General features: G+C 43.0%; 1 protein-coding gene across 5 annotated transcripts; it reads left to right on the forward strand.

Annotated features, from left to right (window-relative positions):
- Positions 1 to 7552: 7552 nt before the first annotated feature.
- Positions 7553 to 59879, forward strand: KCTD15 (potassium channel tetramerization domain containing 15). Of its 5 annotated transcripts, XM_066583781.1 has the most exons (6): positions 8037 to 8322; positions 11048 to 11102; positions 16548 to 16723; positions 33590 to 33734; positions 47778 to 48083; positions 59090 to 59879. In XM_066583781.1, exons 2-6 carry the CDS (start codon positions 11058 to 11060, stop codon positions 59240 to 59242), a joined length of 825 nt encoding a protein of 274 aa, XP_066439878.1. In that variant the 5' UTR covers positions 8037 to 8322; positions 11048 to 11057; the 3' UTR covers positions 59243 to 59879. The 5 variants fall into 5 exon arrangements, with proteins under 5 accessions (XP_066439882.1, XP_066439880.1, XP_066439878.1 ...); XM_066583785.1 differs by lacking the exons at positions 8037 to 8322; positions 11048 to 11102 and adding an exon at positions 7553 to 8009 and having other exon boundaries at positions 16552 to 16723; XM_066583783.1 differs by lacking the exons at positions 8037 to 8322; positions 11048 to 11102 and adding an exon at positions 7559 to 8009.
- Positions 59880 to 144179: the final 84300 nt, after the last annotated feature.

Consider the following 144179-nt stretch of genomic DNA (forward strand, 5'->3'; position numbering starts at 1 on the left):
GATGTGGAAAAGACCATGGTACATGTTGCACATATTTTGGGATTGTCCAATACTGACAGGTTTTGTGTGGCACGTTATCCCCAGCTTCACAAATGTCCTTCTACCCAAATCACCCGCACGGTTTCTCTTGCACCTCAGTGATACCCCACTGTCTGCCTATAAATGCTCGGTGGTGGCCATCTGGTTAACGCAGCAAGAGCCTGTATCCCGAAGTTTTGGTAAAAAAAACTCATCACCTCCTATCTCGCTATGGTTTAACACAATGCAGGAGATGGAAAACCTCACAGCTTAACTTCCAGGACTCATTGGAAAACAGAACCCTCTACAATCGTTGAGTTTTTGAGTGATTTACGTTAACCTTGGATCCACATGAACACCTTGGGGTTTTTACATGATCGATATGCTTCTGATTGCATCTACTCATTCTTCTTCTTCACTTTTCTAATCCCCCCTTTCTTTTTCTTATCCTCCCATCTTTCCCAGCAATATAAACTGGAGAACTGGATATTGGTCTCCCATATTTGTTATTTGCCTTATTTTTATGGTATATATCATATCCTTATAGAGACACACTTCACGGCCAACATGCCATTCTCGCAACGCATCTTTGTTACTATATATATATATACACACACAACTGAAAATACATATAGAAAATGCATCCATTTAAGCATAGAGTTTAGGATCCAGGAGGCGAACATCCTCCTGTCCCCTTACCCCATGATTGGGTAGCAGGAACTGCTTGGCACAGGAGCCACTAAGCATCCTTGTTCACCACTTTGCTGTGGGTGCTGAATGCAGCAGGAGCGGATGGCCACAGGTTGGTGAAGAGGAAGCAGCTGAGCCAAATGCACGGGTTAATTTAGCGGGAGTTTGGATGATATGGTATCCTTCTACCCCCTCACATGGTACCGCCAACATCACGCTGTATAGCACTTCGATGTGGGCACTGATTGTGCGTGTAACAGGAGCCGGTCTCCGCTACACTGCTTAGTAGATGGCGTGGTTTCGTTCTCCCTCAACCCCCCGCCCACCAGATGGTGAGTGCGGGCTACAGTGTCCTTTACAGTATAAACAATTAGGTATCAAGTCCCTCTCTATTGGTCCACATAGTGTGTCACGTGGTCATCCAACCACATGGTGGCAGTATTTCAGTTAAAAACCAACAAGGATATGCTAAGGTATATATATATATATATATATATATATATACATACACACACATATATATATATATATATATATATATATATATACACATATATATATATATACAGTATTAGATTGTACAGGTCAGTTGTCTCCAGGGACAGTACTTGCACAGCGGTATCAATATTAGTCCCCGCTCACATCTACACCAGAGGTTCCATTTGGAGCCTCTGGTAAAGATCCATCCCCAAATCCCTGCCAAAACAGTGCAAAATACCAGAGGGGATAACAGAGGTCGGCTGGATCTCTCTCTGGCACCACTGAATTCTGTTATAGGACGGATCTGTCTGGACAGGAATTTCATTTTCCTACTCGCATAATGCAGCAGGAAAACGGAAAGCCAAACTGATGAGTGCGCTCGTACCTAATTCTCATCAGGAATAAAATGCATTTATTTTATAGAAACATAAAATGAGATAAAATCACTTATAACTATAGAACACTGAATCGTCCGCTTTTGTCAAGTTATTAAAAATTATTTTTAGCCGTTTCTTAGTCATAAGGTGTTCCTGACACCCATCAGCGTCGTCACCCAACTTTCTCGCCCTCCTGAACACCGGCTCTGCCTAGCCTTGCAACGATGCATCCAGCACTCCTGTATCGCCGCACAAAGAGTTGTATTAAGGGTACTTGACCATGCTGGCAATTTTCCAAGACTATTTCTACACAAATCCATGTGTTTTCCATGTCCCATTGTTTGTAATGAGAAGCCACGACCTGTAGATTTGAAATCCATGTTACGGACAGAAAATACGTGACATCACTTTTTGTTGCGGAAGCCACATCAGCCCATTAAATGGGGTTCAATCTGCGCGACAATCCCATGGTAATGCCATCTGCTGTCAGGAATGATGGATATGGGATATGGATCCACTGAGCAACTGATTGGTTTAGGCAACACTTGATGTACCCTGGGCTTCATCCTTTAACCCCACCAGCTCGGTTGTGGACTTGGCTACAAGCTCTCCAGTAATGTGGCAGCTGACGATACTGTAAGCCTAGATGCGTTACCTGAGAGTGTGAACGGGAGCGTAGTCAGACAGTCCGGAATCGATACAGGCGGCACACTTAGATGCACCGCAACTTTGCAAAGGAACCCAACTCTGTATCAAACAATGCATGCCTCATCTGATCAAGGCTGCAGTGCTGACTGGCTGTTCTCAGAATGAAGACATCTTTAGACCTCGGACCCCTCTAATCCCCCATGACAAGCATTCACCGTTGCAACTACAGTCCGAGTTTCTTTTTCCATGACAAGGCCGGTCCTAAGAATTGCTGGTGTCAACTTGGAACAACCACACTTCTCAGCAAAAGTTTACTTTATTAGAAATGTTGGCTTCACATCAGTAGCAAAAAAAAGTTTTTACCCCACAAACAAAGTAGCAATTACATGAAACAGACTTGTGTGATAAGTCTGCAGTCTTATTGCTACCATCACCGCTATAGCGATGCTTTACAATGAAGCCTTTATCTCAGTACATAAGTAATTTTATGCAACAGTTACCGGTGAATAGTAAGTTTCCAGTCTCAGAGCTCTACAAGTCGCAGTCACACAATACTTTGAATTTTCTTCACACCCTCCGGAGCTCAAACAGAATATGTAATGAAGATTTTAGCTACAATGTCAGTATGCAGGTGTTACAATGAACTAATGCCGACGTACAATCTCATTATATACCGGGATCCACTAACACATACAGTCATTCCTGACCAACGCCTCCCAGTCCTACGGGGAGGGGAAATCACCTGTACTCCAGTCTACCTGATCTACCTGTCCTGTATAATGAGTGCGTCTGAAAACAACGTGACGGCGTGCAGGATGCTAATCATTAAGATGACCTACTTCTCATTTTCCTTTTCATTTTCAAAAGCCGCGTTAAAAAATCCATAAATTAAGGAAATTAACTGATGGAGCCCCTGGCATCTTTGTAAGCTATTTAAATCTTTAAATTTACAACATCTTCTGCATATATCAAGTAATTGAACTAACTGCGGGGATGTAACTTTAATGAGAAAATTTCCCTTTTCTGCTGGAGTTCGTACTCCAAAAACAAAAAAAAAAACGCCCCGGGAAGAAAAAGTTGTTTATTCCTGCCAAGGGGATAGGAAGAAGTGTATGAAGTTTCTTTGTAGCTTTGTGATACGCCAGAACAAAAGGCATATGGAATAGGAAATTCATTATACTAATCCCAGCGCCCAGTCATTCCAAACAAAAACGACAACTGGGACCTTGTCTCCTGCTAACCTTAAAACAAAAGCACTTGACCTTTCTGAGAGGGGTGAACGCGGAGCGGCTGCACTTGCAGCGTTCCGACGCTAGTTGGTGCTGACGATCTAGAAATTTGGGAACGGGATGTTCATCGTATTATGATGTTACTATTGCTACCAGCATAAAAAGTGAAAACTGTACATATCAAAGCCGCATCCCCAGATATGCAACGGAGATTAGTGATGTAAGGAGCGGAGAAGGCAACCACTCCTCAATATGAAATCTCTGAGAGCGCAGGCTGGCAGGACGGTGGGTGGCTATGCCCCCTTGCAATTACTTACTGCCTACCAAAATGCCCCGGCTACAGTGGCATGGGATTAATTGCCTCCATACAAAATTACAAAGCCATGACCGGCAGCTCAGCTTTGTAGGGACACTAAACCTGAAGCCAATGTCTGTTTGCTGCGGTAATTTGTTGCTCACTGTTATCAGCCATTTCAGATATTTCTTAAACAGGGGTGTTCTACAATAGGTTTTAAGGCAGAAAGTCCACACAATCCTGGCCGCCATGATCATTGCTACCTGTCACAGATCTCAAGAGCCTCCAGTAGGATTTGTATAGACATGTTATAAGTTTTACCATTGTGAGCTTTCTTTAAAGGTCTTGTACCATAAAGGGGTAACTTGCTAATCGGTGGGGATCTCACAGCTGATACCCCACCGATCCCGTTCTCATCACTGCAGTGAGGTGGTGACTAAAAGGAGGGCTGCTCGGGTATTTCTATCAGCCCCATTGAAATGAATGGCGCGCTGATCAGCAAGTTATCCTCTATTGTGTGGATAGGGCATAAATTGCAATTGGGGTTACCCCTTTAAGCAGTAGCTGATTTGCTGCGGATTTTGGTAAAACCTGCTGCAGATCTGCACCACAATCTGAGACAAAATCCGCAGCGAATCAGCTAATTAGGATGGCCATATTATCAGGTGCTGGGACGAGAATGATGAAGTGCTGTGGTCACGGAAACGAACGTCCCCAAACTGACACTCTGACCTGCACAAAAAGTTTTGGCATTTAACAAAACTTATTTCTATCTTTTTTTTTTTTTTTGTTATGTCTTGTCAAAAGAACAGAGGCTACAAAGCTTGTCAAAGATGCCAGGGATAGAGGGTGGGGGGATGTGAAGTATCTGCATGGGAGATCTTCATAGCAGACATCTCCAGCTAGCCGTGCTCTATAATTGAAATGGCGCGTTTAGCCAGGGGCTAGTACAGAGGGTGCATTTTGCAATAGCACAAAGCCTGTCCATAGACGTCATTTGGTATTAATGGCCTGAAGGAAGTCTAATGCCAACCATTAGCAGAAGAGAGGCTGAAAAGAGAACTTGGGGAGGGGGGGGGGGGGAGTGTGTGTGACAGGGGGGAACAGCTTAGGGAGGGAAGGGGGGTAACTTGGGGGGAAGTGGAAAGTAAATATAGTCCCCTAAAATTAGGCTGAGGGAACGAGGCCACTAAAGTCACAGGGGGAATCGGAACAATAGTTAAAGCCCTTGGGGGGATTAAAGCAGGTATCAGATTCAGGCGAGCCTAATAAAAAGTTCAGTTTGGAAGGGGTTAAAAAAAAAGCACAAAATGTAGATAAATCAATAAAATAGTATTTTTTTGCCGATGTTATAAATGGCGTGGGTGGGGATAATATGTCTAACTATCAGAATGTTCCTCGTAAAACGATATATGGGGTCAGATATTTCACCGCAGCCTCGATAAGGTTCATTACGTAAAAATGGCTTAAAGCGACATTTAACATTTGCATCGCTTTACGGTCGATTGCCGTTCAACACCGTGATTGAATCAATAATAACCGGATGCTGAAAATATCAAGCATGTGGGATACATTCTCAACTTGGAAACCGTTGTCCGACGCCATAGGCACGTGCCAGCTATCAGCGGTATCAGATTTGGGTTATAGTCACATTTTTTTTTCAGGCCCGATTTTTTTTTGCGATTTTTATATAATTTTTTGGACTTTTCTGGGATTTTTCTACCCATTTTTCATCCCTTCTGCATCCCATTTTTCTAAGCGCGTAAAAAAAAAACGTACGATGGTCCTACATACCTCCTTGTTCTGCACTTTTTGAACTGACCATGGTTACAGGCGATAAAAGCGGATCGCAATCACATCAAGCGAGTGCAATCAGTTTTGTAAACACACCCACAGACTTGAATGGCGATTTTCGTCAGAAAATGGTAACAAAATACGACGTGCTGTAATTTTCTTGGACTGTTTATCTCATTTTAAAAAAAAATTGCACGTGTGAATATAATTATTTCCGAAAATGTGCTTTATTATCGTCCGATTTTTACAGAAAGAAACATTTTTTGTATGAATATATCCCTATAATTATCTCTGATGGCGAGCTTAAAGGGGATGTACCGGAATTACAAGTTATTGCCTATCCACACGATAGGGGATAACTAGATGAGCGGTGGGGGTCTCAGTGCTGAGATCCCCACTGATCTCGAAATCGGTGGTCCCCTTTCCCCTCCCCCAGCCCCCATCCCATTCCTCCTCACTGTGGGTTTAGTGCACCCCCACCACAGTGAGGACAAGACTGAATGGCGTGCTGGTCACACAAGCGCACTAGCGCTCCATTCACTGTCAGTGGGACTGCCAAGTAAGACGAGCGGCAGCTGCTCAGGTATTACCGCCAGCCCCATTGAGATGCATAGAGCTTTGACCGCGGATGCTCTCCCTTCATGCCAACATCACTGTTGGAGGAGATGCGACCTCTGCCGTGAGAGGCAGAGCCTTTCTGGAGATCGGCGAGGGTGTCAGCGAACAGCAAGTTATCCCGTATCGCCCAATTTTGGCGAAAATCGGACGGAAAGACTGTTTGTGTGAATATATTAGTTCTTTGATGGCCAGCTGAAGGGTTTATTTACACGAGCGTAGGCGTATTTACGGTTCCACATCCGTGGCAAATAATCGCCAGAAAGACGTTTTCCGGCAATCACGGCCAGAGCTAGTTAGTGTATTCTTGCCTGTTCATACTTTGAGTATTGTCTTTTTGGCCACCGTATATGCGTCGGTGCGTATTTTGGCCGCGTATGTTTTATTTTCAGCGGGTTGCCATTTTTACGCACCGCATAATCACCCGTGTGAACGAATACATTGGAAACCAATGCCCCAGATGGTCGCGTATATACGGTTGGATGTTAAAAACGCGACGCATATGCGCTCGTGTGACTAAGCCCTTAAGGTGACCACCGGCCTATTGATTCTTCTGATATAACCGCCCCACTACTATAATTGCTGATCCATCTGATTCAGGGCCTGTCCACACTGGCAGTTTCATGTACATTTCACGTATGCAAGAAACGCACATTAAAAAAAACATGTAAAAACGCACGCATTTTAAGCCTAAATTTCCGTTTTTAAAGCCATACGCATAGTATACGTTTTTCACTGTAAACTTTTCTCTAAAAGTTTTCTAGTTCAACTTTTTTTCCCCTGATCCCCCAAACCGTAGATGCACATTAAGCTATAGAAACGTGCAGCCGAACGGTTTTCATTGACTGCAAAAATACGTATCTGTTTCTAAACGTTTTCTTGCGGGACAGCAAGGAGTATCAGGCTAATCCCACAAAAACGTATGCCACGTTTAATCCATTATCGCCTTTGGATCCGCGCAACGCTACATTTAATTTTTTTTTCCATAAAAATGTGGGCATTAACATACGCCGCCCCCTAAAACCATAAACTGTATCGGACTCCTTTTACTATTTCGTGCCCGGGTCATGACTATGGAAAGTATAAGCCGATGCTATACCAGGTGCCAATGACCGAAAGTGCACCAAATGGTTTGCATTGCTCCAAGTCATCGGGTGGCGGTAAAAAAAAATATATAGAATCGTCTACGGCGTTCGCGGCCGGCTTTAGGGTAAAGGTAAAAAAAAAAAGGAGAGCGAGAGAATACTAAACACCCCCACCCCACCCCCGAAACATTAAGTTTTGCAGCAAGTTCTAGTGCAGCTGTAGCAATTGTAACACACAAAGTCAAAGGATGTGAGAAACGTGCCCTGTGTTACTTATTTGGGAACTGAAAATTTATGCCTCGCTGAAAATGCCCGGGGAAAAATTACATCAGACGAAATGACAATGATTAAAATCAGCTTTTTCTCTCCCTCTCCCTGCCTGTGCCTTGTCTGCTGCTGCTGAAGCTGAAGCCCTGGCAGGAGCCCGGTGATCTCCAGCACACACACCGTTATCCCACAGCTGGCACCGGAGGGGGGCATCTCTCAGAGGAGGCAGGAAAAGGGGGGCAGAGCTGGGCCACTTCATTGGAGCTGATCCTTGCCCTGGAGGCGTTTGGAAGCCCAGAGCTAGGAGTGTGCAGCGCAATCTCTCTCCTCCTCTCCATTCTCCTGCAGCTCAGGCTCCTTCCTCTCTAGTCTCCAGGCTGCACAAGGGGTTTGGGGGGCTTGTGAAAGCAGAGGGTGCCAGGAGAGACAGGGGGCACTCTTCCGGGGAGAGGACAAGGCAACACAGGGAAGAAGAGAAGGAGGAGGAGGAAAAGATCTGGCCGGGATCAAGGTAAGACAGGAGGAAGGGCTTGCTTTTTAAAAAGTGACTTGGAAGCGCAGGGGCACAGGAGCACCCCGATTCCTGCTGCAGGCTCCCCCGCAACATGTGCAGGGGGCTCTGAGCCTTGCAGGGTGGATGTGGGGTATTATTGCACATACTATAATGCATTGTACTTGCATGTTGGGGATATGGAGGTGGTATGGCAGCCAGGAGGAAGGGGGACCCCTGATCATCTCTGGGGGTCATCTGCCTGTATCCTAATGTGCATGCTTGTATTGATCCTGCATGGGGTATAGAGCAGTCTGTGTATGTGATGCCTGCAGTAAGTATTACTATCAGCTTTCATCTCTTGTATTTTGTGTTATGTATTGTTTTCAATTGTATTGCAGTTTGGATTGGGGGTTGTGGGGGTGCTGGAGGCTATGGAGGAGGTGGGGGGGGGGGGCAGATTTACAGGATAGCGGGTAAGTAAATGGATAAGTGTGCATTGAGTGGTCCGGTTTATTCTGTGGAGGAACACAAGGGGGACAAGTGGAGCTGTTGAGAGTTTTCATCCACTTCCTCCTGTCCAAAAGTTTCATTCAAAGACTGGGTGTCCTACTGTGTGTGATATCAGGGGCATAGATAGACAGACAGACAGAGAGCTACACTGCAAGGACTAATGAAGCAAAATGTATAGAGGGGATAAATTGTACCTTGATTGTGATAGTACAGCATAAAAAGTTATCTTAACCCATTAAAAAGCTATTCTTCTCTTATCTTAACACAACAAAACCCATCTTAAAGTAATTCAAAGTGTCAATACAGCAGCCTGATAGCGCGGCACACCGTGACATCACATCACAATAAGATTCAAGCTAAAGAAAAACGCATCTATACCCAGAATTTCCAAATTCTACTGATTGTAACCCAAATAACCTACACTGATTTTTAACTTTGGCGATAGAAACAAATTTCAGCAGGTCTGACTAAATTTCCAGATTTCCCAAGGTCGTAAGAGTTTGTCTTCTGGCCATGCCGTCCAGTCATCCCTATGGCTTTAGATCATTGGCTGCATTTGGTGAATTATGACCATTTTCAATCAGACCCTATAAAAGTTTTGTTGGTCCGAAGTCATCAGCTTCATGTTCATGAAGCTGAAGATCAGATTTACGAAATTCTCTTCCCCTTTTACATACTCAGGAAAGTTGTCTTAGGACAGCTGCTTCTATTAAACGCCTTCACATCACCATAAGCATCACTCCTGGGGCAGTGTATGGGTCAACTCAAGCCTTTGGATCACATTTCCATTGGCTCACTGCAACCAGGTCGATCATGCAAAGATCACGATCGGATTGGCAATATTATTAACATCCATGGTTGGCCTTACTGTTTTAAAAAAACCAAGGGTGCGTCATCACCCCTTTCCACTTCAACTTTGTGTCCCTAATGTTTCCAGATGCCTTCACACACAGCATTTTTGGGAAACCGTACTTGCACTTTTTTGAGCCAAAGCCCGAAGTGGATCCAGCAGGAAGGAGAAGTAGAAGTCCTTCCTTTACCGTTCTTCTTGAATCCACTTCTGGCTTTGGCTCCAAAAAGTCCATCAAAAACTATTAGTATGTTTTTCAAAAAAAATGTTGTGCGAAGCCACCCTAAGCGACCTTTCACACTTGTGGAATATTTCCGCAAGACACAGTTTAATCTGCTGCTGCAGATTTGTGCTCCACACCCCACATGTGGATTTCGGTGGAGAATTTTCTGCCTTGCAGAAGCATTCCGCATGTGTGAAAGGTCCTTAGGCACTGTAGGGTTAATCCCACTCTTGCTCCTAGTTTCAGCATTTCAAAATATTTTGCAATAATGTTATGAAAAATCAGCAGTGTGAACTTGATGTTGCTACATTGTATCTCTCAGGTAACCACCTGATCTTCCCATTATACATTTTTGCTACTATGTTTTTGCAATGTTCTCTTAGTCATAAATGCTGGGGGTGTTTTCAGGAACCTTTCACCCTCAGCCTGTCCCTCTGTAGGGCTTTGGTAGACTGTACCAGCTGGAGTTACCAGGGCCTGCAGCCATGAGCAGAGGTGGGAACAAACTTCATAAGCCTAGTAATACTTCTTAGACTTTTGAAGTGGGATCTGCATGCCTCATCCACTTGTGTCTGTAGTAAATGAGGAGTATTCCTGTAGGCTTTTGTGCTATGAAGACAACACCCTGGAATATTCTCTCTATTTTTCTCTCCTTTCAACATTCCTTGCTGTAGGGTTTTTGCCCCGGGCGCTGAGCCTTGAATGGAGCTCTCTTTCTCTTTCCTTCCGACGAAAAAAAAAAAAAAAAAATGCCTTCTGTTTACCTTTTATGGTTAAAATAACAGCTTAAGCAAAGAGGCAACTTCATGGAGAAACGATTTCTTGAAATCTTCTCAAGCTGCAGCGACATAGCAAGTTTAATCACCCCTAGAGAGCGAAACAACTGTGTGCACAATGGGACACAGAGTCATTTTGTGTGTAAATGAGCGTGCTATGGCTTCACTTTACATGGGCAAATAGCTTTTACAAGCAACATTTGTGCAGCTACTTCCACAAAGACAGGGGGAAGATAATCTGGCTTTTCATAGAACTCAAATGTGCTGGAGGAAAAAAAAAAACAAAAAAAAAACAAGACCCAGAATAGAAAAAAAAAAACCTTGCACATTATTCCAAGACCTGGTTGTATTGGTTTTGCTCCCAGCTACTTCAGCCGTCACCCAATTTGTGCATAAGACCACCCTCATTTTTATACAATTAAATCCGCTAGTTCCTAATGCAATTGTGTTTTAACCCACTCTAAGCTGGGGAGGTGGGGGCCCTTGACTCCTGGGGGCAAGTAAGCAAGCATCTGTGTTTGTCTCAATGACATGATATTATGAATAGGTGGGAGATTCTTTTTGTCAGTCCTGCAAAATCCCCCTTGGTAGGAGCATCAGTTAGGACGGTTCACTCAAAGGCACAACTATCTGCACACTGTCGCTCTAGGTAGACACAGAGGTCCTCTCAACAGTCCCCCTATTTCTTTTCCCAAAGGGTCTACAAGATGCATGGAATGCCCAATTCCGCGCTGTCTTCAGGAAGAGGAAAAGTGGGTAACATTCTGACTCTACTGGGGATGTACTGGGGATACTCTATGACTACTGGGGATGTACTGGGGATGCTCTATGACTACTGGGGATGTACTGGGGATGCTCTATGACTACTGGGGATGTACTGGGGATGCTCTATGACTACTGGGGATGTGTTTGTATGTATTGTTTAATAATGTATCCATTTAGTTTTTATACAGATGGGAGGTATTTGGGGCTTGTTCATGCTCTATCTTAACATGTACTTATGTTGGATGTGAAAGAGTCTTTAACTTTCTCTAGAGGTGAATAGTTAGCCCCCTATAGCACAGCCTACAGGTATACTAGCAGAAGACTGCATGCTCATTAGTTGTAAATGGCCTTATACATTTCTAATCTGGATTGGTGAATTATTCAGGTAAATGACCTTTACAGAGTACACGAGCCACATGTTATATTGTACAAAGTCTATTTGATACAATGTACACTGACTGTAGCAGTCTATCTATCTATCTATCTATCTATATATCTATCTATCTATCTCCTATCTATCTATCTATCTATCTATCTATCTATCTATCTATCTATCTATCTATCTATCTATCTCCTATCTATCTATCTCATCTCTATCTATCTATCTATCTATCTCCTATCTATCTATCTATCTATCTATCTATCTATCTATCTATCTATCTATCTATCTATCTATCTATCTCATACTTAGCTCATATCTATCTATCTCATATCTTACTTAGCTCACATCTATCTATCTATCTATCTATATATCTATCTATCTATCTCATATCTATCTATCTATCTATCTCCTATCTATCTATCTCATATCTATCTATCTATCTATCTCCTATCTATCTATCTCATATCTATCTATCTATCTATCTCCTATCTATCTCCTATCTATCTATCTATCTATCTATCTATCTATCTATCTATCTATCTATCTATCTCATACTTAGCTCATATCTATCTATCTCATATCTTACTTAGCTCACATCTATCTATCTATCTATCTCATATCTTACTTAGCTCACATCTATCTCTCTATCTATCTATCTATCTCCTATCTATCTATCTCCTATCTATCTATCTATCTATCTATCTATCTATCTATCTATCTATCTATCTATCTATCTATCTATCTCATATCTATCTCCTATCTATCTATCTATCTCCTATCTATCTATCTATCTATCTCCTATCTATCTATCTATCTATCTATCTATCTATCTATCTATCTATCTATCTATCTATCTATCTCCTATCTATCTATCTATCTATCTATCTCCTATCTATCTATCTATCTATCTATCTATCTATCTATCTATCTATCTATCTATCTATCTATCTATCTATCTCATATCCATCTATCTATCTCATATCTATCTATCTACCTATCTCATATCTATCTATCTCATATCTATCTATCTATCTATCTATCTATCTATCTATCTATCTATCTATCTCATATCTATCTATCTATCTATCCATCTATCTATCTCATATCTATCTATCTACCTATCTCATATCTATCTATCTCATATCTATCTATCTATCTATCTATCTCATATCTATCTATCTATCTATCTCGCATGTTATATATTGTTTACTGGACTATATGTGTTTTTATCGATTGACTATTAACAGCATATTGTACTTTTAGCGAGTCAAAATGATATGAAAGGAAGATAGAGTAGACCCTGACCACAAGAGCTTACACTCACTCCTGCTTGTATTGTTAGAACAATCTCAAATATTAATGTCATATTAAAATATTGCTCAGGATCGTGTCCCATACACTCCTATGTAGCAGGGCAGAGGCAGAGTTTGTCCTTTGGCACAGTGTATGATGACATTATGATGTGTGGTGTTACATGGCACTGCAGGATATCCTACAGCTTTATTTCAACTCTGGAAAGTTATCCTAATGGACAAACAATGCAGCTTCCAAATGGTAAACTCAGCTCTGCTACCTCAGTATTTATACCGTATATTTGCACCTCTCCCTATATATATATATATACTCACATTTTCAGTGAATAAGGATATAACTAGAGCATTGCTGTTAATCTCACATTACATAGTGAGTGTGTATCCACTGTGTAATAATGTGGCACACAAAAGCCCTGCGGCGGCTGCTTTGTGTCTGAACTTTGAGTATTTTATGTCACACACTAGAACATATTGATCTTATTATATACTACTGGCAATTACTGCATGTAATATATTATATAACTGGCTGGGAAACACGCTCGTCATCATATCATATCCCGTTTGGATTGTAGAGGGCTCTATAGTTGTAAGATGCAGAACACTATAGCACATTGTTTCCTTGTGACCTGTAACATTATATAACAGGGACATGCCGCTGTAGCAGAGAGGAGTTTGTCAATAGACACACATATATCAGGAAAGCCCTAGTGACATATCACAGCGCACAAAAAATGAAAATACACTCAGCTCTACTATATCTGGAACTGTTTATAGATAAGAAGAGTAACATTCCCACTAATGAGAGAGATGGAGGGAAGGGACACCACTTACTGGCCTCTTTAATATCTGTCCTGTCACCGCTTTATATTCTATGCCAATAGATAGGCGGCACCTGTACGGGTACATTCACGCTTGGCAGATTGGCTGCAGAGCTTTCTCTGACTGTCCCACTCATCTGAATGGGCTTTGCGAAAACCTGTGTCTGCTTTCAGCAGAAACAACCTTATTCACCTGTATGGAACAGATTGTCAGTCGCAGAGATCTCTGTCGCAAGAGCGTATTTACGTGTTACGATCATATCAGAGTTTTTCCAGCAATTTTGTAAAATTTGTGGCAAAACGCGGTAGTTTTACAGTCATTTCATGGAAAATTGCTGTAAAAAACGCACCTTGCAATAAAACCTAAACATTTCAGGGAGGCAGCATGCCAGGCGTCAATACTAAAAACGAGTGCAGCCAATAATTTGAGCAAGAGGGGTGTAGAAAATGGCTATGGAAGCCATCACGCATACGGAATATTGCACAGTTCGCACCTGAAGATGCGGCTTTTCCTCCCCGTAACTCACATACATGCAGATTTTAGTGCAGAATTTTCCGCATCTTTAAGTGTGTCTTGCAGAAATCTTCCGCATGTGTGAAAGGTCCCTATAACTAGATATTTGGTCACGTTTCTCCCTCCAGACTTCCCAAACAGTTTGCCATTCGGAACCGTGGTAGACAAAGCTGCGTCCCATTTCTGAAGCTTCTGCGTTCTCCCCACTATTCCTTCGGGCAGGTCTCTATACATCTTTGCACATTGGAAAGGCTGATTTTGTAAGATGTGATGTATCAATTCCAGTATTTCGTGTTTTCCCGTTAGCACTCACCTGATACCTGTGTCCGCACACCTGTCCCACCTGCTGCAGCATTTCTTCCATAGCTTTTGATGCCACTGCTGCTCTTTATTGCTCTTTGTGCCTTGCACCTCAATGAACGGTTATGGATAATACTATTCATGTAGTCTATTCCACCTTTTCCATAACTATGGCGCAATTTCCATGTAGAAGCATTATAATTGCAGGGTTATGTTCACACGCGGCTGCGGATTTTGTTGCAGCAGATGAAAGGGTGAAATCTGCTGCAGAACCACAACAAAATCCGCAGCAAATCAGCTACGTGCGAACGGACCATTCGACTTGGACCCGACGAGGCTTTATATTGACTAGACAGTACAATGTAGATAAATGCACGCTGTTAAGGGCTTATTCACACTTCTGGATGCGAGTTGTATTTGAGTTTCTCAAGCGCTACTCACATCGGACAGAACACGGACACATCCATCCGCTGCCCGAGTGGTGGAGACAGTGGACATTGCATGTCCTACTCTAGTCCATGATACGGATCACAATGGGAAATGCTGCGATATTGTGGGAAGATAAAAAATGGCATGTGTGAAAAAGCCCATTGAAGTCAATGGGTCCGTATACTGCCTGCGTGCAGCCCATTGCAAACACAGACTGCAGACGGACCAACAATATGAATGTGTGGATAAGGATTATTTGCATACAGACGATGTAAAAGTTGCACCCTCAATTCTCAGCACACCCCGCCCCTGCGCTGTCCGATGTGGCACATTTACATGTCTGAGAATAACACATGCTGCCAGTTTTTGTACTCGGAGTATAAAAACGTACGTGAATACAGCCATTCAAATCAATGGGTTCGATTTCCATTCGAAAATCGGACGGAAAAATCATTGGTGCGCACGTCGTAGCCTAAGAATGTATACAGATGTAGCAGAGCTGGATTTATTTAACAGCTAGTCAATATATCTATCAATCTATTGATTATTGATAGCGTGCGCACCTTTTCAGCAATCGAATATCTCTTAATTTACCAATATCTTAGAAGGTCACAATAAGTCAAAATGATAGGAACGTTAGACTATAGTGGCCCTGACCACAGAATCCCATACTGTATCTACATTCATGGATTCCTCCAGTGTCATATACTCTCTGATCAATAGAGCCGTGTTTGTCATACGGCACAGCTCCCTGGTGATTTTTTTTTTTTTTTGTAGGACTGCCATTAAACCTAATTGACCACATAAAAAAAGCGTAAAATGACAAACTCAGCCCTGCTACATCTATCTATTGAAATCGCTAGAAGGTGGCATTAGGACCCTGCCTCTCAATGGGTTAGCCGCCTCGTACTCTATACAGGTCACGGATAACTTTAGTTTAGTGTCTTGTACTTTAAATCAAGCAGCTGGTAACAATTTACATTTTTATGCATACATCAAAGGACTGGAGTCTTGGGTATTCTTAGCATTAACCTCTGCCAATTGGCGCTGGCAGGTAGATTCATCAAACATTCTTAATACTTTCTTCCAACTTTTCTCCATCACGTTGTAATATGTTGCATTTCGCTTGGTGTTGTTGGTCCGGTAGGTAAAGCAGGCTGTTGAGATGGTTGTGTAGGTGAGCGAATCTGAGACGTACCTCGTGTATCTAATAAGTGCCTCGGGTCCCGAGGAAGTCACTAATTTAGAGGTGTCTTGTTATTGAGACGCACTTGCAGAAAAAAACAAAAAAACCCTGAATCTCAATTCACAAATTGGTTCTCCGTTTGTCAGGGGATATTTCACATCTAACACATAAGCCCACGACCTCTAATTAGAATTTTGCAGTTTGTTTTGTGCCCCTTGAGGCTGACACCTTAGAAAGGAAGAAGAAGGAGGAAAAAAAATGTTCCTGATTTCTTATTGCTAATAAGCATATTCCACTTACCCTCTGGTATTAAAAAAACCCCCGATGCAAATACGTTTAATTGCGGCTGTGGTTGTAATTTGCACGCTGGATGTATGATCAGGCGGATGCAGGATTGATCTGATTAGATCTGTGATCACATCAGTAAAATATTAGTAGACTGTACTCAAGGAGGACTCTTCTCTTTTTTTTTTTTGTCTTGGCTATTAAGGAAGAAAGCAGTATGTCCCGTCTGTCTCTCACCCGCTCCCCGGTCTCTCCCTTGGCTTCGCAAGGAATACCTCTCCCAGCACAGCTCACCAAATCCAATGCACCTGTGCACATCGACGTAGGGGGACACATGTACACCAGCAGCCTGGCCACCCTCACCAAGTACCCAGACTCAAGGTAAGGACCCATTCCTTCATCTGCATGTGGAATGTATGAGAATTTCCCATTGTGCCCAGATCAGACTGTTATCACTCTTTGTCCTCCCTCAACTCCCAGACACTGGAGGAGAAGGTCTTAAAAACTCCCATTGACTCCCCAAGGAAAATTGAAGCACATTCGAAAGACTTTTGGAGTCTCTTGATATTTTCTCATCACGGTTGAAAACTAAATGTTTCTGAAGTCATTGGGAAAATATTTTACTTTTCATGTAGCAGAGCTGAGTTTGTGATTTGTCAGAAATCGCGGTGATGTTACTATGAGTTATCGCATCATCTTGCACTTAAACTCACAAAGCATGATGCAAATCCAGCTCTGCTTCATCCATGCATCATGTCTACTCTCCTCTGTACCTGGGCCTCACACCTGTCCCCATATTGCCTCACCTTCCCATTTTCTCGAGCTCCGGCACACAATCCAGTAGAAGCATGAATGTTACGTTTTTTTTATTACAAAATTCTCTCCCATCTACTAATTTTGAGGGAATGCAAAGGTTTTTCTCATTGGGTCTAAATTCTGTTATTTTTGACTTCCAGGTATTTAAATAGATTTAAAGGGATTTTTAAAGAAAATGTATCATCAGAAAATGACTTATTGTATAAATCAAGTTTTTGTTAAATACATTTTAAGAAATTTTGGTAATTTTTTTTTTTTGCATTTTCAATATACCAATCTATAGCTAAAAAAAAATTTTGAAATCCTGCAGTTCTCACTCTGACCACTAAACCTAATAATAGTCTGATACTTCCTGTTCTGTAGAGAAAACTTCTCAGCCGTCATCTTATTATCTTCACTGGTAGAGGTAACATCTTTATATATACATAACACAGGATCCACCATTCACAATAGATGATGTCACAGCTCACCTCCTCCCCCCACAAAGACCACTGAGCATGCCTACACACTTACATAGAAGTCAATGAGTTTGCTCTTGTCCATTGGTCCGTGAGTTCTGCTGGAAAGCATGTCTTAAAATGCTGTAACTCAGGCAAGATGGCCACATCTATAGTAAATAACAAAAAAGACAATTAGGAAATAAAAACTAATAGTAAAAGCTAATTTAAGCGCAAAATACGTTTTTATTTGTAATTGCATGATTAAAGTCTAGGGAGAGCAAATAGTTTGTCAACAAGTTTCCAAGGTGTCTTCCTACTGCTGCAATGCAAAGCTGTGGGTGAAGCATGCATTGGCGCTCAGCAGCAATTAACTCGCCCCTTGTCAATTGTCCAACTGCGCCCATTATTCTTTGATACCTGGTGATTGTGCCCTTCACAGGTGCCTGATACCCATCTTCAGCTTCCCCCTGCCAGTTGGATTTTACATGTGGGAGAAGCTGAAGGAGATAGCTCATGCTACACCTGTGACCGACATCCTCACCCTGCGCCAAAGAATAATGGGTGCAGTTGGATAACTGACGCCCGACGAGTTAATTGCTGCCAAGCGCCAATGCATCCTTCGGGCACAGCTTTGCATTGCAGCAGCAGGAGGGCACATTGAGAACTTGTTGTGGTAAACAATTTGTTCTTCCTGCACCTAAATCCTGCAATTACAAATATTTAGTTTTCACCCCGCTTCCATACGTAAAGTGTCCTAGCATTACACATCAGCAATGTGGTGAAGCCTCACTATTTGCCGTATCATAGCATTAACTGGCACACCCTGTATATATAAACTAAATAACACGACTGGAGACGCCTTTGTTACAGGTGTCATTTTGCAGCACTGACATCGGGCACCGCAATCAATCCCATTGGCTGATTTTGATTTAAAGGGCCAGTACCTCTAAAGGCAGCTGTTAAATATACTTGATGAGGAGATGCAGTGAAGACGAGAAACCATAAGGAGGGGCCCTCTGGTGACCAAATGGGGATTGGAGCTGGGGTGCGAAGAGTTAACCTCGGAAGGAGCAACCACCCCAATCCCCAGATAAGCAGACTTTGACTGCTACCTTAGAGTAGGCAATATGGGCGGGGGGGGGGGGGGGGGGGGGTCACAATTTATGACCCTTTGTGAGGAGCAGTGGTAGACAGGGGATCAGGAGGTGGTCAGAGGGCCATAAAGGAAAAGGTAAGAAAAAGAGGTAGGCCTTTGCCTATGGATAAGGAAAGGTAGTAGGAAGTCAGTTTACAGTGGGACAAGCCTGAATCATGGCACTGCAAAGGCAAGAGGCAGCAAAGGACTCACGAAGCTTAGCAGTACTGTTTGCGGCAGAGATGAGCGATAGAAGGGCCCCTATCCCACCTGGGTAAAGCCATGCGGGCTCTCAACACCTAGTGGTCCTACTGTGGGTGGCAGAGCAGGGCTGTACCGTAGAAGAGGCCATGCCTGATGGTAGGCGGACTTCCTAATGGTGCCTGGTAAGCAGGGAGGGGTGCATAGTTGACAGTGAGTGGGACAGTCAGACGGCAGGCATGGCCCAACTAGCCTCAAAGGGCTGGGTGGCAGGTTAAGGCCCAGCCCATTGATCTCTGGGAAAACTTCACAGTTGGCATCAGACTTCCCTCTGTGTCTGTTTTTGTAAATAAAGCATGGTTTCCTGCCACAGTTGTCCAAAAGAAGAATTGTAGTTGCCAAGCCGCTCGGGGACTGTAGACTCGGAAATCCGGAAAGTGCCAAAGTTCTTGAGATATAAGGCATAAGGTAATGACCATTGGAGAGGGAATATTCTTCGACTTATAAGTCGTCTTATTGAAGAATGCTACAGTCCACCTAATCCCCTCTGCCACAAATAACAGGAGACAGTAGAAGTCTACGATCTCGTAGTGTCCCTTCTGGGGATCCCATAGAAGGTCCTTTACCAAGTCCTAAAACTTTCTATCCACTAGTTATGCCTGACCCCCGCCCCATGGACTGAATCACAGCTGTATGACTCTACACAGCCTTTTTTCATTAGCTCTGTGCTTCCAATTAGTTTTCTAATTAGCAGCCTTTCAGATTATGGCAGTGGAGACAGGAGGGTGACTTTGCAGTGTTTTCCGGTTATGTCTGACACGCCTGTACACAAACTTATTAAGAGTCGCCCGGCCAGGTTACTCACTGGTTGTAATTGGCTTCTATGAATAACATTCATTCTGGTTAAAGAGTAACTCTTTCTTCCCATTAAGCAAGGTCATACATAGACGCTGAGGTTTTTTTTCTTGGGATCCCGAAAAAACAAAAAAACAAAAAAAAAAGGAAAATCCACAGCAGCCCCGGAGGAGATCGCAGTTCATTGTATGCGACATACTTTCTGCATGGTAATTAGGAACATAACTTTACTGCCAGATGTTTGGCAAGACGTGCAGACATTACAAGCCCTTTCACCGACTTGTGACAATCGTACTGTCCAGGCTACGGCGTGCCTCTTGATTTGCAACTATAAGGAAACTCTGTGTTAGTAGTTTGCAACTTTTGACTGTCCAGCTGTTGACTGCGGCTATCAAGGTCTATAAGGGTTTGCAGTTTTGCAACAGCTTGACAACCACGGGTTGGCAACCGCTGCTTAATATGCTGAGATATCATGTCACTATTTTGGCTTGTGTCTTAGGCGCAGATAAATTGTGCGAACCAAGTGATTTAACGGGGTTGTCCAGTTGTAAACTATTGATAGCCAATCCTTCGGACCCCAACTGATTAGCTGTTCACCAGTCAGTCTGTTTGCGCACTCTTCTGATTTTTGCAGAAAGCAGACAGCTCTGTTCCCACTGTAGTGGTGAGGATTGGTATTACAAGCAAAATTCCCATTGAAGGGAATGGGCTGTAATACCAAGCCTGGCACTGCAATGAGAACAGAGCTAGCTCTCTGCTTCCTCAGCTCAATGCATGAGCACACAAGCCCAGAGAACAGCTGATCAGAAGGGTTCTTAGACAGCAGACCCCTGCTATTGGTGGCTTATTGTAAGGATAGACCATCGGTAGTTTATTAGTGGACAATCACTTTAATCCATATGGACAATGTTTGGGAATGGAAATATGTTTTTGTGTTGCCCCATTTCCTCTACTTGAATGTTTTGTAACTTTTTGCCACAATGACCTTTATAGAGAGATAAAACATTTTAACTATAGATGAGCGAACGTACTCGGTAAGGCCGATTTCGCAATCGAGCACCGCGATTTTCGGGTACTTCACTACTCGGGTGAAAAGATTCGGGGGGCGCCGGGGGGCGTGGCGTAGCAGCGCAGAACAGGGGGGTAGCAGCGCGGAGCAGGGGGGAGCTCTCTCTCCCTCTGCCCCCCACTCCCCTCTGCAACCCCCTGCTCACCCACGGCGCCCCCCGAATCTTTTCACCCGAGTAGTGAAGTACTCGAAAATCGCGGTGCTCGATTGCGAAATCGGCCTTACCGAGTACGTTCGCTCATCTCTAATTCTAACATATGAGATATCAAACATTGGGTGGGCAATATATGTTTCTTGTTTCTTGTGTAGTATGTTAATGGATCTCAGCGTTCTCTAAAGGGGATGCCAAATTTGTTCATTAAGGGGTAACGGTTAGGGACACAGATGTTTGATCACTGTCGGACCAGCCTACAGTCTAATGATCAGCGCCCATGCCATTATGGCACAGGAAGCCGTGTCTGCCCCATATATTTCGCCTGCTACATGAGGCCGAATGAACAAAAAAAAGTATTTTGGCTGTTTTTTAACTTCACCCGGGTGAGCGTGATGTCGGACCGTAAATCCCGCCCCGTATTGCGCTCGCCATCCATGTGAAATCCCTGATGATGTGAGGCATTTTCTTGGGAAAAAAAGCTAGCATCACTTTGGGGATGCAGGGAACCGCATTGCGTGCACTTTACATATGGTGCGATGCTGCGCAGGTCCCGTTGAAAATAATGGGTGGTGTGATGCGAGAACATGCACAAGATAGGACATGTGGCAATTTGATTCCCGTATCGCATCACGGTTCCATGCTGGGAAAAAAAATCGCTCATGTGTTCAAAAGAATGGGCTTCATATTTGTGCATCTCGCAACGCACAATTCTCACACGACTTTCTCACCCCTGTGAAGCCGGCCTAATAGCGTTGGCCGTGCAGGATAAAAAGTGTGTTTAATTTACTGTATGGGTCGTTATGGATGTGACGATACCAAACATATTAGGTTTCGATTTTTTTCTAAACAAAGAGAAAGTGTGCAAAAAGATTTTTATGTTTTTTTTTAACCATTTTTATGTCCTTGTAGGTGACTTGAACCTGTGATCGCTATGATAATACATTGCAGTCTTTCTGTACTGCAGTGTATTATTGCTAATAATAGCGATCATAGGCTATGGCAATTACATTGCACAGAGGGAACACCCTCCCTCTGTGAACTCTTTACATGCCGTGTAAACATTGACCGCAGCATGTTAAGGGATAACAGTGGGGTTCTCACCGTTCTCTGCTGTTGCAGTAGGAGACTGGCTATCAGTCAGAGCTGGCTTCTGCTGTGGATGGCATGGGCTCAGCTTCTGAGCTTCTGCAATCCACAAGACTTAAGTTTACATACTTTTGTGGGAACCTCTTCCCAGCTGGGACGTAAACGTACATCCTGTGGCGGTAAGGGATTTGGGGTACGTATCACTACAAAGATTTGCTGTTCAGAAAGTCGTGATGGTGGCCATATTGGTGGTCATCCAGCTTTCCCGTAATTGTATATAGTTAAGACATAGCTGAATCTGATATTAACAACTTGCCAGAAGTAAGAGGGCGACTCAAGAACTCCGGGTGACCAGCGATTGGCGCGATGACTGTTATGCAAGCATGTCGGTGTGTTTACAAATCACTGCTGCGCAAGGTTGTTCTCTCGTTAGGGAGAGGCAGAAACCAGTCTGCTATGTAAATTTTTGATCCAGTTCTAATTACAGGTACTGTGTTCATGACTTTGACCTGTAATTAAAGAGATAGCGTGTTCTAACCTCCCTACTGAGAGCTTTAGTCACCCATGTGTAGAAGGAACACCTGAGCTGCTTCTATCCTTATTGAAAACTCCGTCTTAATGATAAATAGGCAGGAGTAGCACTTAAAGGGGAAGTAACAGCACATTTCCAACAATGAATTGAATCCGCCTTGTAAGCCACATCACAGGGGCAAAGGCAGAATATCGGCTTAACTATTCGGAAGTTTAAGAAAAAAGACTTGTAGGATCTGTATTGGGAGCCGTGCAAACAAAAAACAAAGTCAGCACTTCCAACTTAATGTGAAGGAGCATGAGAGTCCAGGCTGCGACATGTATAGTAACAGAAACATGGTGAGGCACGTGTTTCTGTAACTTTAATTGTCGCAGCCATGGCTTGTGCGCACATAGGCGTATTTGCGCCGCAATAGGCAGAGAATAGAACCCATTGATTTCAATGAGTTAATTCACATTTCCGTATTTTGTGCACCATAGAAGTCAATGATGGGGAGGGGAGGGGATTGCAAAAGTGCATGCAATATGCGAGGAGATGTGTGAATTACTATGTAATTTCACTAAGAAGAGAACACATCTGGAATTACTTAGCCATTTTAATCGGTGCGTTTGTTTACGCACGAATGAATATGTCTTCGGGGGACAAAAAGTACAGCCAAATACGCCGATGTGCGCGCAAAAAAGCAAAAACGCAGTGCTGAGGTGCTCGCAATTACATTTAGGACTTGTGAAGGCGGTCTAAATGTATTTGTTGGAAGGGCTGACTTTTGTTTTTTGTAGGCATTGCATTGGTGGAGCTGTGGCTGCCCTCACTTTTGTCTTGCCCTTCATTCACGTATCTGTCCCATGTGGCTTAAAGAGAGTATGTAAGCAGGTATCCAGCTTTCCCATTCATTTGTAGTCTTTTTGCCCAAAGAGAGATGTTTATAGGGTTAGGAATCCATCCAATAAGGTTTGCCTGGACATTGCGGATGGGCCCACATGTTTTGGTTAGAATATGTGGTAAGAACCTTGCATTTTTATGTGTTCAGTATAAACAATAGTCGTCCAATTTTCTGAAGATATGAAATATCTGTCCCAAGTGGCTTAATGAAAGTATATAGCCAGGTATTCAGCTTCTTCTGAGTTTATTGGAGTCCTTTGGTTAAAATAGAGATATCTTCTAGAGCTAGGTACCCATCCAATAAGATTTATCTGGACATGGCAGATGGGCCCACATGCTATGATCAAGACATGTGCTAAGAACCGTGCATTTTTATGCAGTTAGTATAAACAACAGTTGTGCAATTATATATTAAATATGTATAAGCGCTGAGGTACATAGTTCTGCAACTGTGGTGGAAGCCATCTTGGTTGTCACTCAATTTTTTCAGGATCAGGTGAAACAAAGGAATGGCTGAATAAAATGTTCTACAACTTGACAAAAGAGTTTGAGTCAAGCAATGGAATTTTTAAGGAGTATTTCCAGTTTAGGCAGCCCTATCATATCCACAGAATAGGTCTGATAGAAGTAGTGGCCACACATGTGAGCGTCTCTCTCCACTGAAGTCTATGAAAGTTTAGGAAATAGCTAAACAAGTGTGTTGGGCTGCTTCCATAATTCCATGAAGTTATCCAACCTATCAGACATATTTTGTGTCTCAAATATCTAAAGTAGAAGTACCCTCTTAACTATCCTGAAGGCCATATAAATATACAGCTTATGTGATGTTACTGGCCCTTTAAAATAGTCATCTTTTATCCCGTGCCCCATAATAGGTGTTATATATCTTTTATTATAAACCTTAGTCCTGTTTTATGAAACTTTGCAACCACCGACATCCTCTGCACAAAGTCCTTCAGGCATTCCTGATCCTCAGAGGTAATTATTCCTCCCCCGGACTCTCTTGCTTGCGTCCTTGTTGAGTTAAATATTAATTTTAGGAAGATATATATTAGAAAAAGTATGAAAAATGAGATTACGGCTGCACTCCTCTGGTCTGATGACCCACTCAGCGTATGTTTTGGAGAGAGAAAGGCAAAAGTCTTGAGTAGAGATGAGCGAGCGTACTCGCTAAGGCAAACTACTCGAGCCAGTAGTGCCTTATGCGATTACCTGCCCACTCGTCTCTAAAGATTCGGGTGCCGGCGGAGGGCAGAGAGAGGAAGCGGCAGAGGAGAGCAGGGAGGAACGGGGGGATGAGATCTCTCTCTCACTTTCTTCCCCCCGCTCCTCCCTGCTCACTCCCGCAACTCACCGCTCTCCCCTGCCGCCACCCGAATCTTTAGAGACGAGCGGGTAGGTACTCGCATAAGGCACTACTCGCTCATCTCTACTCTTGAGAGATCTGTGAAAACCCAAACCTTTTCGACCCAACATCACCCTCTTTATTTTGTTGCAGTGGAAACCTTTAACAGCGGTCAACAAATAACTAAAGTTGCAAAAACCAAAGAGTATGACAAATCATTTGTAGAAATGGCATGTCTAACCACAAGCATCAATTGTATGTAACCTTTATGGAAATAAGGCCACCTGAGCCCTCTTGGCCAATGAAAAGTGCCAAAGGGGCTCCTATGACGGCTCCTTCCACCGTTCAGAAAGGAACATTAGACTAATCATATTGTATACACTGAAGGACACTTTATTAAGGCACTTTCTGCCCTTCACAATTAGATCTTTGCTTTACAGTAAAGGAGCCTGTAACCCCGGAGTGCCGAAAAAAATCACGTGGCAAGTTGTCCGTGGATCAGTTTCAGTAGGAATCCACATTAGATGGGAAAATCTAGCAATCTGAGCGACTTCCAACGGGGCCGGGTCATCAGTACTTGACTATCTGGGGTACCTGCAACCATTTTCTAGGTTTGTTGGTTACCTAGATTCTGGGATTCGTCCAGCAGTGATTGAGGCCTCATACACACAGAGACCTACCATTGCAAATAATGGAGCAGTAGTAGGCATTGGGCATGGTGTTTCCGTATGACAGCATATACACTGGCTTCTAGAGCGGAATGCCTTCGGAATAGTATGGTTAGAGATATCATTGCTTTTGAAGATTTTTGTCTACTCTTGGCTACCTGTCTGTCTTAAAGGGGTTTTCTTACAACTTCACAGCCACTCTGTCCTTCCTGATTACTGCAGACCACGACCCGTGACGGCTGCAGCCAATCACTTGCCACAGCGGTGACCTTCTAAGGCCAGTGATTGGTTGCAGCAGTACAAGCTGTCCGGTTAGCAGCAACCAGGAAGGACGGGTGGTTGTGGAACAATTTTAAATCATGGTAAGCCCCTTTAAATAACTCTGTTCGGCTTAGAAGGATTATAAAAGTATCTGAGGAAAAACTGAAGCAACTTTGCAAATAGTCTTCAATGAAATGCAACCGTTTTGTGTCTTAAAGGGGTTGACCGGTTACAAATTTACATTTAGATAAAAAACTAAATGAGTGAAAACAATGAAGCAAAGGGTACTTACCCGTCCTCAGTGGCACCGATCCAGCGCTGCGGCCCCGTGATTCTACCCGTCTCTGTTGACAGCAGAAATCAGATGACTGCTGCCTGCCAATCAGAGGCCGCAGCGTCACTTTTGCAAACTCATTGCCGCAGGATGTAAGCATTGATGCAATGAGAACGGGCCATGGCGCTGTAGTCTATGATTGGCAGGAAGCAATCATCTGATTTCCATTGTCATCAGAGAACAGGAGTATCGCAGGGATGCAACCCCTTTAAGTTGCTATTGGTCTCCATGGCACAAGAATTCTGTGCAGTCGTAACATGCTATTCCAATTATCAGATTGCTTTACCAATTAGCACTTTATAGCAAACGTTTAGGAGGCGAGACAAGGTATGTACATACGGTTACTGTCATACAATCATAATTTGCACATTGGAAATTGTTGGCCGATTGTCACATAATGCTGTTAGAATGACGGATTTGCCAGGTTGTAAACCATGGTTATGTTACTGTAGATACAGAAATATGAAATCTGGTTGATTTATCTAAGGATCTGTGGCCTGTTTCACATTTGGCACAATAGTGGTAACTGCCATCTATATGTAGACTATGGTGGTGCGGGGAGAAGGTCGGTTCCGGGTGACGACCTCATTACCATGTACACATATCAGGATGTAATGGAGTTGGCCTGTCCCTGTGTATCTCATACGAGACGTTCGGAGATGAATACTTTATACTCTGCTCACTGGATTCTACAGAAAACATGGGCAGCAGATTGCCCAAGGCCCGATGAGATTCAGAGCCAGGGGCTATTGACCTAGTGTTACAGCTGTAACATGTGTATCATGTGTAGAGAAGAGCTGCATACGAGGTGGGGGAGGGGAGCAGACCTCGCTGCAGTGCTGAAATTATCATCAGAAATCAGGAGCTTCATTGCTTATTACACAAATGAGTGACGCAAAAGATGCGACTCCTGCTGCTGCACAACAGAATGTGAGTGTCTACAACCATTAAATCAGGACCCGTATCCAATCATCACCAGGAAGTCATGAACCAACGGGGACTCTTAGAGAGGACTAAGAAATGACAATGTCATTATTAGGGGTCATTATTTATTTTATATTGTGCAGAACTTATGAACAAATGCTTCATATTAAATGTGTCAGACTGTAAGCTTTATGTATCTGCTCTGCATTTATCACATTATAAAGGACAAGTCTACTTAATGATCATGTGAGAGTATATATGATGAATAGAACTACTATAATATTGCCCGCTAAGTACAAGAATATAACTACTATAATACTGCCCCCTATGTACAAGAATATAACTACTATAATACTACCCGCTAAGTACAAGAATATAACTACTATAATACTGCTCCCTATGTACAAGAATATAACTACTATAATACTGCCCCCTATGTACAAGAATATAACTACTATAATACTGCCTCCTATGTGCAAGATGATAACTACTATAATATTGCTCCTATGTACAAGAATATAACTACTATAATACTGCCCCCTATGTACAAGAATATAACTACTATAATACTGCCCCCTATGTAGAAGAATATAACTACTATAATACTGCCCCCTATGTACAAAAATATAACTACTATAATACTGCTCCTATGTACAAGAATATAACTACTATAATACTGCCCCCTATGTGCAAGAATATAACTACTATAATACTGCTCCTATGTACAAGAATATAACTACTATAATACTGCCCCCTATGTGCAAGTATATAACTACTATAATACTGCCTCCTATGTACAAGAATATAACTACTATAATACTGCCCCCTATGTACAAGAATATAACTACTATAATACTGCCCCCCATGTACAGGAATATAACTACTATAATACTGCTCCCTATGTACAAGAATATATCTACTATAATACTGCCCCCTATGTACAAGAGTATAACTACTATAATACTGCCCCCTATGTACAAGAATATAACTACTATAATACTGCCCCCTATGTACAAGAATATAACTACTATAATACTGCCCTCTATGTACAAGAATATAACTACTATAATACTGCCCCCTATATACAAGAATATAACTACTATAATACTGCCCCCTATGTACAAGAATATAACAACTATAATACTGCTCCCTATGTACAAGAATATAACTACTATAATACTGCCCCCTATGTACAAGAGTATAACTACTATAATACTGCCCCCTATGTACAAGAATATAACTACTTTAATACTGCTCCCTATGTACAAGAATATAACTACTATAATACTGCTCCCTGTGTACAAGAATATAACTACTATAATACTGCTCCCTATGTACAATAATATAACTACTATAATACTGCCCCCTATGTACAGGAATAAACCTACTATAATACTGCCTGCTATTTACAAGAATATAACTACTATAATACTGCCTCCCATGTACAAGAATATAACTACTATAATACTGCCCCCTATGTACAAGAATATAACTACTATAATACTGCTCCTATGTACAAGAATATAACTACTATAATACTGCCCCTATGTACAAGAATATAACTACTATAATACTGCCCTATGTACAAGAATATAACTGCTACAATACAGCCTCCTATGTACAGGAATATAACTACTATAATACTGCCCCTATGTACATGAATATAACTACTATAATACTGCCCTCTATGTACAAGTATATAACTACTATAATACTGTCTCCTATGTACAAGAACACAACTACTATAATACTGCCCCCTATGTACAAGAATATAAGTACTATAATACTGCCTCCTATGTACAAGAATATAACTACTATAATACTGCCCTATGTAGAAGAATATAACTACTATAATACTGCTCCTATGTACAAGAATATAACTACTATAATACTGCCCTATGTACAAGAATATAACTACTATAATACTGCTCCTATGTACAAGAATATAACTACTATAATACTGCCCTATGTACAAGAATATAACTACTATAATACTGCCCCCTATGTACAAGAATATAACTACTATAATACTGCCTCCTATGTGCAAGATGATAACTACTATAATATTGCTCCTATGTACAAGAATATAACTACTATAATACTGCCCCCTATGTACAAGAATATAACTACTATAATACTGCCCCCTATGTAGAAGAATATAACTACTATAATACTGCCCCCTATGTACAAAAATATAACTACTATAATACTGCTCCTATGTACAAGAATATAACTACTATAATACTGCCCCCTATGTGCAAGAATATAACTACTATAATACTGCTCCTATGTACAAGAATATAACTACTATAATACTGCCCCCTATGTGCAAGTATATAACTACTATAATACTGCCTCCTATGTACAAGAATATAACTACTATAATACTGCCCCCTATGTACAAGAATATAACTACTATAATACTGCCCCCCATGTACAGGAATATAACTACTATAATACTGCTCCCTATGTACAAGAATATATCTACTATAATACTGCCCCCTATGTACAAGAGTATAACTACTATAATACTGCCCCCTATGTACAAGAATATAACTACTATAATACTGCCCCCTATGTACAAGAATATAACTACTATAATACTGCCCTCTATGTACAAGAATATAACTACTATAATACTGCCCCCTATATACAAGAATATAACTACTATAATACTGCCCCCTATGTACAAGAATATAACAACTATAATACTGCTCCCTATGTACAAGAATATAACTACTATAATACTGCCCCCTATGTACAAGAGTATAACTACTATAATACTGCCCCCTATGTACAAGAATATAACTACTTTAATACTGCTCCCTATGTACAAGAATATAACTACTATAATACTGCTCCCTGTGTACAAGAATATAACTACTATAATACTGCTCCCTATGTACAATAATATAACTACTATAATACTGCCCCCTATGTACAGGAATAAACCTACTATAATACTGCCTGCTATTTACAAGAATATAACTACTATAATACTGCCTCCCATGTACAAGAATATAACTACTATAATACTGCCCCCTATGTACAAGAATATAACTACTATAATACTGCTCCTATGTACAAGAATATAACTACTATAATACTGCCCCTATGTACAAGAATATAACTACTATAATACTGCCCTATGTACAAGAATATAACTGCTACAATACAGCCTCCTATGTACAGGAATATAACTACTATAATACTGCCCCTATGTACATGAATATAACTACTATAATACTGCCCTCTATGTACAAGTATATAACTACTATAATACTGTCTCCTATGTACAAGAACACAACTACTATAATACTGCCCCCTATGTACAAGAATATAAGTACTATAATACTGCCTCCTATGTACAAGAATATAACTACTATAATACTGCCCTATGTAGAAGAATATAACTACTATAATACTGCTCCTATGTACAAGAATATAACTACTATAATACTGCCCTATGTACAAGAATATAACTACTATAATACTGCTCCTATGTACAAGAATATAACTACTATAATACTGCCCTATGTACAAGAATATAACTACTATAATACTGCTCCTATGTACAAGAATATAACTACTATAATACTGCCCCCTATGTACAAGAATATAACTACTATAATACTGCTCCCTATGTACAAGAATATAACTACTATAATACTGCCTCCTATGTATAAGAATATAACTATTATAATACTGCCTCCTATGTACAAGAATATAACTACTATAATACTGCTCCCTATGTACAAGAATATAACTACTATAATACTGCCTCCTATGTACAAGAATATAACTACTATAATACTGCCCCCCATGTACAAGAATATAACTACTATAATACTGCCCCCTATGTACAAGAATATAACTACTATAATACTGCCTCCTATATACAAGAATATAACTACTATAATACTGCCCCCTATGTACAAGAATATAACTACTATAATACTGCCCCTATGTACAAGAATATAACTACTATAATACTGCCCCTATGTACATGAATATAACTACTATAATACTGCCCTTTATGTACAAGAATATAACTACTATAATACTGTCTCCTATGTACAAGAACACAACTACTATAATACTGCCCCCTATGTACAAGAATATAAGTACTATAATACTGCCTCCTATGTACAAGAATATAACTACTATAATACTGCTCCTATGTACAAGAATATAACTACTATAATACTGCCCCCTATGTACAAGAATATAACTACTATAATACTGCTCCCTATGTACAAGAATATAACTACTATAATACTGCCTCCTATGTATAAGAATATAACTACTATAATACTTCCTCCTATGTACAATAATAGAACTACTATAATACTTCCCCCTATGTACAATAATAGAACTACTATAATACTGCCCCCTATGTACAAGAATAGAACTACTATAATACTGCCCCCTATGTACAAGAATATAACTGCTATAATACTGCTCCCTATGTACAAGAATATAACTACTATAATACTGCTCCTATGTACAAGAATATAACTACTATAATACTGCCCCCTATGTACAAGAATATAACTACTTTAATACTGCTCCCTATGTACAAGAATATAACTACTTTAATACTGCCCCTATGTACAAGAATATAACTACTATAATACTGCCACTATGTACAAGAATATAACTACTATAATACTGCTCCTATGTACAAGAATATAACTACTATAATACTGCCCCCTATGTACAAGAATATAACTACTATAATACTGCTCCCTATGTACAAGAATATAACTACTTTAATACTGCCCCCTATGTACAGGAATATAACTACTATAATACTGCCCCCCATGTACAAGAATATAACTACTATAATACTGCTCCCTATGTACAAGAATATAACTACTTTAATACTGCCCCTATGTACAAGAATATAACTACTTTAATACTGCCCCTATGTACAAGAATATAACTACTATAATACTGCCACTATGTACAAGAATATAACTACTATAATACTGCTCCTATGTACAAGAATATAACTACTATAATACTGCCCCCTATGTACAAGAATATAACTACTATAATACTGCTCCCTATGTACAAGAATATAACTACTTTAATACTGCCCCCTATGTACAGGAATATAACTACTATAATACTGCCTCCTATGTACAAGAATATAACTACTATAATACTGCCCCCCATGTACAAGAATATAACTACTATAATACTGCTCCCTATGTACAAGAATATAACTACTTTAATACTGCCCCTATGTACAAGAATATAACTACTATAATACTGCCCCCTATGTACAAGAATATAACTACTATAATACTGCCCCTATGTACAAGAATATAACTACTATAATACTGCCACTATGTACAAGAATATAACTACTATAATACTGCCCCCTATGTACAAGAATGTAACTACTATAATACTGCCCCCTATGTACAAGAATATAACTACTATAATACTGCTCCTATGTACAAAAATAGATTTATTGCAAGATCTCAGATTTACTGACCGGATCATATGGATCTCTGATGCTCTGAGTTCAGATCAGTAGACGCACAGTTGGGCCGGGACATCACAGACGCATTCATGTGCCCTTAAATACATTTGTGAGAAACGAGCTTAAAGGGCTGAGCAGCTATTATGGAAAAGTGACGGATGAGTTTTCATTTTCCCTACGCAGTGCCCATCAATGAGTGAGATGGGCCCTTTAGAGGTGCTCTTTATAGTAATTCTCCACTTTTGGATAATAGAGGGGCTTCCAAGTGAGAGACCTAAAAGATGATATGTGACAGATGAAGGTATTTCGGTTGCATTTATACCTCCGTAATACGGAGTAGAGACCCATCCTGACCGCCGGTCTCCAGACTCTCATAGCTTTTATGATGCTTAGAGTTTGGGTCAGGGGTCTCGTGGTCAGAGCGGAACACTTGTCTGTATCACAGACATAAATGAGGCCAGAATGCATTCATCTGTCTCCGGCCTTAGGGCTCTTTCACACAGGCATATGCATATTTCAGTCTGTGGACATGTAGGGTTTTAATGCCAATCGGCATTTTTTTCTGCACATTGAAAAAAAAAATGCACAAAATCCCATTGATTTTGTGTGTAAATATGTAGCGAATACGCAGGTGTCCTACATATTAGGGCACACCCATTGATATGAATGGGCGACAAGACAAGACATGCAGGTTTTTTTTCACCCGACCTAAAGTTGCTGTGGATGAATCCATTGAAGTCCTTGGGCTCTAGCGGCTGTGTAATAGGCTGCGTATTTCCGTTTGTGTGAAAGACCCCAAGAATGACCATCCTTGAAGAATAGGTAGCTATCTGTGTCATTTTCTTTCCTGTCTGCTCTTCTGTAGAACGTCTACGGTATTATAAGAACATAAACAATTATTCCCAAAACTCCGTATTCTGTTCCTAATTGATTTTTGTCTCAGATGGTAAAAAATAGAGACTTTTTTTCAAATTTGAAATAAATTTGTAGAAAATGAGTGAATTCTGAGTGAAATCCGCCTTCTAACAAATGTTTTTGCTTTGCTCCTCAGAATAAGTCGTTTGTTTAATGGCACAGAACCCATCGTACTGGACAGCTTAAAACAACATTACTTTATCGACCGGGATGGGGAAATCTTTCGCTACATCTTAAGTTTTCTAAGAACCTCAAAATTGCTCCTTCCTGAAGATTTTAAGGTAAAGCTGCTGATTGAAAGTATTTTATTAGAAATGACAAACATTTACCTTCAACTGGGCACATTTACATCGGTTAGAGCCTGTTCAGACCTCATTATTGGCCCGTCAGGGTGCCTACTAAATCCCTGAAAGCGGAGCCTTTGGATGGAACCAATCTTGACCATTAATGAAAACTCCTAAAACGGAGGCCAACAGATATCTGTTTCGGCAGGTTTATGTTCATTCCCATCATTCTGCACTGGAAAGAATAGTGCAGTCCATCAATTTATTCTTTCCGACACAAAATTCTAGAAATGGACTGCCAAAACAAACCCATTGGTCTCTGTTTCAGCAGTTTTCATTAATTGCTCCTTGTTGATGACTTGGTTTCTCTTGCTGGGAACAATCTCATTAATTGTTGAATAGGTTCCATCCAGGGCTGCCGTTTTGGGGACTTTAAACAGAAACCTTGATGGGACCACTGAACGTGGCCAATAATGAGATCTCAACAGGGCCTCACATGGGCTTTTCTTGCAGGACAGTCCAATGATTTGTCATTCAGACATATAAAGCAAATGGGGACCCAACCAATCTGAAGGAAGGTCTCACATCAAGGATCCTTCTTTTTTGAAATGAATGGAAACCCTCTTACATGTAGAATTCCATAAGACCTTTTCTCAGAAAGCCCCTTTAATAACGTATGTCCACCTACACAACTATTTTTTATTATTGTGGAATTGCATTTAAAATACAAAAAAGTAACTTTGCAATAAGTCTCGATTAAATATTTGCTATAGTTTTGCTTATACAGCTTATATGCATCTCCATGGTAACAGACAACAAACAACCCCTGTGTAGTCAGATCCTGCAGTCACATTTTCTTCCAGCAGCCCCCAACTACTGGTAACCATACACGTGTATAATAATCCAAGTTCAGGTCCGCCGACCCGCGGTCAGGCCTGGACACACTTCAGTATTCCATATGTTAAATGGATGGTGCAGAGGACAGTGTGGAGGGGCCCTAACTCAACCTCTTATCCCTTTTACCATGCATGCGTGGGAAAGACATGGTAGGAGATTCACATGGGGTATGAGTGACATTCTGGAGGTAGGAGCGCAGACATCCTCAGACAGGGGTTGGTGCCGAGAGGGAAGAGAGGCCAGGTTACCTCCATGATGTCTTGACTCGGAGGAATGTTGGTGCCTCCTCTTTGACTTGAGGCACCAACTGCACAAGGAAAATAAAAAGTAAGACTTTCCTTTACTATTAAATGGCTGTGTTTGGGTGCAAGCATGTGTGGACTGCTATGATGCATCACACCATGGTGTTATGGAATAATGATTCAGATTCCCGCAACCCAGCTGAACCTGAACGATGATCGGCCTGTTTAAAAGGGTCTCATGTTTGAAGCCATACATAAATATTAGATGCCTTTTGGTGGATCCCACCTTTTCTGTTAGAATGAATCTATGGTCTAAGTTAATATGGCTGAGGCAATAGAAGTGGCATTTGCTGGCCTAAAACAATTGACAGCTACCTAAGGACCTTTCTTACCTTCTGAATTCTTCATATACTTATATACAGTCATGTGAAGGTTTTAGTTCTGCAGGTTTGTCTAGCATAGTTAATGTGGTTATTGGTTTGCAAGGAAGAACTGAGTGTTAGGGTGGTTGGGAAGTGCCTGAGGTCAATCAGCCCAGGGGGCTATAAGACCCACACCAGATGGCAGACAGAGAGTTGGATTCTTGCCATGAATCGTTAAATGGTTAAAAAAACTAACCTCATGTGACATCACTGTGTTTGGTGAAGCCCAGGACAGTATTAGTCCACCCCGGCCTACGGGTGCAGTGATAGATGTAACTATATATATGTTGTATGTTTTCTCGTGTGTGATGTATTTAATAGAAATATATATTGTATATACTTTACTTTGTAAAGCAATTTCCTTGGAAACGCCAGTTACTGACCTACTGCTAGGTGTTATTTCAGATTCTACCTATTATATGGTTGCTATGCCACCAGTAAACAAAATCCAGCAGTCACTTCCATTTCTCATTTGCTTCATGTAACAATGTATTCATTTGACACACTGGTGACTGTGTATTCATCGTTGTTGTTGTTTTCTGTTTAGTCGTTCACAATCTTCGGTGACCCTAAAGGCGAGCTCCCTCCATGTTTTTCAGTTTTGCACGGCTTCTTTCAGTTGTGTGATATCCATGCCAGTATCAGCTGTGACAGTATCAGCCATCGTGTCCTTTGGCAGCTGGGTCTTCTTTTGGCACTGATCTGTCCAAGCATTATAGATTTTTCTCGCAACTCTGCTCGCATTACATGGCCAAAATCCGTGAGCCTGAGCCCGGTCATCTTGTCTTCCATGAGCCTGAGCCTGGTCATTTTGCCCTCTGTGAGCCTGAGTGCGATCATCTTGTCCTCTGTGAGCCTGAGTCTGGTCATCTTGTCCTCCATGAGCCTGAGCCCGGTCATCTTGTCTTCTGTGAACCTGAGCCCGGTCATCCTGTCCTCCATAAGCCAGAACCCGGTCATCTTGTCCTCTATGAGCTTGAGCCCAGCCATCTTGTCCTCCATGAGCCTGAACCTAGTCATCTTGTCCTCTGCGAGCCTGAGCCCAGTCACTTTTTCCTCCGTGAGCCTGAGCCCAGTCATCTTGTCTGTAAGCCTGAGCCCAGTCATCTTGTCCTCCATAAACCTGAGCCTTGTCATCTTGTCCTCTATGAGCTTGAGCCCGGGCATCTTGTGCTCTGTGAGCCTGAGCCCGGTCATCTTGTCCTCTGTAAGCCTGAATCCGGTGATTTTGTCCTCTATGAGCTTGAGCCCGGCCATCTTGTCCTCCATGAGCCTGAACCCAGTCATCTTGTCCTCTGTGAGCCTGAGTCCAGTCACTATTTCCTCTGTGAGCCTGAGCCCAGTCATCTCGTCTTCTGTAAGCCTGAGCCCAGCCATCTCGTCCTCTGTAAGCCTGAGCCCAGTTATCTTGTCCTCCATGAGCCTGAGCCCAGTCATCTTGTCCTCCATGAGCCTGAGCCCAGTCATCTTGTCCTCCATGAGCCTGAGCCCAGTCATCTTGTCCTCCATGAGCCCGAGCCCAGTCATCTTGTCCTCCAGTGATATATTGGGTCTTATACAATTCAGAACCTTGTTACTCTCGCCGGCCAGGGCATACGCAGCAGCTTTTGGCCGCACCACAGCTCAAACGCATCAATCCTCCTCCTATCAGTTTTTTTTTTGCAGTCCAGCTTTCACATCCATACATGGCTATGGGGAAAACGGTGGTTTGCACTATCCTAGGTTTAGTTGCTATGCCGATATCCCTACTTTTCCAGCTTGTGTCCATATTTAGCAGCGCACTTTGTCCTATTGCTAGCCTACATTTTATCTCTGGCATAGATTCTCTATTTTGGTCAATTTTCGAACCAAGGAAGATAAAGTCTCGCACGCATTCTATGACTTCATTGTCGATTTTGATTTGAATTTGGCCATTTTTTGCAGTCTGCATTATTTTTGTCTTCTTTAAATTCAGGTAGAGGCCCAATGACATTGCATGAAGAAAAGCAATCATGTGCACTGATGGAAATGTTCTTCTATGAAATGGATTATAAAGGGGATCTAGTACAATATCTAAAACCATTAATGTGATATTTGCTTGAAATCTTGGTGTATGCTCAATAGGACAGAAGAATAAGAAACATATAGGCTGTGTTAACATCATGGGCTCATACATCTGACATATTAAAAGTATTATAGAAATGTAGAATGTAATGTAGCTATTGGGTTCTAATGGGCATGCACATGTCAGAGAGTTTCCTTTTTTTCTATGTATTTCACAGGTTTACATCTAGGTAGCATTTTAGGAAGGTACTGAAAAGCGCACTCTATTTGGCACAGCAATACGATTCTGAGCTGAGCATTTTTCAGAGGTTTTGTAGGTGTAAATCAACTATTTCACATAATTTAAAGGAGTCATTCCCTCTGGACTACATGACAAGTCACCACAGGTCCAGCAGTTGGAGAAATGCAATGTTATTACTTCTTAAAGAGGTGTTCTGGTATGACAAAGTTCTCCCCAATCTACAGAATAGGGTATAACAAGTTGATTGGTTAGGGGTCGGATTGAACTTGGTTAGCTCGACTGTTCCATTGAAATCAATAGAGTGGTGGCTAAGCATGTTCCCTGCCGCTCCATTCTTTGCTAGTCTTTCAGGCTGACACGGGACCCCCATTCTGTGGGTAACTTTTATCTTACTGGAATCCCCTTTTAAATGAGGGACTCTCTGAAGTTAATAAAGGAGAAAAAAGCCAGCCATGTATATGCGTGCCAGCCTTCTAACTCTGTCGGGTAAAAGCTGGATCAGTCACGTTGAATTTTGGCACCCGATCCTTTTTTTTCCCCCTGGCGATAAGTAGGGTTGCCACCTTTTTCACTAAGGTAAAAGGGACGTGGTTTGGGGTGTGGCTTAACACATGTGAATTTTACCCCTCCTAAAAAATATATATATATTCCATAAGATAGCTGGTATAACGACAGGCTCAGATACAGTACAGATACCAGCTCTACACAGTGATGGTGAATACAGTGCAATTCCCTCCAGTGATCACAGGTGGCGTCTTTTCCGGAGTTGTCCATTTCGGTTTTTCTTCTTTAGCTCAGCCCAGACCACCATGAAGAATTCTTCCAGCCACGACTCGTCTCTACACACTTTCCCTGTCCTACTGATACACTCAAATCAACCTCTCAGCACCCTCCTTAAAGGGGTTTTCTGAGCATCACAAATATTGGTGCCAGTGGGAGGGAACACATAAAGTATTTAAAAAAACCACATTACTCACCGCCGCTGTGTGCTGTTACCCCGCCGTCACTCGCATTGTCACGGTCTTCTATTTACATCAGCTGCAGCAGTAAGATGGGTTGTTTACCCACGTGATCACTGCAGCCAATGAGTGACATCCTGTAAACCTGTCTTGGACATCTACATTAGAAGCTCACGTGGTAGGTTTACGGGATGTCACTGGGCCGTGTGACGTCACCTGTCAGATGTCGTGGCGGGGGTCCAGCGCCACATTAAGTATATTACTTTAATATAGTTTTAGGCATGGGGAACCCAAAACTATATAAATGTAGTGTCCTGGAAATCCCTTTAAAGAAACAGTGCTACCTCGAGGTCCCATAAAGTATAACTGTGTCCCCTCTTTGGCCCCATAAAGTGATAGTGCCCCCTCTGTGGCCCCAATTAACTAATGATGTGTCCCTTTATGGCCTAAATTATGTAACAGCGCCCCCTTTCTGTGTCCTTAATTAAGTAATAGTGTCAACCAACAGCTATTGAAGGCGTATGGGCGCCTTAATACAGGCGAATCCCCGAGCGGTAGACCCTCTACTGTGACATCCGTATACCCTAAAAGCACATGTCAACAGGGAGTTGTCCTAATAAAATGATAATAGAGATCATATAGTAATAAACGATTTGTATTTCGTAAACCAGGTACGTGATGGGTTGCTATGGATATATGTAAATGTTCCTTTTTTACTGATTTGTAATGTTAGATAATGGATCCTAGTGAGTTTAAAAGAAAAAAACAAAAAACCTTTTGTCAGTAAGTAGTAGGAAGCTGGATGATAATCGTATACAGAAGATAAATATAGTGTTTGTGTTTTTCTAATTAGCAAACACTTTGGAGAGTGTAAAACACATGCAGTTTTTTTCTCTCCCTTATCCTGAGCCGTGTCTTATGTTAAAGAAATCATTACAACGGGCTGCTGAATATTTATCAGTTTTCACCTTTGTTTAATCAAATAGAAGAAAGTGCCGTCGGGTTACATCGCGTTTCGTTTCACCCTGGCAGTTGTGAAAGTTGTTAAAAGTTTTGGAATATTTAGTGTTGAACAATTTGAATCCCTGTTAATTTCTGACAAGGTTCCATAGAGCCACCAATGTGGAGGGGGGAAAGCTGGAGGGCGAAGGCTGACTGCAAGTCTTGCGACACTTAGGGAAAGGGTGTAAGATCATAGTGTGTGTGTGTAGTGCCAGCTATAGGTTAGATGGCAACCTATGCAGATTTGTGGGGGCAAATCCTCCCCCCACCCCGTCATAAGAATAACACTATATATATGTTGCGTTGATAGGCAGTCTGCCTGTATCCTGCTTTTGCAGCAAGATAGCAGCATACGCACACCAGGACAGCTCAGAAAAGCTCACAGCATAACTAGAGCGCCAGAACTAAGCACAGTACATAAATGCAGCACCAGAATCAAGTTTAATTCCTGAAAAGAGCACCAGAATCAAGCTGATAAAATAACTACAGCACCAGAACCAAACTCATAACATAAATACAGTACCAGAACCAAACTCGTAACATAAATACAGCACCAGGATCAAACTCATAACATAAATACAGCGCCAGAACCAAGCTCATAACATAAATACAACACTGGGATCAAACTCATAACATAAATACAGCACCAGAACAAAACTCATAACATAAATACAGCACCAGGATCAAACTCATAACATAAATACAGCACCAGGGCCAAACTCATAACATAAATACAGTACCAGGGCCAAGCTCATAACATAACTATAGCACCAGGACCAAACTTATAACATAAATACAGCACCAGGACCAAACTCATAACATAAATACAGTAACAGGGCCAATCTCATAGCATAAACTCAGCGCAACCCAACCGCAATATACAGATACAACACCTGAATCACGCTCAGAACACGAATACAGTCATAGAATCAAGTTCATAACTTAAATACAGTAGCAAAACTAAGTGTTTGTGTTGCGTGGCGCCAGTGAGCTGACAGCATTGCCTTGGTACATCAGAGGAAAGAAGAGAGAGGCAGGAGTAGGATAATTCCTGTACCTCCACAAGATTCTGTCGCACGACAAAAGATCATCTATCCTGGCGGACCTCAGAGGGACCATCGCCCACAGCCTGGACCTGCCTGGTGCACCCCCTTCTAGCTGGTGGCTGGTGCCCTGTGAGTCCGCACTGGTCACACGTAGCTAGGACCAGCCATGGTATTGCATTTTGAGCCTCTTTGCTTTAGAGTCAGAATCATTGTATGAATTCTGTTTGCATTACTTACTAGTTGTAGGGCTTATTTATACTCCCAAGAAAATTACCGGATTTCTGTGCGTTTGCGTGATGCACAGAACTCGCACATTGTATTAACCCATTGTGTTCAATGACTTAATTTACATGGGTGATTTTCATCGCGCAGCAATGTAGTAGGTGTCATCCACACACCGCTCTGACGTCTGCCTACATGTGGAGGACTCCCGGCGCATGCGCAGGTATGCTCTACGAATGGGAGAGCTTATCTGTGCATGTACCGGGCGTCCCCATCATGTGAACCCAGCCTTATAGATTTCAGTGGCAACTACAGATGAGTAAATCAATTTGCCTTATTTGCTGGTCCATAGAATCCAATGCGAGTAACAATTGGCAGAAAATCAACGGAAAAATGTTCATCTCTAGCCACATGGTCATATTTTGGATTTGCCTTATATGATGCCCATTGAATGTTACGGGTCCACATTATACCTCTGATTATATATGAAGGTGTACACTGATATTATTCTTAGTGGCATTTTGTCTTATTACAGAGGTATTCTCTGTGGTGCTTCTATGGGAGAATGAAGATAGCATACAGAGTGCCTACAGCTCCATAATACAGAAAAGTAGAGACTCGGCAAGATGCTGCACATCCTAAAGGGGTTGTCTAGTTGTAAGCTATTGATGGTCTATCCTCAGGATAGGTCCTCAATATTAGATTGGCGAAGGTCTTCTGAATGGGACCCTGCCAATAAACTGTTCTCTGTGGTGGTGTATTCATACATGGAGCTGATTTCTGCAGGATGCAGACAGTTCTGTTTCCACTGCAGTGGCCAGATTTGGTATTGCAAGCACTGAAGTGAATGAGAACTTTGCTTGCAATGCCAAACCTGGCCACTGCATTGGGGATGGAGCTGTCTGCTTCCTGCAAAAAACAGCTTAATGCATAAGTGCCCAGAGAACAGCGGATCGGAAAGCGTTGTAGGTGGCTTATCCCGAGGGTAGACAATCAGTACTTTACAACTGGACATATTGTGTACAAGGCATGCTGAATACTCTTTCCGCACAGTAGAATTGTCCATGTCTGCTGCAGATTTTCACTACTGACTTCTACACTTTCAATGCAGAGGAGTGAAATCTGCACGTTACCCATGTGGATTACGCTGCGGGTTTGCGGCCGGTTTTTCCCACTGTGGCCCAGCCATCATTCCTGGAAGCTGTGAATTCTTTATCCATGAGGATTGAGTGTAATTGTTTCATTCTTACACTGGTTGCTGCTAAACACTCCTGAGAAATCACAATGAAGTGCAGTCATTCAGAAGGCGGCCCGGCTTCAGCGATTGCACAACTTTTAAATCTGGTTGTGTTAGTTGTTAATGCCCCTCCACGCTGCAGACAGCTCCGGCTTCACGCCCAAGAGACAGCATTACAGCAGGGTTTTACTATGATCTCTCTAAATAACCTAGGGCTTCTCTCAACCTTTGATGTGCTACTTGTTGTAAGGCTGGCAAAAATGCAGCCTGGAATAGGTTGTCTTCAAGATGGCACTTTAATGGTTGGTACCTTGCCATACTGAGAACTGGGAGAAAAAAAAGTCGAATATATAGATACATTGCATACGGAAAGTCTTCAGACTCCTTTACATTTTTTTACAGTTTGCTATGTTGTAGCCTTGTGCAAAATAAAAATAAAAATGAAAGTTTTCCCCCCATTATTTTGCACTCAATACCCCATAATGACAAAGTGAGAACAAAATGTTAGAAGTTTTTGTAAATTTTGTAAACGTGAAAAACTAACATTTTGCGTTGACATAAGTATTCACACCCTGTACTCAGTACTGAGCTGAAGCACCCTTGGCAGTGACTACAGCCTCCGATCTTCTTGGGTGTGATGCTAAAAGGTTTGCACACCTGGATTTGGGGATTTATTCCATTCTTCTCTGCAGATCCTCTAAAGCTCAATATGTTTGGATGGGGGCCGTCTGTGGACAGCCATTTTCAGGTCTCTCCAGGGATGTTCAGTTGGGTTCAAGTCAAGGCTCTGGCTGGAGTGCTACAGTCATGGTTGACCTTCTGGAAGTTTCTTGCATCTGCACACTGGATCTTTAGTGCTCAGCCAGAGTGACCATTTGGTTCTTGGTAACCTTCCTTACTAAGGCCCTTCTCAGCTTTGTTTGGTGGGTTGGCCAGCTCTAGGAAGAGTCTTAGTTGTTCCAAACTTCTTCCATGTAAGAATTATGGAAGTCGCTGGGCTCTAGGGAACTTTCAGTGCAACAGATCTGTGCCTCCACCCAATCCTGTCTCTGAGCTGTACAGGCAGTTCTTTCCTCCTCCTGGCTTGGTTTTGGCTCTGATATGCATTGTAAGCTTTGAGACCTTATATAGACAGTGGGGTAGTGTCTTTTAAAATGTTGTCCAATCAACTGAATTTACCACAGATGACTCCAATCAATGTGCACACATGGAACACTAAAAGATGGTGCACTGAGAATGGAACTCATGGGCAGACATACATACTGACTGACAAATGCCAAAAACACTCACCTAGCATACCTGCACGCACAAACAGATGGAATAGATAGAGTACGAGGTATTGATTCGTATTTTGGCGAAGACACTTAAGCTCCCAGGCCTGCGACAAGGGTCCTCGTTGTCTCGTGGGTCCCTACTCTCAAAAGACAACTTACCCCAGGAGTCCTGACTGCAAGTGGGGCGATCATCCCAATAGGGACAGCCTCACAATGGAACCTGAGGACCTGCCTCGCCCTTGATGTGAAACGATCCAGGCAGACAGGACACAGTTCACTACACACACAAGGGAATACATCCCACACAGAACAGAACTGTTCACACACCATGTCCCGCAGCCTGCACAGACCACAGAACATGCCGCTGTTCACACCATACCGAAAAACATACATGGATGCAAAGACAAGGGAAAACGAGGAAACCATCACCCTCTAGCCAGAGGTGCTGGTATATATGAGCAGCTGACCAGTGGGGATTGGCTGGCTGGAGAAATTCACACTCAGCCAGCTAAAATAGAGGGAAACCTCCAGCAAAAGGGAATCCTGTGAATGTAAGGCATTTATTACAAAAAGGGGTCAGAGGAGGACGTCCGGAATTGTTTAGATGAAAAGGCAGTGAACAGTCAAGCAAATTGCAACCGAATACAACACTGGTGCTCCAACTAACATGTCTGAACCCACAACTCACCGGTCCTTACAACAGATGAGCTATAACAACAGACAACCAGTTCCAGTGCCATTGTTTAGAGAAACAGAAAGATGAGACTTAGGTGGACAGAAGAGCGCAAATATTGAATCACCGAGCAGTGCAAAAACATCAGCAGATTAGATGAATCCAGCGACATCTTTGACACACTATTACTACAGGGGCCCCTAAGGGGGGCGCTGCTACCAATGGACTTAAGGAGACAGGACGCTGTAACTATAGGGGCCACTGGAATAATGGAGGTAAAATCCTATGTTGTGATAGCAGATTGGTGGGGTTGGTCACCCAAGACCCCTGCTAAGAAGCTTTTTGCCAAAGCCAGCAAGCTTGCGCACCAAGCTACTGTATTTCTGCAAGAAGGATACAACTCCATTCTTACTGTAGTGCCCAGGCTTGATGTTGCAGGCCAATTTCCCATTCAGTTCAATGCTTGCAATACCAAGCTTGGCCACTGCAGTAAGAACAGAGCTGTCTTTTTCCTGCAGAAATCAGCTCAGTGCCGGAGTGCACTGGCCCGGCAAACAGCTGATTGGTGCAGCAGACCCTCGCCAATCTACTACTGATGACCTGTTCTAAGGATAGGCCATCAATAATTTTCCACCCTCTGAAGTGTCTGCTATGGTCAAGGTCTAAGTTCTTGTTAACTGTACCAAAGATGGAGCAGTCAAAAAGAGAAGGATATCAATAAATGCCTTATATTTGCAATCTCCTAAACTAGTCGTAGAGATACAAGAAAAGCTTTGAGGGTGCAATTACTTTTAATGGGTTAATAAAACCTATACAGTGAGCCGCCATCACGGCATTGGCTTGTCATGACTAAACTTAGCTTTCCAAATTTGGGTGAGATGCGAATGGGTCAGGGATACAATATAATTTATACTTGTTCCTAGACTACACATATGGGTATAGAAGGTCTAGTGAGTGAAGGACAGTGATGGCACATCTGAAATTAGTGTTAACAGCTTCTCCTCAGCAGGCAGCCTATCGATCTGGGTGCCAGTTAATATCAAACCTGTGTTTCGGCACTTTGTATATGAGGAACGAGAAGTTCTAAGAGCTCTCGGGCATCTGTAATTACGTTTGCTAGAGGCTGCGATGTGTAGGTAGCTAATTAGCTCCCGGTAACTATGTAAATGGAAATTCACTATTAAAAAGTTCAATCTCGTCTTCTGGCATGACTAATTTTTTGAAAATTATATTTTTTTTGTACATATTCATTTGATTTCCAGGTGCGGAGGATTTTAATGTATGTTGAATTCAGAGACTTCTTTAACAGGGAGAATGGGACTAGAGATAGCAGCCGCTTCTAGCTCGTCCCCTGTGCTTTAAAAGGGGGGAAGTGTTTCTTCTGTCTCTTACGGAACCTGTTGTATTAGGCACAAAAAGTCAATAAAAAATTCTCTAACGATCTCGATAAGTTAATAAAGTGATGTTTTGTACACACGACATTCCATTCCAACTCTCCGGCAGTCCTGTTTTGTCTCTTTATTTGCAGGATGTAAAAGCTGCAGCTCGGTGTCAGGTATAGATCTGACTAATCTCTTCCATTCATTAATCCATAGTTGTGTGGGCATTATTGGAATGTGCCGACATCTGAGGCCGGCATCGTGAAAGATGTTATAAAACAAGTTCGAGGAGTTGTGATTGAAAGCTTAAGTGCAAAATATCTGTATGGAGTCGGACTGGCTGTTGCCTGCAAGATAAATACATCTTCCGGTTGGCGAATGGGGTGACAGAATAGCACCTTCTGGGGTATTTAGGTCAAAAGAGCCAAAAAGAAAACTTTTTGGTGAACTGAAGCTCACCATATATATTAGGAGAATGTTATCCTAACCCACCAACACTGGCGTAACTATAGTGGGTGCAGGGGATGCGGTTGCACCCGGGCCCAGGATCCTTAGGGGCCCATAAGGCCTCTCTTCTTCATATAGGGAGCCCAGTAGTATGAATAAAGCATTATAGTTGGGGCCCTGTTACAGGTTTTGCACTGGGGTCTAGGAGCTTCAGGTTACGCCTCTGCCCACCGATATTGCTGAGACTCAATTATCTCTAATGCTTATGGTTGTGTCCCGACTCTCCCTCGACAGGGACAAAAAGGTTCAGCTATGCCGAATTTTAACATGCCCACTCTCTCTTCTAATGGGAGATACGCTGCCACCAAAGTAGTCTGTAAGTGATTCTCCTCATTGAGAATACATGCATGCTCAGCTGAGCATGTGTGTGCGTTGGGGGTGTCAGGAGGAATACCTTTCGGCCAAACAAGTTCTGTAAGGTCAGGCTACACATGGGCTTTGCACTACATCAAGTTTCCGAAAAGTCGTGCAACCACAATAAGTCTACAACGTACTGTTGCACAACTGTCTAAGGTTTAATTTAGCTGCAATGCAGCCTATGATGGCAAAATTGCACAGGACTTGCGAAATGTGGCCAAACATCCAACAGTTTTTTTGATATTTTGCAGTTGTATCATAGTCACACTTCAGGTCAAAGAAAGCAACGTGACCCCACACTGTGATATGACATTGCGATCTCCATGTTCCGTGAACAAAGTAACCCTAGCCTAAAGCGTATGGTCAGCTTTAGGGTATGTTCTCACATAGTGGAAAATGGTGCAGAATGTCCGCATCACAATGGCAACGGAAAACACGTCAAAATGTGTGGATTTTGAAGCAGTTTCTTGATGTGGATCCATTTTCAGTAGATGCACATCTGCATGAAAATCGGCACCTATGGCTCGGATTCTGATGTGTTTTCTGTTGTGAACATTCTGCACCATTTCCTCTATGTGGGAACATACCCTCAAGGGGTTTTGAAAGAAATGCTATTAAACCCTTTACAATCCAGTTTCGGACCTTGTCTGATATTGAGATTTCCCTGCATAGCTCCCATGTCAGGCGAGGTTCGGCAGATGTTTCTAACGCCATGCAGAAGAGAGCTCCAATATCAGAGCTCTCTTCTGCATAACGTAACATACATATAGTGTAATATACATATATAATAAATGTGCATATATCTTTATATTTATATATTAACTCACGTTTAATTTTTTTAAAATTGCTAATAAAATCATCATGACAATTCATTTTTATGTGTTCCTGTTGAGTAATTCCAAGGGATCCACAACACGCTTTCCCACCCCAAATAAATAAGGTCTGAGGAGTGTGTGCGTGGCAGGGAAATTGGATTAGAAAGGGTTAATTGCTTATTCTCAGGATAGTTCATCAATAGTTGATCGGCTGGGGTTAGCAGCTGAAGGCCCTGTCCAATTCCCCTGATTGGGTGCTCACTTTTGGCACTGCAACATACAGGGGTACGAAATGGAAGCTGCTGCTTCAACACTTGTTTATTGGCCAACGATTGTAACTGAGGGGGAAGCTCACGTTGATGTTAATGAGAGCTGTGCCTGCAATTACAAGCGCCGGCTAACTACATAGAGGTCGGAGTAGCAGCTTCGGCTTTGTAGCCCTGCTCAGACAGCGGGCGTCCAATCAGCTGCTCAGCCGGGGTCTTATGTAGCAGACTCCAGCCGATCAATTAATGACCTATCCTGAAGATAGGTCATCAACAGTATTTCCCTGGAAAACCCCTTTAAGTCTCTTCTTGGCTTGAATGTGTTTTGCCCAAAAATTGCTCGAGTCCCCAACAGCTGTAAAGTTGGCCAGACTTATAGGCTTGGCCTAGAGTTATAAGCTTTTGGAAAGTTTGTTAGCAACTAATCATAGACTTATTCTTCTTTTACGTGCTTGTAGGAATTTAATCTATTATATGAAGAAGCAAAATACTATCAACTCCATCCTATGGTGAAGGAACTGGAGAGGTGGAAACAGGATAAGGAGCATCGGAAGCATTTCCAGCCATGTGACTGTCTAGTGGTGCGGGTGACTCCAGATCTTGGAGAGAGGATTGCACTAAGTGGGGAGAAAGCATTGATAGAGGAGATCTTTCCCGAGACTGGAGATGTCATGTGCAACTCTGTAAATGCCGGATGGAACCAAGACCCAACTCACGTCATCAGGTTTCCACTCAATGGCTACTGCAGATTAAACTCTGTGCAGGTAAGCTATAACCATCTACATGTGTTATTGTTTTATCATCTTACGTCAGTACAGCGCGAAATGTTTTGTTTTTATGTCATAAGAAGGGAAACCCATTTTAAAGTACAGATTTGATTGACCCAGGACTTATTCCGGGAGATTACTTAAAGGGGCTTGTCCATAAAAAAAAACATCTATAGTATATTGCTTGTGGGTGCAGCACCCAATGGCCAAGTCTACACAATCACTTTTCATTAGGGTCTTTGGAATATACACTGAATGGCCACTTTCTTGTAGACGCCATCCAACAGTACATTGAACTTTCTTTGGCCTTTGGAAGTGCAGCAGTTCTTTGTGGCGTAGATTCTACTGGGTGTTGAAATCGTTTTGCAAAAATATTGGCCCCTGCGGACAGGAAGCATTTTGTAGTTGCTGCAGATTAGATGGTGGTGCTGACATGCTTTGACCAGCTGACAGGAAAGGGTCATCGATTCATGCTGCTTGTGCCAGATTCTGACTATTCCATCAGCACGGTGCAACATAAATCTGGATTCATCTGACCAGGCAATGGTTTTCCAATGCTCAGTAATCCAAGTTTTCACTGTTTTGCCCACTGGGGTCATGTCTTTCTGTTCCTCTTAGACACAATGGTGCTGGAACGGGTCATCTGCTGTTATAGCCTATCCAGGCTAAAGAATGGCAAATGTGTTGTATTTGGCTGCAACTTGCGCAGTACCTATTCATCAGAACGATTCTTGACATCTTCCTCTGACCCCTTTCATCAAATCCTCATTCACTTTCTTCTGTGACACCATTCTGGGTATACTCTGTACACCGTTGCATGAGAAATGCCTACATGGATAGCAGTGGCCCGGTAGTCTGTCACTGATGACCCGGCCTTGTTAGAAGTCACTCAGATTTCTAGATTTTCCCATCTAATGTGGGAAACTGATCCACAGAAAACTTGTTACTTCCTTTTATGCTGCCCTTGGGGGTCCCAGGTCTAACTTCCATACATTGAAGCTCCTATCATGAAAGGGCCGGAGTCTCTTATAAAGTGGTCATTCAGTGTAGGTAACCAGCCGGCCATGCTGTTACTTTATTTCTCAGGACTGTCCTGCAAATTCCTAAACGGTAACAAAAATGTTACTGATCTCAGTAAAAGAAACCAAACAGTCCTGTAGATATGATACTTTTTAGTGGCTAACAAAAAGTAATGATGTTACAGCGAGCTTTCACGGCTGCTAAGGCCTCTTCATCAGGCTTGTAAGAAGCCTAAGTAGCCTTGAAAGCTCGCAGTAACTTCAAGTATTTTTGTTAACCACTAAAAGGTATCATATCTACAAGATTACTTGTTTTTTTCTTACTGGGAGCAATAACATGTAGTTTTACTGCCTGATGGCCGGTTCACACGTGCGTAAGCACATTTCGTAAATTTGCTGCATATTTAGGCAACCCAAAGTTGCGTATCTTGCCCGCTGTGATTTGTTTTTGAATGCTGAAATACTTTGCGCATTTGCGTACACACAAAATCACATTGAGGGCTTATTTCGACGTGCGTATATTGGCCGGGCGTGAAAACCAGGCCGATATACGCACGTCGAAATAAGCCCTCAATGTGATTTTGTGTCCCTCTCTGCTTGGGGAGGAGGCGGACTGGGCCGGGAGCTAGTACACTAAGCTCCTGGCCCTTGTCACTGTTTGCAATGGGAGGGGAGGAACAGGGGCGGAGTTTAGACCCGCCCCCTCCCATTGCAAATAGGGGCAGGAGCTCAGTGCACTGTTCTCGGCCCGGTCCACCCCCTCCCCCTGCAAAGAGAGGCAGTGTATATCAGCCGTGCCGATATACGCACATCGGAATAAGCCCTGTGCATAAGGGTTCAGTCACACGGGCGCATCGGCACCCGTACACCGGCGCCGATGCGCCCGTGTGACCGACAGTTAGAAGACGGCCGTATCTGAAGACGGCCGTCTCTTTCCAGCGCTGATCATAGAACACATGACCGGCAATGGAGCCGGTCACATGTTCTTCCTCCCGGCGCTGCAGAGAGACGGCTGTCTTCAGGTACGTCCGTCTGCTGGTGTCAGTCACACAGTCACCGATGAGCCCTAAATACACAGCGAATTCGTATTTCGCATGTATTTACATGTGCCCACTGATTTCAGTGCACTTCTACGGTGCGTAATACGTACCAAGATAAGACATACCCAGAGGCGTAACTTGAAGCTCCCGTTCCCCAATGCAAAACCTGTAACAGGGCCCCCAACTATAATGCTTTACTCATAGTACTGTGTACCCTATATGGAGAAGAGAGGCCTTATGGGCCCCCTAAGGCTCCTGGGCCCGGGTGCAACCGCATCCCCTGCACCCTCTATAGTTACGCCCCTGGACATACCACCTATTTGTTCATGCAATCGCACATTGCATGAAACAATACGCTGAAATCAATGGGTAGTATTCACTGCGTATTATGCGCACAAAAAGTGCATGCGGCATACACAATGCATATGCACTTGTGTGATTGAGCCTTCAGACTGGTTTCACACATGTGTATTTTAGCTATGTATTTGGTCCGTGTTTTGCAGACCGTCATACACAGCTACTATAAATCTATGTATCTATTCACATAGCCGTAATTTTCACAGCCGTTTTTTAAAAACACACCTTTTTTTGCGTATTTGCCTCTGTATTACTACTTTTTACTTTTGGGCAAATACCAAGTAATTTGCCCAGTAGGAAGTAAAATATACAGAGGCACCTACTGATGCCGAATGGTTATAATGTCCCCTGGAACACATCCATATTACGCATCCGTATTACCAAAGTTTTATAATGCACTTGTCTGAAACCGGTCTGCCGCGGTATGAAGCTTTTTTCATTTCTCCTTATGATGCATTCTTTAACGTCAGGTCTATCTTACATTTACGGGTCTTCTCTTTGCACGAAGTATATCTTATAATAGATGAATTATTATGACACATTCTTAGATGAAAACCATAAATTTCCCTAAATGACAACAGATGATTAATACGGGCCTAGTTTCCACTTGAACTGTTACGCAAGCCCGCAGTAAGGTCACCCTAGGTAACGTAGCGCAATAGAAATAGGCTTTTCCTCGATATAACGAGTGCATTTCAGCAGCGCGCAGAGAACTTATATGAATAAAGGCATAACTCGTGTCTCCTTAGAATGACTGGATGTGATCAGCCTCCCATACGCCCAATTACCCAAAAAAAAAAGATATAAAAAAAAACTGTTCTGCCATTTCAGAGAATGCAACAATGTATTAATGCATAATTTATGCCTTGCTCATAATTAAATGATGGAGCCTGCGGTATGGACTATAAAAAAAATGGATGTTTTTTTTTTTTTTTTTTCCAAAAGGAAAGTTCCTCTAAAAATTGCCCATGGACTATTAAAAAGTGCGTATTCCTTACATAACTAGGATATACAGGGTTTGTGGTACTTCAGTAGGAATCAAGGAGAAGAATAAATACCACATTTAAAGGCTGCCAACCAGGTGCATGCATGAAATGAATATATTAGGATCTCGCCCTTAGCGGAAAAACATCGCTCGTGCGTGACTTTTGCACTAGAAACTTTGGTGTCCAATGACCAACTTTGGGCCAAGACAACCCAAAGAAGTACCTTTTAATAAACCCTTTGCTGCAAGCAAAAGCCCCGTGCTCTAATATTACAATATTGTCGCAGGTGTTGATATCACAACGCAGATCCGGGATAGGAATTACGAAAATATGTAACGTTTATTTACAAACAAAGATTGAAAAATGAGTAAAGGTTATAATTAAGGGCAAGCAGGTTAACTACCGAACGCTAAGGCCCATTGGCCACGTGCGGATTTGATTTATTAAATCCACGTAGGAGATTCACAGCTCTAGCCACCCATAGAAAACAATGGAGCATCCGCAACTGAATTAAACCTTGCGGATTTGATTTGTTGGTGCTTTGCGGATGTCCCGCGCAAATCTAAAATCGCAGCATGCTCTATTTTATCGCGGACGTGGCTCCATTCATCTCTTTTTGCAATCGCCTGCAAGCCATTAAAAATCATTTTTAAGGCGATCCGCAGGGCATCGGCTACAGATATCCGCATTGAAAATCTGCGCGTGCCATGGACATTGGGCCTAACTACGGCTAACCCAATCCTAAGAGCAATCATATTCTATGTACAGTACAAAATAACAGTATGGCGGAAAGCAGTATCAATAATGCTGTAAAGAAATCAGTCCCCTTAAACAGAAATATAAATCACACAGTCCATACTTTAAGGGGTTAACGTTTTACTATCATCAACGCAGTCCACTTGAGACACAGTGTTTGAACCTCAGCCAATATATCTCTATTGCTTAGGCTCCCTGTGGCTCTGTCTCAGTTAGTACTTACGAGCACAAGCACAGTCCAAGTCCTTCACATATTTGCATCCCTACAGTGTGTATGCCTAGTGTTTTTACTGAGGCCAGTCTCACTTACAGTAGGTTGCTTGGGAGTATGTGACTTGACCAACCTAGGCTAGTGCAGGGAAAATAGCACTCCTCGACCATAGTATCCATGACTCTTTACTGCGATCCAGATGCTTTTACCAGGTTGGAGGCTGTGGTGCAGGCTCTGCCTCTTGTTGCAGCTTTCTCCCTCTGCAGTACTTAGTTCAGTAGTCATTGGCCTCTTTCCAAAAGCGTGAAAGGAAAGTGGTGGAGCTACTCGGTGGGTGTATAAAGTTTGTTGATGAATAGTAGTACAAGTGTACGTAGGAGGTGCTACCGGACAGACGTGTGCCTGTACAAGACAGGTCAAGAAGTACACAGTGGATGGGAAAGAAAAATGGTTTAAGGTGAAACGACTGCAGGTATGGCTCCTCGTGTCTGAAGTGTAGGTAAGTGTAGACACCAGGAGCCACACCTGCAGCCTGGTTCTCTCCCTATAGTTTCCTTATTGACCATGCTGACATGGCACTCTAGATACTCACCATAGCCATCCAGCATGTTATGCCCCAGCAATTACTGAAGAAGAGGTTGTTCCTCGAAACTTGTTTTTTCTGCTGGTTTTACTCCTCATCTAATAAAAAATTTATATCTTACCTAATAACCATTTTTTGGAGTTGTTGCGCCTTGAGCCATTTTTCTTTTACTCCCACTGCGTCTCTCCAAAAGCGGCAGCCCCTCTGCAGACTTGCAACTCCTGTGGCAGCTTCCCCTGCAGACTGTTGCACCTCTTCCATCAGCAACTCCCAGCCGCATCGGAACTCTAATACTCCTGTGACACAGCAAGAATCCCTCATATAGGGCCCTGCAGGCGCCGAGAACAGACTGGCCCATACCGGAGAGGAGGATGGGTCTTCTTCACTACTTCAGGTCTGCGAGCTTCATGCGCACAGCTCTCTCGCTCACACCACTCCCCTGCCCTGTCTGACAAGTGGCGGATCTGAGCGAGTTCAAAGTGGCTGCTCATCAGTGGAGCATCACTCCCCCTCTGTACGAAATTTAATGTGTGTTGAAATGCCGCAATGGTTATGAGCTGCACTTTTACCAGAAAGTATCAACAAGTCCCAATGGTTCTGATTGTTGGTTGTCATGAAGAGAATCTTGTCATCAAAATGATGTCCTCCGAACCACTGCAAACGATCTGTAGACCACTGATACACACCTTGTTGTTAGTCACACCATCTTCATTCCTAAAAAATAAGATTTCACCTGATGTGCAGGTGAGTTGACAATTGCGCAGGGGATGTTCTGAATAGTGCTCTGTTTTTTCGCATGCTTCCATATTCTTTTCCCCTGAGCGAGCTCTGAAATCAGAAAATGTTCATGATGTCATCTACTTACAGACATCTTGTGCATACACCGTCGGTTAGTAGCTCAGCGCATGCGCAGCCTGTCCATGACCACACTGTCCTACACAGTGAGCGTACATATCTCTTCTAGCACTGCTTCTCCTAGGGTACGGAGGAACATTCGGAGCCCCCCTAGGCACGATGCTCCGGGTTAAACTGCTGCATTGACTACAGTTCAAAATCATTGGGTAACCATGTAATACAAGGCCACACCAAGTCCTCCAGAGCAGGAGCCACTCTGGAAATCTCACCTCATTGTTTGATGCCCATATGGCTTACTAGACGGTATAAATATGGGGCATCCTGATGAGATAAACCTTTTAAAAGTAAGACTTTCGTTTCATTTATGCTACATAAAGTTGCCTACTTTGTGGATTTGTGACTTTTCTTCCTAGGTGGATCAATTTAAATGAATTTAGTAGAAATGAATTGTAGAATCCAAAGTGATTGAATTTTAAGTAACTTTCTTTAACAATTGTTGGTTAAGCTGTATTCTTATAGGCGATTTCCCCGTGTCAATTCTGCCTAATTCCAAGAAAAGATAGGAAAAAAAACCCCATTCGTTTCAATAGTTTAGTTCAAACATGCAATTTTTTTCTCGGACTGAAAAATCACTATGTCCTATTTTTGTGCGATTTCTTCTTTAAGAATCACCCGTTATTTTCTAAATTCATAGCGATCGCTCGACGTGCTAATTGGATGGAAGTACGATGCATTTTTAAACGCGTGTTACAATAGGAATCATATGAAAAAAAGAATCAAGATGTGCCGAACAGAGAAAACGCGTGTAAAAAAATCGCAAGGAAGACGGTCACTTTTTCTCTGACCGAAACCGCCCTCGCCCATGTGAATAATCTTTAAAGCTACACCCTGGCATTCAGCACCTTCAGTGTTAACGATGCCATTACCACACAGAATTCTAGCTGATAACATCCCTTTTCTTTTCAGGCTGCCAACTTTCTCGCAGAAAATGTGATAAAATTAGAAATATCGGCTTTAATAAGGGAAATATTCCACTAGGTGCAGTTACAGGATTTTCCAGTATTTGGATTAATAAGGCTCAGGGGGTTCACATTATGGTGGAGTTTTGCACTAGTAATTTATCAGGACCTTAAGACACAAATCGTACATTTTTGACAGATGTGGAAACGGCCCGGGGGGATGAGTCTGTTTTTGTAAAAATAATATGATTTAGTATAGAAAATCTGGGCCTCCTCTGCTAATACGGAGTAATTACATGTATACAGTGTATTATGGAGTTTTTACTAGTTACACTGCTCTAATAAGACCTCCACTACTTCCTCCAAAACTTTTCTGCCAAAATCATTTTACCTTTCTGCAATAAGCTTATACCCAAGCAGTGCTGTGCAGACAACCTCTGTCTGTGCCGATGGAGGTCTGTACAATATTCGGCTGACATGCTCTGTGCTGCTGCAGACCGTGCTCTTCCCACTATCAATCTGGGACATTCTGCTACTTCCATTTTCACGTTCTTAAATCAAGAACCCCCCCCCCTCCCCCCGCTATATACTTCCATCTTCACTGACATAATCCCATAAATGGATAGGCCCATTGCCTCACTCAGCATAGCTCCTCCATGCTGGCCACTCCTTCTGTTATCGGTCTACGACCATCAATTTGACTCCATTCCCCTTCTATATAATAGCCGAAGTGACACAAGAGCATGGATGAACAAGTCAATGTCTCCCACAAGCTCCGTATATCGAAATACTCTGTGCTGCTAAAGGACCAGACTCTGCCATGTTTATGACCACTTACCTGTCTCCATCATTCTCCTTACATCATAACACTATCTGTGTCCTATACGGTTAAAGGGCCCTTTACATGGTCTGATGATCAACTTGCATGAAGGTGCTGTTGATCATCCAAGCAAACGCTCGCTCGTCAGGTAATCGCATCTTTTATACTGCCCAAAGAATGATTGTTGTCGGCAGCATATCATCTTGTGTGATTATGATGCTCTACGGGGAATGAACCAATCTTACAAACAATTGTTCATTCCCTAATCTGATATTTCCCTCCATTCAACCTGCAAACATCTGGTGAGTTCCCTCAAAGAAGGACACTGTTCATATTTCCTTATCGGACGCTCCACTTCATTCCAAAGATGTTCAGGTGGGGACTCTGTTCAGCCAGTAAAACAGCATTGGATCTGTGACAAGGCACGTTGTCTTGCTGGCAGTATTGTTGACCATTCCCAGAGTGTTGTCACATTGTCGGCAGCACATTATTGTCTAGATTGTCAGGGTCACCTCCGTGTTCATGGTTCTTGTCACTACAACCAATGGACCGAGACCATGTAAAACCTTCCCAGACCATAGCGGAACCTCCGCCATACTTAACTGCTGGAACAACACACTCAGGCAAAAGGCGTTTCCCAGGCGTCTGCAACACCCAGGTACATCCATCTGACTTGAAGATGGAGTAGCATGATTCATCACTCCACAGACTGCAATGACATTGCTCAACTGTCCAATGACGATGCTCCTTGCACCACTGTATACAGGGAAATGCATTGCGCTTCATTATAGACAGCTTGTGGGCATAACCCATATATCTAATAGCATGCAGTTCCCGTCATAAACTATGGCTGACACCTCCAAGGGTCTGCATCTTATGTAGCATCATTTAGGACATGTGACATGCTAATAAGTAAAAAATCCATTCTACTGATAGCCTGTTTGTAGACTTCCATTGAAGGAGAACTCACCACCTCCCGTGGTAACCTGTTCCACTCATTGATCAACCTCACTGTCAGAAAGGTTTTTCTAATATCTAATCTGTGTCTCTTGCCTTTCAGTTTCATCCCATTGCTTCTAGTCTTTCCTCGCGCAAATGAGAATAGGGCTGATCCCTCTGCACTGTGACAGCCCTTCAGATATTTGTAGACCGCTATTAAGTCTCCCCTCAGCCTTCTTTTTTGCAAGCTAAACATTCCCAGATCCTTTAACCGTTCCTCATAAGACATGATTTGCAGACCGCTCACCATCTTGGTAACTCTTCTCTGAACTTGCTCCAGTTTGTCTATGTCTTTATAAAAGTGGGGTGCCCAGAACTGGACACAGTATTCCAGTTGAGGTCTGAATAAGGAAGAGTAGAGAGGGATAATTACCTCATGTGATCTAGACTCTATGCTTCTCTTAATACATCCCAGAATTGTGTTTGCCTTTTTTGTTGTTGCATCACACTATTGACTCATGTTCAGTCTGTGATCTATTAGTATTCCAAAATCTTTTTCACATCTGCCGCTGCTTAGCCCAATTCCTCCCATTCTGTATGTGCTTTTTTCATTTTTCTTGATGTAGGGCTTTGAATTTCTTTTTGTTAAATACCATTCTGTTAATCACTACCCACTGTTCAAGCATATGTAGATCTTTTTGAATCCTCTCTCTCTTCTCTAGTGTTAGCTATCCCTCCTATTTTTGTGTTGTCGACAAATTTGATCAGTTTCCTATCAATTCCCTGATCTAGATAATTTATAAAAATGTTAAACAATACTAGGCCTAGGACAAAGCCTTGTGGTACCCCACTTGAGACATTCTTCCAATTGGAAGTGCAGCCATTTATAACCATATTTTGAGTACGATCACTCAGTCAATTGTCAATCCACCTAACAGTTGCCTTGTTAATCCCATATTTGGTCGCTTTTTCATTAAGGATAGTATGAGATACCTTCTCAAATGCTTTACTAAAGTCAAGATATGCAATATCAAGTGCATTTCCCTGATCAACCCAGTCCATGATTCTGTCAAAGATCTTACCAGGTATAGAAGTCAGGCTCACAGGCCTGTAGTTTCCTAGATCCACTTTTTTGGAGATAGTGACAACATTTGCCCTTCTTCCGTCTTCTGGGACTACTACTGTTCTCCAGGAATTTTCAAAGATTATGGCGAGTGGTTCAACAATTACCTCTCCTGCTTCCTTCAGAATCCTACGATGTAATTCATCTGGACCTGAAGACTTGAAATCATTTAAGTTAGCCAAGTGTTCCCTTGCCTTTTCTCTGTTTATACATAGTCTGGATTCTTGTATTCCTTCAATAGCACAGGGAAGATCAGTTGATGTTGTATTTACTCTCTAAGAGAAAACCGACACAAAACTGGAATTTAAAAGTTCGGCTTTTTCAACATCATTTTTGACCAATTCACCATTTTCAAGCTGTAAATGTCCTATAGCATCTTTGACTTTTATTTTTGACATACCCCCCAAATTCCTTTTTATTGCTTTTGGCCTGTCTTGCAAACCTTAATTCATTATTAGCTATTCTGACACTTGCCCTACAGTTTCTGTAGACTGCATTATATTCTTCTTTAGATATGCCCCTCTTTCCTTTGATAAACACCTTTTTTCTTCCTTTTTAGCTCTGTTCATCCTTCCTGGTCTCTTCAAATGCTTTTAATTCTTCCTTCTTTTAGGGATTGTTAATGATTGGCCTTTAATAATCTCATTCCGCAAAATTCCCCACCCTTCTTGAACATTTCTGTACTTAAGAACATCCAGCCATTGCATCTTTTCTACACTCTTTCTGAAATCCAACCTTGAGGTCTGAGTTATTTCAGGTCTTCCTCCCCTTGTTATTCAAAATTCAAGGATAGCATGATCACTGCCTCCTTAGGTCCCAGCCACCCTTACTTCTTCAACCATTTCCTCCCTGTTGGTAAGAATTTGGTCAAAGATAGCAGATCTCCTTGTTCTCTCTTCTATCTTTTGGAAGATAAAGTTGTCAGCAAGAGCGGATAAGAATTTGTTGGAACCATTACTTTTGCTTGAGAGAGATTCCCAACAAATGTCTGGATCGGTAAAATCTCCCATGATCACTATATCATACTTTTTTGATAACTTGGCCATCTGATGTAGAAGAGGTTAATCAATGTCTTCTGCTTGTCCAGGTGGCCTATAGTAAATGCCCACAATGGTGTCCTTTCTGTTGTTCTCTCCTTATATTCTTACCCAAACAGTTTCTACAGAACTACTATGCTCTAAACTCTGTGGAGATGGATGCTTTACTAACATAGAATGCAACACCTTCTCCCCTTTCAATAAGTTGTATCCTTCAAGCCTTATATTCCAATCATGTGCTTCATTTACAACCGCTATATGAATTCTACATTACAATGAAAAAACTTTCTGTAAACCTTTTCTCTTTTCTCTTTACAGGTCCTTGAAAGACTCTTTCAAAAAGGCTTTCACGTTGCAGCCTCTTGTGGTGGTGGAGTTGACTCCTCGCAGTTTAGCGAATATGTACTGTGCCGAGAAGATAGGAGGGTGCAGCCAAACACAATGAGAATAAAACAGGAGCCTCTGGACTGATGGTTCCTGAAATGTCCTCCTCACCATTGAAGTGTTCACTAGTCCTTGATGTGAAGAACCTCAGGACCTGCAAACCAGTATTATTAGACTTCATATGACTTTTTGTTGCCAGTTTGTGATATTTTTGAAAGGTAACTTTTGACATAGCCAAGTGAAACAGCCCGGTACTCCCAAACGGATGAGGTCCTCATCAATGCAAGTTCATTTCAACAGCTGTGCTGTAAAAAAATGACAACCTCGGTAACGTGGATCTGTTTACCAATTTCGGATTGTTGTAATACAACCAAGTGGCCAATCAAAAGTAAACACAAAAACATTTGGCTGGTATAGTCCAACGAACACGTCCCCGATAATGAACATATTACAAACACATGGAATAAGCTGCATTGTCTTTTTTTTTTTATAGATTTTATGTGTCATGCAGATTGCTTGCCGCAATCATCTGATTATTCGAACGTCTGTTCCCTTGAAATGAGAAAAGGGATTACTTTTATAGCCTCTCAGATGGATAATGTGGATATATAGGACTAAGCAACAATAAACTGTTTGACAGATGTAAAAATGAAGACCAGCCAGAAGCCAATTCAGAGGCCTTTGCGGAATTTTGGGGTGTCCTGAAATAAAATATTGAATTCTGGATTTTGTGCGGGACTTTCACTAGAAGAGATAATTGTCATGCATTTATGGGGTGGGACGGAGGGCTTTGTGCATTATTGTCTTTTTTTGAATATTGGAAAATTAAAATTGAGGTGAAGAGATAAGATTCTCCCGTCACTAAAAGTAGGAGAAGACTATATAGTCTGAGAATGCAACCAATAGCAGCGACTTTGAGTAGATCCCTCCACAGTTTGTGGTTGGGGATTGGCTACCTGTTCTCTCCTCACCTCTCATCCGGGCAAGAGAAACAGATATGAAATCAGCACCAGTGACGTGGTCAATTCCCAATGGCACTATTGGCTTCATTCTCTCCATGAGACAGACTATCACTAAAACAATCGAGAGTATATTAGTGATAATCTTATGGTCCTACTGCAACGGAAGGACGTTATGTAGAATTGATGGGGTGGGATAATACACTTGGGCAGCAAAACCGGATATCAATTTATTAATATCTGAGCATATTGATTCGCTTTCTGATCCAACGTAGTCACTACAGATGACGCTCCAGAATTTTGGAATAGTGGTAAAGTTCAAAAAGTTTCGTTTTTAAAGGGCCACTTCAGTGAAAGCTTTTCATTCATTATGTAACTAGTCCCCAATTATGTATATAAGTCGGCTAGAATTATCTTGGTTAGTTATTTCTTTTTGAGACTTCCTGGAGCCCTTCTCCTTAGGTGGCTTATGTGATCACATTCTGACCACCTGGGAATTACTTGAGTTTATGTTCTCTCATTAAGTGAGTTGTTCAGTCAGCATAATTCTTGTGTGATGATATTACATGGACTCTACCATACAAGCTCTTCATGGGGGGACAGAAACTCTTGTCATAGTTACTGCTGATGATTAGAGGCTCCAATCACACAGTTAGAATGGAAGATCACATCTCCTCCTCCTGAGTGTATAACTGTCTGCAGTTTATTTAGGTGAATATAAATACAGAAGGTGATGGCAGTCTCCTCCTGGCAGGCAGAGATGGCACTGGCTCCAGCTGGTCATATGATGCTGTGCTGATGCATCATGGTAATATTTACAAGGCATACAGAAATTGAGCAGAGAGAAAGCTCAGGATCAAGATGGTGCCTAATAAGCATCAGACAGGAGGCTGCACTAAAAAGAAGTGACTGTAATATACAGGAAAGACCTCCACAGTGTGACAGGCAATCGGGTGAGGGTGGGCAGGGATGAAAAAATGTGTTCTTGCTAGAGTGGCCCTTTAATTTAAATTTTTAATTGTTAAAATGTAGGAAGTATTATCAGATCTTATATATGTGAATTATGTATACATGTTTGTCATTGGAGGGAAATCAGTCACCATGACAAACCCCTTTAAAACTGGACATCTTTAAAATGCCCTACTGAAAACACTCTAGTAGGAACAGTTGCACCCAGTCAATGGCCCCTGTAGTACTTTGGGTTGAGGGGGTAAAACATAACACTAATAAGCATATGTAATGGAATTCCCTTTCTTCATGATCTTTTACAGTCAGTAGTACAAGAGGAACCGATCTTTACGATTTTGGAGTCTGTACTTCCAAGAATTTGTAATTGGTCTTGGTTTTTTTGATTTGCTGAAAGCCATCTCTAAGCACGGCAAATACACCACGTATGCTTTAACTATAATAGACCCTCAGACAGCACTTTTGGATACTGCTGGTTTAATTGCCACCAGTAGGGCTAATTCACATGAGCGTATTTTCAGTCTCTGTACTATTCTTATCCAATCCACAGATGAGATTGCCAATTCAACTCAAGAGGGATGCGGAAAAAAAACGCAGCACACAGATCGTGTGAAAAAACCCCATCATGCACTAGTGTTATGCGATTTGCGGATGAGACTCGCCCAGTTAAGTCAAGGGGGATACAAAAAAAAGCACAGCACACAGGCTCTCCATGTGCCGTTCGTGTTTCACAGATCCATTGTTAAGACATGCGTAATGTAGTGTGTAAGGCTCAAAAAAGACACATGTCCATCCAGTTCAGCCTATAAGCCTGCAATGTTGATCCAGAGAAAGGCAAAAAAAAACATAAGGCAGAAGTCAACTTTCCATCTTTTACAGAAAAAAATTCTTCCCGACTCCAATTAGAATACTCCCTGGATCACCGACCCTTCTGAAGTCATAAGTGACTATAACATGGAATATTGTATTGCTCAAGAAAGGCGTCCAGGCCCTCTCGTACTTTTTTTGTGAGTTTGCCATCACCACGTCCACAAGCAGAGAGTTCCATAGTCTCACTGCTCTTACAGTAAAGAACCCCCTTCTATGTTAAGAGATAAATTATTGGAGTCTGTTACAGTTTTTTTTTTTTTTACATAAAAAACAAACAACATACTGAAGTGAGGGCTCATTCACACAACATTAGGGCCTTGTAAGAGCTTCCGATCTCTATTCCGTTTTTTTTTTAGCAGAGAAACGGAATTAAAACAGAAAGAAGTGTTTCCGTTTTTTCCCCATTTCTTTCAATGGGTTTTCAAAAATGCAGAAAGCAAATGGAAAGCTTTTAGTTTACCTTCGTTCCGTTAGGTTTTCGTTTTTTAATGGGCAAGTGTTTCTGCAGACTGAACCCTAAGAAACAAGGACCGCGTATGGATGGCATAAGGAACTGTACTCTGATGAAAGAATGGTCCGAGGTTTATGGACACAACATGGATGAGTTTTTATACACTAGTGTGAATTTGACCTTAGACTATTGTTATTACATAACTAAAGGCGGTTCTGTTTTGGTGACAGTTGTCTTTTTGGATCCCTACCAAGCAATGAAGTACATATTTTATATGTAAGCAGGTGCCATTTATGTCTTGCTCTACCTTGAGCCTAACACATAGTTATCAGCCTGGCATATGGGGGCCGTTGTCTGCCATTCTGCTATGTCTTCTCCAATCAATGATCATGGCGTTCCGCTACATAGGAGCAATAGTCATTCTGTGAATAGAGGCGGAGCGGGCTGGAGATCTCTTCTGGCCACCTACTGTACCTCCAATCATGGGTGAGCTAAAAAACAAGTGACTCCAACAGATGAGCGATTTGTTGCTTAGTGCCCTGTTGGTGACTGTTTGTACACAAGATGACCATTGCCCGAATCCGCTGTTTCCAGCGATTATTTGGGCGCTGTGTAAAAGTAACTTTAATGAAACTTTAGTCCCGTATCACCCACCTTCACCCCCATTAACGCTTTCCAATCCACTGTCTGACGTCTGAAGACATTCTGATTGAAGGCTGTACAGCTCCGATGTCGGAAGAAGTCCGGCAGGGTATTCTTACTGTAGATTGCTGGCCGCTCTGTAGTCGGGGGGCCTCTCTAGCATGTCCCATACCACAGTACTGGCTCTAGCCAGCAGATGGCGCCATTGTATAATGACAGAAAGAGAAAGCCCCCTAGGAAACCCTGAATCCAAAATTGGATTGCAAAGGGTTTATGTAAGACTGTCTATGATGAGTAGGGCTATCTGGTTGCCTCACTAAAAACACATATAGCAACATACTATATACAAAGCTAGAATATGGGTCGCCCGATGGAATTAGTAGGGTTACAATGTATATCAATGTTAGTAGTAAAGGATTTTGAAGTGTAAGATTTTACTTTCCAGCCGCCCAAGAGTTAAAGACTCTTCGTATATGGGGCCATTAACGCTATATTAACTATACAGAAGGCCTCAAGGTAAACAATTCCAAAAGAAAAAAAATATTCAGCGTTTTTATATCTGTATGAGTCCGGTGCTGCATTCAGATCTGTATATAAATTATATGTAGAATTGTATATTATACATTATTGTAAAAAATACTATTGTCATGTACTTGTGTATACATATTTCTAATATAGTAATTCATGCCATAAACATTTCTGTATAGTAAATGATACAAAAAAAAACATACGATCTCAATGCTTTCCTTTGTTTTGCCTACTTTGCGTCTTCCCTATGGGGACCTATATAACAGAAGACTATTCCAAGAGATACCCAATGGCTCTCTCACACAAGTGAATGCTCTTAAGACTGTATTCCCACGGAGCAAGTGCGATTCTCGGGAGTTAAAAACTGTTTTCATGTAAATTTGATGCAATTTTCATATATTTGCAATGTGTTTTTGCAATTTTCAAGCGTTTTATATGCACTGCTCTGCGCTTCATGTTTTTTTATGTGGTCCCTGTAGTAACATGAATGAAAATTGCATTGCACTTGCATGCAAATTGTATGGCATGCCATTGTGATGGTTTTTTTTAATGCTCCCTTAGAAAATAATGGTCAGTTCTCGAAGAAGAATAGGACTTAGAAATAGGAATAGGACTGTCAGTTCGAGAGAAAAAATAATTTGTGTGAGGCCATCAGTAGAAAGAATCGTCTGATTGTCCAAGAAGTATGAGCAGCTCCAACTGTTTTGTTGTCCAATATCCAGAGACAGGTGGCGCCAACATTACAGGCCCCTGTGTGTCGGAATCATATCCAGGCGCTTGGCTGGACGCTACAGAGTGGAACTGGGTTGTCTTCAGCGATGAATCCAGGTTTAGTTTGGGCGCTGACGACTGTTGTGTTTGTGTCTGGAGAACTCGGAGTGAGCACCTCAATCCTGCCTTTGCTGTGGAGCGGCACACTGCCCCCTGCTAGGGTGATGGTCTAAGGGGCATTGTATACGACAGTCGATCACCCCTAGTAACGGTACGAGGACAATGACAGCTCAGCGATATGTTCAGGACATCCTGCAGCCACATCTCTTCCTCTCATGGCGGCTTCCAGCAGGACAATGCTCGGCCGCACACAAGGGGGTCACAGGAATGCCTAGCCTATGCGTTTCCACGGTCTAGAGGCTCAGTTACAGAAAATGGGGAGCAATATGCCACAGGATAGCATACTGAAGCTCTATGCCTCCATGCCAGCCGTATCACATCTTGTATCCAAGCTAGAGGTGGTACAAAAGGGTACTAGAGCCTGCATGCCTGCCTTTATCACATCTTGTATCCAAGCTAGAGGTGGTACAAAAGGGTACTAGAGCCTGCATGCCCGCCTCTATCACATCTTGTATCCAAGCTAGAGGCAGTACAACAGGGTACTAGAGCCTCCATGCCCACCCGTATCACAGCTCGTATCCAAGCTAGAGGCGGTACAACAGGGTACTAGAGCCTCCATGCCCACCCTTATCACAGCTTGTATCCAAGCTAGAGGTGGTACAACAGGGTACTAGAGCTTCCATGCCCACCCTTATCACAGCTTGTATCCAAGCTAGAGGCGGTACAACAGGGTACTAGAGCCTCCCTACACGGGGTCGGTTCTCCATAATAAATAATCCTTTTGCTCTGATATCGCAATCACTTACTTATATGAACGTTACAATCACACAGAGAAAGTTTCACTTGATTCGGACAACTTCGACGAGGTGCTTGATTTTTTTGACAATGAGAATATATCTGCTGGCACCATTTTCTTCCTTGCTGCTTAATGGGTGAGCATAGACCCTGTGCCCACAGCTGACTGGTGCATGATGCCAGCTGAAATATACAGAAAATGACCTTACTACTTCAGAACCACTGGCAATGACCTATAAGTACAGATGAACGAAAACATTCACATGGTCCGCCGGTTTGCATATTCACCAGCCAACAAAATACAATGGGAGAGTCCATTCTCCTTTCAATTTTCCTAAATTTGCCAAAACTAAATCTCCAACATGGGAAATTTGATTTGCCTAATGCATCCTACCGGCTGGCGAATCATGACCCAATTTGCAAATCAGCAAAACTCGATAATTACTATAATTATAGTTGCTGAAATATGTATTCACAGCAAGAACAGAGCTGTCACTACCATGTTAGTGAAGTCACGGAAGTATAACTTTTCAGGTCTGTGCATTAAACTTGTGATTTTACTTCAGAAGATTTAAAGGGGTGGCCGGGAGTTAAAAAAGACACCCTAACAGTAAGAAATGTTATAGAAGAAATAACTCACCTTCTTAATTCCCCCCTCTCTATATGAGCAATCCTCGGCTGGTTCTCACTGTTCTTTGTACACTTTCCTGCAGCGATGACATGCTGTACATTCACATGACGGCTCCGATCATTCACTGGTGTTGGACTGATGCTAGCATGTACGGCACGGAGTCGGGGATTGGCTGCAGTGGATGTACAACACATCACCACCGCAGGACCAGCAGATGTAGACCTGCACACTAGTCTGGCTTTGGACCAATCCCAGAGGAGACACCTGAGGAACCTGGGTCTTCACCCTTTTACTCCACAAGCCGGGATCTGGGCTTCACTGCTGGACTTCACAGAAAATGGTCCCAGTTATGTGGCAGCTGATGCTACGGTAGACCAGAGTGCAGTAGCGGAGAGTGCGAACGGGGGTGCAGTCAGATCAATTTGGGTTGGGGTAACTTCAAAATAAGGGATAGTCAAGAGACCAGGGTGCACACTGGCCATTTATTAGTGCAAGCATATGTGCCCTTCAGGCAGCAGAGAAGGTCAAGCGAAAGTCCGGAGCTGTATGGACATGGCATGAGCACGTGCCATAGCCGCCAGTGGAGGGAGGAGAGGCAGATGATGACTGCGTATCACTACAGTAGGAATATAAAACCCCGATGGGACCACCAAACCAGCTGCTCTGGAACTGCGGGGAATTTAAAACATTACTTTTTATTTCATTTTAGAACTTTTCTTGCAGTCTGGGTAAATTCTAAACTCAGAAACAACCCCTTTAAAGGAGATGTCCCGAGGCAGCAAGTGGGTCTATACACTTCTGTATGGCCATAATAATGCACTTTGTAATGTACATTGTGCATTAATTATGAGCCATACAGAAGTTATAAAAAGTTTTATACTTACCTGCTCCGTTGCTAGCGTCCTCGTCTCCATGGTGCCGACTAATTTTTGGCCTCCGATGGCCAAATTAGCCGCGCTTGCGCAGTCCGGGTCTTCAGCAGTCTTCTATGGAGCCGCTCGTGCCAGAGAGCGGCTCCGTGTAGCTCCGCCCCGTCACGTGCCGATTCCAGCCAATCAGGAGGCTGGAATCGGCAGTGGACCGCACAGAAGAGCTGCGGTCCACGAAGACGGAGGATCCCGGCGGCCATCTTCAGCAGGTGAGTATGAAGACGCCGGACCGCCGGGATTCAGGTAAGCGCTGTGCGGGTGGTTTTTTTAACCCCTGCATCGGGGTTGTCTCGCGCCGAACGGGGGGGGGGGGTTAAAAAAAAAAAAACCCGTTTCGGCGCGGGACATCTCCTTTAAGAGCAAGTTTTGCTGAGTCAACATGTATTACGACAGGAAACGCTCAAATTTCACTTAGGCATGCCATAGTTCTCCAAGATCAGAGCTTAATGGCCCAGTCAAACGGGTGTATTTCCAGTCTGTGTGCTGTTCATGCATTACACGGGCAGCAGATAGACCCATTATGGTCAATGAGGCTAGTCATATTTTCACACAGACCAATGATCCATGGGGGAAAAAAAATCTGTGCATGTCATTTTCATGGATGAGAGTTGGGCATGCGGTGAGTGCATGCCGTGGAAGTTGAACGGCACACAGACAATATCCATGTGCTATTCCAATTTTTGGCACATCCAGTCTCTCAGACACAACTGAATACGGCCTTAGTGTGTAAAGGCATTTTAGCAGAATAGACCCCTTTATAGGATAAGGATAAAAATTAGAGATGAGTGAGCATACTCGTTAAGGACAATTACTCGATCGAGCATTGTCCTTAGCGAGTATCTCCCCGCTCGGAAGAAAAGGTTCGGTTGCCGGCGCGGATGAGAGGTGAGTTGCGGCCATGAGCAGGGGGGAGCGGGGGGGGGGGGGAGTGGAGAGAGAGATCTCCCCTCCGTTCCTCCCTGCTCTTCCCCGCCGCTCCCCGCTCTTTCCCGCCGCTCCCTGCCCGCGGTCGGCAGCCGAATCTTTTCTTCCGAGCGGGCAGGTACTCACTAAAAGCAATGCTCGATCGAGTAATTGCCCTTAGCGAGTATGCTCACTCATCTCTAATAAAAATGAATCCTATTATGCTTCTGGTCATCATCTATACCCAGTAACAGCATCAAGCTGGAAAATGGGCCCTTTAATCACTACTCTTAGTCGCCCAATCAATACACCCTACTGAAAACATTTCCTCTCTGAAAATCCTCTTTGTAGGAGTTGTCCTGTTTAGAATTTTAATTGTCAAATATTCTATTAAGAAATGTTGACTTAATAGATGGAGATCCCCTAAAATATGATGAAAGTGGCTACAAAAGTGTCTAATGGAGGACCCAGCCCATTAATGTGAATGTGAGCTGTGTAATACTTAATTTCCCCTGTGGTGGCACTGCAGGGAAATGGAGAACTTTTAGTCAAGTTCTCTAGCAAATTGGAGTTGATCACTGGGTGTCCCAATAGGAAGATGAACTGTGATCTGTCCATCATCAGGGAACCCTTTCAAATAAAAAGGGTTTGTCCAAAGGGGACAAGAGAAACCAACCAGGAAGTTACCCTCTCTGTATTTCCACCCCCAATCTGCAACAAAAGTAAGAAAAAAATAATTGTATAGTGCTCCATAATCCCCAATCCAGTGCTGGATCCATAAATACTAGTGTATGTGTAGATCTGTTATGGTAAATCCTGCAGATAGGCCATTAATAGTAAATCAGAGGGGCAGTGGCACCTGAAAAACTAGCCAGTATACTTGTGCACTGAGCTGATTTCGGCAGGAAGCAGACAACTTTGTTCCCACTGCAGTGGCCAGGCTTGGTACTACAGGTAAAGTCCCCATTCACTTCAATGGGAACTTTGTCTGTAATACCATGCTTGGCCACTGCTGTTGAAACAGAGCTGTTTGCTTCCTGTAGAAATCAGCTTTGTGCATGGTACAGATATCATGTGGTAGACCCTTGCTGATCTGCTATTGATGAACTATTCTGCACATAGGCCATCAATAGTTTAGAACTGTACAACCCCTTTAAATAATTAGCAAGTCACATGGACCTGCATCATCAGTGGGGTTGTTGGTCGCATTGCTGCCGCAGCCCAGATGATTGGCAGCCATGTGGTGACCGCTACTTGGAGCAGTACCCTAAGGGTGCTAGTACACCGCAGTACCTCTCCACTGATTGAAGGCAGCGCCTGGACTAATTACATTATTTGAATTGACGAGTACAGGTGCCGGCTGCAATCAGTGGAGGGCTGTCTGCGTTTTGCGGCTCAGTAATGCCGCGTGTACTAGCAGCCTAATGAGAACATTCAAGGACCTAGTGTGCTAACAATGAAAATGATGGCCTCTCATAAATAGGGTCTGTGTTGCTTTTAAGCTGATGTGCTGTGTTTTATGGAGACAGCGAAGAGCAGATAAATGTAGCGCTTTCCATCTAAAGTTCATATTTTATTGGCAGGACAAGCAGGAAATTATTGAGACGTGTCATCTCAATAGGTAATGTGGATCCTAAAAGCATTCCTGAAATGCCGTCTTCATCATTTTCTTTAATCTGTTGACAATTGCACAGTAATAACTGATGGAAAGCTTTAGTACTCCATGGGCAGCAGGCATGCGGTGTCAATCTAAGAGGATAGCCACGTATGTGCCGATTGTTTTGCAGGGAGCTGATGGAAACATGCTTATAGAAACACCTCAAGAACCCCGGCTATACAGTAGTGTGATGTCAGGGGTATTGCCCTAGTCCGGGTATAATGTCTTAGCCTATAAAGGTGTAGCCTATGGGGATTCGGTCTACAGGAGATTCAAAAACACTATGGAGGTTTGTCTTCAACATTTTATGGATGCTTTTTTTTCTTTTTGAGTATAAAAATAAATTACAATTATAGATATTAAGATTCTAGTAGTAACCAATTACAGGCTTCAGGGGCCATGGAAGAGTCACCACTGTAGCCTGTGAGTGGCTGAGTAGTCACATGTCCAATGAGCGACACGTGATCACCCGTTGCTACTTCTGGAGTTCATATGGCGGGCACCAGGACTCCAAGAAGTGGATTTAATTAATTAAATTAATTTTACTATTTAATTTTAAGTCTGATTAATCTTTTTTATGTCTCAAAAACCCCTTCAAATTTTTGTACATAAGGAGAAGTATTATAGTAGTTATATTCTTGTACATAGGAGGCAGTATTATAGTAGTTATATTCTTGTACATAGGGAGCAGTATTATAGTAGTTATATTCTTGTACATAGGGGGCAGTATTATAGTAGTTATATTCTTGTACATAAGGGGCAGTATTACAGTAGTTATATTCTTGTACATAGGAGGCAGTATTATAGTAGTTATATTCTTGTACATAGGGGGCAGTATTATAGTAGTTATATTCTTGTACATAGGGGGCAGTATTATAGTAGTTATATTCTTGTACATAGGAAGCAGTATTATAGTAGTTATATTCTTGTACATAGGGGCAGTATTATAGTAGTTATATTCTTGTACATAGGGGCAGTATTATAGTAGTTATATTCTTGTACATGGGGAGAGTATTATAGTAGTTATATTCTTGTACACAGGGGAGAGCATTATAGTAGTTATATTCTTGTACATAGGGGGCAGTATTACAGTAGTTATATTCTTGTACATGGGGAGCAGTATTATAGTAGTTATATTCTTGTACATAGGGGGCAGTATTATAGTAGTTATATTCTTGTACTAAGGAGGCAGTATTATAGTAGTTATATTCTTGTACATAGGGGGCAGTATTATAGTAGTTATATTCTTGTACATAGGGGGCAGTATTATAGTAGTTATATTCTTGTACATAGGGGGCAGTATTATAGTAGTTATATTCTTGTACATAGGGGCAGTATTATAGTAGTTATATTCTTGTACATAGGGGGCAGTATTATAGTAGTTATATTCTTGTACATAGGGGGCAGTATTATAGTAGTTATATTCTTGTACATAGGGGGCAGTATTATAGTAGTTATATTCTTGTACATAGGGGGCAGTATTATAGTAGTTATATTCTTGTACATAGGCGGCAGTATTATATTAGTTATATTCTTGTACATGGGGAGCAGTATTATAGTAGTTATATTCTTGTACATAGGGGGCAGTATTATAGTAGTTATATTCTTGTACATAGGGGGCAGTATTATAGTAGTTATATTCTTGTACACAGGGGAGAGTATTATAGTAGTTATATTCTTGTACATAGGGGGCAGTATTATAGTAGGTATATTCTTGTACACAGGGGACAGTATTACAGTAGTTATATTCTTGTACATGGGGGGCAGTATTATAGTAGTTATATTCTTGTACATAGGGACAGTATTATAGTAGTTATATTCTTGTACATATGAGGCAGTATTATAGTAGTTATAGTCTTGTACATAGGGGGCAGTATTACAGTAGTTATATTCTTGTACATGGGGGGCAGTATTATAGTAGTTATATTCTTGTACGTAGGAACAGGATTATAGTAGTTATATTCTTGTACATAGGAGGCAGTATTATAGTAGTTATATTCTTGTACATAGTGGGCAGTATTATAGTAGTTATATTCTTGTACATAGGGGGCAGTATTATCGCAGTTATATTCTTGTACATAGGGGGCAGTATTATAGTAGTTATATTCTTGTACATAGGAGTGGTATTATAGTAGTTATATTCTTCTACATAGGGGGCAGTATTATAGTAGTTATATTCTTGTACATAGGAGCCGTATTATAGTAGTTATATTCTTATACATAGGGGGCAGTATTATGGTAGTTATATTCTTGTACATAGGGGGCAGTATTATAGTAGTTATATTTTTGTACATAGGAGGCAGTATTATAGTAGTTATATTCTTCTACATAGGGTGCAGTATTATAGTAGTTATATTCTTGTACATAGGGGAGCAGTACTATAGTAGTTGTATTCTTGTACATAGGAGGCAGTATTATAGTAGTTATATTCTTGTAGATAGGATTATAGTAGTTATATTCTTCTACATAGGGGGCAGTGTTATAGTAGTTATATTCTTGTACATAGGGGGCAGTATTATGGTAGTTATATTCTTGTACATAAGGGGCAGTATTATAGTAGTTATATTCTTGTACATAGGAGGCAGTGTTATAGTAGTTATATTCTTGTACATAGGAGCCGTATTATAGTAGTTATATTCTTGTACATAAGGGAAGTATTATAGTAGTTATATTCTTGTACATAGTAGCAGTATTATAGTAGTTATATTCTTGTACATAGGGGAAGTATTATAGTAGTTATATTCTTGTACATAGGAGGCAGTGTTATAGTAGTTATATTCTTGTACATAGGAGCCGTATTATAGTAGTTATATTCTTGTACATAGGGGAAGTATTATGGTAGTTATATTCTTGTACATAGGAGGCAGTATTATAGTAGTTATATTCTTGTACATAGGGGAAGTATTATAGTAGTTATATTCTTGTACATAGGAGGCAGTATTATAGTAGTTATATTCTTGTACATAGGGTGCAGTATTATAGTAGTTATATTCTTGTACTTAGGGGAGCAGTACTATAGTAGTTGTATTCTTGTACATAGGAGGCAGTATTATAGTAGTTATATTCTTGTAGATAGGATTATAGTAGTTATATTCTTCTACATAGGGGGCAGTATTATAGTAGTTATATTCTTGTACATAGGGGGCAGTATTATGGTAGTTATATTCTTGTACATAAGGGGCAGTATTATAGTAGTTATATTCTTGTACATAGGAGGCAGTGTTATAGTAGTTATATTCTTGTACATAGGAGCCGTATTAAAGTAGTTATATTCTTGTACATAGGGGGCAGTATTATGGTAGTTATATTCTTGTACATAGGAGGCAGTATTATAGTAGTTATATTCTTGTACATAGGGGAAGTATTATAGTAGTTATATTCTTGTACATAGTAGCAGTATTATAGTAGTTATATTCTTATACACAAGGGGTAGTATTATAGTAGTTATATTCTTGTACATAGGGGAGCAGTATTATAGTAGTTATATTCTTGTACATAGGAGGCAGTATTATAGTAGTTATATTCTTGTACATAGGGGAAGTATTATAGTAGTTATATTCTTGTACGTAGTAGCAGTATTATAGTAGTTATATTCTTATACACAAGGGGTAGTATTATAGTAGTTATATTCTTGTACATAGGGGAGCAGTATTAGAGTAGTTGTATTCTTGTACATAGGAGGCAGTATTATAGTAGTTATATTCTTGTACATAGGAGGCAGTATTAAAGTAGTTATATTCTTGTACATAGGAGCCGTATTATAGTAGTTATAGTCTTGTACACAGGGGGCAGTATTATGGTAGTTATATTCTTGTACATAGGGGGCAGTATTATAGTAGTTATATTCTTGTACATAGGAGGCAGTATTATAGTAGTTATATTCTTGTACATAGGGTGCAGTATTATAGTAGTTATATTCTTGTACATAGGAGCCGTATTATAGTAGTTATAGTCTTGTACACAGGGGGCAGTATTATGGTAGTTATATTCTTGTACATAGGGGGCAGTATTATAGTAGTTATATTCTTGTACATAGAGGGCAGTATTATAGCAGTTATATTCTTGTACATAGGAGGCAGTATTATAGTAGTTATATTCTTGTACATAGGGGAGCAGTATTATAGTAGTTATATTCTTGTACATAGGAGCCGTATTATAGTAGTTATATTCTTGTACATAGGGGGCAGTATTATAGTAGTTATATTCTTGTACATAGGGGAGCAGTACTATAGTAGTTGTATTCTTGTACATAGGAGGCAGTATTATAGTAGTTATATTCTTGTAGATAGGATTATAGTAGTTATATTCTTGTACATAGGGGGCAGTATTATAGTAGTTATATTCTTGTACATTGGGGGCAGTATTATAGTAGTTATATTCTTGTACATAGGGGGCAGTATTAAAGTAGGTATCTTCTTGTACATAGGAGCCGTATTATAGTAGTTATATTCTTGTACATAGGGGGCATTATTATAGTAGTTATATTCTTGTACATAGGAGGCAGTATTATAGTAGTTATATTCTTGTAAATAGGATTATAGTAGTTATATTCTTGTACATAGGGGGCAGTATTATAGTAGTTATATTTTTGTAAATAGGGGGCAGTATTATGGTAGTTATATTCTTGTACATAGGAGGCAGTATTATAGTAGTTATATTCTTGTACATAGGGTGCAGTATTATAGTAGTTATATTCTTGTACTTAGGGGAGCAGTACTATAGTAGTTGTATTCTTGTACATAGGAGGCAGTATTATAGTAGTTATATTCTTGTAGATAGGATTATAGTAGTTATATTCTTCTACATAGGGGGCAGTATTATAGTAGTTATATTCTTGTACATAGGGGGCAGTATTATGGTAGTTATATTCTTGTACATAAGGGGCAGTATTATAGTAGTTATATTCTTGTACATAGGAGGCAGTGTTATAGTAGTTATATTCTTGTACATAGGAGCCGTATTAAAGTAGTTATATTCTTGTACATAGGGGGCAGTATTATGGTAGTTATATTCTTGTACATAGGAGGCAGTATTATAGTAGTTATATTCTTGTACATAGGGGAAGTATTATAGTAGTTATATTCTTGTACATAGTAGCAGTATTATAGTAGTTATATTCTTATACACAAGGGGTAGTATTATAGTAGTTATATTCTTGTACATAGGGGAGCAGTATTATAGTAGTTATATTCTTGTACATAGGAGGCAGTATTATAGTAGTTATATTCTTGTACATAGGGGAAGTATTATAGTAGTTATATTCTTGTACGTAGTAGCAGTATTATAGTAGTTATATTCTTATACACAAGGGGTAGTATTATAGTAGTTATATTCTTGTACATAGGGGAGCAGTATTAGAGTAGTTGTATTCTTGTACATAGGAGGCAGTATTATAGTAGTTATATTCTTGTACATAGGAGGCAGTATTAAAGTAGTTATATTCTTGTACATAGGAGCCGTATTATAGTAGTTATAGTCTTGTACACAGGGGGCAGTATTATGGTAGTTATATTCTTGTACATAGGGGGCAGTATTATAGTAGTTATATTCTTGTACATAGGAGGCAGTATTATAGTAGTTATATTCTTGTACATAGGGTGCAGTATTATAGTAGTTATATTCTTGTACATAGGAGCCGTATTATAGTAGTTATAGTCTTGTACACAGGGGGCAGTATTATGGTAGTTATATTCTTGTACATAGGGGGCAGTATTATAGTAGTTATATTCTTGTACATAGAGGGCAGTATTATAGCAGTTATATTCTTGTACATAGGAGGCAGTATTATAGTAGTTATATTCTTGTACATAGGGGAGCAGTATTATAGTAGTTATATTCTTGTACATAGGAGCCGTATTATAGTAGTTATATTCTTGTACATAGGGGGCAGTATTATAGTAGTTATATTCTTGTACATAGGGGAGCAGTACTATAGTAGTTGTATTCTTGTACATAGGAGGCAGTATTATAGTAGTTATATTCTTGTAGATAGGATTATAGTAGTTATATTCTTGTACATAGGGGGCAGTATTATAGTAGTTATATTCTTGTACATTGGGGGCAGTATTATAGTAGTTATATTCTTGTACATAGGGGGCAGTATTAAAGTAGGTATCTTCTTGTACATAGGAGCCGTATTATAGTAGTTATATTCTTGTACATAGGGGGCATTATTATAGTAGTTATATTCTTGTACATAGGAGGCAGTATTATAGTAGTTATATTCTTGTAAATAGGATTATAGTAGTTATATTCTTGTACATAGGGGGCAGTATTATAGTAGTTATATTTTTGTAAATAGGGGGCAGTATTATGGTAGTTATATTCTTGTACATAGGGGGCAGTATTATAGTAGTTATATTCTTGTACATAGGAGTCAGTGTTATAGTAGTTATATTCTTGTACATAGGAGCCGTATTATAGTAGTTATATTCTTGTACATAGGGAGCAGTATTATACTAGTTATATTCTTGTACATAGGATCAGTATTAGGGCGCCTACCCACTTGCGATTTTTTTTCCTTTGCGTTTTGCGTTTTTTCTGAAGAGCAATTAGGATAGAATGTGTTCTTGTCCACTTGCGTTTTTTTTTTTGGTCCGCTGCAATTTTTAACATAGGAACTGTCAGTTGCATATGTGTCCTTATTTTTCTCTTAATGCACCCATGAATGTCAATGGAAATTAACGGAAAAGGCGCGAAAAAGCCGCGAAAATGCCGTGAAAAAGCAGCGAAAAACGCTGCGCTTTTCACGTACGAAAATCGCAAATGCCAGTGGGTAGGCGCCCTTATAGTAGTTATATTCTTGTACATAGGGGGCAGTATTATAGTAGTTATATTCTTATACATAGGGGGCAGTATTACAGTAGTTATATTCTTGTACATAGGGGGCAGTATTATAGTAGGTATATTCTTGTACATAGGGGGCAGTATTATAGTAGGTATATTCTTGTGCATAGGGGGCAGTATTATAGTAGTTATATTCTTATACATAGGGGGCAGTATTACAGTAGTTATATTCTTGTACATAGGGGGCAGTATTACAGTAGTTATATTCCTGTACATAGGGGGGCAGTATTATAGTAGGTATATTCTTGTACATAGGAGGCAGTATGATAGTAATTGTATTCTTGTACATACCAAGCAATATTGTAATATTTTCTTGTATTATAGTAGTTATTTTTGTCCATAGCAGAAGAGTCACTTCAGTGTCACAGTCAGTTGGTTGCTTGCATATCAAAACAATTTTAGCACGTCAGTTTTCCACACCTTAAAAGAGCATTAAGTATTTCAGATAGTATTAACATTTTTTATGTAATTCCTTTCTACATTGCTAGCACTCCACCCAATGAACATTATACACTTGCCCCTGTGCAGCTATGGAATACCCAACAGCACATGACCAGCCCAGATGAATGGTATGGCTTCTGTACATGTTGCAGACCACGTCCCTTGCATAGTCTGGAGTTTCTCTTTTGCCCTCCAGTTAAACAGACAGAAAATGTGGCTTCCCCCAGGCAATGTTTGACCCATGGCAGGGCCATTTTCTGAGAATAAGAAGCTGCAGGCTTTAGTGCTTATTGTGTGCAGTGAGAAAGCCCTCGGCAAACTAGTCTTGTTTGTGCTGCCTTCCTCAGAAGTCAGCCCTTTTTTTTCTGACTGAAGGATTCTAAGCTCTTCACATTTTACCTACAGTATATTCTGTATGTGTAATATCACGTAGGAGTCTATGACATGTTCCTGCAATGTCGAGGAGTGGTGGAGACATATAAGACAGTATGACATTCTTAGACAGTGCAGTTATTGTCAGAAAAGGAGTTTTACTCTAACATTTAGTGGTCGTCATTCAATACAATAGGCTATTGCAGTTATATGTCATTTTTCAACATCCTAGTTTATCAATGTCTGGTGCGTTTGTGCCCATAATGTTCTGTATTGTCTACAAGAAGTGTAGCTTGAAGCTCTTGGGCCTCATGCAAAATACAGAACAGTCCCCACAAACTATCCTGTGCCATTCATAAAACTGAGATCATCTTACAAAATGCGACCGAGGGGTCATTGCAGGGGTGTAGGTCCAGCTATGGGGGTGGCAGTGGTAGCAGACATAAAGGGTGTAGTCAAAAAGCCTGATCCAGCGATATATCCCAATATTGGTGTCCTATACTGAAATAACAATAACGAACTTGAATGGGAAGGCATGCATGCACTACACAATGGTATGGCACACGAGCCTACAGGGGCCACAGAAAATAGATTTCAATTTTGTGTTGTGGCCCCTGTGAGAGAGTAAAACCCAATTGCAAAGTTGAGGAGTAGCATGTGAGAAAATGACTAAAGTAAGGAAAGTGTACTCGTAGAGGTCCCCTTCTGCTATGATATAGGGGGATCATCCAGGAAGTCATCCACCATCATCTGCAGGAGATTTAGATACCAATCTCCATTGAGAGTCCCTGGAATGAACACAGGTCCAACGACGGCTCATGTATCTTAGCAGAAGGAGGCCACTTCAAGTACGCTTTCCTTACTTCAGTACTGCAGTAAGAAGTAGGCGGGACACAGGTCCCATGTTCTCTGGATCGGTGAGGGTCTCAGCCATTGGACCCCCATCGATCTATCAGTTTTCACCTATCCAGTGGAATTCCTGGATGGCAGAGTAAACTCACCCCCGCGCAGCACCCCCTTCGTGGGGAAACTCCTAGTTGTCGGAGCAAATCCACACACACACGGGATTCTTTTAAGACACAGCCTCCAGAAACACAGACGGACAACTGGTCGCTTTACTTGAGGTAACTTGAGTACAACTTCAAAATACATGCCAGCAGGTAAGCAGTGCAAAAAACATCAAAGTGGTGTGACAGGGAGGACTCATGGGTGGACAGGATAAACCACAGTCTTGTTATCTGTAGGTCCCGATGCCGGCAACACACTCTTTTCTCTCCAACACTCTACCGGTCAACACTCACATTTGGTAGAAAAAGTACGCTGCCTGGTGGTTCCTCACTTTCTCTCTCTCTTAACACTGGACAGGTTCTCGCTCATCTCCAGGGTACAGGAAGCCCAGGGCAGGCTGTAGATTCCTTTCAGCCTCTTCCATTCTGGGTCACACAGGCTGAAGGTGCCTGTGTGGTCCTCTTGCAGAACTCCTCAGAACTGAAGTCAGAACTCCTCTTCTTTTCATTCATGCACCTTGCATCCACATATATATATATATATATATATATATATATATATATATATATATATATATCACAAGGTCACATGACAAACAAACAGATACATTTTCCAGACACTCAGCTCACATACCAGACAGTTAACCCTTTCAGTGCTGCAGCTATGCAATACACATCATTCATGCAACACAGAAGACACTGACATTACCTAGACAAATGCATGCATACAGTTATGGAGGGTCCCTATTGTTCTGGGCCACTACAATTCCCCCCTACTTAAAACAAGCCAACCCTGGTGCCTCTTAAACAGAGTGCAAGATCTGGAGTGGACAAATCTTCAGTGTTCTACACAATTACATCTAGCGGAACATCTACACAGTCACTGAGAATACGAGGCAGAACCTGTAAACACAACTCAACCTTCAGTTGCTACTTAGAGCTTACCCATTAAATTGTACTCAGACTACTTTAAGACGTCACTCTTAACTCTTCTTCCCATAACTAAGTCCCCCATAACTTATCTCCACAAAGACTACAGAAGAAATGCAACACACTGTAGCTAGACAAAGAATAGAGAAGGGTTGACTGGTAGGACTGAATACAGGACAAGTGGAATGATCATCACTTTCCCGGAAAATTATCTCATGGAGGGCAGTAACCTTAGGTAAATACTCCCAAGTGAGCTGACTAAAGATGAATATTGTGGATGCCTCCCCTGGGACAGAAGAGCATGCCAACACACTGAAATAGTGTAGTAGAACTACAAACAGAAACCTAACTCATTTGCATACAATTACTCACAACAGGCACTCATTATCAATGCAAACAGTTTTACTATTCAGACTTGCATTACCCTCCCACACATTTTCTTGAACATATGAACTTCGCAATAACATTTTTAAAGAATGACAGTTTTTGCACAGACTTTGCAAGGGAAAATAAACTTTAAAGTTTGTTTTGGGGCTTAGTAAACAGAAAAGTCCAGAAAAAAACAGAAAAGTCTCGCATACGGAAGTCTTTTAACACCAGGTAACTATCTGATGCGTAACAGCTGGCTCTTCAACTTCTGACTCTGTGGTAAAGTCTGTGGGAGTCTCGCAGCTGCTCCACGAAGGTATGCCCACTGAAGAACAAAAGGACGGGTTCTGACACAAAAAGGCCCTTGCCCCAGCATCCTCTGACTATTCAGGGTCTCAAGTAGAAGGAGCGACAGGTGGGAGTCCACTGAGAGGACAGCGCAATTCGGCCAATGGCACCAGTTGTCTCCGAGCCTGGACATAGAGTTGAACCTCAGGGTCCTCAAAGTCCCAAATATGGGGACGCAACCCAGGAGGAACAGCAGCTCTAGCTTTGGTGTTGTCACGATGAATGACAATCCAGGGCACAAGAAAAGGCTCCGCTTGTGGTTGAGAAGTTTATGGGCCTTGAGTAGACATGGAAGGGGCATCTTCCTCCAAGGCTGTGGAAATTGGGGGACACCTCTTCCAGGCAGGCTTCAGGTCTTTGAGCCAAGTGGACTCCCACCTGGACGGTTCCTGCAGACGTCGCTCTAGCAGAGGGGAAAGAGTGGACAGCAAGGGTACTGCCAACGCCCATAACTCTGGCTCATTGCCCCAGTAGAATCTGGGCTGAGGCGGCGGATATCCAGCTGGGACACAGCATAAAGTAGTATAAGTGGCCATGTCCTCACTCTCTGGAAGGTGCTGGCTGGTCTGCTGAGAAAGGTTTAGTGGTTCGTTGAAGGTAGATAAAGTCTCCTCTGGACGGTTCTCAGCTGAAGACTGTTGCTCCACGGTGGGGGCGACCCCCCTACTTTTTCCACAGCCTTAGTGGGAAAATCTTGGCAGGAAATTTTCCCGGGCTGAGGAATCACTGAAGAAGAACATGAGGGCTGTGCGCCATCTTGGCCCTGCATCCAGTCAAAGTCCACATTTACAATTGGTTGCTCACCATGTAACACAATCCAGCAACACAACACAGTCTCTCTTTAGTTTGTAGTGCATCCTTGCTACATCCAAATTAGGGTTCTCCTTTTGCATCCCCTGGCAAACAACTTGGTCTTGCACCACTCTGGCAAATGTCCTTAGGCTCAGAGGACCCGTGATCTATTTTAAGAGTTGGATGGATCTTGTCCTGGATGTCTAGGAAAACTCAGAGGGCCTTAATACCAGAAATGACTCTTTTTAACTTGTGCGTGGGCAAAAATCTTCCGCGACTGGGAAAATGGTGGGAAAGCGTTTCTCTTGCGTTTTTTTGAGAACAGGCACATAAGATTCATCATGTTAGTGATGCCAAGATAAGCTCCGCCCTGCATCCCCCGAGGAGCAGGAAACGGCCTAGGAGACAGCGGGGTAGAGCTTGGGGCCTTGTCACGGTGGCTCTACCGCCTCCCACCCAGAGGGTAAGCAGTGACATGTCCAAGGGTCGAGGGCAGGTTAATAAATGGGAAACCCAATACTAGATTACCTTAGTCCTGTTTTGTGTCACCGTTTCTTCTGCCGCGGGGGAATTCCTGGATGGCAGAGTAAACTCACCCTCACGCAGCACCCCCTCCGTGGGGAAATTCCTAGTTGTAGGAGCAAATCCACACACACACGGGATTCTTTTAAGACACAGCCTCCAGAAACAGACGGACAACTGGTCGCTTTACTTGAGGTAACTTGAGTACAACTTCAAAATACATGCCAGCAGGAAAGCAGTGCAAAAAAACATCAAAGTGGTGTGACAGGGAGGACTCACAGGTGGACAGGAGAAACAACAGTCTTGTTATCTGTAGGTCCCGATGCCGGCAACACATTCTTTCCTCTCCAAGACTCTACCAGTCAACACTCACATTTGGTAAAAATCTCAACTCAGAACTCCCTTCTCCACATATATATCACAAGGTCACATGACAAACAAACATACATTTTCCAGACAGTCAGCTCACAGACAGTTAACCCTTCAGTGCTGCAGCTATGCAATACACATCATTCATGTAATCAGCACCTGAATCTGGGAGCTCCAGTGCTGCAGGCGGTGATTCTACTGACTGAGCTATCCAGCCTGCTGGATAGTTCCCCTGCAACCTTGTTCCTTGTTCTAGTTTCTGCTTCTGTTTCCTTGATTGGCTCCATCCTGTCCCTTGATTGCACACCCCATATAAACCTGGTTCTGCCCCCCCCCCTCCTTTCGTGTTTATTGAGCCCTCAGCCTTTAAACAAGCTCCTCCATATACCTGTAAAGAAAATTGCTCTCCGCGTACTGACTGCTGGCTTGTTTCCTGACTACGTCTCTGCTTAAATCCTCTGTACTGCATCGCCATCTCCGTGCAGCAACCCCCAGCTTGCCTGACCACGTTGCCTGCCCCTGCTGGCTACGAACAGGTAATCTAACCAAGTGCTAGTACACAACAATGTGCCAATCAGAGAGCAGTGTACAGTGTACATTCGCTAGATAGAAAATTGCTACAGCCATCTTGGACAGCTGAAAACAGAGCCTAAAACTGGCGGATCGGAAAGAAGGCAAAAGTAAAACTGCAGGTAATACACCGCTTGCCCTTCTAGCCCTGGGCCAGAATTTTGTTTCACAACGGAGGGTGACTCTAAGGCTGGCCTTATACATCATATAGCTGTGGGTCAAACACTTAGGCCTCATGTCCACGGGGGAAAATCAGGCCCGCTACGGATTCTCCATGGAGAATCCGTAGCGGGTCCCTCCTGCCCCTCGGACATGAACGCTTAAAATAAGAATAAACTCACCTCTCGCACGCTCTGGATCTTCCCTTCGCCGCGGCTTCATCTTCTCTCCGTCGCGGCCGGATTTTCTTTCTTCGGCCCGGTGGATGTGCATGGCACGTCGGTTGCGTGCCGCGCGCATGTGCCGGTCCGAAGAAAAAAGATCCGGCCGCGACGGAGAGAAGATGAAGCCGTGGGGAAGGGAAGATCAGGAGCAGGTGAGTATATTCTTATTTTAGGTCTCCCGCGGATCCGGACGGCTTCCATAGGCTTCGATAGAAGCCTGCGGGAGCCGTCCCCGCGGGAGACCCGCACGAAAATGGAGCATGGTCCAGATTTTTTCATGCTCCATTTTTAAAAAAAATCACTTTTATTGACCATCCGCTGGTATTTATCTACCCGCGGGTGGTCAATGCATCCCTATGAGATGCGGATCCACGGGCAGGAGAAGAGTTAAAATCCGCTGCGGATTTTAATTCTTCTTTTGCCCGTGAACATGAGGCCTTAATTGGCTGACAGCTATTCCTCTCCCATACAGATGCATTCTCAGCTCAGCCGAGCGTGCATGTGCTCTGAGTAGTAAAAGAATACTGAGAACTTAAGGATTGGAATATTTTGAAATCCAATAACCTGATTCTTCTTTTCCTCAGAAATCTGCCTTTTCGAGGAGAGCTGGGAAGCCCCCATACATGTTAGCTGGTCGGTGGGTTCAGTCAACATGAACCTAATGTATATGGCCAGCTAAAGAATGTATGCTTAGAAACTCTGAAATTGACTTAACCTTACATATAGCGTATGGTGCGGCCAATCATAATAGTGCCGAATATAACAGATTGAACAGTTTGGCCTACCTTGCAATTAAGAGCGATGTCATAAGTCTTGTATTTTGCAATTGATTGACAAAATCCGTGGCGATGCAAGAGTTACTGTGGAAGTTCCTCTTCTCTCCCCTGACATGACAGCTTTGAACAGAATCTACAGCTGAGGCTATTGCTTCTCCGTGACCCAGAGAGACAAGGCGAAAATGATGAAACGGATACACTGTCTCAACTGAAACGAGATGGTGGACTGCAACTTCAAAGCCTTTACAAGACCTGAAACAGGCGAGACCTGATCTTGATAAGTAAAAACATTGAGATTCACTAGGAGACACATAGATCCTCAGGGAACTACAACCTACTGAGATTTTGGTGGATTTAATATTCTCCTGGAGACTAAAATGTAATTTCATGAGGCCCACGCACCTTACTCTTAGAGCGGGTGTATAAAATCTTAATCAAGAGGCAGACTGGCGGTAGGGCAATTGAGTAGCATCCGCATAGATCTAAGGGTACCACTTGCACCCCATGCAGAACTGGTGGATCCCCGTCTAAAACAGAGCATTTTGCACTTTACTTACAAATTATTTTTCCTTTTCCTTTTCTAGTATCATACAGTTCGATGACATCACTGTGCATTAGTGATGATGTCATCAATCCCGATTCAAAAGCCCAGAGACTTGTAAGTTCGCCTCTAGTGTTGACCCAAAGAATGAACAGTATGATAAAAAGATATAAAAACTAACAAAATGTCATTGCTGAAGCCAGCTTAGTCAGCAGCAACTTAGCAGATGAAGAAGACATTTGTGATGTATGGCTGTATTAAGAGCCTTTTGCATGGGCGGATGATTGGACAAGAACTTTTCTAGGAACCTTCATTTGCCCAATCATTGGGCTGTATGAAGGTGCAACCAATCACCTGATTGATTAGCAAAAGTCTGTTGAGTGATCGCATCCTTCATGCAGCCAAAAGATCACCGATGTGAAGAGGAGGAAGATTGCACAATGCTTATTACTTTACAACTTGTTGATAGTGATGTGCCTTTAAGAGGGGACATGGACAGAAGAGCAAGATTTGAGCAATAATGGAAGAGGAAGTCAGTCGGAAATGGGCATGGCAGCTGGGAGTTTCTCCTGAGAGGAACGTGATGCAGCGGTTCCAGAAATTGGCTCCTACGAACTAGTGCCCACCCATAAGAGAAGCCACAGGCAACTCTAGTGCAAACAGTTCACCCAGTTCAACGGACTACCGTGTAACGAGTGTGGCTAGTTAATCCGGCTCCCCTGCTCCCAACCTTACTGCAGCATACCGTGTGAGCAGATAAAATACTTTACTGCTGAAGGATGCGGCCCATTTTTTTTATTTTCGGTTTCTCCTCCCCACTTGTAAAATACATAACTCTATCAAGATAGCTGTCGGGGGGCTCATTTTTTGCGGCCCGGGTTGTATTTTTCAATGTGCGCCATATAATATCATGAAAAACTGCGAGGGTAATATTTTTACGGTGGACAAACTGCAGCAAAAATGACTTTATTCTGTGGGACAGCATGATTACGATGGGACCGAGTTTATGATGGTTTTTGTTTGCCGGATTACTTTTAAAAAATAAAATCTTAAAAAAAAACTATTCTGTCATCATCTTCTGACCACCCTCACTTTTTTTTATCTTTCCGTCAATAGGGTTGTGTGAGGTCTTGTTTTTTGTGGGATGTCCTTTAGTTCTTTTGGAGTACATGTGATTTTTGATCGCTTTTTATTAATTCTTTTTCTAGTAGGCAGGATAACCAAAAAAAAAGGCCAATTCTGGTGTTGTGTATTTCTTTTCTCTGCTGACATTCGCTGCATGGAATAAACAATGCGTAATTTTGATAGATTGGACTTTTAAGAATGCAACAATACCAAATTAGTTTTTTTTTCTTTACATTTTTTTATTATGAATATCGGAAAAGGGGGTTTCTTTGAACTTTTTACTACTTTTAATTTTTTACACGTAGGGCGAGCACCCACTGGCGTTTGCGTTTTCCGCGGGAAAAAAACGCCGCGTTTTCGCGGCGTTTTTCGCGCCGTTTTTCGCGCCGTTTTCGCGGCGTTTTTCGCGGCGTTTTCGCGGCGTTTTCGCGGCTTTTCCATTAATTTCCATGGAGAAAAATAAGGACACATATGCAACTGACAGTTCCTATGTTAAAAACGCAAACGCAACGCAAAAAAAACGCCAGTGGACAGGAACACATGTTATCTCTATGCCTGTGCAGGAAAAACGCAAAACGCAAAACGCAAAACGCAGGTAAAAAAACGCCAGTGGGTGCTCGCCCTAATAGGAAAAAAAACTCATTTGATCGCTTATATCATATAATGCAATACTTCAGTATTGCAATATATGGTCTTTCTGGCGGTATTCTATTAGGACGGCCACCTACCTGTTCAAATAGGCAGAAACATATGTCAGCCCTGGGGAGTAGTTAAGGGAAAGAAGGATCGGCCATGTTGAATTTCAGCATGCCCGATGCTTTGTTCTGTAGGGGGGTATCCAGTAGTGGTTCTCCCTGTTGACAGTACATGCATGCTCTGCTCAGCTCAGGCACATGGGGCATTCGACTGACAACTATCAAAAGCATTTGGCCAGCTTCATCTTGCTTATATGATAGATACAGCAGGGTCTTGTACATAGTGATTTATGGACATCATTTCAAGGATATACTTACCCCTCCGCCGCTGCCTAGATCCCCAGTGTTTGTTATCACAGCGGCTGTCACAGGAAGTCAGGTGACCAGTGCAGCCAATCAGAGGCTGCAGCGCCACTGCCCATTCTCCTATCATATTGCCAGGCATTCGGGAACATGACGCTTTACCCTCCGATTGGCTGCAGTGGTCACCTGACTTCCTGTGACGGCTGCTGCCACAACAAACACTGGGACCACAGCAAGGCTACAACGCTGGATCCCGGTGGTGGCAAAGGGTTAAGTATATCTCAGTTTATTATTATTGAAGGGGGGGGTTGCCCAGTAACCGGACAACCCCTTTAAAATTTTGATATATTGGGGCAACTCAATGACAGTTTTTTCATCTTTACTCTTTAGAAAAAGTTGTGGGCAAATCCCGCCATATTTTTGGCCCCTGCATGTGTTGTCTCCCAGGGTGAGGGGATCATCTGGAATCTTTCCATTGTTATGGTTGTACCCGTTCGGAATTTTACAACTCCACAAAGCTGACGCTACACTTAATCTTACACGACTGCATACAGAGCTTTAACAATCAGCACTCTACACACTCAAGTGATGAGACAGATTTTTTTTTTCTTGCTCTCGTACTTGAAACCTGACACAATAGCCCAGTTTGTGCTCTAACAAAAGCAGAATTTATTCAGTCTTTCCCTGGTGTTTTCCTGAGCTGGAATGTTTAGCCCAAACTAGTTAAGGCAAACCGCCTGGAACCATTCAGATCTGGCATATTCTTGCACGCTACACCCTCTTTGGATGCAATTGCATCCCATTTTCCCCAGGCACTTAAAAAGAAACACGCCCTGCCCTGCAGCCGAACATCAGGAGAGCTTGATTTGCGCGAGTATTTACAAGCATCTAAAATACCAACACAATTGCAACATATGACTGTGAGACACAGAGAACAATGGCGGGGCCGGTCCTGAATGTCATATGACTCATATGTCACAGACATGGGTTTGTTAAACTGACCAGAGTACCACTCCCAGGAGTACAGAGCCATGGCAGCGTCTCTGTCCTGCTGACATGATGTAGAGTAATTGCCTCGTTCTCTTTGTATCGCTGCTTACAGAAGTTTCTTAAAGGGACACTACACCCCCTGCATGTTAGAGCATGCAGAAAAGAGGATTGGCTAATAAACTACACAGTAAATTATCCCAGCGGGTTCTTAGAAGTGAAAATGTGTGAGATGAAGTAGTGATCATTGGGTAGACATTTGTTTGGACTTCCTTGATCCCATTGGAAAGCACTATAGTCACTCTTAGTCATCCCTTAAAGGGAATGTATAATCAGAAAATGACCTATTCTATAAATCAGGGTTTTATGTTAAACATTTATTAAAAATTTTTGGTGATTATGTTTAAATTTTCGATGTCACAATCTATATTTTTTTTAAAATCGCTAAAATCCTGCAGTTCTCACACTGGCCTCTAGGGGCTCAGTCAGACGGGCGTTTGTTTCTGGGCATTTTTTTGCACGGAACGCAAACGCACAAATGTTTGCGTGACCGAAGCAGGCGTCACACTGAAAAAAACCACACTTGGCTGCGATTATGCGCACATCAAGTGTGCTGCCCGCTATTCCCTGCTGCGGCTGTGACAGCTGCAGCAGGGGATTCCTTGGATATGAAACCCCTGGATGCTGTCACATTTTGCAATGTGATAAAATGTGTTTGACCATCTCGCTGAATTCAATGAATGACTGAGTGCTGCCTCTGATTGGCTGAGCGCAGGGACTAATCACAGGCAGTGCTCAGCTGTCACTCAATGGCTGAGTGCTGCCTCTGGTTGGTCACAGTGCTCAGCCAATCAGAGACAGCCCTTTCAGCAGGTGGGGATTTTAAATCCCCACCTGCTGGAAGTACTTCAAAGCAGTTCAGGAGAAGAAGCAGCTGGACGCGCCTGAGCCCCGGCAGCTGGGGAGAGGTGAATATATATATATATATATGTATATATATATATATATATATATATATATATATATATTTATTTTTTTTTAACACATTTTAGGGATGATTTTTAGGAAAGGGCTTATATTTAAAGCCCTTCCCCGTAAATCACTGCGGGGGCTGCCAGCATCTCACTGCTTTCAATGGAAAGCATTGCTGTCCTCTGCCACAGTGTTCAGTGACAAGGGGACTCCCAGCAGAGATGAAGAAATCCTCTGCCACAGTTGTCACAGCTGTGGCAGAGGATCGTGATCTTCTCTGTATGTCAGTGGGGCTGCCCGCTGCTGCCGCCGGCCCCAATGAGCACAAGGTGAAACCCCTGGATGTGACAGCATCCAGGGGTTGCACATCCAAAAAATGCAGAATGCTGCAGTTATTTGCATTTTAAAATCCGCTACCCTATATTTACCACTGCGCATTTTTGTGCGCCGCAGGTAAAAATCGTGCATGTGACCGCTGCCATTGAAAAGCATTGGTTCTAATATATGCGGATCGCAAACGCAAGTAACATGCGCAGCAAAAAACGCCTCTCTGACTGAGCCCTAAGCCTAATAATAGGCTGACACGTCCTGTTCTGTAAGGAAATGTCTCTAGCAGTAATTAGAGATGAGCGAGTATACTCGCTAAGGCACATTACGCGAGCGAGTAGTGTCTTAGCCGAGTATCTCCCCGCTCGTCTCTAAAGATTCGGGGGGCGGCGGGGGGCGGGGAGCGGCGGGAGAGAGCGAGGAAGAACGGAGGGGAGATCTCTCTCTCCCTCTCTCCCCCCTGCTCCCCGCCGCAACTCACCTGTCACCCGCGCCGGCCCCCGAATCTTTAGAGAGGAGCGAGAAGATACTCGGCTAAGGCACTACTCGCTCATCTCTAGCAGTAATCTCATTATAATCACAGGCAAGATTGCAATGATAGGTAACACCTATACATAAAATAACACTGGATCCACCATTCACAATATGTGTTCTCACAGCTCCGCTCTGTGAGCACTGAATTATATTTTATGCAGTAGTGTCGTATGCATAACATTTGTGCTGTATGCATAGCAAGAAATACTTGTACAAAACACACACATTGTTTTACTAACAAGGTAGTCTTACTAACAGACTCTAAGCATGCGGCTTTGTCATAATTAACCTTTGTAATCACACATGCTGTAGACTTTGAATTGTTTAGCCATGTGGGGGGTTGTGACACTAGAGCTGAAAAAAGGATTTATGCAAAAGAGAATCGGGATCGGACAAGAGTTTTTAGGTCAGCATTCTCAATACCTTTCTAAGGCACAGATTGATCATGATTGGCCTTAGCTATGTACCACCTGTACTGTCGCATGGGTGCCACGAGGTAGATGTAGGCTAGGGATGATTACCTCCCTTATGTCCTCTTGACCAGATGATCTTCCTCCATGTGACAGCATCTTGTGGAGCTACATGAATCATCTTCCTCCTAACTCTGTTTCCTCCTCTCTGATGTCCCGAGGTGCTGCTGTCAACCTAATAGTGCCTCCACAACACAATCATCTAGATCTGCTCCAGTATTTATGTACTGAGGTTGGTCCTGGTGGGTTATGCACAGAGATTGGTTATGGTGTTGTATTTATGTATATAACTTGGTTCTGGTGCTGTATCTATGTACTGAGGCTGGTTTTGGTGCTGTATTTATTTACTGATCTTGGTTTTGGTACTGTATTTATGTTATGAGCTTGGTTCTGGTACACTATTTATTCACTCAGCTGTTCTGGTGTGGATACGCTGCTATCTGTAGAAGCAAAGTACAGGCGGACTGGCTATCAGTGCAATATATAGAATTTTTTCCTTTATGATGGCAGTGGCACCAAAAAGAATTCCAAAAAGGGTACCATCTAACTTAACCCTTTCCAATCCACTGTATGACGTCTGAAGACATTCTGATTGAAGGCTGTACAGCTCCGATGTTGGAAGACATCCGGCAGGGTATTCTTACTGTAGATTACTGGCTGCTCTGTTGTCAGGGGCCTCTCCAGCATGTCCCATACCGCAGTACTGGCTCTAGCCAGCTGATGGCGCCATTGTATAATGGTAGAAAGAGAAAACCCCCTAGGAAACCCTGAATCCAAAATTGGATTGCAAAGGGTTAAGTCTTTGCACATGTAGTTCATTTGGCGTCTTTGCTCAGGGTACGGTTCCCCAGTCACTTGGCAAGTCATAGAACATGAATTTAATTATGCTACAGAGAAGGGGGTAATGCACACAGCAGAGTTAACCATGGGGCTCCATAGTCAAGTTTAGGAAGGAGCTATATTCCATTTTCCATATACCATTCTGTCATCACCCCTTAAGCTACCTTCACTGGGGTGAGGTTGACATCTGGGCAAGAAATCCGGCCCGATATCGCACTTGTCAGTGTGTGTTCTGCCAGTCGGCGAGATACGTTTTTCATGCAAAAACGCCCCGCATCTCTTCTCTAAAAATTCCAATCCTCTGGCGCTTGTTTCACGCAATTTGGAGGATTGGCAAGATCGCACCGCATGCAATGTGTTTGACCGTCCCACTCAAAACAATGGGCGATGCGTTCCAAGGGACGCGAAAAAATAGGACACGCAGCGATTTTGTTTTTTACCTCGCAGCATCGCTATGAGGGGGAAAGAAAGAATCGCTGATTTGTGACTCCCTTCAAAAGGATGGAGTTCGTATTCACGCATGTTTTGTGTGTCTCGCAATGCACAAAATCCGCTCGAGATTCATGCTTGTGTGAATGTAGCCTTACCAGTGAAAATGGGCCCAATAGTAGCTGTTATGCCTGCTACCATGGAAGTTATAAGCATGATTACAGTAGATTTTGCTGAGCTGCAGGACTCAGCTGAGCTACTATAGGAACTATGTAAATGTGGCGCCTGGCTGTAAAGCTACATTAGCGCTGAATGCACAGACCAGGCTTTTTATTTGCCCCACTGCTTTATATATAGAGGAATCCTGATTGAATCCGTATAGAAGTGCCTAAAGGGTGAGACTGCTTACATGAGATGCAATAAAAGCGCGTAGTTCATACACACCTCGCTGACTTGCTGGCTGTGTATCAGCCTGGTGAGCTCGCCTAAGCTTGTTGTCTTCATCTAAATCAAATTAAGTCTATTAAAATACTTTCATTCAAAGTGCATAATGATAACGTACGGCTATACACACGGCTAATAAGGATGTCTGTCATACCTGAAAGGGGAGTCAGAAAATGATTCCGAAAAAAACATGCACCCGCAATTCCTTACAATTAGTGAATACGGTATAGAGACGTCTTTCTCAACCTGCTGCACAAGTACTCAAGAGTGTGTAAGTCAGAGTCTATGGGGGTATACTGGGAAAAAACATACGGCCCTAGTGCCTAGTGATGTTTCATTGCTGGTTACTGGGGCACCGATGTGTGAGCCAATGTCTTCAGCTCCTAAAGCCTGCCCATCTGTAGTCTCCTCCCATGCGGTGCCAGTCCTGCCTCTGCTGTGCGTGTGCCCCCTTCATTGCTATTATCCTGATGACCAAGTTCTTATACAGCTGGGGTCAGATTGTTATGGGGGTCTGTTAATGGGAGGGGTCTAAAAATACATTTTAGGCCATCAAATCTGGGGTTAGTAATTTTTAGTGTGTCTGATCTCTGGTCTGTACACACAAGGGACTGGTCTTGGGTCTATTTTTTAAGGGGACTGTACATATAAGTGGTTCTGAATATAGCCTGGGGTCTAAATGCTGGGGGGGGGGGGGTCTGGTCTGTGTGCAGCAGGGTAATGCCCTGGAGGTGTGGCATAAGAAACAAATTTTGTGTGTTGCACGGTTCTTTATATTCCTTTTCTGAATGGAAGTGATAATGGTGCAGGATGTTTCACAAAGCAAGATGCACATAAAATATAATGGGGTCTATCAGAGTTTCACCGTTTTGCCATTTTTCCTTTTAAATTTGAAGGAAATGCCGAAGGAGGCTCCAAAGACGATTTATTTTGTTAACATCTATAATGGATCGCTTCCTTGGGGAGTTCTGGGTTGGAACTTCTTGACATTAGGGGGACTTGGCTTGAAAAAGTTGAGAAACACTGCTATAGTGGATAAGAAAAGGGGCAGTGATGGCAAAGGTGGACATAGTCACTAATTCCCTGTACAGGGAAGTAGTAAAGCTATATTCACACGGGTGATGTATCCATGCACGTTCCGTGGGATTCCGAGATAGAACACGCGCAGGAACAGAACCCATTCATTTGAATGGCTTCATTTACATGGCTGATATTTCACTCAGACTAGTTTGAAAAATCGCAGCATGTCCTACTTTTGAGTGATTCTTGTGAATCACCCATTAAATTCTATGAGGGCTTATTCCCACTGCTGTAGGCGCAACTACAGCATGGAGCATAGTCGTGCATGAACGAGGCGAATCCATTCCTCTTCTCCGGCAGTTTAAACTCCACATCAGAGTGCAAAAGTTTGGAAATTACCGCGGGAAACTCGCTGATGCCAGATATTCCTGTACATAGTTTACCTACGTGCGGTAAAGATAAGGCAGGTCCTATCTTCTCTCGACTGTACAAATAGGGCAGGTCCTATCTTCTCTCGACTGTACAAATAGGGCAGGTCCTATCTTCTCTCGGTCGTACAAATAGGGCAGGTCCTATCTTCTCTCGGCCATACAAATAGGGCAGGTGCTATCTTCTCTCGGCTGTACAAATAGGGCAGGTCCTATCTTCTCTCGGTCGTACAAATAGGGCGGGTCCTATCTTCTCTCGGTCGTACAAATAGGGCGGGTCCTATCTTCTCTCGGCCATACAAATAGAGCAGGTCCTATCTTCTTTCGGCTGTACAAATAGGGCAGATCCTATCTTCTCTCGGACGTACAAATAGGCAGGTCCTATCTTCACTCGGCCATACAAATAGGGCAGGTCCTATCTTCTCTCGGCTGTACAAATAGGGCAGGTCCTATCTTCTCTTGGCCGTACAAATAGGGCAGGTCCTATCTTCTCTCGGCCATACAAAAAGGGCAGGTCCTATCTTCAACGGCCGTACAAATAGGGCAGGTCCTATCTTCTCTCGGCCGTACAAATAGGGCAGGTCCTATCTTCTTTTGGCCGTACAAATAGGGCAGGTCCTATCTTATCACGGCCGTACAAATAGGGCAGGTCCTATCTTCTCTCGGCCTTACAAATAGAGGAGGTCCTATCTTCACTCAGCCGTACAAATAGGGCAGGTCCTATCTTCTCTCGGCCATACAAATAGGGCAGGTCCTATCTTCTCTCGGCCATACAAATAGGGCAGGTGCTATCTTCTCTCGGCTGTACAAATAGGGCAGGTCCTATCTTCTCTCGGTCGTACAAATAGGGCGGGTCCTATCTTCTCTCGGCCATACAAATAGAGCAGGTCCTATCTTCTTTCGGCTGTACAAATAGGGCAGATCCTATCTTCTCTCGGCTGTACAAATAGGGCAGGTCCTATCTTCACTCGGTCGTACAAATAGGGCAGGTCCTATCTTCTCTCGGCCGTACAAATAGGGCAGATCCTATCTTCTCTCGGACGTACAAATAGGCAGGTCCTATCTTCACTCGGCCATACAAATAGGGCAGGTCCTATCTTTTCTCGGCCATACAAAAAGGGCAGGTCCTATCTTAACTCGGCCGTACAAATAGGGCAGGTCCTATCTTCTCTCGGCCGTACAAATAGGGCAGGTCCTATCTTCTTTTGGCCGTACAAATAGGGCAGGTCCTATCTTATCACGGACGTACAAATAGGGCAGGTCCTATCTTCTCTCGGCCGTACAAATAGGGCAGGTCCTATCTTCTCTCGGCCGTACAAAAAGGGCAGGTCCTATCTTCTCTCGGCTGTACAAATAGGGCAGGTCCTATCTTCTCTCGGCCGTACAAATAGGTCAGGTCCTATCTTCTCTCGGCCATACAAAAAGGGCAGGTCCTATCTTCACTCGGCCGTACAAATAGGGCAGGTCCTATCTTCTCTCGGCCGTACAAATAGGGCAGGTCCTATCTTCTTTTGGCCGTACAAATAGGGCAGGTCCTATCTTATCACGGCCGTACAAATAGGGCAGGTCCTATCTTCTCTCGGCCTTACAAATAGAGGAGGTCCTATCTTCACTCGGCCGTACAAATAGGGCAGGTCCTATCTTCTCTCGGCCGTACAAATAGGGCAGGTCCTATCTTCACTCGGCCGTACAAATAGGGCAGGTCCTATCTTCTCTCGGCCGTACAAATAGGGCAGGTCCTATCTTCTTTTGGCCGTACAAATAGGGCAGGTCCTATCTTATCACGGACGTATAAATAGGGCAGGTCCTATCTTCTCTCGGCCGTACAAATAGGGCAGGTCCTATCTTCTCTCGGCCGTACAAAAAGGGCAGGTCCTATCTTCTTTTGGCTGTACAAATAGGGCAGGTCCTATCTTCTCTCGGCCGTACAAATAGGTCAGGTCCTATCTTCTCTCGGCCATACAAAAAGGGCAGGTCCTATCTTCACTCGGCCGTACAAATAGGGCAGGTCCTATCTTCTCTCGGCCGTACAAATAGGGCAGGTCCTATCTTCTTTTGGCCGTACAAATAGGGCAGGTCCTATCTTATCACGGCCGTACAAATAGGGCAGGTCCTATCTTCTCTCGGCCTTACAAATAGAGGAGGTCCTATCTTCACTCGGCCGTACAAATAGGGCAGGTCCTATCTTCTCTCGGCCGTACAAATAGGGCAGGTCCTATCTTCACTCGGCCGTACAAATAGGGCAGGTCCTATCTTCTCTCGGCCGTACAAATAGGGCAGGTCCTATCTTTTTTTGGCCGTACAAATAGGGCAGGTCCTATCTTATCACGGCCGTACAAATAGGGCAGGTCCTATCTTCTCTCGGCTGTACAAATAGGGCAGGTCCTATCTTCTCTCGGCCGTACAAATAGGTCAGGTCCTATCTTCTCTCGGCCATACAAAAAGGGCAGGTCCTATCTTCACTCGGCCGTACAAATAGGGCAGGTCCTATCTTCTCTCGGCCGTACAAATAGGGCAGGTCCTATCTTCTTTTGGCCGTACAAATAGGGCAGGTCCTATCTTATCACGGCCGTACAAATAGGGCAGGTCCTATCTTCTCTCGGCCTTACAAATAGAGGAGGTCCTATCTTCACTCGGCCGTACAAATAGGGCAGGTCCTATCTTCTCTCGGCCGTACAAATAGGGCAGGTCCTATCTTCACTCGGCCGTACAAATAGGGCAGGTCCTATCTTCTCTCGGCCGTACAAATAGGGCAGGTCCTATCTTCTTTTGGCCGTACAAATAGGGCAGGTCCTATCTTATCACGGCCGTACAAATAGGGCAGGTCCTATCTTCTCTCGGCCTTACAAATAGAGGAGGTCCTATCTTCACTCGGCCGTACAAATAGGGCAGGTCCTATCTTCTCTCGGCCGTACAAATAGGGCAGGTCCTATCTTCACTCGGCCGTACAAATAGGGCAGGTCCTATCTTCTCTCGGCCGTACAAATAGGGCAGGTCCTATCTTCTCTCGGCCGTACAAATAGGGCAGGTCCTATCTTCTCTCGGCCGTACAAATAGGGCAGGTCCTATCTTCACTCGACCTTTCAAATAGGGCAGGTCCTATCTTCTCTCAGCCATACAAAGAGGGCAGGTCCTATCTTCTCTCAGCCATACAAATAGGGCAGGTCCTATCTTCTCCCGGCCGTACAAATCACGGCCAGGAAAGGAGGTGCTGAAAACGAAACCACTGAAATCCCATAGAGATGAGTGGTTTTGTTTCATCCCGTTATACGGCTGTGATTATCATGGCCGTATAAGGGGACAAAACCGCGCTCGTCTGAGTCCGCCCTCACACCGGTGTATTTGTGCCAGTGGAAATCCACAATGAATTCATATCAAAACCTGAGCATCACTAGTATTTTCCTGTAAAACCGCCCTGAGGGCTTAAACACATGACTGATTTTGTCCCGTTTTGTGGGTATGAAAATCACGGCCGCAAAACGGGATGAAACAAAACCATTGATTTCAATAGTTTCGTCTTCACTATCGTGATTCTTGCACTTAATTACTAAGCGCAAGAAAAGATAAGACTTGCTCTATCTTTCTCGCACGTAGTTTTTCTATAGGGCGGGACCTATAGTCTGGATGTTTAAAAAAATACGCACAATAGTGTGGAATTTGAAGAGTCAAAAAAATCACTGGTTCAAGCACCAATACGCTCAGTAGTAGTGAGCGCATTTGCACATGCGCTAGTCTGAAGCCGCGCTAAAAGCTGCACAACACCGCAAAATTGTTCTGTAAATAGCGCAATTTCGTTAGGGACAAGTGTGCATGCCCCATAGACTCCTATGGAGCCTTGGGGGCACAAATGTGTCCCAAAATACAGCATGTTGTGAATTTACCCTGGCAGTGAAAATTCACGCAGAAAATCGGCCAATGTGAGCGCACCTATTGAAACCTATGGGTTTTTATGGTTGTGGTTTCATGGCCGATTTTCTAGGCGCAGAAATGTGCGCAATAACGCTCGTGTGAAGGAAGCCAAAGGGCAAAAACACAAGGGCGTATGCACAACTACGCTCGCCACTATGGAGCATAGCTGCGCATGAACACTTTTCCTTTTTTTCAGAGTATTCAAACTGATGTGGAAACGAGAAACTGGCTCATGCAAACGGATCCTTAGTGAATGGGGCAGCATTGTGCATACATGACCGCCGTTCCACCCACTTCTATGGGACTCCCATCTCTGTTATCTCCATACATAGTTGGTAGATGATAAATGTTTTGGTGGAATAACCCTTTAATAACGAACGTACACTTTAATATCAAATAAATGAATGAGGGCAGGTATCAGGTTTCTGCAGCCAATTATTTGCAGCCTTTAGACATACCGCAGCCATTCCAGAAGATCAGAAATCAAAAGGTCAGCTGTACATTGAGATTTCTGGAGTATCTGAAATTAAATCAAGCTGTACATATTAGATATTTTCCAAAATCTATCAATAAGTAAAGGCCTCGGGGTAGTTACAGCCTGCGATACATTGGTAGAGCATGAGATTAATACAGACAGTTCTAGGAAGCACTCTGTATGAAAGTAACTCCAATAATGTAAAGTTTATATACATAAACATGTGGCCTGGGTGCAACCATATCATAGGCTAAATACTTATTCTTAGAGGGGCTGTCCTGTTTGGGCAAGAAGTCTTTGTCTGAAAAGGGTCAATGATGAGCAAATCCCACTGCTGGGACCCTGACAATTGGTAGGAGTTACTGGCAGGGAGTTTGGAACCATCCCTTTCCCATTATCGTTGTACTGCCACTCCTCCCTTTACCCATCATCCACTCCCTACTGTATGGACTCTCTAAGTTCATACTGCATGGCACAACCTACCTTGCTTTTTCCTATTATTCAAAACATTTTTGAAAAAATAATTAAAAAATAACATTGGCTCCGCTTATTGCACGGCTTTCTCTTTCAGCTGCCAGCCCTGAACTGTTGTCCGATTCCTGTACTGAAAGCTTTATGTTGCCCGTCCTAACCCTGGCTAAGTCTCCTGTTTTTGTGTCTGTTCACACCCTTAGGACTCTTTCATACGAGCGTATAATCGGCTGCCGTTTTCACATTTGGCCGATATACACTGTGATCTGATGCATTGGATTCCAATGCATCAGATCACATGGCCGTATTCCCGTGACATAAAAGCTCCCAGACGGGTTAAAAAAGCGCTGGGCGCTTTTACATCGGGCCGAAAAAACAGTCCTGGAACTATCTTTCAGGCCAGAATACGTCACCCGCTGCATGAGCGCCTAAGGGAGCCAATTACAGCAGCCGGAGAAGGGAGGTGGGCGGGAGTTTAGCAGCGTGACTGCTAAACTCCCTCCCCCTCCTCTCCTCCCCTTTGGCTGATTGCAATGGGAGGTGGTTGGGCGGAGGTAAACACCACCTTGTCCCACCTCCTTCCATTGCTGGCTGTGAACAAGGGGCGGAAGCTTAGCTTTGCCCTGTCCAGCCCCCTCCCATTGCAAACAGCCAGAGGGGAGGAGAGAGGAGGTGAGTCGGTGATGGGGAGGCAAGGGGCAACTGCATGGCGGCCTCGGTGTATAAGCTCCGGGGCCCATGCCTTCTGAATGGGCGCACAAATATTTCATGAGCTTTTACTCCTCAGATCGTAGCATATATCGGCCAACAGTGAAAACGGCGGCCGATAAACACTCGGGTGAAAAAGCCCTCAGGTACCATGCCCTGGTGTAGTGTTGCAGCAGCTGCCCATAATTAAGACTAATAACGGTCTGTGGAACCCGCAGTGAAGACTAGATCCCAATTAGTGGGGTGAAAAGGTTAATACTGGGATACCCCAGATGCTGCCGGAAGATTTAGTCCAAAGCCAAATCAATGTACGGCAAAGCCGATCCACATCCATTTGCTGACATATAGTAAACCCGCCGTGCCATGAGACCCTGTACCCCACTGGTTTTGAAAATGTAGAAAAAAAAGTTGCAACTTTTTGTCGAAAAAAGATGTGTGCTAAAATTTAAACACTTGTCCCCAAAAGGAAATTGTGAGGAAATTTGATTTCCCCGGATTTATCCATTCTGATAAAGAACTGAATCTTAAGACATTGCTAAACCTGCAATTCCCTAAACTATAAAGGCAGGTTCAGATTAATATCCACACAGATGATTCTACACTTTCCGTGTCTTTGTGAACCTCCCTATCACGATTCTCCTCACTTGTATTCTTCAGGTCCGTACCTGTAAGGAAAACATCTTCCAGTGAATATCCCCCTTGAAGTGCATTTATGTAACGTCTTTTCCATACACAGATGATGATTACAGGACGCCGTGTACACGTGTTCTCCATGTCTGACAGCCTCGGATTTGGTGCCTAGTATTCATGCTCTAGGGGACAGAATTTTTTCCTTCTCCTCTTCTTTCCTGATTGCGGTACCATTCCTTTATAACCAGCCGACAGTACGTTAATGGCATTTGTACAGAATCTGTTGGGCCGTAGGGCAGTCAGATGATCCTTAACCTTTTATACTGAATGCCATCTGGAGACTGCTTCCATTGTCTGACTACTTAACATAATGGCAGTTAAGGTCATCTCTCTGCATCCTTATGAATCTTTTTATCATCACCAGGTACAGGGAATTAAACAGCCCATGACCTGGTGTATTAGATGTATGATTACACTGGACATATAATCCTACCTCTGCCAGCAGACAGACGGGGTATTGCACTGCAATAACAAATGAAAGCCATGCCATGAAGCCAGAAGTCAGAAACTGGGGAGCTGTAGGCTGGATTATACTTCTGTAACCCCTTAAGCACCGCACGCCAGTTTAGGTAATAAAGGCATTTTATCTGCTTGCAAAGGAACGCATAAATGTCCTTTATTATTTGCTTAGCTGCCTACAGTACACAAGTTCTCTCCACCCAAAACTTTAGTACCCCCCCCTAAAAGTTCTCTCCACCCAAAACTTTAGTACCCCCTCTGAAAGTTCTCTCCACCAAAAACTTTAGTACCCCCTATAAAAGTTCCCTCCACCCAAAACTTTAGTACCCCCTCTAAAAGTTCTCTCCACCCAAAACTTTAGTACCCCCCTAAAAGTTCTCTCCACCCAAAACTTTAGTACCCCCTCCAAAAGTTCTCTCCACCCAAAACTTTAGTAACCCCTCTAAAAGTTCTCTCCACCCAAAACTTTAGTACCCCCTATAAAAGTTCTCTCCACCCAAAACTTTAGTACCCCCTCTAAAAGTTCTCTCCACCCAAAACTTTAGTACCCCCCCTAAAAGTTCTCTCCACCCAAAACTTTAGTAACCCCTCTAAAAGTTCTCTCCACCCAAAACTTTAGTACCCCCTCTAAAAGTTCTCTCCACCCAAAACTTTAATACCCCCTCTAAAAGTTCTCTCCACCCGAAACTTTAGTACCCCCTCTAAAAGTTCTCTCCACCCAAAACTTTAGTACCCCCTTTAAAAATTCTCTCCACCCAATATCACTGGCATTTCATGACTTGATCATCTGTTCTCAGGAGTCACGAGTCAAAAGTAACTAAAATCAAGCTAGATTAAAGCTGCTATTAAGTATTAGTCACATGGAGCGGATCCCACAGACCCTCCCCTGAGGTCCTATGTTGGGAAAAGCATAAGTTGGATTTTTCCTGTCCAATGGTATTCTCCTCTGAGAAAAGAGGCAGCAGCAGACACTGACAGCCACTTATCTCCCCATCCACATAGAATTAGCATGCACATTTAGCTGAGATGATGGAACATACTAATGGTGGCATCGGCCAAGTTACCTTTCAGCTGAAAGATGCTTCCTTTGACAACTCTTTTATGCCTATGAGGTTTGGCTCACACCTGTGTTATGTTCTCAGAGCCAAAAAAGAAAATAACCAGAAGTGCAGGATTGGGCATTATCTGCACCCGGACAGTGCCGGGTGGACCTTATTGACTATAATGGGGTCCATCCAACTTCTGGCATCTCAGCAGAAAGTTTCCCGCATGAAATAGCACAGCATGCTGAACTATTTCATCCAAGATTTCAGGCCAAATCTGTGCAGGAGGCTTCAAATGGAGCCTCCAGCAGAGATGTGAACATAACCTTATCAGGTGCACTCACATCATGCGGAATGGAGCAGCGGTGAGCGGCACCATTTGTCCCCATGTAACTACACCCTTAGGCTGGGAATTGTAACAATGTTTATTAATAAGGATATTGCAACAACTGCCTCTCTGTATTTATCTTCTTGCTAACAGTGAATCTCCACCATACGGTTGGCATCTTTAGAATACTAAGAACTGTGCAAAAGTTTTAGGCAGGTGAGGAAAAAATGCTGCAAAGTAAGAATGCTCTTAAAAATAGAAGTGTTAATAGTTTATGTTTGTCAATTAACAAAATACAAAGTGAATTAACAAAAGGAAATTAAATCAATATTTGGTGTAACCAGCCGTTGTCTTCAAAACAGCATCAGTTCTTCTAGGTACATTTGCATAAAGTCAGGGATTTTGTAGGATTAGTCAGATGTATGATTAACCAATTATACCAAACAAGTGATAATGAGCAGCATTTTTATATGTAGGTTGAAACACAGTCATTAACTGGAACAGAAACGGCTGTGTGGAAGGCTTAAAACTCTATACTACAAAGGTGAGGTTGTGGAAGACAGTGTCATGTCACAGGTTATACACCATGGCAAGACTAAGCACAGCAACAAGACACAAGGTAGTTATTCTGCATCAGCATGGTCTCTCCCAGGCTTGGCTCAATCAAGTGTGAATATGCTCTGAATGGGGAGATGGAAGTAGATCGCTGCCAGACACTTCTGGTGGTGACTTATCTCCACAAGAACACAAGGATTGTGTTCCCTGACATCTGCCCTCAGAGGAGAATTAGGAGCCTCCCTGCAAAATAAGTGGGGTCGGCCACTGTTAAGGCTACATTAACACAGGCTGATTATCAGCTATAAAATTGCTCAAATAACTGATTTTGCCCAATAGTCATCCCATTTAAAAGCGGGACACAACAGGGTATTGAGGAAGACATCGTTCATTAATTGCTTTGTTTCAGCTCAGTGAAAGGAAGAGCTAATGAGTGATCTTTCGCTCAGTGTAAACAGGCAGTCATTCTATGAACAACTGCCTGTTCATTGTGAATGGAGGTGGGCGGCCAAAAGAGATCTGTGGCATGCTCCATCCACCTCCATTCACTGAACAACTATCCCTCCTTTGTGAAATCAAAGTAGTACCCTAAAGGGGTATTCCAAGGACCAAAAGTTTTTTCAAATTTTCACCCATCCGCTGGAACTCCAACCGCACCTAAGAACAGGGGTGTGGTTGGTCTCCAAGGTAACAGAGTAGAGGTTGCACAATGAGAGTGCCAGAGATTGCCGAGTGTAAAGCAGAAAGAAAAGCGCTCGGCAATCTCCTGAATTCTCATTGCAATGACTAGAGTAATCTCCTGATTCTTCCCCGATGGGCGGATGTCAGGGAAGAGAAGGATCAGGCAATTAAGTTTCAACATGCTTGATTCTTTTGTTCTCTGTAATTGTGGGGGAACCAGTGGTCGGACCCCCATTGATGTATCGTTTCTCATCCATCCAGTGGATGGGTGAAAACGTAAAAAAACTTTCGGTCTCTAGAATACCCCTTTAATCCAGTAGTTATAGCTAAAGAAACTGAGGTCTACTTTAAAAAACTTCAACAAGCCCGTTTTGAGCGACGCAAGGTGCCAAGTGAGATGGACAACATCGCCAGTTCCGGTGTCCGTCCCAGTGACTCTCTACTCACTTTCCCAAATAGACACATTACATCCTTCCACAAGGGAGCCACCATGGAGCAATCCCACCATATATGGAGCATTGAGCCCACCCCAGTCTGGCACCGCCAGCAAACATCCTAGGTGGATAGGAAGAAACTATGTAGCCTCTACGGGGTCATATACCATCCATCTGAGAAGGTGACTATCCAGGCGCTCCTCTTGCAACAGGCTATAGAGCAGCAAGACAGTGTGCTTAGGTGCCTCGGAGCCATAACACAACATCTCGAATGGGATGAGTGTCAGATTCCAACCCTGTCCTAGTGTTATGTTCCCCAAATAGCTAGAAATCTGGAGGTATTGCATCCAAGAACCCGGGGGCATACCCCTACCCCCATCCAGGTCCGTCAATGGCCGCATCCCCCCGACCCATCACCTCCCCCACCCTGGACTCTGTTCCCACAGGCTGCACGTACACAAGGTAGACGGGAGCTGCAGATTCCCCACTAAAGGAGTAAGAGGCCCCGGGACCGAGATCCCACAACTCCCCTCCAGGCACTGAGTAGAGTGATCATTAGAGTCGAGGCTCCCTTCCCAATTGCTGAGGTCTACTTTTTATACAAGCATAAGAAGTCCTGGTACATGGCGCTACACTCCCATGAACACATCATGACCAATGGGTAATGGTTAGCAACTTTTATTTTATAAAGCACCAGCAAAGTAATGTGTTTCGAGACTAATAGCCTCTTCCACAGTCAAGCTGGTGTACGGACAGCAAGAACTGTTATTAAAGGATGAGTCAGGAGGTGGCGGGTCATATACTAATGAGAAGGGGTTGGTGCTGAATGGTGCCGGCTATTGCAGACAGATGGCAGCACCCCTGTCCCAATTCTACTTTCATTACGATCATCGAGCCATTGGACACCAATTCTCCGTACTAGTTCTACTTTTTTTAGACCAACTTTAATCCGTCATTAGAGGTCAGGATATTAAACAGTAACGGGGGTGCGGCTGTGACGACTGCTCATTTAAGAGAGGTGACCGTGATGAATCCAAGAACGTGTGATCCAAATGCAAAGTGACTCCACGAGGGATTAAGAAGTTCTGAAACTTACACCAACTACTCCTTAATGATATCACTGATTGCTACCAGAGAAGCCTAAAATGTAATGGATGTGAAGAGAAAAACATAAAACAGAATTGGACAGATCGGTTTTGCTGTAGAAAATATATAACTGCATATTTAACCTTTACGGCGCCAAAATAGAATTGCCTAAAACCTTTGTACGCACTATCCTCCATAGATTTTCTTTGGAGCACCAGCCTCAAGAAATATATATATACACACACATCTATAGATTAACCCAAGAAAATAACGGGGGCTATGCAATTTAAAATGTAGCGTGATCAATAGAAATAGAATAAAGCCTGGGGTCTATTTGCACCATGGGCAATAATAACAGAACAGTAAGACGGCTCTTGTTGGCTCTGGGGATTCCGGAGTATTATGATATGACAGAACACAAGCAATATATGTACTGAAACCTGCTACCCGCAGGCTGCTCCGAAGCTGAATTTTCTTCATTTTTGTCTTTTTTTTGGATCTATCTGTGTCAAAGCATTTCAGATATTTTTTTTTGTTGTGGTCTCTTTGCAAGTTTCTGTGATGTGTGCAGACGAGAAGATAGAACTATCTTCATCAGTGTTCAGTAGCTAACCATTTATTATAACATCATGTACAGAACCTCTGAATCTGCTTCAATGAAATCAATAGGGGTGGAGAAATGAGGGAAATCAATTTCACAAACTTCATAATATATAAATCTGTATTGATTTTTTCAATCGATTTTTATGACATTCCGTTGTGGTTTTATTAAAAAAAAACCTTGCTATATGAATTGGTGACAATGTATCGGCCCACATATTGTATACAGTATCAGAACGTTTATCTAAAAGGTGTGATACTTTAAACTGCGGCACAAATTCCCATCTTAAAGGAACACTAACTTTTCAGACGACTTCGGCTCATCTACTAGTTTGTGATCGTCTCATCATTTCTGTAATAGAGTTGTATAAAAAATGTTGCTGCTTTTTCACTAGAAATCACATTTGAAGGGGCTGCCACTAGGGGTCTCCCTTCCAGCTTCTCTGCCATCCACTGTCTGTCCTTAGGTACAGAGTTTAGTAACAAGGACAAAGGTATGCTTCCTTGGCAATGGGGAGGAGGAGCAATCTTTACAGGGGCTTCAGGCTTACAGATCTGCAGACAGTGTGAAAATTATCTCTATGGTCTTTGACTTTCCTGGGGGGGTGTCTGTGTGTGTATACACATTATATTGGGTTCATTCACCATTTGGCCACAATGCCTGAATTGTCCTGGGAGAGCAGAGGTAATGACCCCATGCTGATTGGACTAATGCAACATGGGACATCAGGGCAAGGAAGTTAAGACAGTGAACTACTGGCAGAATGCTAGGCTTGGTTCAGGACAGCAGAAAAATGGGGAAAACCACCTGAAAATCAGAACTTCAAAGATAAAAAAAGGGTGGAAACAGCAGGAAATGAGAGGATAAGGAGAACCTGGTGTATTTAAGAAAACTTGTTGAAAACTCAGATACACTTTAAAGCATATCTAATATATCCAAGTGGCAGACCTTTAATGGATTTCATGGGAGCTAACATTTGACATGATCCTCATACCCTCTAATGTATAGTATAATAAAGATTTTTTTCCCCCTTGACTTCATTATTTCATCCACCTACACTAAATGGCCACTTTATTAGAAACCCCTATTTAGTAGCACGTTGGACTCCTTTGATCTTCAGAACCGCAGCAATTCATTGCGGCATAGATTCCACTAGACGATGAAATCAGCAGGAATATTGGCCCATGCGGACAGGAAGCTTCTTGTTACAGCAGATTATATGGTGATTCTGACACCTTCTGACCAGCTGACAGGACGGGTTCATCGCAGCTCCAGAGGTGTATAGAGGAGACTGTTTACTGTGTAGTATTTGGCTTTATTTTCATTTTCCAGTAGCTTATAATGGACTTCATGCAGAACTCTAACAACGCAAGCCAGCAATCCTACAATGTATGCATTATGGGGGATTTGATTCTGTGGAAGACGAATCTCCATAAGATGAATGCTAATATAATGTGTTGTGATTGGTTATTTTTGAACTGTGGTTAAAAGGCATAAATAAAACTTTCCAAGAAGAAGGCTTCATCTATTCATACTGGTTGTGCCAAATTCCCTTTAACACAGTGGAACAGAAATCTGGATTCATCTGACCAGGCAATGTTCTTCACAGCTCAGCCATACAATTTTCATGCTCTTTTGCGCCGCTGGAGTCTCGCTTTTACGTACATAGTAACATAATATTTAAGGATGAACATAGAGATATGCCCTTCACAGTATAGACATGGCGAAAATATATAAACGTTAGTGATATTGATTTTAAAATTTAAGGGCTGACAAAATAGACATATGCCCATGCAATTCAACATACAGTATTATCTTGTTGATCCAGAAGAAGGCAAAAAAAGCCATGAGATAGAAGCCAATGTTCCTCATTTTAAGGAAAAAAATTATCCCCCGACTCCAAATCTGGCAATCAGAATAATCCCTGGATCACCGAGCCTTCTGAAATAATCAGCGATATAACATGTAATATTGTAACACTCAAGAAAGGTGTCCAGACTAGAGATGAGCGAGCATGTTCGGTAAGGTGAGTTACTCGAGCGAGCATCGCTCCTCTCGAGTAACTGCCTTCTCGTCCGAGTGTGCTCTGGGGAGCAGCGCGGGGGAGCGGCAGGCGGTGGGACATAGCGGGGGGGAGTGAGAGATCTCTCTCACTCTCCTCCTTGCTCCCCTCCACTCAATGTGTGGTCTGGCCAGTGATTTGTAAAGAACAATGTTCTTGTCATGCGCCCCTAGACCTTTTGTGATGCACCCATGATCCTATTTGCCTTGGCAGCAGCTGCCTGTCACTGACTGCTCCATTTAAGTTCACAATTAACTAAAACCCCCAAGTCCTTTTCCATGTCAGTTTTGTCCAGTGGTTTTCCATTTAGTGTATAATGGTAACATACATTTTCCCGGCCCATGGGCATGACCTTACATTTATCAGTGTTAATGCTCTTTTGCCCCTTGGCTCCTTTGGTCCTAAGGACATTGGATGCTCTCTGTGGCATACTTTCATATTTAATGTCCGATATATTTCAGTTGAAATTTCCCTCCATTCATTCTGCAAACATCTGTTGAGTTATCTCGAAGAAAATGAATCAGTCCATCTACAACGCTGGTTTATATTGGTTTGAGGATATGGATGCTGCACAATTGGACTGGCTGCACAAAGTCCCAACCTGATCCCTACTGAACATGCTTGGGATGAACTGGAATGTTGGATCAGGAAATATGAACAGTGTCCTCCTCCTTTGAGAGAACTCAGCAGATGTTTACAGGATGAATGGAGGGAAATATCAGCTGAAGTATATGAGACGTTAGTAAAAAGTATGCCATGGAGAGTATACAATGTCATCAGGGCAAAAGGAGCCCCACTAATTATTAACATATGGAAATACATACTACTTCTGATTCTTACTCAGGTGTCCAATTACTTTTTGTACAATAGTGTAGATGCATAGTTTAGGCCAATATTCCCCAACCAGTGGATGCCCATAATGGGAGTTATAGTTTTGCAACTCTTGGAAATCCACAGGTTGAGGAACACTGGTTCAGACTATAGGATCTCAACAATCAATCACAGTAGTCGTATAAAACCTCATGTTACTAATATTCCTTTTGCCAGTTGTTCCTGTATGGCTGGACTATGTCTTCAAACATGAATGGAGATTTTTAGACTTTTAGATAACATTTCTGTGCCTTTAAATCTAGGATAAAGTTCATTTGCTTGTGTAGAATTTGATCACAAACCAAAACTCACAGTTCTCGGCGCGAAGCAGAAGTTTATTAAAAACAGATGGGCGGTTTCTCCGTGCCCCAGTACTGAGGTGATGAGAGCTTACTTTATGTAAGAAAATAGACCTCATGCATGCAAGAAGGAAGACCTCGTGTATGTATATCTATGGCAGGTCCTGAACGTGTGCGCAATTAAAACCAAAACCGCTGGAAGCTATCAAACCAAAAGAAGATTCAACTTCCAAAGAAAAATAAAAGTCCTCTTCGGTGACATTTAGTTCAGCTGTTTCTATTATGTGACAACCAATATGTCTGACACAACTCTCACCTTTAAGGGATTGCCATGTAGGTTTTCTATAGAAGGATGGAGCAATGTCAAAGATGCGCCATTTCCCAAACAGTTGTTTTTTGAGTCTTGAGGATGAAGGTGGCAGCTGGTATGCTACTGTAGCTAAAGTATATATCCTTTACCTATATCCTTCAGCCCTGCTGGGATGGGAGGCTGTTTCCCCGTGGAAACGCCTCGCATTCAGGGCTTCAGAAGAATGCGAGAGCGATATTGGCGCGTCAATCACATCCCGATATCGCTCTCGCCAGTGTGCAGGATCCCTTAAAGAGACAGTGCGCTCCAACAAAATGTTCCCCCACCAATCACAGTTTACGCCTGCCTGTATCAGACGTCATCCCTCTTACAGAAAATGCCTTGTGGTCTATTTGGTTTGCTCAAGGTGCTCTCACAAATTTGTTCTGATTCTTCGGTAACCTACATCTGGCTTGAATATGTTCCTCTCTCTACTCCAGACCCCGCTTCTGTCCGCTGCCTGTTCTAACTTCTGGCCTGATTCATTGTGCTGAACTTGTTCTCTATGACCCGACTTCTTAGCTTGTTCCTTGTACTAAAGTTTGTCACCTGCCCACATCCGGACTGTTTGACTACGCTCCTGTTCATACCCTCAGGTATCACACCAAGGCCTTTATCACCCTAGTGGAACCACTTCCTGAGTAACAGCCTGGGGTCCCCGCAGTGAAGCCCACATCCTGATTGGTGGGGTTAAAGGGAACCAGTCATCAACTATAAGCACCATAATCTAAGTTATGATGCTTATAGTTTAGATGACATGGAGTCTGGGTGGCTGAGTCTTATACTCACCAGGTCCCTTTTTCCTGCGTTGTTCATAGCAAAACCAGTGCATTGTCACAGAGATGAATGGGAGTGGCACGTACAGCCTTCTGAAAATAGTCAAGCTGCCTGTGAATGCATTGACTTTGCCAGGGAACTACACAGGAACAGGGGGAGTATGAGACCCCAAAGTTCCTAAGCCATAAGCACCATAACTTAGTTTAAGGTGCTTGCCTGTCAAAGGTGAAGACTGGGGTTCCTTAGGTGTTGCCATGTCCACTATGTCTGGCAAAAAGGTTTGCTTTTTTACCCCAGAAACAATGCCCTTTTACACTATGTCTACTTTTCAAGTGAATGAGATTGAGCTGCAATACCAGGTATACCCAAGAGGGGCACTGTTTTGTGGAAAAAAGCAAATCCTTTTTTTCTAATCTCACCCAACCCCTTTAAGAAATTGATGAATAGAATTATCTAAGTAAATAACACGTCGATTTGTATTTTTTTTTTATTTAATGGAGAAAATGTTAATAAAAATTGGCTTCTCCCAATAACATTTTCTCATTTTTTGGAAGGCCTAGGAAAGGTCTGCTAGCAGAAACCAATGTATGACTCTTTCAGAATGCAGGGGAATAAAGAAAAAAAGAAAGAATCACATTGATCTAGCTAATCTTACTTTGCATAAATTTTACACACCATTGGCAGTGGTGTAATGTTGATGAAGTGCTATGTAAATTCACACTATTGAGAGCTCTTTTAATGTAGCACAGCAAGACAGCATCTTATTACCACCGTCTGTAGAAGCAGGTTATCTTATCGCTTAAGCATCCGATTTGCTTCTTACATGCTATAATCATTTTAATTGTGATTGAAAGAAAAAAAAAAAAGCTGAAGCACTAATTATTCTTATTTTTAATTTTTCTATTCCGTTAAACTTTGTTATTAGCATGGAACATGACTAAGCTGAATAACCGACTAAGGGAAGAGAGAAATGGAAGACCAGACATGGGGTATATATGCTATTCTTGCCAGCTTATAGTTTTTGTGTGAGCACTTGAAAGTAGACCTGACAGGAGATCAAAGGCGTTATCCAGGCTTTAAAAATGGATAGCCTATCCTTGAGATAGCCATCAGTATCTGATCGGTGGTAGCATACCGCCAGGGTCCCTGCTAATCAGCTGATTGAAAGGCGCTTGTGCAAGTGCTGCAGCCACTTCAATGGTTACATTCGAGCAGGAGTTCTCAGAATGACTTTTTTTTATAGTGGCCATTCTGCATATTAAAAAATTGAAGTGAATGGCACAAGCTTGTAGTACTCAGAATGGCCATTATACAAAATATGACTTTTTTGAGCACTCATAGGATCAGTCACATGGGCGCATTGGCCATTTTCTGTAATTGTTTTGAATTCTTGATTTCCCCTTCTGTGACGCATTTATATTAGTGTAGGGACCCACTACAACGCAAGGAACCGTGAAGTGGTTAGTGGGCTCATGTATCTTGGCCAACATCCAACCAATGCCTTGCATTTATTATCTATCATTCACATGCAGTGTGGCATTAAGACACCAGGGGGAGCCCAGGGTGGCAGTACCAATGTGGTTCACTGATGGATATGCAGGGCAACCCGCCAAATTATCATGGCGTCATTAATAGGTTGCTGGTGTGCATGGTGAACTACATATATCAGAATGGTCTGGCACCCTGTATCCACTATGTGTGGGAGTATATGCCAAGCATCCACCCCCCTCATTATCAGGAGGCAGTGTGAGTGGTTGTCTTATCGGTGCCCTCACAGGTGTTATTGGCTCCTCCATTTGGCAGTCAGCTGCCTGCATGGTGAGAGGAGGATGCATCTATATGCACTCCTCACCCAGTAAATCCCACCTTCTTCTAGATCAACCTAAACTTTAAAGTGAAAAACAGTTCCAAGCATGATCCAAGGGATTCAGGTGCTCTACAGTATACCAGGTACTCTGTAGTTAATGTGGGAATCAGTTGGGGTCCCAGATTATGGACCACCATGAATGTCACCTAGAATATAAAGGACAGATCTTACATTGAGCCAAGGCTCTGAAATAATGAGGCAAAGGCACAATAAGGGCCATGAAGTCCAACACAACCACTTCTAGATTACTTGTTGTTTATTGATTTGTTTTAAGTGTTTTCTATTTCTTCATTGCTTATGACTGTTTATAATTATTGTGGTTAACTATCTCTGTTAGTTACATAAATGGTGAATGGAGTGGCAGTGTGCACATGTAACCACCGCTGCATTCATTCGGGGGACTCAGAATCCCCCGTTCTAGTGATTGGTAGAGATCCCAGAGGTGGGACTCCCAATGATCAAACAATTATCACCTATCCTATAGGCGTCCCGCAGTTCTCAGTGGGACACCAGCTGAAAGCGCCGAGAGCAATGCAGCTGTTTGCATGTACAAAACAGCTGAATTGTTCTCCGAGCTATCGCAATGCCTGCATAACTCTTAAGTAGTTAATTTAAGTAGTTAATCTAACGTTGGTGCACCCGTTCCGATGGCACAGGCCCGGGCGCATATACGCTGAGGCCGCAATTCCGTTGGCTCCCCATCCCTCACCAGCTCACCTCCTCTCTCCTTCCCTCCAGCTGTTTCCAATGGGAGTAGGCGGGACAGAGGTGGAGCTAAGCACCTGCCCCTTGTCCGCAGCCAGCAATGGGAGGGGTGGAGCTTATCCCCGCCCTCTCTCATTGCTAACAGCCGGAGGGGACTGTCATTGGCTCCCATAGGAGTCTATGCAGCGGCCGACATATTCTGAGCAGAAAGATAGTTCCAGGACTATCTTTGCTTCCCGGCGCTATATTGGCCTGGGCGGGCGCTTTTACGCCACGGGAATATGCCAGTGTGATCTGATGCATTGGAATCCAATATACTCTCTTGGAGCCAATATACACTCTTGTAAATAACGCCTCAAACTGTCGTTTAAGCGAATTTTGAGCGATCATCGCTCCGTGTAAATGGGCCTTTATGCCCCATTTAGACACAACGATAATCGCTCAAAAGATGTCGCTCAAGGAACTTTTGAGCGATCATCATTGTGTCATTTACAGCGCAAAATGATCGCTCAAGATGAGCTATCATCTTGCACTGCTAGTGGAGGATGCAGAAGACAAGCGTGGTTTCCCCGCTTGCCTTCTGCATCCAGCCGTTTTCCCGCTCCAAGCGCCGGCTGTTATACAACCGAGCGCTTGGAGCAGAGGATGCAGAAGACAAGCGGGGTGTCCCCGCTTGTCTTCTGTATACAGCTGTTTTCCCACTCTGAGCCTGGCTTCTGTATCCAGCTGTTCATACAGCCGAGCGCTCCCAACGGAGGATGCAGAATACAAGCGGGGTGTACCCGCTTGTCTTCTGCATCCAGATGTTTTCTGCACAGAGTGCCCGGCTGTTATACACCCGAGCGCTCCGTGCCAGGTATGGAGAACAGTGCTGGACCGCTCTGTTCTTCATACGCAGCCCCTTATCAGGGAGCAGGATACAGCTGAAACAATAGTATCAGCTGTATCCCGCTGTGAATCCCTGATAAGGCTGATGGTCGTCTTTCAGCATGCTGAAAGACGACAATGAGCGATGGCTTAACGAAAACTGCTCGATGTCAGCGCAGGTACACACAACGATTATCGCTCAAAAGACGGCTTTTGAGCAAATTTTGAGCGATAATCGTTGTGTCTAAATGGGCCTTTACTCAGCCACTCAATCAGTATTGTTTGGTTATTTAACCCAGCACTTCTGAACAAAAGGGTCTGATTCTACTTTCTGCTTAGAGGCATTTCTCTTCTTGCCTGAGGCTCCGCGGCGGAGCCCGTCACGCTCGTGGGCAGTCGGCCTTAGGCCGCTGTGTAAAATGTAAGTAAGTGTTAAGAAAAAAAGAATGCAATGATTTGGAAATCTCATAGCCATATTTTATTCCCAATAGAACACAAATCAGAAGTTGAAAATGAGACATTTTTCCATTTCATTTTAAGAAATTAACTTATTTAGAAATTGATGACAGCAACACAACTCAAAAAAGTTGTGTCTAGGTTAACAAAAGGCTGGAAAAGTAAGTACTAATGAAAAACAGCTTGAGAGTCAGTTTTCTATAAGGAAAGGGAATTAACCTGATTCTTCTAGTTAATAAAATAGCCAGTAATAATGCAGTTCGGGCATGCAGCCCCTTCCTCAGAAGATGGCTGAATAAAGTGCTGTGCCCATAGGTACAAGTAAAGAATGAGGGAAAACAAAAGAAGGGGGAGAGGAAAAACAAATAATGTTGTCCTCATCCACTCCCAGCTCGATTATTGCAACTCGCTGCTGATCGGCCTCCCCTACACCAGACTCTACCCTCTCCAATCCATACTGAATGCAGCGGCCAGGCTCATCTTCCTGTCCAGCCGCTACTCGGACGCCTCTGCCCTGTGCCGGTCACTGCACTGGCTGCCCGTTAAATACAAAATTCAATTTAAACTCGCTACCTTCATCCATAAAGCCCTCCACAGCGCAGCGCCCCCCTATATTGCCTCCCTCATCTCAATCCATCACCCTGCCCGGGCTCTCCGCTCTGCTAACGAAACTAGACTGCGCATCCCTCTAATTCGAACTTCTCATTCCTGCCTCCAAGACTTCTCCAGAGCAGCACCAGTCCTCTGGAACGCACTACCAAAGGATACTTGGGCAATCCAGGACTCGAAAAACTTTAGGCGTGCTCTAAAAACGCACCTCTTCAGGGAGGCATACCGCATACCCTAAACAAACCCCTCTGTACTCCGACTGATAACATGCTCCCAGACTTACTGACTGCAATCCCTGCTAGCCGTCATAAACCGCTCCTGCAGTCATACCGATTCTGCCGTCACACGGCTAAATGTCTGACCATTGTCTGTGTATAGCATCCCTGGCTCTCCACCTCGCCATACTGTGCTCATCTCCGCCATACCGTTCACATCTCCAGCCCCTTTAGGCCACCTGCACACGAGCGGGTCGGATCCGGCAGCGAGAATTCTCGCCGCGGGACCCGACCCAAAAGCCTGCAGGGACGAGCGCGTACTCTCCCGCGCCTGGCGGCCCCAGCTCTTTCATGTGCCGGCTGCGGCGCAGCCGGCGCATGCGCAGACCGGAGCCGGCGGCCGGGTGAGTGCGTGCCCCGCACAAAAATAGGACATGTTGCGGTTTGTTTGCCGCGCGAGATTTCGCGCGGCCAAACCGTGGCCGTCTGCATAGGAGTGCGTATTGTAATGCACTCCTATGCAAACTTTCAGTGGCGGAAATCCCGCGGGAAATCCCGTGGCGGGATTTCCGCCCGTGTGCAGGCGGCCTTACCTTCTGTATCACCCCTTTACTTGTAGTATGTAAGCTCGTTGGAGCAGGACCCGCACCCCTATTGTTTCCATCAACTGATTACTATGTAACCGTGGTTCTGTAATTTTTGTACTTTTGTCTTTCTGTATCCGCCCTGTCTATGTAAGCGCTGTGGAATATGTTGGCGCTATACAAATAAAGTTGATTATTATTATTAAAACAAAGTACACAGTTTTAAATAAATATAGTATATTTACCATAGAATAAAATAAAGGACTGAAGACAGATAAGAGCTTGAAGAAAGTGATAATTAGTCAATGCGTCAGTAAGGCCTCATGCACACGGGCGGATTTTTTCTGCGGAATCCCGTGTGGTCGTCTGCCTCTGGGCTCCGCAGCAATAACCCTCCATAGCACGCTTAGGAAAAATGATTCTTCATGTACATGAGCAGAAACCAATTGCAGTTTCCACTGGCGGATAAAAAAATGCAGCATGCTCCATTATACTGCGGTTCCCGTTAAGGTCAATGGAAGCCATCTGACCTATAGCCTGTCTGCAATTGACATTGCGGATTCCGCGGGTAAAGCAAGAGTTAAAAATAAATCTGTACTGCACATGTCCGACGGCGAGCCATACGGACCATCCACAGTACAGAGAAGACATGTCCAAGTGGACGCCGGCAAAAGAGACGAAGAAGGTACGCAGGATCACCCGCTGCAGTCAAGGCCGGATTCCGTGTGGGATTCCGCAGCCGGAATCCGGACCTGCCATGTGCATGAGGCCTAAATGGTGATGATTATGTGAAGGAAGCAATCTGGTATACTAGATGAATAAATGAACTTGCCTCGTAGTGCTTAGAATGTCTAGTGGAGAAGTGTCTTTAAGTGGTCGCATACTTCATACCATAAATCAAATAATTCATGGAGTAAATCGGTCATATTGGGGGAGTCCAGTGAATACATGCAGGGCAAAAACATGAATAAATAGATCAAATTCAAATTGTATCCAAATAGGTAAATTATCTCAACATTTGTGATGTTCCATCACTACAAAAAAAAGAGGTTATCTATTGAGTATGAACTTAAATGGTGGCATAGTTCATACCATACCGATTGGTCATGTAGAGGGGAGTACAAGTGACACAGGGAAAGTATGAGAACTCTCATTGTATATCGCACCACTTATCATTTTCTTAATTCCATTTATTTCAGCTTAATATTATGTACATTGACCACATTGATGAATTATGCTCATATTGCACTAAAGAAATATGCATTTTAATATTTTTATTTGATTTTTATTATGTTCATTTTACACTGAAAAATATGCATTTTTGTCTCCATTTTTATAAATTGCCTTTTATCTGCCTTCCTCTTATGGCACTAGTTTTATCATTTGCTTTCGGGATGAGATGATTAGTTTCATTCCTACCTTGATACATTCCCCCTTTTTTCTAGTGAAGGAACTATACAAATATTGAGTTATGGACGGATGAAATCTGATTTGTATTGTTATTTAGTTACTGCATTATGTATTTGCCTTGCATATATTCATTGAACTCCCCCTATATGAGCGGTTTTCTCCATGATGAGTATGCAACCATTTAAAGACACATCTTTCTCCGCCCTCCTCCTAAAGTCACTCCACCCTCCAGACCTTACGTTGTCGAAACATGTTGAGGGGGAGGTCTATGTTTCTTGTAGCTCAAAAAGGGGGACTTGCTGATATTTTTTTAGGCAGAGTCATTAGTCTGCAGCAGTGACCTTCTATAGCTACTAACCATCTAGGGGAGCTCTATAAAGCACAGTATACAGCAGACTGCAGCAGCCGGAATGATCCTGTGTTTCTCCGAAAATAAGACCGTGTCTTAAATTAATTTTTTTCCCCAAAAGAGGCGCTAGGTCTTTTTTTTGGGGGAATGTCTTATTATACTTAACTAGCTGGCTCGGTCCAGGTCCCTCCCGCTTCTCTCCGAAGCTCTGATGCGCTTCTTGTAGCCCTCAGCTGCCTACAGAAGATCACTTCCTGGTTACGGGCTTCAGAAATCCCACCTCCAGAAAGCAAAGGTTCTGATTAGTTTGCTAATTAGTTTTCTGCTCAGCCAATCAATGCAGTGCTCGATGAACCAATGTGATGGCTGTGATTGGTTCATCGAGCGCTGCATTGAATGGCTGAGCAGTGGTCGAAGAACCAATCACAGCCATCGCGTTGTGGAGGCGGGATTTATGAATTGGGTGAGTCATGGCATTGATTTTCCAACTAATAAATCCTGCCTACACAATGCAATAGCTGTGATTGGTTCTTTGACCGCTGCTCAGCCAATCAAAGCAGAACTCAGTAAACCAATCACAGCCATTACGCTGCTCAGTCAATTAATGCAGCGTTCAAGAACCAATCAGAGCCATCGCTTTCTTTTCTATGTGTCTCATTTCCATGTGTAATTGTTGTCAGTGAGAGAAACCAAGTAATCTTGTAGATATGATATGTTTTAATGGCTAACAAAGATACATGATGCTACAGTAAGCTTTCAGGTCTTCTATCGACCCTTCATCAGGCTAAAATGAAACTGGTTTGGTTGGGGCACGTATATAATATACAAATGCAGAGATAAGACACATCATAAAACTGTCCCATTCCTGAGCTCAGTGGACTGATTAAGTATGTATTTCTCATTTGTATATTATATATGTGCCCCATCCAAACCATTTTCATTTTAGCATGATGTAGGATCAATAGAAAACCTGAAAGCTTGCTGTAACCTCATGTATTTTTGTTAGCCATTAAAAGGTATCACATCTACAAGATTACTTGATTTCTTTCACTGAGAACAATCACTCATGGAAATGAGACACATAGAAAAGGTAAAGCTCTTAAATAATGATATGCGGTTTTTTTTAATAATATAGACCAGAGGCGTAACTTGAAGCTCCTGGGCCTCAATGCCAAACCTATAACGGGCTCCCCTGCTTTATTCATAGTACTGGGCTGCCTATATGTAGAAGAGAGGCCTTATGGGCTCCTTAAGGCTCCTGGGCCCGGGTCCAACCGCATCCCCTGCATCCCCTATAGTTACGCTAGTGATATAGACAATTATTGTGAATAGGCAAAACTGCATTTTTAGTATCTCCTGGAACTGCCCTCTAAGTCTAACGTGACAGCCTCTTTGGATCATACACCCAGCCATCGGTTTGCAGTCCATTAGTTTCCTTCCAGAACACAGATATTCCGTCTCTCTTCAGTAGACAGGTTTCCTGCTCCAGCATCCAGCTTCACACACAATGTCACAGCCCCTCTCATTACAAGTCACCGCGGTATTTATGTGAAGAAAAAAAAAAAGAGTCTAAAATAATACTAGTCAACCCCCCCCCTCCAAATACAATGCATTCCGCAGCGTTCCACGTCATCTTTAGCCTATCAAGAGAATAGGGGGGGAAAATGAATAATTCATCTCTAAACAAACAGCTGTGATTTGACATCACGCTGCAACATAACCGTCCTACAGAATATCACATCCGTAATAGATCTTAATACCCAGATTTAAAAAAAAAAGGAACACAGGAAAAAAAAAGCCGTTTCCATTGTTTCAGTAGAAATGCACAGAACCTTACAGAATTTCAGTCAAGGAGAAAGAAAAGGGAAAAAAAAAACACCTTATTACTTCTAACTCCTGCGAGCCATTTTGGTCTCCAAAGGTTTTAGACCGCCCGAGGACATGTGTCTGCAGTGTTTTCGGGAAATGACTTTCCTTCTCACGAAACACTGCTATGTTCTGAAGCGCTGCTGCCCCGGAGCGTACCCACTCAATTTTCTGATTAACCCCTGTGCTGCTGGAAAGCCTGAAACACATTAACCAGGCGATGGAAGGGATTTGCCGGCCTTCCTCTATTTAACATTAATCAGATTTTTAATTCCACATGATATTGTCTTTTTTTTTTTTTTGCGCCTAGAGATGATGTGATGGTCTAAAGCATTATGTATGGATTGCATATTCTAGGCGCTTAGGAAAGCATAGCAAAGTAACAAGAGAAGACTCTCGATTTTCTAGTTTTTTGACTCGATGAAGAACGAGATGATGAGCGCTGAATTTTAACACAATCGGGGTGTTGGAGACAACGGAGGTTGTATCTTTAGAGCAAGGCTACTTCGGATTTTGGGACCTTAGCCTCAGGAAAGGGGGTATCAAACAGCAAGCTAATTGTATTACTTATATAATAAACGGTCAGATAGGCGGGTGTGGAGGCGCCTTGCCCCATACTGGTTTGACTTTGGACCCCAGTTTTCACGCTTAACCCCTCCAAGCGGGATACCGGTTTTGCTGCGTGTCTCCAGGCTGTTACAAGCACTAATAGTCAGAGTAGTAAAGCTGCTGATGCTGCGCTAAGGTGCGGTACCGGCGTGGAGTCCGGCCCGGGGACACAAGCAAAGCCTTGGCTAGTAGGTCAGTGCAGGAAGCGAGCAAGGCCAGAAACAGAGCCGAGGTCACAGAGGACAGAAGTCAGGATCGTCAGTAGCAGAGGTCAGAACCAGGAACACACAAACAGGGGCTTTGTCACAATGGTAAAAGACCGTTGCTTAGACATCCTCCATGACGGGATAATGCCTAACATAGTAGAGGAATTCAGTTGTTCCGCTGGGGAAGGATTAGGGAGCGCAACTGGCCCTGTAAGAGAGGACGGGGAGTATGCAGGAGCCCCACGGACTGCAGCCTGGGAGCGAGCAGAGAAGTACACGCCATGCAGAAGGCGCCAGTGACGGACTGAACACCCCGCAGCAGGTGAGCGACGATGCCACATTGTAACAGAAACTATACGACATAATCCACTAAAAAAGCTAGTTCTGCGTCCTGGAAAAGCCAATTCAAATCCTGGGAAAGTCAATTGCTTACCTTCCAGTCAATATGTCCCTTGACTAGTTTCGCCAGGAGGGGTTCAAACCACCAGTCAGTACAGGAATTGGACTTACTCAAGTTGGGGGTGCTCCCTTTCTACAAGTCCCATAATAGTGGCAGGGTACTCTCTCCAGCGGAGGTGAAACGCATTAGCCAAGGCCACAGTAAATAATAGAATATTCATTAAAAACAAATGTGTTTTGCCATCCTCTGGATCAACATTGCAGGATAATAGGCTAAGTTGGATGGGCATGGGTCTGTTTTCAGCCTTAACACCTCAGTGACCACCCCATACTGTTTTTACATCCTGGCTTGCTGGGCCTTAATCCCCAGGGACGTAAAAACATGGAGTTGTTATCCTGGGCCGTAGGACCTCTCTCCCCCAGTCACATGATCGCCGATCATATAAAACTCAATAAAAAGTAAATAAAAGTTAAAGATTCAGCTGCCCTGATGGATCGGATCCATCAGGGCAGCTTAAAAGTACTCACACCCATCCTTCGCGATGCCGTGCGGCGTTTTGGTTTCCCAGTCCTGATGGTGATGCCCCCGATGAAATCTTTATCCGCTGATTTTTTTCCAACTTCGGCGCATGGGCCCATCTGCAAAATGGCGGACGCAAGCACAGAAGCTGGGGAGGGCCCTGGAAATTTAAAGTCTTCTTACTCCTGGGTACTACAGGTAGCCAAGAACCTGGAACACTGACCGTGGTAAGCAGTCCCCAGTCACGTGATTGCCATTATCCAATGGTTAAAACACAGTTGAAGTTTAATTCTCCTTTCAGTTTGAGCCCCGTTGTGCATACAGACATAATATTAGGGCCACAATGGGTACGTGTCTGAACATAGAACAAATGGGGGGGAACCGTTTTAGGGTGAAAGTCTTCATTCATGTGTGTGCTGTACAAAAAAAAACTGTTTTTGAAAAGATACAATTGCCAAAAAAATGAAAATTATAATTTTTTCCTTCTGCTTTGCTCAGATTCATTCAAAAACTGTGGGGTAAAAATATGCAGTACACTTCTAGATAATTGTGTTAAGGGGTCTAGTTTTCAAAATGGTGTCATTTGTGGGGGTTCTCTATAGTTTTGGCCACTTAAAGGAGATGTCCCGAGGCAGCAAGTGGGTCTATACACTTCTGTATGGCCATAATAATGCACTTTGTAATGTACATTGTGCATTAATTATGAGCCATACAGAAGTTATAAAAAGTTTTTTACTTACCTGCTCCGTTGCTAGCGTCCTCGTTCCCATGGAGCCGACTAATTTTTGGCCTCCGATGGCCAAATTAGCCGCGCTTGCGCAGTCCGGGTCTTCAGCAGTCTTCTATGGAGCCGCTCGTGCCAGAGAGCGGCTCCGTGTAGCTCCGCCCCGTCACGTGCCGATTCCAGCCAATCAGGAGGCTGGAATCGGCAGTGGACCGCACAGAAGAGCTGCGGTCCACGAAGGTAGAAGATCCCGGCGGCCATCTTCAGCGGTAAGTATTGAAGTCACCGGACCGCCGGGATTCAGGTAAGCGCTGTGCGGGTGGTTTTTTTAACCCCTGCATCGGGGTTGTCTCGCGCCGAACGGGGGGGGGGGGTTTAAAAAAAAAAAACCCGTTTCGGCGCGGGACATCTCCTTTAAGGGCTCTACAAGTGGGCAAATGGGACTACACCACCTTCAAGCAAAATGACTGCTCTGAAAGCCACTGGCTTTCTGATGGAAGACCGTAATACTAACAATTACAAGGTAGTATTATTGCTGCGCTATAATGTGCCTGGAGACGAGTGAAGTCTTCAGCTTCTTATGAGTAAAGTTGGTTTCACACATTTGATAAATGCTAACAAAATTCACCAACTATCTAGTGTGTGTGAGGCAAGGGCCGCCAGTGGTCTGCATGCCCATGGAAGAATGGCTTTAGCACCTTACCAACCACCATAGTTAAAACACCACAATGCTTTTAAGCAACATTTATGTAGGTACAAGTCTACGGTGTCACCAGCACTGGCGTAACTATAGAGGGATGCAGAGGATGGATGCGGTTGCACCCGGGCCCAGGAGCCTTAGGGGGCTCATAAGGCCTCTCTTCTCCATATAGGGAGTCCAGTACTATGAATAAAGCATTATAGTTGGGGGCCCTGTTACAGGTTTTACATCGGGGCCCAGGAGCTTCAAGTTACACCTCTGTGTTATTCGGTTAAGAGAAGTTGGGGGCCCCAAGATAAACTTTTGCACCCATGACCATGAGCCTTTAGCTCCATTCTGCCAGATAGTGCTATAGTATGCCATAGTACCCACTAAGGAGACAATTGGGTCCTGAGCCATTTGTATTCTTATTGCTTCCATAGTGGTATTAGAAGAACACAAGCACAATAGTCAATAATGATATAATAATCATCTTCCTAGACTTCTCCGAACTGGCCTTTTTAGTATAAATATCCCAATATGTCGTTGTGTTCTGTGTTGCTGCTGTTTTCTTAGGAGGCGGGTTGGATTGTGGGCGCACCTTACAGATAGTCATGTTGTAGTTGCACCAACTTTAACCTCTATTGCTATAGCGCAGTCTAGTAAATGAGGTTATAGATTGTCCTGATCAAACCTACAAATTAGGCGCAACGTATTATAAAATCAGACAGGGTTTTAGACCCTACAAACTGCTGTTAAAAAGCCGTCGCTGAAGAGAAAACAGATAAAAGTGACAACCAGGACCGTAAATAGGATGTGTTGTAGGACGTGTCGCTCTCTTGAAATATACATGTGTAGTATTGTATTCCCAATGTGATGCATCAATCTGACGGTATCAAAAAATGTATATTTATTTTATTCCATCGCCTGCAGGCGTGATTGTTTGTAATGCCATCCAATGAATGCTTTCTACAGAACGGAAATGTGAAAGATCGAATGATGAAGCCCCGTAATAGGAAACATGTGGATTGTAAGCGCGGTATATATTCCATTCTACATCTGAAGTTAAAGGGGTTTCCCAGTAATAAAAGCATTGGTGGCGGCGAGGTGATGGATCACATATATATTTTAAAAAACTAACAATGCTCACCTCCCTGCGGCCGCGCTGCTTCCCCGCCACCAATCCAGAGCGACGATTTTTTTGTTTACTTAAGCCGTAGTGGTCACATGGGTTGTTTATTCATGTGACCGCTGCAGCCAATAGGAGACCTCGACACGGGATGTCATCAGCGACATCCCATAAACCCTCCAGGGCTTCTATGTTAAGTTTATGGGGTGTCACTAAGACAGAAGACCCGGTGACGTCACCTGTCAGGTGCCATGATAAGTATATTGCTTTTATGTGGTTTGGGGCACAGGGGAATGAAAAATATATAAAAAATGAAGACAAACAACGCCTTTAAAGATACAACCCCGACCTAGATATAATCGATATCCTGGTCCGTGCCCTTTTATAGGTAATGGTAACTGTTGCAGTCTAAGCACCTTGACTCCAGCGGAGGAAACAATACCGAAGGCCTGTGAGTCTATCCAGAACTTTCCAGGGTTGGAAAGGTTATACAACTCCAGGGAGTCTGTCCGTTCCTGTAAGCCCCATGAGCTATACTTATGGGATCACAGGAGCCCACAGGCGATGTGAATCTTATCCTTCCTTGTAGGTCCCACGAAGTGGAATATGAACGTCACCACTGAATTCACCTGACTGACTACTTCCCGGGCATAGAATGCGAGGACCACACTGCATGCACACAAGTAGTCCGCTGGATGCATTCAGCAGGAACTTTGACAGCACACACAGGGGGAATGGCAGGGAGATAAGTATAAGGCCTCCTTTACACAGGCAACAAAATTGCGCGATTTTGTAGCGTTGCTACAGTGCTACAAATTGCATGTATGTGAAGCCCATGCTGTCCTATGGGTTACTTCACACATGCGATGTTTTGTAGTATGCAACAACCCGACACATAAACCTCGCAGGTCCGGCGATATGCCTTAAACTTGTGAGGTTTTGTAGCCCATGTTTCCCTATGGAGCCTTCCTCTCTGTTGCATCTCCCGAAAACGCGATTTTCTTGTGGTGCGATGCAACTTTGACAGCAGGAAATCCTCCTGTCAAAGCTATAATTCAAGCCCTGGCTGCAGAAAAAATACAAAATAACAAATACATCACCTTAGAAGCCCTCTCTGCCGCAGCTTCTCTGCAGGTCCCGGCATCTTCTAGCTGAGGATTGAAAAATCCTCGCCCACTGGAAGCACTGGCTGTGATTGGCTGACGTTTAGCCAATCACAGCCAGTGCTCGATGAGTGGCTGTGATTGAACCGGATAGCGCGGTAGAGGTGATGTATAATTTTCTTTTCTTCAGTAGCAGCTTCTTTTCGGGGTAGGGCTGATATTTCAAGCCCTACCCTGAAAATCCTTGCATGTGATACTACAAAGTTGCGCGACTATGTAGCATCACATGCGACTTTGTAGCTCTACAAAAGCGCAGTATTGCCGTGAGAAGACGCAGCAATATCGCACAAGCTAGTGCTGCGATATCGCTGCGATTTTCTCATGGTGATGCCGTGTGGCCCCTGTGAAGAAGGCCTAAGACTCACATTTCCAAATTGAGTGTGTCAGCTCCTACGAGCCCATAAGTTTAGTGTGTGGGGCTCACAGGAGCTGACAGAGTTCCTTAAAACCAATGAGAATAGCTCATAGACAGAGGCGAAACTATTGTGGGTGCAAAAGTAGCTGTTGCCCCTTGGGTTTGATGCCTTGGGGCTCTCTCACAGGAGCGCATGCTATCACGTATTACTCAGTTCCAATCTTTGCATTGACTTTCAATTGTGCCTCTCATATACAGCGTGCGAAATAAAGATTGCAGCATGCACCATGTTGGCATGTATTACTCACACATACACACCAAGATAGTGTATGAGGATTGTCGGCATGCAGCAATTACGCAATTCATTGTGTATCTCTTGCGTGCTCCCGTATGAGATGTACGTGCGCTGCAAAAAGAAGCGCTGGTATGAGAAGCCCTAAGAGTGCTCAAAAGTCTCAGCAGCCAATGATGGGCCCCTAATCAGTTTCAAATAATGTTGTCTTTGGGGTGCATTATTGTGTAATAGGGTCAACCCTTATGGAGCAGTCCACTGATGGATCACAGGACACAAAACTTAAGATGAAGCCCTCATGTCCACGGGCAGATCGGATTCCGTATGCGGGAGCCAGCAGCGCAAACCGACTCTACCCCTGGCAGAGGACACTGCGGGTTTTCTACTTACCCGTCCGGGTCTTCTATCTTCTCCACTGTGGATGTGTGCAGAAGCGCTTGCCAACGCACATGTACAGTAGAGTTTTTTGTTTTTTTTTAAACTCCTGCTTTCCTATGGAATCCACGGCCCATCCGCAATTCAATTGCGGACAGGCCACGGATTGGATGGCTTCTATTGACTTCAATGGAAGCCGTCCATGTGGGATCCACACTGAACTTGGACGGCTTGCTTTGCGTATATCTTCCGCGCGGGTGACCAGTGGGGATTCTGCAAATCAAATCCGCCCGTGGACATTGGTCGGAAAACTAGAATTTTATATACATAAGGCCAAAGGCAAAAAAAAGAAGATAATATGAGACCAACAGATTTAATTAGAGGTGTAGAATGCGTGAAAAATCTTTTTTTTCCCCCCAGAGTTCCTTTAAGACTCCATAAACCTACACAAAAGTGGTGCCTTGTCAGAAAACTTTGCCTTATCCCATAATGCACTAGGAGATGTGTGACTAAACCTTGCAACGCCTATATTAGCAGAGCAGCAGATAGCCGGTCTTCCAATAATTTTGTACAAGATCACCGACACATCGCATTACAGTTTCATTTCCTCCGCTCGCCCCTGCTCGCACCCCTCCCTTCCCCCCACTCAGGTTTTAACATGAAGGTCGTAGAAGTGCAGCCACACCAATACATAATGCAGTCTTATGTGAGCAGCGGGGACAATACTGCACAATTAGTCTCCGAGGGTCATTCCTCTATGTCTTCCAAGTCAGGAAGGGGAAGGGAGGAAGCAGCAGCAGAGTAGTTAATGCAACTGTGGCAATTTAGTTCAATTTCGATTATTACACCAGAAACAGACCATGTTGTCCAGGAGCGATCTCTTTATGAGTCTAGCTGTAGGGACTGTGACTTCTTAGCGTTGGACTTCTAAGGGGAATGAGAACATTTCAGAAAGTGAACATTAAACGCAGACATCCAGGTGGAGTCGGAGGGTTAGATTTAGGTCAATGCTATGGTAACTAAGGTATGATGACCTTTAGAATTAATATGCAGTTAGCAAAGAAAAACCGTCCTATATAAAGTACATCTTAACAAGATTCCACAACCTCGGCTGTGTCAAAGGGGCTAAAGAAATGCAATCAACCCGAAGAGAAATGTGCAGCAGCCTTGCCGTAGATGCAGGAATAAGTTCTCTAATCCGGCATCAACCAGGCTCTGAAGACAGGGTCCATATGAAGGAATATTGGGTCATCAGCGACACCTTGCAGATATACGGCCTACAGGGGGAGGCGCTCAGTGAAGTGGATTATCCTCCACTCTTGAGCCATGTTCACACATAGAAGATGTTGCCAGGATTTAGCTGTAGACTCCACCTCTATGTTCACAAGAGCAGTAACAAACCTCGGATGAATCTGATGAGTAGTTGCCTTGGAATCCATGGCTGAAACCAAAGGTAGTGTGACTTTTTGCCCTGTAAAGGTCATGTTATCGTGCACATATCTGCGCATTTTACTGTATTCTTTGCGCTGTCGGTGACCTTCACATTGGCGCAGGACACACCCCTGCCGTGGTTGATTGTGCAGCTTAATTAGTCCCCCGTGTTTTCGATTCTCTGCAAAATTGCACAGTTACGCAGGTATCGGGTGTTCGTGGACTGCTACGGTGACTTTGGTGCGCACATGCAGACTGTATTACAAGCCGCAAGCAATGTGATAGGTGCATGTGCAGTTCATCTGTCCCATTTATAGGCAGATTTATGTGATCCAACTAACATAGTATGTAAGGCCAAAAAAAAAACATATGTTAAGGTGACAAGATTTTCCCAGGGTCAAAGCGGGACAGAGGGGTGTGGCCAGGGGTGGGACTTATCACAACATATGATTTTACCTCCGTCGTTCTAAAAAGAGTACAGGGCCGTTTCAGAAAAGACAGAGCAAATTCCGCAGCATTTCTGCATCAAAAAAAGTCAAAATCCTGCAGGACCAAGGAGGAGAGGTCAGGGGAGGAAGATCCCGGATGCATACACTGCTGACACCCCGGCTGGTAATCACTTTAATGGTGACCAGATGTCCCGAAAGTGGGACAAATGGCTGTCCCGCCTGGGACAATGGCGAAAGCGGGACACAGGGCCCCAAAGCAGGACTGTCCCACCTAAATCAGGACGTATGGTCACCTTAAATATATCCATGCAGTTCAAGCCTATTACTCCCAAATGTTGATCCAGAGAAAGGCAAAAAAAAACCCAATGAGGTAGAAGTCATTCTTGAGTACTAGTACCCAAAACTGTCCACTATATTCCATGTGTGGTCTAATCAGTGACTTGTAAAGAGGAAGAACAATGTTCTTGTCATGTGCCCCTAGACCTCTTTTGACGCACCACATGATCCTATTTGCCTTGGCAGCAGCTGCCTGACGCTGGTTGCTCCACTTAAGCTTACAGTTAACTAATCCCCTTCCCCCCAAGTCCTTTTCCATGTTGGTGTTACCCAGTGATTTCCCATTAAGTGTTTTCCATTTATCAGTGTTACACTTCATTTGCCACTTTTCTGCCCAAGTCCCCTACTTATCCAGATCCTCTTACAATTGCCTTGGGTCCTCTCTTGTGTTAATCACTTTGCATAGCTTTGTATCATCTGCAAATATTGATATTTTACTGCACAATCCTTCTACCATGTCATTAGTAAATATATTAAAAAGAATAGGGTCAAAAACCGACCCCTGTGGTACCCCATTAGTGCATCCGCCAATCAGATTGCCCACAGCACTTGTGCGAGATGTAGACCATGGCAGTGATAACATAAAAACGTATCCACGTCACTAGTGCAGCGTCCGAGGAGTTGGCCCACAGCCGAGGAGATAGCGAGGTAGATTGCGGCCTTGTCACAGGACTCTACCACCTCCTCCCCTGGGGGTAGCACGGGACCGTCCAAGTTACCGCTGGGGGAGTTTTACGTCGTAACCCAATATGTGGTTTACCTTAAAGTCCTGTCACCCGTGACGCCACCATTCCTTCCTCTGCGGTGAATTCCGGAAGGTTGAAATAAGTAGTCCACTCACACAGGGAAATATTTCAAAAGCAAAGCCGGGAATGGTCGGCAGTGCTAGTTGACTTGAAGAAACTATTTACAGTCCAACAGTCGTATACACAGGCCAGCAGGAAAATAGTGCAGATCACAAAGTGGTGTGACAGGGAGGATTCACAGGATGACAGACAAATCCACAGTCTCAGTTATCTGTGGGGTTCTGTTCCTGGTCACTCTCCTTCACTCTCTCCAGAGAGTTTGGGGAGGTAGGCAGGCCTCCCGAGACAGTCTGACCAGCCACCGTAGACAGTCTGGCACACCCACCGGACCGTTCACGATAATTTGCATGTGGCACGGGAAAACTAAAGCCCTTGGTTTGACAGGTATGTTTGGTCCAGGATAGTTAACAAAGTAACTATGTAAATGCCTATTACATCACGACTTAAACAGTAAAGGGGTTTAATAGGTAAATATATGGTGATAGGTTCTCTTGATGACTTGACAAAGACCGCAGAACAGCGGCTGAAACGTTGTCTGTCCTTTATGGAAGAAAATAAAGAGTTATACTTTTAACAAGAGAAGAATCTCTGGCAAACTTTCGTTGAATTTGCACCCCATATGCTGCTCCAAGTCTGCTGAAGGATTTAGAAGCTGCAGCAATATCTCAGGAAAAAGAGCCCCCCCTACAGTGCCAGCTATAGGTTAGATGGCAACCCATGCATTTTTTTTTGGTGGCCCCATCTTACGAAAAAAAACTATATATTGCACTGATAGACAGTTTGCCTAATGCTTGTTTAGAAAGCAGTAAGATAGCAGCATACCCACACCAGACCAGCTCAGTTAATAAATAATATACCAGATAGCATAACATAGATACAACCCAAGAAGCAAGCTAATAACAAATACAGCACCATAATCTAACTCATATCATAAATACAGCACCAGAACCAAGCTTGTAACATAAGTACAGCACCATAATCTAACTCATATCATAAATACAGCACCAGAACCAAGCTTGTAACATAAGTACAGCACCATAATCTAACTATATCATAAATACAGCACCAGAACCAAGCTTGTAACATAAGTACAGCACCATAATCTAACTCATATCATAAATACAGCACCAGAACCAAGCTTGTAACATAAGTACAGCACCATAATCTAACTCATATCATAAATACAGCACCAGAACCAAGCTTGTAACATAAGTACAGCACCATAATCTAGCTCATATCATAAATACAGTACCAAAACCAAGCTCATAACATAAATGCAACACCAGAACCGAGCTCATACATAAGTGATTGTGTTTTGGAAGAAACGATGGGCTGACAGCGGCACCTCAGAACATCAGAGGGGAGGACACAGAGCCAGAAGGAGAATATACCTCCACCAGATGCTACCACACAGAGGAAGATCATCTGGCTAGGTGGACCTAATGGGGGCAATCGTCTCCAACCTACATCTGCCTGCTGACTAGTGACCGGCGCCCTGTGTGACTGCATGGGTTGCACATAGCTAAGATCGGCCATGCCCGCTTATAATGCCAACGACTACAGCACCTGTTACAGCTCTGCTCAGTACTGGATTTACACCTTATACGTCTGCAGGTACAAAATGCTGCCCGGTAAGAAAAACAATGCCAGCTCTACACGGACCACTTAGGTACTTAAAGGAGATGTCCCGCGCCGAAACGGGTTTTTTTTTTTTTAAACCCCCCCCCCGTTCGACGCGAGACAACCCCGATGCAGGGGTTAAAAAAACCACCCGCACAGCGCTTACCTGAATCCCGGCGGTCCGGCGTCTTCATACTCACCTGCTGAAGATGGCCGCCGGGATCCTCTGTCTTCATGGACCGCAGGGCTTCTGTGCGGTCCATTGCCGATTCCAGCCTCCTGATTGGCTGGAATCGGCACGTGACGGGGCGGAGCTACACGGAGCTACACGGAGCCCCATAGAGAAGAGGAGAAGACCCGGACTGCGCAAGCGCGGCTAATTTGGCCATCGGAGGGCGAAAATTAGTCGGCACCATGGAGACGAGGACGCCAGCAACGGAGCAGGTAAGTATAAAACTTTTTATAACTTCTGTATGGCTCATAATTAATGCACAATGTACATTACAAAGTGCATTATTATGGCCATACAGAAGTGTATAGACCCACTTGCTGCCTCGGGACATCTCCTTTAACATACACAGACATTTGACTGGACTCCTTCCCCGCTGGGCAGCCCTTAGGCATGTTCCTCTTGTGCCTAATGGATTCTGGCCCTGCTCTGCTATATAGGAAAAGCTCTTCTTTATTTATTTTACTAACTTACAAAATTGAGCTAAACTCTTGGCTGCAAGAAAACTGCTATATCCGTGTTGTGTAATTTCTGCAATATCGTTTACAAGCTGCCAATAAACACAGTAGCGTGGCATCTGTCAGACGAGAGCGGAGGACAAAGTACGAAGCAGTGGAAACTCTATTGCAGTCATTTATAACTCTTCGTACTTGACGGACACAGGAGAAAAGCCCCCAAATATAAACAGACATTGTGCGAGAACGGAGTCATTTAGGAAACACATCCATCACACTTTAAATTTTCAACTTTTGGAATTTGCCAACTGACAATGACAAACGAGCTCGTACACGTATGTGCGCCGGAACACTTACAGCACATGCCACGGACGTGTAATCGGACGAGGTGGTTACACGCATCACAACTCAACCACTTACTGAGGATCTTAGCATCCTGATTTTCGGGATGTGACGGCATAATTGTGTTATGTGAACGGTTTCATTACATTTTCTAAGCCATAATGGAGGCCAAAGAAGAACAATGTCATTGTGATGAAGTAATCTAAAAATATTAGGAAAGGCTCAATAGAACTGGTTGTACAAGATTAAATTCTCTGCAGGCAGAAACACAAGTCTGGATTTAATCCTTTCCCACCCCTGGACCTAGATGTATGTCATGGGGAGGAAGGCGTTCCCTCAGAATGATGTACATTTATGTCATATGGATAAAGCGATTTGAAACAGCAGGCATCGGTGAGAACACCGAACCCCGCCATTATCCCCTTACATGCTTCGATAAGTTGAACCCAGCATGCATGGAGTTAATAGAGGAAGGGAGCTCCATCTGTGATATCATCAGCCCTCTGGCATTGCAAGCAGAGGCCTAACAGTGGTCTATGGCTCTGCCTTAGCAAGAAATAACATAATATAGTACACTGCACTACAGAAGAACTTCGAGGATGCAGTGATCCTCTGGTGCGGCTGTCACAGCTGCAGCAGAGGATCGCAGAATTTCTCCCATCTCTTTCAATGGGCCCCGCCCCATTGAAAACAGTGGGTGCTGTGATGCGGGAGCATGCAGCAAGATAGAACATGCCGCAATATGTTTCCCGCATAGCATCACATCGTAGTGCCATGCAGGACAACATCGCTCATGTGTATGACCCCCTTCAGAAGAATGGGGTTCATATTTGTGCATCTCAAAATGCACAAATCACACGCCATTTTAGCGCCCGCTAATGCCTTTATGTGTATACAAAAGAGGGGTACCCATAACCAAAATAGTTAAAAGTAGGATTCCCATCACACTACTGTACCGGTGTACAGGGACCAGAAGATTTGGCATTAGATTGCAACTAGTGTTGATCAAACTTTTAAAAAGTTCACATTGGGGAGTTTGCCGAACTTTGGCAAAAACTTCAGTTCAGGTTAGATTAGTAGATGGTGTTGTGCATTGCCATGAATGAAATCCGTGGTGAAAGTCTGCAGCAGTTCTGTAACAGATGGGGCATGCTGTGGATTAGAACATCATCAGTGTGCCAAGATTCTGTGGCAGATGTTTTGCTCTGTGAGTGAATGGCCATCGCTAAAACCCCAATATTGTATTGTACTTTGTTGTAGAAAGTATTTGCTATGCGCGCTCACCTCCAGATGCAGCAGCCTTTCTAGCAAGATGTTTTTGTGTTTATAAGTGCATTTTATAGACAAATTCGGTGTTTAGACAATGAATGGCTCCTTTAGTAGAAAAATTGCATGACAAGTTTTCCGTGCATCAGTTTCAGTGTGAAACCATATTAGATGGGAAAATCCAGTGATCGGAGCGACTTCCAACGAAGCCCTTCCAATGGCCATCTGTGCTAGACTAGCCGGGCCGGGATGTCACTGCCAACCACGTGGGGTTTTCTCATGCAACGGTGTGGAGAGTTTACCGAGAATGGTGTGATCAAGGAAGACTTTCAGAAAAAGGGGATTCTCTAGCTGGAAATAAACTGATATCTAAATGGGTCACAGGAGGATGTCAGGAATTGTTGTGATGAACAGACGCTACAGAGTCAAGCAAACTGCAGCCAAATACAAAGCTGATACTCCAAGTAACGTGTCTGAATGCACAATGTGTCATTCTTTAGCACGGATGGACTGTAACAATAGACAAGCAGTTCCAGTACTATTACTACCTAAGGCCGGGCTCACACGAATGGGTCGGATTCCACATGCGGGAGGCCTGTGCAGCATTCCGTAGGGTGACCCAGGGCATACGTTAACCTGGGAGGGTAAGATGGTTGCTTGTCACGGTGGCACTTACCAGGCTCCCTCCTGGAGTGACGCACGTAGCCTCGGCCAGGATAGCGCTGGGCCTCTTCCGGGCACACCTGAGTGAGGAATGCCTAATAAACTTGTGAACAGGCATAGGGATTGTCACGGGTGACGCCACTGTTCCATTACCCACCGGAAAGACCCTCGGCTGTAAATAAATGAGTCGCAGACAGAAGTAACATACCCCAGGTCCCCGGGAATGGTCAGGGCCTGGGAAAACTTTACTTAGAATAAGCAATGGGGGGAAGGCACAAATTACACAAAGTTGAGGTGCAGGAAGCCAAACAATAGGATAGTACCTCTACACAGTGATCCCTGACATGGGACAGCCATGTGTGAAACAGTAGAATTTAAGTACCTCTACGCGGTGATCCCAGGCACAGGATGGCCATGTAGGAACAGTAGTAGTGGAGTACTTTTGCACAGGTATTTTGGCCTTGACTCACCAACAACACGCTCATACTCTCTGGCTTTTGGGGCTCACTCTCTCATGGTCACTAGCATACAGATGATCAGGAACTGCTCTTCTTCCTCCATTCTTCACCACATGGGAGTTGAAGGTACCCCCAGGTGGCTGGCACTCTTTCTCAGGAATCCAGAAGAATCAAGCCTCTCCCCGCTCTCACACACTCCGATTTATATTCTCACTCATACCACGTGACAGGACATAAATGATACATTGCAAGCATCTCCCAGGCTCATGCAAACACTTAACTCCTCACTTGCTGCAGCTGAGCAATACACATAATAGAATGACTAGACAATTTGCACAGCGCATCTACAAAAGACATGACATGTATGACATTTATGGAGGGGGCCAGAAATAGATGTACTGGGCCACAACACCTGTAGCAGCTTCCGTCTGTGAGCCCTGTAGGTGACCCTGCGTACCTCCCATAACTGTACTCCGGATGAACGTGGAGGCCATGTGCAGTACATGTTTTTGTTTATATTTCCCGCTTCGTGGCTTAGCGTAGATGCGGGTACCCGCAATCCATATGCAATGTTAATTGTGTAGGAGGTGCAAGTCAGTCAGCGCCCATTTATACCAATGGAGACCGTTGCGCAGATTTCGCGGCAAAATAGAGCATGCTGTGATTTTTCTTCCACTCGTGAAATACTCAATTCATATCCGCAAGTGTTAGCAAAACAGTAAAAAATGCATGCCTTTCAATGCCCGCGTTTTGCAACGGATTTCTCGCGTGGATGGCGATCGCTGAATCCGCAATACAAATCTGCCTGTGTGAGCCCGGCCTAAGAGAAACAGAAAGGTAAGACTCCAGTGAACAGAAGAGGGCAAAAATTGTATCATTGAGTAGTGGAATATAAACTGGTCAGAGGAATACAGATTTATTTTGCCCTGTGCTGGTGGGAGATTAGAATTTTGCAAAAGCAGCATAAATAGATGACCCCTTCCTGTCAGCTGATCAGAACCTGTCAGGACTACCATCTAATCTGCAGCAGGTTCAAGATGTTTTATCTATCTTTCTCATATCTATCTATCTATCTCTCTATCTCATATCTATCTATCTCCTATCTATCTATCTATCTATCTATCTATCACATCTATCTATCTCCTATCTATCTATCTATCTATCTATCTATCTATCTATCTATCTCATATCTATCTATTTATCTATCTATCTCATATCTATCTATCTATCTATCTCTCTATCTCATATCTATCTATCTATCTCATATCTATCTATCTATCTATCTCATATCTATCTATCTATCTCATATCTATCTATCTATCTATCTCTCTATCTCATATCTATCTATCTATCTCATATCATATATAATATCTATCTATCTATCTGCTATCTATCTATCTCATACATAATATCTATCTATCTATCCATCTCATTTCTATCTATCCATCTCATATCTATCTATCTGCTATCTATTCATCTCATATCTATCTATCTATCTATCTCATATATAATATCTATCTATCTATCTATCCATCCATCTCATATCTATCTATCTATCTATCTATCTATCTATCTATCTATCTATCTATCCCATATCTATCTATCTATCTATCTATCTCATATCTATCTATCTCTCTATCTCCTATCTATCTTTCTATCTATCTATCTATCCATCTCATATCTATCTATCTGCTATCTATTCATCTCATATCTATCTATCTATCTATCTCATATATAATATCTATCTATCTATCCATCCATCTCATATCTATCTATCTATCTATCTCATATCTATCTATCTATCTATCTATCTATCCCATATCTATCTATCTATCTATCTCATATCTATCTATCTCATATCTATCTATCTCATATCTATCTATCTATCTATCTATCTATCTATCTTTCTATCTATCTATCTATCCATCTCATATCTATCTATCTGCTATCTATTCATCTCATATCTATCTATCTCATATCTATCTATCTCATATCTATCTATCTATCTATCTATCTATCTTTCTATCTATCTATCTATCCATCTCATATCTATCTATCTGCTATCTATTCATCTCATATCTATCTATCTCATATATAATATCTATCTATCTATCCATCCATCTCATATCTATCTATCTATCTATCTCATATCTATCTATCTATCTATCTCATATCTATCTATCTATCTATCTATCCCATATCTATCTATCTATCTATCTCATATCTATCTATCTCATATCTATCTATCTCATATCTATCTATCTCATATCTATCTATCTCCTATCTATCTATCTATCTATCTATCTCATATCTATCTATCTCATATCTATCTATCTCATATCTATCTATCTATCTATCCCTCTCACCCCCCCCCCCCCCAACATCTATTATTCCGTAACAGAGTTTTAATTAATGACACAGGCTCTTTTCGTGATGAAGGTTTTCTCACGACAAACTCAAGATGTAACAGTAAATAGTCCATCTATTGAATAATTAATAGGGAGTAATAATTCATTTAGGGAGTCCAATGAATAATTACTAGGGGAAACTACATATTCACTGGAGTTTCCCTTTAAGTACCACGGGGCATATTAATGAGGCCTCTTAATCCATTTGTTGCACTTCTGCCGCTGTACAGTTTATTTAGACTAGTGTATGAAGCACAATTGTGAAAACGGGTCCGAATGGTACCAACAATTGAAGTTGAGCCTTCCAGGGACGGCCCGGCAGGATCTGTTTGCCTTTTACTTGCACAATTTGCCTCTGTAAGGCTGGAGTCACACGCGCAATATGCAGAGAACAGCTCACATGCTCGGATTTTGCATGCGCATTTCGGTCTTGAAAAAAAAAATGCAACATGCTCTACATTACTGCGCATTTGTGCACTAAAGGTTCTCAGAGAAGTCAATGAAGGGGTGCAAGTGCGTAAGCCATACGCTCAGAGATGCGTAATACGCTGCATAATTCCACTAGAAAAAGAACATATCTGGAACTCAATAGACTACATCTCCCACAATGCCCCACTGCCGGTTACTGATGAGTGTGCATTCACAGCTGTACAAACTGTGTCATCATTACAGAATGTGAAGGCACTGAGCATGCCCGACCAGTAAACAGCGGAGCCTACAGGACGTAACCACTGGAAAGCTAAGCGGGGGGCTGTGAGGGGCCGGCACAGGTGTAGCCGTATCACTGCAGCTTTGTAAGACAAGTTATTACATGTTATTGTCTTCTGAAGCATATAAGTCCGCGCTCACACGACCGTATGGTACAACAGCGTTTTACCCGCCTGCAGAGCTGCATATCACCGTGTTTGTGATCGCGCATGCCTGCGAATGACAGTATATCCCACGCACGCTGTCATGCATCGCTTCCTCGCTTCTTTTTTTTTTTTACAACCTTTAAGTCATGTTTCCTAGCAACATGCCTATAAAAACACTGTACATACGCAATTTAATTGCGTACGTACAGCGTTTTCATAGAGAATAGGATTCTATCGGGTATAATACGCGGTAAAATAGAACATGCTGCATTTTTTTTAATGCGCGCATTGTACGCAATGAATATACGTAAGTGTGAATGGATCAATGAAAATCAATGTACTTTCATTGACTCCCTTCCCCGTATAATATGCACGCATAATCCGCTATTAGATTAAGCCCGTGTGCGCCCGGCCTAGCTTTCACTTTGAATACCCCTTTAATTTTAGTTTGTGTATTCTGCAAAAAGAAAAAAAAAAAAGAGCAAAGTTGGGGGGGAATTGGGGGGGATAAAAGTGTTAAACATCATTCAACGTTTTTGTTCCATTAAAAATATGCGTAGTTTTCATTCTGTAGGCTCCCTGGTTTGAACCGTGATTCTTAGTATTTTCCCAAAATGCAGTCTGTAACCTTAGGGTTCCCCTATGTACGGTATTCATGGTGCAGGAACACCTCTCAGGCCTCGGTCACATGACCATTTTTTGGTCCGATCTGCAGACACGCTTGCGATCTGCAGATCTATAGACCAAATGCATCCCAATGGGATCGGTCACATGTCCGCTTTTTATGCGGATGTGCAATCAATTATAGGACACAACGATTTGCAGAATGCGCCTATCTGCGTTCTGCACATCACTGTGTTCTATATATGCGCTCAATGAGGCCGGCCCCATTGAGAACATATACTTAAAGATCGTGGCAGAGAAGAACGATGTTCGCCCATTGAATTCTATGGAGCCGGCAATACAGCCGGCTCCATTGAAAGCAATGGGCTGCCGGCGAGCGCGGGATGAATTTTCGGGAAGGGCTTAGAAATATAAGCCCTTCCCTGAAAAACATCCTAAAATGTGTAAAAATAAAAAAAATATATATACTCACCTTTTCCCTGCAGACGGAGTTCAGCCGCGTCCGGCCGGCAGTTCTCCTGAACTGCTCTGTGTAGTATTCAGCAGGCGGGGATTTAAAATCCCCGCCTGCTGAATGGGCTGCCTCTGATTGGTCATAGCCCTCACCAATCAGAGGCAGCTCTCACTCACCCATTCATGAATTCATGAAAGTAGGGAGACTACTCCGGTACCCCATCATCTTCTGATGCGATTGTGGGATGCCGATGAGCTAGCATACCAGTCCAGAGTCTAGTGAAGGTATCCAGAACTGCCATGCATCGAAGGCTATCAAGTAGAGATGAGCGAGCATACTCGCTAAGGCAAACTACTCGAGCGAGTAGTGCCTTATGCGAGTACCTGTCTGCTCGTTTCTAAAGATTCGGGTGCTGGTGGGGGAGAGCGGTGAGTTGCGGGAGTGAGATCTCACCCCCGCTCCTTCCCGCTCTCCCCCGCCGCTCCCCGCCTCCCACCGGCACCCGAATCTTTAGAGAAGAGCGGGCAGGTACTCGCATAAGGCACTACTCGCTCGAGTAGTTTGCCTTAGCGAGCATGCTCGCTCATCTCTACTATCAAGCCTTGCCCGGTGTGATAGACAATATAAAAAAAATCACTATATATTGCAATAGGACGTATCGCAGTATATAGTACAAGCAATCAAATGATTACAAGTTCGAGTCTCCTGTGGTGACTGGGAGTAAAAAGGTTTTTATTACATTTTTAGACAGTAAAAAGATAAATACTAACATTTAAAATGAATCTTTTCCCATTTTCTCACAAATAAAACAAAACAATGCAGAAAGCTAATATATTTGGCATTGCTGGGTTCATTAGCACTCACCCACAGGAGCATAATTTGGCGGTGTAATATGCAGTGCTAAAACCCCATTGATTTACACTCCAACCTTGCGTATAATGCTGATAAAAAATGCAGCATGTCCTATTTTTGTGTTTAATCTGCACCATTATAGTCGCTATGGGTGCATTAAAGGGGTTCTGTCATAAAAAAAAAATTCTATACTTACCTATTCCTTCCCCGTCAGTCTATTACCAGATCTTCACCTCACCTATCTTCTCCTGTCTCCTGCAGTTCGGGGGGTTCACCTTACCTCCAGCTGGCTGATTCCCTTCTTCCTGTGAGGTTACGTACATTCACAGACAGTTTTCTTCCTGCCAGCCAATGTACCTAACATCACAGTTCACAAGCCAGCTGATCTACTTCAGAGACTGCTCATGCGAGCTGTCTTGGCAATAGATTAGAATTCCTTCCTAGGCAGTGAACGCTAGAGCACAGGGATATGACCTTCACTGACCTGCCCCGGAAAAGAATGCGAGGAATGCAGTCTTCATAGGCCTGCGGTGAGGTGACCCCGGGGGAACTGCAGAAGCTCAGCGAGGAGAAGATGTGGTAAGGAGACTAACAGGGAAGAAATAGGTTTGTTTTAATGAGAAAACCCCTTTAAATATGCAGTTAATATGCATGTTACATGAGTATTTGTGTGATTGTTCTCAGTAAGAGAAACCAAGTAATCTTGTAGATATGATACCTTTTAATGGCTAACAAAAATACATGATGTTACAGCAAACTTTCGGGTCTTCTATCAACCCTTCATCAGGCTTATTGAAACTGGTTTGGATGGGGCACATATATAATATACAAATGCAGAGAGGACACCCCTCTTGATCTAAATACAAATGTTCACACACAGAAATTTGAGACTGTCTGCACTAAAAACTTACAAAACCAGACAAACTGAGCTGGGAGATAAATACCTAATCAGTCCACTGAGCTCAGGAATGTGACAGTTTTATGATGTGTGTTATCTCTCCTTCAACCTGCAAATAGAAGGAGATGGACTGCAGCACCACCTATTGGATGACACCATTCTTACTAATCAATTTCTGAATTTATATGACGTTTTAAAGAAAGAAAAAAAACCAATGATTGCAAAGAGAACATCTCTCTTGACCTTCTTCAGATCTTTCATATTCTCCACATATGCCAGAATCCCAGGCTTATGTTCATTCTATTCTTGAGGATATCAAACATTGCCATAAATTTATACACCCAAATTCTTCTGTGCCGCTGCGACTTGAAGTTGCCCTTCAGTAGGATTACTCTCATCTGCTCTATGCTGTGTCCCTGACCACAAAAATGTTTTGCCACAGTTAATTCCGTCTTTCCCTCTCTAATTGAGTGGAGATAAAATCTCATTCTGACTCTCAGTTTTTCTCATGTTGCATACTGTGTGTTATGTGCATTAATAATAAGCACGGAATATGTCAAAACAGTCAAAAGGCGTATGAGTGAGCTATAAAAGTCCAAACTATTAAAGTATCACAATATTTATCTTGCACAATGAACACCCTAAAAAAAGATTGCCAAAATTGTATGTGTGGGAAGGGGGTGGGGGTGGGGTTGTCACCCGGGCTACCAAAAAATTGAACAAAGAGTGATGAAAAAGATGTATTTATCCAAAAATAGTACGAGCATGCAAAAAATGAACCTTTATACACCCCCACCCACGCTGGGAATCACTCAGCCAACATTAAATGGGTTTTCAAGGCAGTGCCTGCCGGGCTACACCAGGGTCAGAGTGGAAGTTTTATCGCCATTTCTGTTGCAGAATTCACCTCTTCTCAAGGATGGGGTGAATTCCACATAAAAGTATACAATAAAACCCGCCTCAAAACCTACACCAAATGGTGCGGACATCCAGCAGCAAAACAACCGCTTGTCAGATGATGTGGGAGTGGTCAGCAGCACTGCGCTCACTAGAGGCCGCCAGGTGCCTGCAATATTGGCGGTAAAATCATACGTTATGATAAGCCACACCCCTAGTTATGCCCTCTGACCACACCCCCTTTTCCCCAGGGCTGCACCAAGGCTGAAAAGGTTGGGAAACACTTCCTTAATTGTACCGACCCACAGGACAAAGGTCATATGTCATTTTTACTGCAACCTAAATGCTTTAAATAAACTAAACCTTCCAAAAATGGCACAAATTGAATTTGTTTTAATTTTACCCCATTTAAAAAAATTAATTCAAAAGATTTTTCAGTACATTATATGATACATTAAATGGTAACGTTAACAGATAAAACAGCAAAAAAAAAAGTCCTCGATGGAAAAATAAAAAGGGGAGGGGGTTAAAAAAAACAAAACTAAAAAATATGAAAAATCTTTGGTTAAATATGTTTTAAATGCAATATCGGAATAACTCTGCTTAGCTGCTGGAGCGATAAGAATGTGTTGGAATAGAAGCCCCATAGTGAGTGTGACTGCGGTATATGGGCAGGCTGCAGACATGTGGTGCTATGAAAGGACACGGTGATACAACATGACAGCGGTGGTCACATTGTGGGAAGGATCTCTTCACCTCTGGGATTCTCGCTATTAAGCATTCGAATTACAGACAAAATATAAGGGAACAGTCATAGCCGGGATTATTATGTCTACGTCTGGCTTTAGTAAATTGAATTACTCAGCAAGGGGTGATAATAAGCACAGGATTCCCCCCGTCCTGATGCATGATGGGAATGAGACTCAGAACAGGAAAAATGTGGTTACGGTCACTTGTAGATGACTGTAATATCACCTGAATTCATATCATCAAAAGGTTTTATTGAGATCTACATTAAGTTCAGTAGAACAGTGGAAATCTGGGGGATACAGCTCTAATAGGAGTCCAAGATAGATAGTATGTTATATACAGAATGCCCACCTATTCATAAGCACCCATACAGTATCGTGTTTCTCCAAGACCTACCCTGTTAAGTCGTCCCCCAAAAATAAGCCCTAGCTAGGCTATATGTAAAAAAAGACCATAAAATACAATACTCACCTGGCAGCCAGCGTTCGGGTCCGTCGTGCTGGGCTGTGGCGCTGCTGTAGGCTTCCGTTTCCTCCTCCACGCCGACAGAGCAGGTCTTCCTGGTAGGGGGCTTGAATACCCCGCTTCCAGCAAGCTAATGCTCTGATTGGTTAATCGAGCGCTGCATCAGCCAATAAAAGCCGGCGCTGGATTAACCAATCACAGCCATTCAATGATGTCATTCAATGAATGGCTGTAACTGGGTTATCAAGCGCCGACTCTCATTGGCTGACGTGGCGCTCGTTTAATCAATCAGAGCATTAGTTTGCTGTGGTTAGGGTATTCAAGGCCCGCTTCTAGGAAGAAATGCTCTGTCGGCGTGAAGGACACGGCAGCCTGCAGCAGCGCCGTAGGCCATTGCAAGGGACCCGAACGCTGGCTGCTAGGTATTATTAGACACCCCCTGAAAATAAGACACTGTGCTGCTTGTGAGGCAAAAATTAATATAAAACAGTGTGTTATTATCGAAGAAACATGGTAGTAGCATGTTCAACCTGTTTGACATTCAAATCTGCAGCAATTCAATGTGGCATCCATCTACAGAGATCAGTGGACCTAGGGTGAGCCAAGAACACATTCCCCACACTATTATAAGGTATTAACCCTTTCCAATGCACTGTCTGATGTCTAAAGACATTCTGATTAAAGCCTGTACAGCTCCGATGTCGGAAGACATCCGGCAGGGTATTCTTACTGTATATTACTGGCCACTCTACAGTCGGGGGCCTCTCCGGCATGTCACATACTGCAGTACTGGCTCTAGCCAGCAGATGGTGACATTGTAAAATGGCAGAAAGAGAAAGCCCCCTAGGAAACCCTGAATCCAAAATAGGATTGCAAAGGGTTAAAGGCCCATGTATATCTATAAATATTACTGCTGTACTTTATGTTCCTGTCAGGACCTTCAGGGAAAGGTCACATGACTGTGTTTTTGTACTCTGACTTTGGTGTTGTGGGCTAACAGGACCTGAGCTACCTACTTAATGGTTGATGGACAAGGTATCATCAGTTTCAGAGAGTACAGAAAAAAGAGACTCTGCTAGTGAGAGCTGCAGCAGAGCTGACCTACAGCCGGACTTGTAACATTCTGCAGCCAAGGTAGAACAGTTTTTGTTTTGCAGAGAACCTTATAAGGAGTGAGCTGCTCCAGTGCTACTGGAGAGCTAGATTCTCCTGTACCAGAGAGAGAGCAGAACTTGGATTCCTAGATGCAAGTGGTGCTCACAGCTGTTGCAATGCAAGTGCCAGAGGGAGCTCTACCGATTATGTAAAAATATGTCAGCTTCATTATCAACTGCAAGCACAGAACTGTCACCAGGAGAGAGATCACCAGATAGACTGAGAGCCAGTATCCAGATATTCAAATTTCAGTGGTATGTAATTGTAAGTACCACCACATGGCTCTTCACCAGTAATAAGAATTATTTTTGACTTCATCATTTTTCAGTCTCCCTAAAGGTCCTGTGCAGGAGATTTGTTCAGGGGACAGTGACTACATATTCAGTTACTGGATTTAGTTATTTGATTAATTGAAGTTCCTGTAAGACTAAGTTATTACATATGAGGCTTATTTTCAAGTATGTATGCACAATACTAAAGGCATCTGATTCGTAGAGTTACAGCTTTTAGTGAACATTCAGAAACTGTTGGCATTGTATCCAAATAATACCACTGTATGTTTTTTCCATATTAGGGTGACTACCCACTAGCGGGTTTTTTTCCGCTACGAATTCGCTGCGTTTTTTCCCCCAGATGTCTGGAGTTTTGTAATGTTAAAATCGCAACGCACCAAAAACGCAAGTTGCCGTTTTTGCGTTTTGGGTGGGATTCCGATTTTAACATAAGAAAGCCCCGTAAATATCTGGGGGGAACAACGCTGCGAATTCACAGCGGAAAAAAACCCGCTAGTGGGTAGTCACCCTAATATCATACATTTAGTAAACACTTTTATTTCAAGTGAACTGGTAGAAAGCCTCTCCATAATCAGAGTCATATTCTGCACCTGTCAGTCTATTACTCCTCCTCCATCTAACTTACATGGAGGGTTCATCGATTCATGCTGCTTGGGCCAAATTCTGACCTCCCTTCAGCAACAAAAATCTGGATTCAGATGATCATGTAATGCTTTTCCACTGCTCAGTGATACAATTCTTTCACTCTCTTGCTCACTGGAGTCCCACTCTTCTGTTTATCTTAGACACAATGGCGCTGGAACTAGTCTTCTGCTGTTATAGCCCATCTGTGCTAAAAAAACAATGAGTTGTGCATTCGGATACGATAGTTGGAGTCCAGCGCTCTAAGAAATCAAACCGGGGGCCACCTGCACTCTAGTTAGTAGCTCTCACTACTGAGCTATCCAGTCGTTGGACAAGTTGCTTGCATGACTCTCAACCACGTTTCTTGATCCCTGTTACCTAATTCCTACCTCCTGGTCCTGACCCCGCCTCTGTCTTGATTGCACTTCCTATAAAAGCCTGGCCCTGCAGCTCCCTCAGTGTATGATTATTCTGCTCCACTGCACCATTTGATCACGCTTCTCTTGCATGTTCCTCTGCTGTTTCTGCAAGACCTCCTGTTACTGACTTCTGGCTTTCCTTCCAACTACACTACTCGCCTCATCCATCTGTACTGCAAACCGAGACCTCAAGTTGCTGACTCCTGGCTCTTCGTTGACTACTCTTCATTCCTGCAGCTGCTACGCCTGAGGCTCCACCCTACTGCCTGAATTAGCTACAAGCTCTTTATTTAGATACAATGTGCCTGACTGTGGCCCGTAAATCGTCAAATCAATTCTTCACATCTTCCTCTGACCCCTTCAGGGACGAATTGTATCTGTCCACAGGATCCCTATTCGCTGGATGTTCCTCCTCAATCTCACCATTCTTAGTGTACTCTCCACACTTCATGAGAAAACCCAACAAGGTTGGCAGTGAAATCTTGACCCCAGTTAGTTTAGCACGGATGACCAGGCCTCCTTTTAAGTTGCTCAGATCGCTGGATTTTCCTATCTAATGTGGATTCCCACTGATACTGATCCATGGAAAACTTGATTGTATGCTGCAATTCGTGGTCAGGGGGCTACAGGGAAGCTCCAATTGTGAAAAGGCCAGTGACCATTATGGTGTACATGCACACGTTTATATTAGTTCCATGTCTTCTATTCATAACAGAAGTCCTGACTCTCTAACAGATCTGTTGTCCAACAGAACCAAATGGTCACAATTAGGGTTTCAATCATTTATGCAACAAACATAGTGCTGCATGCTGCGCTACTCCTACCACCAAGGACGTCGGAAACTACCAACGCAGATGTAAACCGAGCCTTATGTATTTGCTCATTGGGTTTGTTTGTATGTTTTTACTTTAACATTCACTTTCCAATTCCTTAGGGATAAGCAACCAGTAGTAGAATAGATGAATGGAAAATTCAGAATGACACGGCGCGCGGGGCAGTTAGTCTTCCACAGCAGAGTAATATAACGCTACGGCATGGCGACAAATTCCTATTTATTACAACAAGACAAAAACAAAGTATGTTTAAGCAGATATGGTCTTGATATCGCTGCGTTAGGTGACAGACCTGCAAACAGTGGGGAAGATAACATGTGGGGAGCCGGGAACAAACTACTTTTCCTTTCTTATTACAGTGAAAATGTCTCCCAACTTGTTAAAATTGATCAAATAGAAAGCTGTGAATAGAGAAAAAATTAAGCCAACTAGCAAAGTGTGACTTGGATTTAATATTTTATAATTGCCAAGGGATATTCTGAGATCAATGGGTTTTTGCCTGCAATGAACGTCAGAAAGATATGTACTTCAGTCTTTTAGAGAACATGGTCTATTTAATTCTTGTGTCTGATGCATTTGAAATATGCCTGTGTTGGCCTTCTCTCTCCAACCCCGCGGCGGTGCTGCAGGCATACATTACCACTTTTAATAGGGTACCGTGTGAGCAAAGGCAAGGCAGCCAGTAACCCAGCCCCACTAATGGCTCTGTCTGTTTAGAAGCTCGCACCTTTTTTTTTTTTTTTTATTCAGCTAATTTTAGTTTTGCATGCTGGGTTGTTTCACTTAGACATAAATGAATAGAAACAAAGGGTTCGGGGCTGCGGCTAACAAAGCGTGAACATTTTCAAAGTTCCTTTACATCAGACTTTTTCTTTTAATACGTACCGTTTGAATTTTGTCGTGGCGTATTTATTTTTAATAACCCCATTTGTTGGAAAAATTAGGATTTTTTTTTTTACGTCGATACGGCTAAATACATGGAAGGCATTGACCGTTTAGTGGGAAATACGGATTACGCGTAGTAGTGATTTTAGTTAGAATATATAAGAGGACAGAGGATGATGTGGTAATGATTAGAGATGAGCGAGCATACTCGTTAAGGCGATTAACTCGAGAGAGCATCGCCTTTTTCGAGTACCTGCTAGCTCGTCCCTGAAGATTCGGGAGGGCTGCGGGGGGCGGCGGAGGGGAGTGGGGTGGAGAGTAAGAGAGATCTCTCTCTCTACCTCATCATCCCCTCCGCAATCCCCCCGCTCACCCCCGCG

The sequence above is a fragment of the Eleutherodactylus coqui genome, chromosome 11, assembly GCF_035609145.1.
Source record: "Eleutherodactylus coqui strain aEleCoq1 chromosome 11, aEleCoq1.hap1, whole genome shotgun sequence".
In the NCBI taxonomy this organism is placed as follows: Eukaryota; Metazoa; Chordata; class Amphibia; order Anura; family Eleutherodactylidae; genus Eleutherodactylus; species Eleutherodactylus coqui.

Bases quoted from the DNA above. Each gene is read 5' to 3' on its own strand.
- KCTD15 (XM_066583781.1), top strand. From the start codon at position 11,058: ATGCATGGAATGCCCAATTCCGCGCTGTCTTCAGGAAGAGGAAAA. The intron at 33,735-47,777 runs GTAAAGCTGCTG...ACGTGCTTGTAG, and splicing joins TCCTTCCTGAAGATTTTAAG to GAATTTAATCTATTATATGA. The intron at 48,084-59,089 runs GTAAGCTATAAC...TTCTCTTTACAG, and splicing joins GCAGATTAAACTCTGTGCAG to GTCCTTGAAAGACTCTTTCA.